Below are 144,179 nucleotides of genomic sequence, written 5' to 3' on the forward strand. Positions count from 1 at the left end.
AAGGAGTTCGGAGTCCCGGATGATATCGGGGACATGACGAGGAGTCTCGAAATGGTCGAGACATAAAGATCGATATATTGAACGACTATATTCGGATATCGGAAAGGTTCCGAGTGATTCGGGTATTTTCGGGAGTACCGAGGAGTTACGGGAATCCGTATTGAGGGCCATACGGGAAAGGAGAGAAAGGCCTCAAAGGGTGGCCGCACCCCTCCCCATGGGCTGATCCAAATTGGACTAGGGAGGGGGGGCCCTTCCTTATTTCTCCTTTTCCCTTCCCTTTCCTTCTCTCCTACTCCTACTACTTGGAAGTGATCCTAGTTCTACTAGGAAAGGGGGAATCCTACTCCCGGTGGGAGTAGGACTCCCCTAGGGCGCGCCATAGAGAGGGCCGGCCCCTCCCCTCCTCCACTCCTTTATATACGTGGCCAGGGGCACCCCATAGACACAAAAATTGATCTCTTAATCTCTTAGCCGTGTGCGGTGCCCCCTCCACCATAATCCACCATAATCCAACAATTGATCGGTGAAGCCTTGCGTCCGTAGAACATCATCATCGTCACCACGCCGTTGTGCTGACGAAAATCTCCCTCAACACTCGGCTGGATCAGAGTTCAAGGGAGTTCATCGAGTTGAACATGTGCAGAACTCAGAGGTGCCGTGCGTTCGGTACTTGATCGGTCAGGTTGTGAAGACGTACGACTACATCAACCGCGTTGTGCTAACGCTTCCACTTTCGGTCTACGAGGGTACGTGGAAAACACTCTCCCCTCTCGTTGCTATGCATCACCATGATCTTGCGTGTGCGTAGGAAAATTTTGAAATTACTACGTTCCCCAACAGTGGCATCTGAACCAAGTTTTATGCGTTGATGTAATATGCACGAGTAGAACACAAGTGAGTTGTGGGCGATATAAGTCATACTGCTTACCAGCATGTCACACTTTGGTTCGGCGGTATTGTTGGATGAAGCGGCCCGGACCGACATTACGCGTACGCTTACGCGAGACTGGTTTTACCGCCATGCTATGCACATAGGTGACTAGCGGGTGTCAGTTTCTCCAACTTTAGTTGAACCAAGTGTGGCTACGCCCAGTCCTTGAGAAGGTTAAAATAGCACTAACTTGACAAACTATCATTGTGGTTTTGATGCGTAGGTAAGAACGGTTCTTGCTCAGCACGTAGCAGCCACGTAAAACTTGCAACAACAAAGTAGAGGACGTCTAACTTGTTTTTGCAGGGCATGTTGTGATGTGATATGGTCAAAACGTGATGAGATATAAGTTGTTGTATGAGATGATCATGTTTTGTAACCGAGTTATCGGCAACTGGCAGGATCCATATGGTTGTCGCTTGATTGTATGCAATGCAATCGCCCTGTAATGCTTTACTTTATCACTAAGCGGTAGCGGTAGTCGTAGAAGCATAAGATTGGCGAGACGACAACGATGCTACGATGGAGATCAAGGTGTCGCGCCGGTGACGATGGTGATCATGACGGTGCTTCGGAGATGGAGATCACAAGCACAAGATGATGATGGCCATATCATATCACTTATATTGATTGCATGTGATGTTTATCTTTTATGCATCTTATCTTGCTTTGATTGACGGTAGCATTATAAGATGATCTCTCACTAAATTTCAAGATAAAAGTGTTCTCCCTGAGTATGCACCGTTGCCAAAGTTCGTCGTGCCCAGACACCACGTGATGATCGGGTGTGATAAGCTCTACGTCCATCTACAATGGGTGCAAGCCAGTTTTGCACACGCAGAATAGTCAGGTTAAACTTGACGAGCCTAACATATGCAGATATGGCCTCGGAACACTGAGACCGAATGGTCGAGCGTGAATCATATAGTAGATATGATCAACATAGTGATGTTCACCATTGAAAACTACTCCATTTCACGTGATGATCGGTTATGGTTTAGTTGATTTGGATCACGTGATCACTTAGAAGATTAGAGGGATGTCTTTCTAAGTGGGAGTTCTTAAGTAATATGATTAATTGAACTTAAATTTATCATGAACTTAGTCCTGGTAGTATTAGCATATCTATGGTGTAGATCAATAGCTCGCGTTTAGCTCCCCTATTTTACTTTTGATATGTTCCTAGAGAAAACTAAGTTGAAGATGTTAGTAGCAATGATGCAGATTGGATCCGTGATCTAAGGTTTATCCTCATTGTTGCACAGAAGAATTATGTCCTTGATGCACCACTAGGTGACAGACCTATTGCAGGAGCAGATGCGGATGTTACGAACATTTGGCTAGCTCAATATGATGACTACTTGATAGTTTAGTGCACCATGCTTAAATGGCTTAGAATCGGGACTTCAAAGATGTTTTGAACGTCATGGACCATATGAGATGTTCCAGGAGTTGAAGTTAATATTTCAAGCAAATACCCGAGTTGAGAGATATGAAGTCTCCAACAAGTTCTATAGCTAAAAGATGGAGGAGAATAGCTCAAGCAGTGAGCATGTGCTCGATTGTCTGGGTACTACAATCGCTTGAATCAAGTGGGATTTAATCTTCCAGATAAGACAGTGATTGGCAGAGTTCTCTAGTCACTATCACCAAGTTACTAGAACTTCGTGATGAACTATAATATGCAAGGGATAACGGAAACGATTCCCAAGCTCTTTGTGATGCTGAAATCGATGAAGGAAGAAATCAAGAAAAACATCAAGTGTTGATGGTTGACAAGACCATTAGTTTCAAGTAAAGGGCAAAGGGAAGAAGGGGAACTTCAAGTAGAACGGCAAGCGAGTTGCTGCTCAAGTGAAGAAGCCCAAGTCTGGACCTAAGCCTGAGACTAAGTGCTTCTACTGCAAAGGGACTGGTCACTGGAAGCGGAACTGCCCCAAGTATTTGGTGGATAAGAAGGATGGCAAAGTGAACAAAGCTATATTTGATATACATGTTATTGATGTGTACTTTACTAGTGTTTATAGCAACCCCTCGGTATTTGATACTGGTTCAGTTGCTAAGAGTAGTAACTCGAAACGGGAGTTGCAGAATGAACAGAGACTAGTTAAGGGTGAAGTGACGATGTGTATTGGAAGTGGTTCCAAGATTGATATGATCATCATCGCACACTCCCTATACTTTCGGGATTAGTGTTGAACCTAAAATAAATGTTATTTAGTGTTTACATTGAGCATGAATATGATTGGATCATGTTTATTGCAATATGGTTATTCATGTAAGTTAGAGAATAATTGTTGTTCTGTTTACATGAATAAAACCTTCTATGGTCATACACCCAATGAAAATGGTTTGTTGGATCTCGATCGTGGTGATACACATTTTCATAATATTGAAGCCAAAAGATGCAAAGTTAATAATGATAGTGCAACTTATTTGTGGCACTGCCATTTAGGTCATATTGCTATAAAACGCATGAAGAAACTCCATACTGATGGACTTTTGGAATCACTTGATTATGAATCACTTGATGCTTGCGAACCATGCCTCATGGGCAAGATGACTAAGACTCCGTTCTCCGGAACAATGGAGTGAGCAACTGACTTATTGGAAATAATACATACTGATGTATGCAGTCCGATGAGTGTTAAGGCTCACGACAAGTATTGTTATTTTCTGACCTTCACAGATGATTTGAGCAGATATGGGTATATCTACTTGATGAAACACAAGTCTGAAACATTTGAAAAGTTCAAAGAATTTCAGAGTGAAGTGGAGAATCATCGTAACAAGAAAATAAAGTTTCTACGATATGATCGCAGAGGTGAAATATTTGAGTTACGAGTTTGGCCTTCAGTTAAAACAATGTGAAATAGTTTCACTACTCACGCCACCTGGAACACCACAGTGTAATGGTGTGTCCGAACGTCATAACCGTACTTTATTGGATATAGTGCAATCTATGATGTTTCTTATCGATTTACCACTATAGTTTTGGGGTTGTGCATTAGAGACAGCTGCATTCACGTTAAAAAGGGCACCATCTAAATCCGTTGAGATGACACCGTATGAACTGTGGTTTGGCAAGAAACCAAAGTTGTCATTTCTTAAAGTTTGGGGTTGTGATGCTTATGTGAAAAGTTTCATCCTGATAAGCTCAAACCCAAATCGAAAAAGTGCGTCTTCATAGGATACCCAAAAGTTACTGTTGGGTACACCTTCTAGCACAGATCCGAAGGCAAGATATTTGTTGCTAAGAATGGATCCTTTCTAGAGAAGGAGTTTCTCTCGAAAGAAGTGAGTGGGAGGAAAGTAGAACTTGATGAGGTAACTGTACCTGCTCCCTTATTGGAAAATAGTTCATCACAGAAATCTGTTCATGTGACTCCTACACCAATTAGTGAGGAAGATAATGATGATGATCATGTAACTTCAGATCAAGTTACTACCGAACCTCGTAGGTCAACCAGAATGAAATCGGCACCAGAGTGGTACGGTAATCCAGTTCTAGAGGTCATGTTACTTGACCATGACGAACCTACGAACTATGAGGAAGCGATGATGAGCCCAGATTCCGCAAAATGGCTTGAGGCCATGAAATCTGAGATGGGATCCATGTATGAGAACAAAGTGTGGATTCGGTTGACTTGCTCGATGATCGGCAAGCCATAGAAAATAAATGGATCTTCAAGAGGAGGACAGACACTGATAGTAGTATTACCATCTACAAAGCTAGACTTGTCGAAAAAATGTTTTTGACAAAGTTCAAGGTGTTGACTACGATGAGTTTTTGTCACTCGTAGCGATGCTTAAGTCTATCCAAATCATGTTAGCAAATTGCCACATTTTATGAAATCTGGCAAATGGATGTCGAAACTACATTCCTTAATGGATTTCTTAAAGAATAGTTGTATATGATGCAACCAAAAGGTTTTGTCAATCCTAAAGGTGCTAACAAAATATGCAAGCTCCAGCGATCCATCTATGGACTGGTGCAAGCATCTCGAAGTTGGAATATACGCTTTGATAGGTTGATCAAAGCATATAGTTTTATACAGACTTGCGGTGAAGCCTGTAGTTACAAGAAAGTGAGTGGGAGCACTACAACATTTCTGATAAGTATATGTGAATGACATATTGTTGATCGGAGATAATGTAGAATTATTCTGCAAAGCATAAAGGAGTGTTTGAAATGAGTTTTTCAAAGAAAGTCCTCGGTGAAGCTGCTTACATATTGAGCATCAAGATCTATAGAGATAGATCAAGACGCTTGATAAGTTTTTCAATGAGTACATACCTTGACAAGATTTTGAAGTAGTTCAAAATGTAACAATCAAAGAAAGAGTTCTTGCCTGTGTTACAAGGTGTGAAACTGAGTAAGACTCAAAGCCTGACCACGGCAGAAGATAGAAAGAGAATGAAAGTCATTCCCTATGCCTTGGCCATAGGTTATATAAAATATGCCATGCTGTGTACTAGATCTATTGTATACCCTACACTGTTCTTGGCAAGGGAGTACAATAGTGATCTAAGGAGTAGGTCACCGGACAGCGGTCAAAATTATCCTTAGTGGAATAAGGATATGTTTCTCGATTATGGAGGTGACAAAAAGGTTCGTCGTAAAGGGTTACGTCGATGTAAATTTTGACACTGATCCAGATGACTCTAAATCTCAATCTGGATACATATTGAAGTGGGAGCAATTAGCTAGAGTAGCTCCGTGCAGAGCATTGTTGACATAGAAATTTGCAAAATACTTACGGATCTGAATGTGGCAGACCCCGTTGACTAAACTTCTCTCACACGCAAAACATGATCACACCTTAGTACTCTTTGGGTGTTAATCACATAGCAATGTGAACTAGATTATTGACTCTAGTAAACCCTTTGGGTGTTGTTCACATGTCGATGTGAACTATGGGTGTTAATCACATGGTGATGTGAACTATTGGTGTTAAATCACATGGCGATGTGAACTAGATTATTGACTCTAGTGCAAGTGGGGGACTGAAGGAAATATGCCCTAGAGGCAATAATAAAGTTATTATTTATTTCCTTATATCATGATAAATGTTTATTATTCATGCTAGAATTGTATTAACCGGAAACATAATACATGTGTGAATACATAGACAAATAGTATGTCACTAGTATGCCTCTACTTGACTAGCTCATTGATCAGAGATGGTTAAGTTTTCTAACCATAGACAAAGAGTTGTCATTTGATTAATGAGATCACATCATTAGGAGAATGATGTGATTGACTTGACCCATTCTGTTAGCTTAGCACACGATCGTTTAGTATGTTGCTATTGCTTTCTTCATGACTTATACATGTTCCTATGACTATGAGATTATGCAACTCCCATTTACCGGAGGAACACTTTGTGTGCCACCAAATGTCACAACGTAACTGGGTGATTATAAAGGTGCTCTACAGGTGTCTCTGAAGGTACTTGTTGGGTTGGCGTATTTCGAGATTAGGATTTGTCACTCCGATTGTCGGAGAGGTATCTCTGGGCCCACTCGGTAATGCACATCACTATAAGCCTTGCAAGCATTGCAACTAATGAGTTAGTTGCGGGATGATGTATTACGGAACGAGTAAAGAGACTTGCCGGTAACGAGATTGAACTAGGTGTTGAGATACCGACGATCGAATCTCGGGCAAGTAACATACCATGACAAAGGGAACAACGTATGTTGTTATGCAGTTTGACCGATAAAGATCTTCGTAGAATATGTAGGAGCCAATATGAGCATCCAGGTTCCGCTATTGGTTATTGACAGGAGACGTGTCTCGGTCATGTCTACATAGTTCTCGAACCCGTAGGGTCCGCATGCTTAAAGTTCGATGACGGTTATATTATGAGTTTATGTTTTTGATGCACCGAAGGAGTTCGGAGTCCCGGATGAGATCGGGGACATGATGAGGAGTCTCGAAATGGTCGAGACGTAAAGATTGATATATTGGACGACTATATTCGGATATCGGAAAGGTTCCGAGTGATTCGGGTATTTTCGGGAGTACCGGGGAGTTAGGGGAATCCGTATTGGGCCTTAATGGGCCATACGGGAAAGGAGAGAAAGGCCTCAAAGGGTGGCCGCACCCCTCCCCATGGGCTGGTCCGAATTGGACTAGGGAGGGGGGGCGCTCCCTTCCTTCTTTCTCCTTTTCCCTTCCCTTTCCTTCTCTCCTACTCCTACTACTTGGAAGGGATCCTAGTTCTACTAGGAAAGGGGGGAACCTACTCCCGCTGGGAGTAGGACTCCCCTAGGGCGCGCCATAGAGAGGGCCGGCCCCTCCCCTCCTCCACTCCTTTATATACGTGGCCAGGGGCACCCCATAGAAACAACAATTGATCTCTTGATCCCTTAGCCGTGTGTGGTGCCCCCCTCCACCATAATCCACCTCGATCATATCGTAGCGGTGCTTAGGTGAAGCCCTGCATCGGTAGAACATCATCATCGTCACCACGCCGTCGTGCTGACAAAACTCTCCCTCAACACTTGGCTGGATCAGAGTTCGAGGGACGTCCTCGAATTGAACGTGTGCAGAACTCGGAGGTGCCGTGCGTTCGGTACTTGATCGGTCAGATAGTGAAGACGTATGACTACATCAACCGTGTTGTGCTAACGCTTCCGCTTTCGGTCTACGAGGGTACGTGGACAACACTCTCCCCTTTCGTTGTTATACATCACTATGATCTTGCGTGTGCGTAGGAAATTTTTGAAATTACTACGTTCCCCAACAATTACCCCACTTACGACATTGCTTGCAATGCGGTTATGCCTCTAAGTCATGCTTCAACATGTGGGAGATATAGCCGCATCGTGGGCGTTACACCCGGGTCTATCTTTTATTATATAAGTTTCCTATCTATTTTAGTTTGCAATCTTTACTTTCAATCTATATCATAAAAATACCAAAAAAATTTATTATTATCTCTATCAGATCTCACTCTCATAAGTGATTGTGAAGGGATTGACCACCCCTTTATCGCGTTGGTTGCGAGGTTCTTATTTGTTTGTGTAGGTACGAGGGACTTGCATGTAGTATCCTACTAGATTGATACCTTGGTTCTCAAAAACGGACGGAAATACTTACGCTACTTTGCTGGATTTCTGGCATCGTTGCCGGGGAAATCTACCACAAGTCAAGACATACCAAGTACCCATCACAACACTACAAAAAAAAGACACATCCGTGACATTTTGGGCCGAACGAAATTTTTTTGTCATACATATGACACTTCTATGATGATAATTGTGACAAAACCCGGTATCATCATAGATGTGGTGGGCTCCTACTTCTATGACAAAAAATCATGACAGAAAATGGGCTTTTCGTCCTGGGCGGGCCGGAGACGCAGCTGCATGACATTCTTTGGGCCGTCCATGACGGAAAAACCCGTGGTAGAAGCGAGGACGAGGAAAATTTCGGGGAGTTCCCGGTTATGGTGGGAGGTCGGGGGCCAAGCGATGCGCGCTTCTCTTGTACACGTACGCGCGTGTGTGTGTGAGGCGTTGGCTCTAACTGAACCCGAGCGAGGCGTTGGGCTCTAACCGAACCCCAGCGATCGATCAATGGCTGTTAACTGAACCCGATCGAGCGATTCCTTTGCTGCTGCTGCTAACTGAAGCCGATCGATGCTGCCTCTGGATGAACAGTGAGTGTTGCGGGGGGGGGGGGGGTTGGATGAACTGTTCCTGATGGGGGTGGATGAACAGGCCCCCGTGGTGTTGCCTCTGGATGACCCTGATCGATTGAGCCGGTTGGGGCTGGATGAACAGGACCCCGTGGAGGGCTGGATGAACAGGACCACCCTGTGGAGGGCAGGATGAACAGTAGAAGGTGAAGGGCAGGATGAACAGTAGCCCATGGAGGGGTGGTTGTACAGGAGCCCGTGGAGAGGGCTGGTTGAATAGTAGTCGGTGTTGTAGCGCACGGTGGAGGCTGGATGAACATGAGCCCGTGGATGAACAGTCGCAGGTGGAGGCTAGAGGAGGTCGACGGTGGATGAAAATTAGCTCGTGGAGGCTGGAGGGGGTCGACGCTGGAGATGAACAGTATCCCGTGGAGTCCCGTTTTGTGGTACGCCACACCCCTCCCGATGAACAGGACCCCCGTTTCGACCGTAGCGCTCCAACACAAGTCCGTTTCGTCCGTTTTGCGGTACACCACACCACTCCCGATCAATAGGACCCCCGTTTCGACCTTAGGAGGTCCGTTTCCTCCATTTTGCGGTACGCCAGACCCCTCCCGATGAACAGGATCCCGTTTCGAACGTGGCCGGTCGAACACAAGGCCGTTTCCTCCATTCTGCGGTACGCCAGGCCTCGTTTCCATCGCCTGTTCCGTCTAAGCCCTCTCGATGAACACGATGCATTCCATTGCCTCCCCATGAACACGACGCATTATGTTGCCTCCCCATGAACACGACGCATTCCGTTGCCTCCCATGAACACGACGACGACGCTGTTTCTCCGTTCCGACCCAGCCATGTACACGAGCCCTGGCCGTACGTATGCGCGAGTAGGCGTTCGAGACCCCGCCCGTATGTACACATACGTGGCCGTATTTTCTTTCTTGCACCCTGGCCGCCTCTACTAAGACACGTGCGCGCCTCTACATCCACCAGTATATATGTACGTACACGTTCGCAGCCAGAATGACAACGCTACGTACGCTTCGACCAGGTGGGTCCCGACTGTTAGGCACTTCCTTGCGTGCGAAGATGTAGCTGGTGGGTCCCAGCAGTCAGGGGGAGAAATACGGTGGCCCAGCCTCTCCACGTACAGTCCACGTCCGATGGAAGCCGTTCCTTGACCACGTTGACCACGCCGCGCCGAGAGCACCAGGGCAGTGGACGACGGCGAGGCCTAGGAAGGGGACGACACGGAGCCGAGGAAGACGCGGCAGTGGATGCCCACGCGTAGAGGAGTACGAGGGTTCACTGGTTCGCTGCGGTGTGAGGCTGTCGTGGCCGCAGAATAACAGGGGGTGTGGGTGAGTAGAGGGTGGCCTGGCCAGCGGTGGGAGTAGTAGGGGGCGTGAGGCCTCCGCCGCATCGCAGCTGGCCACGGGAGGCAGGAGCACGAGGCACGACCGACGCTGGTTTGGGCGGCTGGAGCAAGAAGACTAGAGGTTGAAGAAGCACTACGGCCGTTGGATGTACATTGTACGATCACTGGAGCTAGAATCGTGCATATTGAGTAAGTTGACAAAGCCCTCCGTCCCCATCAACTTAGTAGGCCCACAAGAGCCTGCCACTATACTGGGTCCCATCTAACAGGGGGAGTATTCATTTTTTTGTGCGTAATAAGAAGGCACTTCCTTGCGTGCGAAGATATAGCTGGTGGGTCCGAGCTGTCAGCGGCGGTAACATTTTTTTTCGCGAAATACAGAGGCCCTTTCGATGGGTCCCTGATGTCAGGTGGAGGAATCATTATTTTGCGCGTAATAAGGAGGCATTTCCTTGCGTGCGGCCGTGGACCCAGCTGTCGGCCTCTCCATGTAAAGTCCACTTCAGATGCACGTCGGTCATTGACCACGTTGACCATGCCGCGCCGAGAGCACCAGGGCAGTGGACGACGGCGAGGCCTAGGAAGGGAACGACACGGAGGCAGGGAAGACTCGGCAGTTGTTTCCCACGCGGAGGGGAGTACGACTGTACGAAGGTTTACTGGTTCATCTCCCGTCGCCGGAGAATAACAGCAGGTGTGGGTGAGTAGAGGGATGGCTAGGCCAGCGATGGGAGTATGGTGGGGCGGTGAGGCCTGCGTGGCAGTAGAGCCGGTCGCGGGGAGGAGGGAGCAGGCAGTCCCGCCGGCGCCTGTTTGAGCGGCTGGAGCAGGAAGAGCAGAGATTGAAGAAGCACGACGGCTGTTGGATGGCCATCCAATAGTCACTACTTGTGCGTCAACCTTTTTTTAGGAAAGCCTCAAATTTGTGGAAAACAGCATACATCCCATCTGCCATTATTTCTAATAATTTACAGCCCATTTGCTAATTATTAAGGTTTTTTCGGAGCCCATATTCTTTTTGTTAGCATTACAGCCCATATTGTGGCCACGGTTAAAAATTATACGAAATTTTGCATATTTCGGTGCGGTCAGAACTGTTTTTAATCCTAAAATTTCGACTCACATTCAAACTGATTTTAAAAATAAATGTATATCAATATAAAATCCAACAAATTCTCCATGCATAAAAATTAATGTAATTACAAATCTCGAAATGAAAGAAAGATATTTGAAACTAATTGCCGGTTTGATGTGTTTTAAAAATGTACAACCCATTTCTCATTACTGATGGGCCATTTTCTCGGCCAGCCGAATGAAAGCTCTCCACTTCTTGAAAGATTGGCAGCCCAACAAGCCTGACAAAGTGACTTACTTGGCAAATCACAAAAAAAACTGGGCTGTGGCCGTGGACCCAGCTGTCAGCCTCTCCACGTACAGTACTCTTCCGATGGAATGTCGTTGACCACGCCGCGCCGAGAGCACCAAGGCGGTGGATGACGGCGAGGCCTAGGAAGGGGACGACGCAGAGCCGGCGAAGACGCGGCAGTGGATGCCCATGCGGAGAGGAGTACGAGGGTTCACTGGTTCGGCTGCGGTGTGAGGCTGCCGTCGCCGCAGGGCCTGGCTAGCTGTGGAAGTAGTAGGGGGCGATGAGGCCTCATCGGCAGCACAGCAGGCCACTGGAGGCAGGAGCAGGCGGTCTCCCCGGCGCTGGTTTGGGCGGCTGGTGCAAGAGGAGCAGCGATTGAAGAAGTAGCAGGACCGTTCGATTCAAATCCAACGGTTACTGCTGCTAGAATCGTTTGTTGACTAAGTTGACAAGCCGTGCATACGCGTCAACTTAGTAGGCCCATAGGTCAGCCTCCCAACCGGTGCGCCCCAGATGTCAGTGGGAGGAATCATTTTTCGCGTAATAAGGAGGCAGTTGATTGCGTGTGGCCAGGCCAGCGGACGGAGTAGGGTGAGCCGGGGAAGCCTGCGCGGCATCACAGCGGGCCACAAGAGGAGGGAGCAGGCAGTCCCGCCGGCACTAGTTTAGGCGGCTGGAGCAGGAAGATCAGATATTGAAGAAGCACGTCGGCCGTTGGATGGACATCCAACACTAACTGCTGCTAGAATCGTGTGTTCACTGACAAAGCCTTGCGTAAACAAGTCAGCCTCGAAATATGTGGCTTGTACAACCCATTTGCTACTATTTTTATAATTTTTACTCATTTTCTAATTCATATGGAATTTATTGCAGCCCGTTTTCCATTTTTAGAATTGCTGGCCATTTTCTGGTTAGTACCAGGGTCAAAAAATTAACTAAATATGTGGGAAATTTTGAAAATTCGCAAATTTTTGCTGGGGAACGGAATATTCTTAATCCAAAAATTAATAGCCATACTAAAACAAATTTAAAAATAAATTAGTACTATGTCATGTTAAATCCAATGAAATACGTATAATATATCAGTGAAGAACAAAAACAAAAAAGAAACTTATATCCCATTTGCTATAATTTTTTTGGAATTTTCAACCCCTTTGATATTACTTTTAACAGACATTAACCATACTCTTAAGCCAGGCCGGAATGCATCCCTCCTCATCTTGAAAGATTTGCAGCCCAGTAATTCGGAAAAAACAAATAGGCCCAGCTTGGGTATTCTTCAAAAAGAAATACTGGGCTACCTATTTTCCCAAGGAACTGGTGCATGAGCATTTAGCTTTATTTATTTACTTATTTATGTTCAGGGGACCATGAGCATGTACCTGGGTCGGATTCATGTGAGAGCCTCCCTTCCAGTTAATTATGGGCTTCTCTATTGGGCCTTCATCAGTGGGCTGCATGTTATCAACAAGTGGAAAATGTGTTCCGAGTTTCAAAAAAAATGTGTTCCATACGATAAATAGTATGTGCTACGTATGGTACGGGGCACTAAAGGATCGAATCATGCAACGACTTCCAAAACATTGTGTTTGTCGTTCTAACAACACATTTATTCAACCAACAGATGAAATATACTACTGATTGTACATTGAAAACAGCAGCAGCAGCAACCAGGGCTGGGGGTGCAACAGAAGCAGTAAGCAGGCTAGAAGAGTGAAGACGCAACTCTCTCTTCCAAACCAAACATCAGCCATCATTACAAAAGGGCTACCAAAAAAGAACAAGTGTATGCATCAAACAAAATAAAGATCCTACTACACCAAGTGTACACATCTAACTAACTGGCTCAGTTAGACGTTACTATTTTTTTCGAAACGGGGGCAAAAGAATTGCCTCGTCGATTAATTAAGAAGAAGAGAATTGCCTGGTTAATCTATGGAAAACCGGGCTAAAACCGAAGACGTTACTATTTATTAAGCTGCAGCGGAGTCACGGATGGAGAGGAGTGGGAAACTTCACTGGTTCGGGTGCGCGGCAGCACAGCCGCGGTGCCGCCCACGGGAGACAGGAGCAAGAACAGAGGTTGAAGAAGGAGCACGACTGTTGGATCAACATCCAACGGTCCAGCTGCTAGAATCATTTGTTGATTAAGTTGACAAAGCCGTGCGTACACGTCCGCTAGTAGGCCCACAAGTCAGTCACCAAATCTGACGGGTCCCAGCTGTTAACGGGATGAATATTTTTTTGCAAAACAAGGAGGCACTTCCTTCCGTGCGAAGATACAGCCGGTGGGTCCCAGCTGTCAGGTGGAGGAAACATTTTTTTAGCTTAATAAGGAGGAACTTTCCTTGCGTGCGACCATGGACCTCGTGGGTCCTAGCCGTCGGGCTCTCCACGTAAAGTCCTCTTCCGATGACTCTCGTTTGTTGACCACGCCGCACCGAACGCAGCGAGGGGGTGGACGATGGCGAGGCACCTGACGGGAACGACTCAGAGATGGGAAAACACGACAGTGGAGTCACAGATTGAGAGGAGGAGAAGGGTTATAATTGGTTATGTTGCAGCGTGGGGCTGTAGTCTATGGAGAATAACAGGAGGTGTCGAGGAGTGGAGGGATGGCCTGGCCGGCGGTGGGGTAGCGCTTCGCGGCGATGCATGCTAAGCAGAGCCGCTAGCCACCAGAGGCCGGACCAGACGGTCCCGGTGACGCTGGAGGAAGAAGACGAGAGATTGAAGGTGCATGTCGGCCGTTGGATATAAATCCAATGGCTGTGGATGACACAATCATTTGTTGACCAAGTTGACAACGCCCTGCGTAGGCTTCGACCTATTGGCCCACATGTCAGCCTGCAAAAATGTGGCATATATTTAACCCATGTTTTCTAGAATGTACAGTCCATTTGCTGGGCTGGGTGAACAAATAATTTTGCGTCAATCAGGCCCATTTATATTTTCTAAGAAATCCCAGCCCATTTGCACTTCCTTGAAATACACGTATTAGGTGGGCTCGTTATATATACTCCTTCCGTCCGGAAATACTTGTCATCAAAATGGATAAAAGGGATGTATCTAGATTTATTTTAGTTTTAGATACATCCCTTTTTGTCCATTTTGATGACAAGTATTTTCGGACGGAGGGACTATAATGTTATGTTAGAAGGAGCAATTAACATCAAAGAATAAACCGGAGAGGCACATTATATATATATATATATAATTAAGAAATTAGCGAGTTATTGCTCAACATAAAAATGAGCGTGTTATTATTAAATTGGTCCTTAAAATCTTCGCAAGCTTTTGTACGCAATCACCAGGATTTTCCTTGCCTGTGAGTCAAAAACAACCAGGATTTTCCTTGCCAACTTCCGTTAAACATTTACTTTTATAAGTTGGGATGTTTTTATAATGTATATATAAGTCTCTATAAAATATACGATAATAGTAATAATATAAATATATATAATGTGGTTAGAAGGGAAAACATAAATTGGACACAACATTACTTTTATAAGAGACCTGCGTTTTATACCCCACAGTTGGCATACTAACAAGTTCACACACAAATACAACAGAAAAGGTAAACATTCATATCAAACTCAGGTTCACAAGACACGTTCATATCCATAGCCAACATTCACAATCAACAACTCAAAAGATTCATATATACACAAGCTCAGCATATCTATGCATCCAAATGATTGATAGATCACACGACAATATTCATACATAATTTACAAAAAAGATTCAGATATACACATGTTCAGTATGTTTATGCATCCAAATGATTGAGATCACAGCCAATATGATCCATGGACGAACTTTAATTACCTAGGGTACAGACTGGTAAATGGTGTTCAATCGGAGGTACTTCTTGCTAAAATTAGTTCTTGTACGAGTAAACTTTCGAGTACATAAGAGGCAGCACAGACAATCTGAACTTTGCTTGTAGGTTTATCCTCAAATAGTGGCCTCATGCCGAGGGAGGTTTGAGCAACTTGGCCACTACTTTCATCCAACCACTTTACTGGGTCATCTTGGTCCTGTATCTCGCCAAAATTCTACATTGAAGACGAGAAAGGAGGCGGTTGAGAAAATGAACCACCCAAATTTTTTGTGCAGTTCAACTGAAATGGAGCATCCTTGGCATGCAGACTGATTAAGTGCCAGATGAATATACGCGTCAACCAACTTGTCTGGAATCTTTAGACTCCATGCCATATAGTTCGCTACCATATTTGCCGATAACCAAAAGGCACAACTTGGGACCAAAGACTGGATTGCGTTTTTCTGGGCTATGCACCAAGCAATATTTTTGGCGTTCACTCTCCTAACACTTGGAGTTTGAAAATTGGTTGACGCCGGTTGATACTCGAACGAATATAGGCACTTCTTGTCAACATCGATGCTTGTCTGAGTGAACTTTGGAGTACATAGCAGCAGCATAAGTACCTGTCCATCTGATCATTTTGTGCAGTTCTACTGAAATCACCCGATGTAATGATTTGCTTGCGAGTTCAGGCTCCAAATTACTCCTTTATGAAATTGACAAACAGTAGCACAATACCAAATTACCAATACATATGAAAGGCACAATAATCAGGATAAAGACCAGTACCAACCTGTGTGAGGTAGCATATCAATTACTATTTCCTTTGACTGGAAGCCGAGATAAGCCAAGCGACTGACAGCAAAGGAAGAAAGCACGCGGAGTTTAGCGACTGACAGGAAAGGATGGAAGCTATCGAGGTAATGAAGCACCCAAAGTTTTTGTGCAGTTCCACCAAAATCGAGCATCCCTGTTGGCACATATACTGAAAGAGTGAGATTACTGTAATAGTGGGACTAGTTTATGAAACATACACTAACAAATAGAAGCACCCTCATTATCTTAATGGGTAAAGTTATCAACATAGTAGTCTTGCTTAAAGAGAGGTATTAGTTTATTTAATCAGTGCCAATTAGCTCAACTCAACACTCAAAGCATTGCTATTTATCATAGGTTGCAAAACTTTAACGTGCAAAGATAAAGGAGTTTCTCATGAAAGTAGCACGATACAACTAGAGATGACAGCAAACTAATATGGATGAAGGCCTTAGGCCCGTACCAACCTGAGAAAAAAAACGTATTCATGTAGTCCCATAAGAGATGATAAAGCACTCACTGGAATCACACAATAGTACATATTTTTGTGCACTTCAAATGTATGGTTGAAATCACTCTTGTTTACCAGTGCTGAGATTATATCGAAAGATTATCAAGAACTTCCAGCAGAGTTAAAGCACTGGATGGGATACAGTTCATTGTATTGTCTTGTGTAGTTCCATTTAATGTATGATTGGCACAACATGATCCCTGTTTGCATAAGTAGGAACAAGATGAAACCTTCATTAGCTTAGTGAGAAAGGATAGGAAGACATTAGCATACTACTCAACCAGTAGCATCAAATTCATGATGGACAATACGCAAAACATTGCCTCATTGAACCAATGGCAATAAATTGACATGCAAAACAATAGCACTATTATGTCATGACACTAATAATATTCCCTCCCTGCTCCACCACATGATTCACCTCCATAGACAAACATACACACGTACATGATTCAGCATAGGGTCCTACTTAAGATTTGTTTAACTCCAACAGGAAAATTAGGCGGTAATAAATTAGTGGTACTTAAGTACTCCTAATTAATTAAGTGAGACAGCAAAGTGGAAGGGCTCCCTGGAGGATCGTTTCACATGTAAGGTAGTCGTTGCCGCAGCCCTTGAATGGCCTCGACTGAGGCCTCTGGCTTCAGCAAGATCGCCTTGGCACTGTTTATTCTTCTTCTTCTTCCTCTTCATGCTCTATTTCTCTTTCTCCTCACCAGTTGGTGAAACCAAGTACATGATTGGCCTTCTAATTCAGAATTGGTTTTGTCAGTGAGGGAGTACAAGTGTACTAGTAAAAAACAGCATTATTTTCTCATGGCAGTCGGAAAATAGAGATGAACACATGCATTAAATATCATTCTTACCTAAAGGAAGGTTATGGCGCCAATATGGATGATGAGGATTGGAACACAGATCTCCCTTTGTGCAGTTCTACCAAAATGAACCAACTGTTCCATTCTGACATTCCAGTTAAACAGCACAAAAGTCACTTCTTTTAAGAAGAGTTTTGTGTAGTGCACCAAAAGGTCACAACAGCAACCAGGTGAATTGGATATCCCTGTTTGCACAAAAAGGCACAGAGGAAACAATCAGAGTCTCAAAGAATTACTGGCAAAAACATTTGGCTAAACTTGTCATGGCTTATAACAGTGGGTGCACCAGTAGTCCAGCACCATGTACGTAAACAGGGTTATAAAGTGGTGATTCATAGTTTGTTGCCCCGAGAAACAAACATCCAAGAAACATATCTGGGTTGGTCCCATTTTTGTTCACTCTAGCCACCTACTCCTATCTGTGGATAGCAAATCTAGTCCTGGTCATACCACTGTGTACAGCGTTACCCCTATATTTCCCTTTTTGACCAAGAGACCGGTTGGATGACCAGTCTATACTACTTTCACCCCCCTTTCCTTCCTGTTTGTACCAAGTCCGATGTACATACTAAATTCCCCCACCCCCACTTTATTTCTTGTTTGAACCAAGTACTCCCTCCGTTCAGAATTACTTGTCATCAAAATGGATGTGTCTAGAACTAAAATACATCTAGATACATCCATTTCAATGACAAGTATTTTCGGATGGAGGGAGTACATGATTCGACTCCATGAAGTAGCTTTACCTCTAACAATAGAAGAAGAAAAATATGTGACGTTGGATCATCCGATCGAGAGGGGCTGAGAGGTAGAAAATGATGCACATGCAGCGACGTAGCGAGCTGGGGAAGTAGAGCTAAGGCTGTTTTGAACGAAGATATACCTGAAGGTCGTCGGGATGTGGATAGGTGGGCGGCGGGAGGCCGGATCCGCCCACAGGCAATGATGAAGGGATCGGAGGACCTCCCGTGCCGGCGCTCGGACAGAGATAACAGTGCGGCCGGCAGCGGGTCTCCTCCCTCGCTGTCGACGACGGCCTAAACGCTGCCCCTCCTCCCCTTCACCGGCGGAGGGGGATACGTCCGAATCTGTAACCAGCGGTGAGGATAGAAAGAAAGTCTTTTTTGAAGGGAGAAATACAGTGTTACTACCCCTATCTTGTTTAAATCTGGAGAGGATGAGAGTGTGTGAATAGAGCAACCCTAGCAAGCAAGCGCGGAGGCTCCGGCCTATATATACGTAGTGAGCAACCCTAGCAAGCAAGCAACCCCTATCTTCGTCAACTCGTACAAGACCGAGAAATTTGATTACTACAACGCCCTCTCCCTCGCGGATTGAGCTCCGGTGCCTTAACTGCACCTGCCTTTGGCTGCATGACAGGAGGGCCAACCACCTATTGGGCCCACCTTTCATGGACGCAAAGGCAGGAGCAGTAAGTTGAAGCTTTCGCTATCCCTCCCGCACGAGGTGGACAGACATGCAACAATGGATTCGATACTGTAGAAGTACGAGTAACATCATTATTGTTCGTCTTCTCGAAGAGGCGAAGAGCCAAGCGCAACCCGAACGTGGCAGTTGCGAACGCTCGCGTGGTGCGGTTCCTTGGAGTACTAGCCAGGCTCTTGCATGAGACAAAATTGCTATTGTTTAACAATTAAACTCCATTATCCATTGGTTGATACTCATTCTGCATAGGTCCACGCGCTTAGCACCGTTTCCTCCTGGGGTCACCAATGTTTATTTGCTAATTAATAGCATTGCATGCAATGAACTAGCCATTGCAAGTCATTAAAAACATGCACATCTCTCATCTCTTATTGGTTGATATGTCAAGAAAAAAGAAACAAGGTAGAAGTTAATGCACCGCGCCTAAGTGTTTTGGGACTATTTGGTTTTCGTAAGATTACTTACACACCTAGACGGAGGGCATAGTATAGCCCTGTAAACTGTAAAGGAGTATTTGCCTTTTTAGAGATTTCAACAAGTGACTAGACTACACCGTGTGCAGTACTCCCTCCCTTCCGGTTTATAGGGCTCAAATCTCAAATCTCATGAACAAAGGCATTTTGCGATTGGAGGAATGTATCTCGTACTTTACAAAAGTACCCTAATTAAACTTATGCATTAATAATGTAGTTCTCTCATTTTCCTCTCCGCCTTGGTCGCGGTGCACAATATTGAGCACTCCTATATGACTAGCCACTCTATCTACATGCGGGACATTTCAAAGCATCCGGGCCCGCGTGCCATCCACCAAATCATAGCGAGGTGCTACAGTCAAGACTCACCTGTAACCCCGGTGTGGCCATCATGACCCGTCATATCACAAAACCCACACCTTTACCAGCAGTGGTAAGGTGGCCTCCAAGTTGGACTGGACGAAGCAACCATCATTTCATTGGAACGCTCGTTCAAGCCCTTTATTCCCTTTCTTGAAGAAAACCTCACTCCAGGCTACTCACTTCTGCCATTTTTCTTCTGTACCAACGAAGGAAAGGTGGGCGAATCAGTTATGCTGCTATATTTTCATTCCAAGAATCTTCTTTTTGCGAAGCACCGACCGATTCTCACATCCCATTCTTTTCCCGTTTTCATTGCAATTGTGGTTTCCTTTCGGTTGCTTTTTGTTTGTCAGTTCATTGATGGATCCTGGAGCACTAAGCAAAGAGTTGTCGGCGGGCAACCCACTAGAGACAGCGATCTCCAGGAAGCGAGCATCGACCAACGAGTTGACCATGTTGGCGGGCCAACCCATGGAGACGAAGAACTCCAAGAAACAGGCATTGGCCAAAGAGTTGAGGACGTTGGCGGACGAAATCCTCAAAGGAAGTTGGAAGAATGGCAAGGGCCCCACCGTGCCTACCCCAGGAACTCTAATTGCCACCTATGTGAGGCTCAAGACTGAGTTTGAGGAGATAGTCGCCGTTGAGAAGCAGTATTCCCCTGGCAAGGTGATGGCCCCCATCGAGGACGAGGAGATGGCCCCCGGAGGGAAGAGACCCCCCGGTGAGCTGCACAAGGTAAAAAATAATGGCTTATTACTATAGTTGTGGTTTTTGATTATTTGCAATGTGCTTGCTAATATGTTAGGGTTATGCAGGTGCCGGTGGACGTCCTTGATGATTCTGATGTCGTGGCCTGTCCTGTTGGCATCGCCCCAGAGATCGATTCCGATGTCGTTCTCCATCCTATGGACATTGCCCAGAGATCGATTCTAATGTCGCGGTCAGTCCTGCGGACATCGCCCCAGAAATCGATTCCCATGCCGCTGTCCGTGCTATGGTCATTGCCCGAGAGATCGATGACAAGAAATAGTTGGTCGCACTAATCCTTCAGGGTAGTTTGCATTGCCCTGTGTTTAATTACCAGAACGATGCGTGTTATCAAACCATCTTAGGGCTAGTGCACTGTCTTGTGTGGGCGGATCTTGCTACTTTTGTTTGATAGTGAATCATGCGATGAATCATGCAAACCCTCTCCAAGTTATGGAAACAGATGTATCCTCACCAGCTTTTGATGTAATATATGGCATGATTAGATGTAAGTTTGAACTATTTATCATATCATCAGTGCTTTTTTGATGATTCTTGGTGTTAGTAGGCTAGCTACTGTGCGAGCTATAGTACTTGCAAAACACTCACCGAAGAGAAACGTTGGGGCTGATGAGCTCGTGGTACGCTTATACTTATCCCTCATCGATCGACCAATAGCCCTAGCTCCTAAAATTGTAGGCTTAGCGATCGATGACCTAGGCGGGCTAGTTTGGCCTAGTGGGTTTCAGTGGTATTACGTGCAACACAAAATCATAGCAGTGTAGAGACGTACTCCCTCCATTCCAAAATAGATGACCTAGGCGAGCTAGTTTGCCCTAGTGGGTTTCAGTGATATGATGTGGTACAGTGCCATCCAGTCTTCGCGTGTGGTAGCAGTATTGCGGGTACAATAAGTTTTCTTGAAGAAGCGGAATTCAACGAAGTCATGATGGTTCCTTCGTCCGAACAACTTACAGTGGGAAAGGTTGGGCCTGCGATACGACCGGGGTAGACCAGGATAATTTTGTGCATGGCAGGTGGACCAGGATGGTCGACGTCCCACATGTCGGCGAATGAAATTATTCTTTCCGATATAGAGGACGAGCAACAAGTATTCATTGTTTATTTTTGATGAAAGCTATTGTCTCCACTGTGACGACGGAGGAGTGTGAAACACGGCAGCCCAGTGAACTTGGCATGTGCACCACTCCCTCCTTCCTCATGTAATGCCCAGGTTACCGCTTTTTCTCACTTTCTCTCTATCTATTTCCTCTCAAATGTTTTTTACCTTTCTTTTTTTAAGACACAATTGTTTTTATGCCTTTTTTAGAATTATTTTTTTATACCTAGGAGCACGTGTAGAGACGGGCTCTTGCAGAGCCCACTCCTTGACTTTGTCAATGCCTCTCTCTCATCCACATAAGGAGTACTACTTGCTATGCATGCATACAGCTGGCAGCTGGCGTCTTGAGGGGCTAGGGCGGTGAGAGCGGGCTCCGGAAGCGGTCCGGACTCTAGCATAATTTTGGTTTTTACAGTATTTCTTTCTTCATTGATAGGTAGGCCCACGTAGATAGATAAAGAACACGAGCTGATGAGGCGCATGCGGACTGTTTGACTGGTCAACCAGACAAATACGGAGTGAGCTATCAAGACAAGTTCGATGACCGCCAATGCATTTTACTCGGTAATAAATGACCAGGATTGAAGGGGAATCCAAATTTGCTTCGTCTTCTGTCCTTGAGCTCTTGACAAACCAATGCACTATACGGTTGTCCGGCCACTCCACTCCAGAGCTCTCACCAAGCGTTGTTCATGCCACCGCGCCGCACACAAACCGGTAAGGTAGCGATGGCATCCCGCCGCGCCGAGTTCCTCGCCGCCCACGACCGCACACAAAATGGTAGGGAAGCGATGGCATCCTGCCATGCCGAGTTCATCGCCGCTCGCAACCTCACAACTATGTGGGAGGAATTTGAAGATGCCAAGGCCGAATGGGCGGTAGAGAAAGAGGCTGCCAAAGCTGCACAGAGGGAGCGGAAAAGTCAGAAAGCACTCAAGAAAAGAGAGGCCCGCCACCGCAAGAAAGAAAAGGACGCACGCGCTACTGCAGAGAGGTCGGCGGAGATCCAAGCACGGTGGGGTGTCGCCAACAAAGCCGGGAAGGAGAACGACGGCGTCTGGCCAGCATGTGAGAAGTAGTAGTACTAGTAGTTAGTGTGTGTGTGTGTGTCTGAGTACGAGCATGTACCAGTACTACTAGTTACTACTGTAGTTTTTAGAGCAAATTACCAGCACATTAGCCTAGACTAAATGGAAAAATTCCTATCCTAAGCATCAAATGGCATCTCTTTCTCTATAGGAATTGAGATGCATGTCATCTCACTTCCTATGATTTTCATATTCCTATCCTATGAATGAAAGGAGGCCTCTATTGGAGCAACTACTGTAGCTAGCAGTACTGCTGGTACAGTAGTTTTCTTCAAGAAGCGGAATTCAACGAAGTCATGATGGTTCCTTCGTCCAAGCAACTTCAAAGTGGGAAGTGGGCCTGTGATTTGACGGCTCATTAGTCATTGTTACTGCGGCGTGACAACCTGGGTGACTCCCTTGGAGTTCTGTGTGCATGGCAAGTGGACCAGGATGGTCGACGTCCCACATGTTGGTGAACGGAAGTATTCTTTCCGATATCGAGGAGCAAGAAAACCGCGTGGTATAGTATCACTGCTGATTGATTCGCAAAAAATAGTATCACTGCCGATTTATAATTATATTTTATTTCTGATGAATGCTAGTGTTTCAACTCTTACGACGAAGGGTGCCAAACACGGCACGTGCTGGATGTCCCACACATCAGCGAAAGGAGTGGGACATGAACAGCATGGTAGAGCCCAGCGTAAAACAGTAGCGTGGTAGAGCGTCTCCACTTCTTCCACTTGTGGGTCGGAGACCACACGTAGTAGTACTTAGTGGTATGAACGATACAAAGTGTGACCTGGAGACAAAGACACATCTAGTTGGAAGGTCTCGGGGCACATACACGTAAACAAATATAAAAGTTAATATGTGCCTCCAACTAATATAGTAGTAGTAGAGTACTTAGGCACGTACTCCATAACATCACCGTGCATTGCACGTACAACATTTAGTGGTAGTACGTAGTAAGAGACAAATGCCGCCCAAGAGTTCCCTTCTCGACCTACTTTTGGGTGTTTGGTAGAGTGTATGGAGGGTGCATGAGTCCACACTAGTTTAGCACAAATACACTAGAAGCATGCATGAAGAGAGCATGCATGAAGAGGGGTGTTGAGTTGAGCATGCATGAAGAGGGAACAACTATGTTGAGACGAGAACGCAACCAAACATACCCTATATGCCACACATGTTCATACCATCTGTGCCTTTCTACTTCACTTACTGCGCTACATTACTCAGGTTTGTACGTCCACTCCTGGGTACATGTTCGTCTCGTAGTTCCAGTCCCACGTGTTCTTCATATAGATGGAATGATCCTTGCGTAACACGTGCACCTTGATGCTAGATGTCTCGCGTGTTGGCAAAAGGATGAACAAAGCTCATGTAAAAAAATAGAGTGGAAGAACATAGATTCCGGACGACCGAGAAGGAGCAAGGAACCTCGTGGTGGAGCGTCTGCACTCATAATATTTAATATTATTCAGCGATATAAAATTAACCAATCATCTCCACAGTGGACTGGAAGAGTACGAAACACGCCAGCCCAGTGTAGTATCATACTAGTACATGGCTAACCCACGCTATGACCATATTTCTTGGCTTCCGTGCGACACATATCTCTAGTAATCCGGCAGCCTGTATCGCTTCTCCCTCCTCGTCTCTATCAAAGTGCGGCGAGCTGGCGTTTCTGCCGTCTATTGAGGTCGGTTAACTATCACATGTTAGCGACATGCCAAGAGCATTCTAAAAAAAATTCCTTTCACGTTCCGTTTTCAAAAAGAAAAAAATCCTTTCACGTACGAATTTGCCTGTATGCTTTGAGCAACTTGCATGTCCTATACTGCTCCTGTTTGATACTCTAACTTAGCTAGAGGTTAGACTAACTCATGACTAACCCTGAACTAACTGTAGCCAAAGAGGTGTTTGGCTGACAGGGTTAGATTGATAATAAATGCACTTCATGGAGAGAGAAAAGTGATTTTTCAGTGGTCCCAATGAGAACTATCTCCAGTTAGCACCTCTTGGGTGGGATAGTTTTTTTGGTGGGTTCAGTGCAACTTGCTCCAATTTAAACCCTCATGCTTGGATAGTTTAGGGCTATTTGAGCCCCAACTAGCTCAAACTAACTCTAACCCATGGATCCAAATAGGGCCTATGGCCAGTCTCGACGCGGAGCAGTCGCGTGCACCGGGAAGCGGCGCTCTCTCGGCCGTCGCGCCACTTCAAAGCCGGCGCCAGTGAGAGGTCGCCTCCGCTCTGGCCGGGCATTAATGCGGCACTGACGCTCCAGGGCGACGCTGACTGTTTCACGCGGGAAGCATGTGCTGGAAAGGGAGTATAGGTTTTGAACCGTTTCAGGTGTAGTACTGGTAGTTTGCAAAACTACTCAATTATTGTACTCAGTTTCCTAAGAAATTATGGTAAAAAACATTACTCCACAGCCCGCTTTCCTTCTCCGTCCTCTTCCACCGCCTGCGCACGTCCGCGGGAAGCGACCGGTCAACCCTTATATAGGAGTGCTAGCACAAAAAGATGCATGCATGACCACTAAAATTTCCATATTAAAGCGCCACTCCGGCGGGAGTATGGCGTATGTTGTTACCTTCGGCCGGCCCATGGCTATCGGGCGACGGCGACCAGAGAAGAGGCGGCGGGAGGGGAATGAATGCAGCTACTGTTTGGGTTCGCCTTCCGGCTTAAATAAATGCGCAGCATCACGTGTACCCGCGGGTGCACAAATTGTAACATACGTGTATGCTTAAGTGGGCGTCACGTAACTGGTGTGTGTGTGTAAGAGAGATTCTGAGAGACAGAGTGCGTGTGTGCGACTCTACTCTTCGGACATGTACTCAACCTTTTGCATCGGGATATAAGTATAATGGTATTTACTTTAGCTAGTGATTTACGTGGCCATGTTAACGTGGTTGTGTCAAAAAATGTCACTTCCTGCTTGTGATTTGCGTTATATAATTACAAGCAAGATTCTCGTGCATTGCACGGAACATCAATATGCATTTTTTTTACAGAACACCTGTTGTGATTGACCCATGCAAGAGTAATCCCATGCGTAAAAACTAATGATATCTCAAGAACTTTATCGGAAAACTGGTACCTCGAGAATGTCATCGAAAAAATGAAAGATGAGAGATAAGGCGAGGAGGAGTGGAGCATGGTGGTGACTGGTGGTCGGAATGGGCGGAGGCATGGGGATGGACGGCGCCGGCAGGCGGCAGCGGCCACCAAGAATGCTAGATTGTTCGAGAGACTTATTCCTTTTTTAATTGCTGAGCAATGAGGTTGCGAGAGATAATGATGTGGAGAGAGGTGCCGATATCTTTTGTAAAATTATCATAGTTTGCTTTCTATCCTCAGATATAGATCATACGGTCAGTATTACAAGATGGCAGGCACACCATCACCACCAACTCGTTTTTTATAAGGGTACAGATGATAAGTTTGCTGACTACTAAGGTAAAGTGGAATTTGTCCATGTTATGCAAGTAAATAAAGGTGATTGTTTATCATACGGGTTAGGTTGGATGAAGGGTGGTAGGAACAAATGCTCCGCCTATAGCATCTGTGTGTGAGATGGAGTCTTAGTGTGTGTGTGAGAGAGAGGAGAGAGATGGAGTCTTAGTTTGTGTGTGTGTGAGAGAGAGGGAGAGAGATGGAGTCTTAGTGTGTGTGGGGGGGGGGCGTGCGTGCTTGCGTGTGTGTGTGTGTGTGTGTGTTTGTGTGTGTGTGAGAGAGAGATGGAGTCTTAGTGTGTGTGTGTTGGGGGGGTGCGTGCGTGTGTGTGTGTGTCGCGGGGTCCTCTATGGCGGATGTAATTTAAGTGTGCATGGCTTTCATCATAGAGAGGTGATGTGTATGGCAGAGGCCACCAACGATGGGGTGCGAGATAGAAAATGCCCGTGGAGAGGGAAGAGAACGTGTGTGCGCATGAGAGGAGTCGACTTCGAGAGAAAGTGTTTGTTCGAGAGACACCGAGGAAGACTACTATATACCTATGGTGCATGTAGGCGGGAATTAAACTAAGGGATGGTCTTATTGGTTTCGGGGATATAGGGGAAGAGTGAGAGGCGGGGGGGTAGCTAGAAGGAGATTGTTAAGTGTGAGTGTGTGTTTTACCCATCCAGGCGGAAGTTATGTGCACAAAAGAGGAGAACGATTCGATGTGGCGTTAGGATTGAGGGTAATTAACTACGTATGGAGACATAGAGACCTTGAACGTGCATGTGTGAGAGGTATACATGTATACGTGGGATGTGTGTGTGTGCGCGCGCGCATGATCGAGATAAAAGAAAGAAGACATAAGTCATAAGATCAACGACATGGGAGAGACGGATCGGTATGACAATATGCATGCATGTGAGAATGCATGGAAGAAGTACCGACAATTGAGCATGTGTTTTTGTCTTTAATAGATAGTGGCGTGGGCTGGAGCATGCATCTATGGCGAGCAGAGGGAGTGAGGCGCAACGATTGTGCAAAAGAGACCAACCTATAAATGCATATGTATGGAGAGACATATATAGTGTGGGTGATAGGAAGAAAGACTCCGTGCGAGAAAGAAATGTTGACGGAGAAACTACAGATAGATATAGAGATGGAGATGCTAGCTAGAGGGACATCCACTAGTTTGGGTGTTGGAGATGACCGTCGGGTGGTTCAAAGGGTGAAGTTATATATGTGTGTGAGAGGGCACTTGACTGCATGTAGAGAGAAACATATGTAGTGTGCGTGATAGGAATCAAGAGTGAGGGCGAGAAAGAAGGTTGATGGAGAAACAGATAAATAGAGATAAAGATGCTAGCTAGTGTGCGTTAGAGATAGGAGTCGAGTGGATCAGAAGGCTGGGTTATGTGTGTGGGTGTGAGAGAGATAGAGAGAGGGTGCGTGTGAGTCACATACAAACAGATATCAGAGAGAAATGAGATCCAGAGAGACGGAGTTTTGTGTCTGTGAGAGAGAAAGATATTTCACAACGAGAGTGATATCTAGAGAGACATATGAAGGAACACAAGATATCTCTAGGGATAGAGGGTCTGTGTGAGCGACATACAAAAGAACAATGGAGAAATATGAGACCCTGGGAGACAGAGTTTGTGTTTGTGTGTGAGAAAGAGATATTGAAGAGGAAGAGTCATAGGTTCTCATATCTAAGGAGCGAAAGACATCTCTGTATGAGGGGTGTGTGAGTGGCACACATGGGAATAGTAGAGAGAAATGATACCCCGGGAGACAAAGTTTTGTGTTTGTGTGAGAGAAAGAGATTCCACATGGAGAATCATAGTTAGAGACACATAGCAGGGAGCGAGATATACTTAGAGAGAGATAGAGTGATGAAGGTCGAGGGAGAGAGTACCATCAGTGTGTTACGAAGATAAAAGATCATTATCGACATACAGGTAGCACGAGAGATACCTGAGAGACGATGAACGCGTATAGGTCCAGAGAGATAGTCCTATATAAGCATGAGTGATAGCTATATGAGACGAATATCTGGATTAAAGGGGATTCAAATATTTAAACTGGAGATCACAACATCGATAATATCATAACGCAAATTGGTGTATCAAACATGCATATTCATTTGAATTTGGGCACACGTGTAATGTTATATAGTTTATCAATATTGGTGATCCATAGATTCTTCAATTACAAACAATGCATGGTTTATATGCAATTAATGTCTAAACGGGATTACACTATATGTTGCGTGTGTGAAACACATTATACATGTTTGAGAAGTAAAAAAAACCCGCATGAAACACACATTAATTGGAGACAGTTAGCGAGGAATGCATACATTGGATTTCAACATAAAGTGGTTTCAAATATTTAAAAATCCAAATTGATGGATACAACCTTATGAATCTGAGATCATGCCATTTGTAAACCATATTTATGTATAAATGGTGTTGTGCTTTTGAAACTATATATAAAAAAATGATGTATATAGAATGTAATTCCAATTGAAAATGGATCCCGCCCGAAAAAAATAGAATACAAACGGGATTCGAATTGAGTTGGCACGGTAAATGTGCACTCTACAAAATTTGAACAAGGGGGGAAAGTCGCAGTAACCGCCCAAAACCAAAATCTATGAGATGGAAATCACTACTACCTATCCCTACCACGCAAAGCCTATATGCTGGATTTCTATAGGTTTCGATAGGGGTAGGTTTGTAATTTCACCCAAACGTGACGTAACCGCCTCTCACCCGGATTCATACACGGTGGGCGCCAAAACACAGTGTGTCCTCGGCCGAAATCGAACCCCTCCCCGATTCATATTCATACACGGTGGGTGCCAAAAACAAACTCTCGTCGGCAAATATTCGGTGTATGCGAGATTACCGTCCTATCCCCAACCGACTAGTGTTGCTGTGATGTAGTAGAAATTTGAAACGGGGTCTAAGTTTGTAAATTTCCTCACATTTGAGACAAGCGCGCCCTGAATACATGGTTCCCCCCTTCCTCTCTACCTCCCTTTTCCCCATTCGTACTCCGTGGGCGCCAAAACACCCTCTCCACCCCACCCTCCTCCGTCCGCCGCCATCCGCCACCCCATCCACCGACGTCCTCCTCCACCATGCCGGAGCTGATACCCCGACGCCGCCATCCATTACAAGAGATCGACCTCTCTTATCCACGGCTTCGGACTGGGATCCTTGCATCCCGTCCTCTCGCTTCATCCCCGCCGTCGTCCACCTTGCCGGCGCCACTCCTACGATCGTCTCGTCCACCGTGCCCCGCCGCCACCGTCTACCCTCCTAGATCTGCTTCCACGCCGCCGACAGCCATCACTACCGCAGTACCGTCAAATTCCCAGGAGATGCGTACACGGCGCCGCACCAGAGGCGGTACTCTTTCGTATCTGCTCAACTTCTTTATCACAGCAAGAAAATAGATCGCCACTGCTTTACTCTGATTTCTTGTCTTGGTTGCGAAGTTGCCATTGTCCGGTTTGCACCTTCAGATCTGCCATGGCACGCTCAACACCATACTCGCAATGCTTATGGTTTTCCCTTTTTATATTCCACACTAGTTAAATCACAGTAGACTAAATTTCAAAATTGGGTCAGTCGATTTTTCAGAGCTCGCCGGAGTTCGCCGGTGCGATCGAAGGGGCTCGGGTGGGGACGGTGGTTGTGGGGGGCGGTGGTGGGGCCTCGTCGAACGAACAAAACTCGACGCAGGTGGGGGTGGGGGTGGGGGTGGTGGAGGAACACATGCGGTGGGGCCGGTGGTTCGGTCGGCGGCCCGTGCGGTGTTCTGTATGGGAAGCACAGTATGTTCCTTGTCAGGAAGGGGAGCAGGGACATCTGCAGTCAACAACTGATAGAGCTGGCCTGTACGTGATCGATAGGCTTTCAATTACTAGCGGCAATACAACACCGTAATTTCCAGCCAGTTCCACTTTCCCGATTTATATATCCAGGTTATGGTGTACCCCTGTTATGTAGACTATGGGGCTGTTTGGTTTGTGACTAACTTTGCCAAAGATTGCCACACCTAAGTTTAGGCAAGTTTGACCAACTTAGGTGAGTGTTTGGTTCAAGCCACATCTTAGGCAAGCCACACTTGGACTCCACATGGCATACACACAAAAAGTGTGGCAAGATTCCCTTAGGCTTGCCAACTTGTGGCTCTCATTTTGATGAACTAACCATAGTCAAGTTTGGCAAAAATGTGTGGCAATGCTAGTCCTAAAACCAAACAGCCCCTATGATCTGCCTAGTTGCTGTGTTCTCTTGTTATCATGGTTTGGCAATAAACTCTGTATACAGTATATTATGAACCTATCATCTGCCAGCTATCCTTACTTCTGGAGCCTTTTTTTGTGTACTTGTGCCAAATTATATAAATGCACGCACCATATTACAACACACATGAGCTCTCTCATCAGAATCCAGTGATAGCACACAAGTGTTTACAGGGGCGCCCCTATATTAGAATATCATCTGCATTACAAAGATAATCTCACAACTATTTATGTTTTCATGGTTCTCAGATATTATACGCAATTACAGTGAATATCAGAATCCGCGCATCAGAAGAATATTGTGGAACACTGCAATGACTTACAAAATTGGCAGCAAGGCATTGAGTGCCATTCTGAAAGCAATGAAACTCGTACGCTCCCCACCTGTTGATTCTTGTTCAGAATATCATCCTAATGACTATTCTAACCTCGAGGGGTCAAAGGCAGATGGCCTGTCCTGTTCACCCATCAAGATGCCTCTTCTAATTTGGCAAGGTTTTATTGATTGCGCGTATCTTGCATTTCTTCTACTTTGTTGCACCACCATCTCCTTAGTTTACTCATCATATATGTCGAGATGCCATGCCCATCCATTATCAATACATATTCCATCTGTCATCATACCATGTTTTTCCACTCAAATGTTGTTCTTGTGCATCGGACATCAAAAAGGAAGAGGGTGATTGCCGAACCTGAAGGAGCACCAGCAAAGTCCTTGAAAAACGTGGTGGTGCCGGAGAAATCAGACAGCACCCCACTTATATTGGCTGTACAACCAGTCACACAAAACGTAGGACCGACTCCAGCAGACTGTACCCATACTTCACTGGCCACACCACTAGCCCCACCACACAGGACCTGCACTCCAGCAAAAGGTATACCAATTTCATTTGCCATAGCACCAGCTGTACCACAGAAAAATCCCACTCCAGCAAAAAGTACAGCAAGTCGACCGGCCGAAGACCTATCCCAACTGCAGAGACGGCCAATTCCTGCAGATTGGAACCCCATTCCATTTATTCCCAGTTTAAAAGACAATGCTTTCAATGTTGTTAGGGACTACGTGCATATATTCCCATCATGGGAAGATAATTGTGAAGACAAACACCATTTTCACATCTTCCTGTCAAACTTACGTGTAAGTGCTATTATTCATGGTTATTATTTTCCCGTTTTCTGCTGATTGAACACATCAATGATTTACGTTACATTGTTGTAACTAGGCGAGGGTCAATCTGGATAGTCATGACGAGCAAAGCTTGCTTGTGCTTTTCAAGGAAGCATTGCAGCAGTATCGGTGTTACCTGAGGAAATCACACTTTGATGGCAAGTCTATAAACGAATTTCCGGTGAAGTCTCCTATGCTAAATTTAGAAGACATTGAATGGAAAAACCTTGTTATGCGCTGGTCTCGTTCCCAGGATGAGGTACTGTCTATGAAATCACATGACAATTTGAACTTCTACTTTTCCGCATGTGCCTTACGGATCTTTTTTGCAGGAAATCTACTCGAAGAAGAATTCCGGTTTGACAAGAACGACAGGATATCGCAAATATGCTACCCGCTGCTTTGCTCTTGTTAGTACCTGTTGTCCTGTATCACTGTACTTGCATACATACCTAGTTCATTATGTGATAGCCGTATGCATGATAGCTTGCTTATCAATTGTTCACTCCAAATTATCTGGTGTGTATGAATGGTTACATTAGTGTAGAATATATCCAATGCCAATGTTTTTTTAGCTCTGCATTGTTCTTGTAAGTACATGCTGTCCTTTATCAGTGTACTAATAATGACAGGTAGTAGTTCATGTACCATCACTCTGCATCTTATTTTCCTTTGCCCTCTATTTTCTACACATCAGATCTATATTTACTCTTACCATAAGGTTGGTACTGAAGAAGTTTAGTTGTGCATTGCTCTTGGCTATACCTTTTGCCTGTATCACTGCACTTACATTTATAGCTACTTGGTTATGCAGCATCACTCTTCATCTTATCTTAAATATTCTCCATTTTTTGTATATTATCACATCTATATTTACTCTTAACAAAATGTAGAATAAAGGCAATGTTTTTGAAGAAGATTATGTGGTAAACTTCTTGAATTGCCCCCCATCAGCATGGACAAGGCCTTTATAGAGCCTGTCTTCACCAATAATGTAAGTTTGTCCATCTCAAGCCTTCAAACTTTGTTGTATATATTTGGTTAGGCATGACTGCAACAGCTGTTTATTTTTGGTGTTTGCATCAAATTGCTTGTTTAAAGTTTATTATATGTAGTTCATAAACAAAAGTTTGTCCTTTCTCAATTTAAGTTTTCAGTTGTACAACCAAGTTCCTTCTTCATACCATGTAAATTAAACTATACAGAGCAAGTGATCTTCTTTTGCACTACATGTATGCTTCTGTTCTTCATCCGTAATCCAGTGCTGTGGTGAACCTACCCACTACAGCACAATGTCATATTCTGCAATGTCTTAACTATGAACAATGTCATATCATTCTACTATTATTTAAACCGTCTCTTTATTTGCCAATCTGAATTGGTATAAATTGACAGCACACTAACCATTGATACTTATGAGTTCTTGATCTGTAATTCAGTGGTGTCGTGAAGCTGACAACTCCTTCACAATGTCATTTCCTGCCATGTCTTGACCTGAACAATACCATATTGTGTTAATGCAAATTTAAAGTGTGTCACTTTATTCGTCAGTAAGAAATGTGATGAATTGTCAGCACTGATACTTTTATGTGCAAAACATGTCATATGTCTGCTTGTTTATCTTTCAGAGTGAGGAAGATATAAGTGTTGAACAAGCGTAGTCTCATCATCTTGCTCAGCTGCTTGCGCTGCAGCTCCCCAGCAGGGCTAACCTTTCCTGAACTCTATTGAAGTGCTGTCGGTTTTGTATATTATTTTGTCGGCGTGTTTATTTGCACTGGTGGCGTTCTTTGATGCCCAGTGTATGTAATCTGCTGTCTGCTTGTGCTTTATTATCATAGTGGCGAACTTTGATGCCTAGTGGATGTAATATGCCGTAATTTCTTTATTGTATAGTCTAGGTTTTTTCTTATACACGATGCTGCAATTATTTTACCGTATATATATGCTGTCTTCGCAGTAAACCGGCCAAACCGTAAAATTATGGTACATAATCAGGCCGTCATGCAATCACGATGTAGATTGGGCCTGAAACGTGTCAAACGGCTCACGGGCCGGCAGCAGCCCGAAATGAACCCCGACCCATGATTGTGTGAATCAAATCACGGGCTTTTAACTGGCCAATAACTTGTCTCGGTCCTTGTTTGGCCCAATCAGATATCGGTTGCGAGCAGGCCGGATGCAAACCGGGCCGTAGTTAGGCCCAACTATATGACGGGCTTTTAACAGGCTGAAATTAATATAGGGCTGAAATGTTAAAGGGGCCCTTAACAGGGCAAAACTAATATCAGGCCGAATTACTAAGTGGGCCTTTAGCAAGTGGGCCCAAAAGCATAGTGTCTAGTTGACGGGCCGAATTAGATATGGGCCATAATTGAGCCCAAAGCCTCTTAAAGGGTCGGACCTGATCTAGACCGTAATTTGGCCCAGAACGTGGTAGGCCTTTAACGGGCCGGATATCATATGGGCCACTATTAGGCCCAGAGCGTGGCAGGCCAATAATGGACCGGATCAAATATGGGCCGGCATTTGGCCCAAAACATGGCAGGCAGTTAATGGGCCGGCCTACTAGGGTCCTTAAAATCTTGTGGGCCTACAGTTGGGCTGGCCCATTAATGTCGGCGAAATCTCGTGGGCCTTTAGCTGGGCCGGCCCATTATGATCCGCAAGAATCTTGTGGGCCTTTACCTGGGCCGGCCCATTACGGCACACAAAAATCTTATGGGCCTTTACCTGGGCCGGCCCATTATGGCCCGCAAAATCTTGTGGGCCTTTAGCTGGGCCATCCCATTATGGTCCGCAAAATCTCGTGGGCCTTTAGCTGGGCCAGCCCATTATGGTTCGCAAAATCTTGTGGGCCTTTAGTTGGGCCGGCCCATTTAAACTTGTTGGGCCGTGCCACGTGTCGACGTATCATGGGCGCCTTCTGTCCAGTGAGTGGATGACATCTATCCCGACGATGAGCCGACACGTGTTTCCTTTAGCCAATGATGATTTTATACATGGAAAATCCCCATTGGTCGGGGCTGTTAACGGGTTATCGGATCCAAAACCCGACCCGATAGCTTAACGGCGTTCCGTTACGGTGGATGCCACGTGTCGGTCACCCTTGACGAAAGCACTTCTGTGACGCGCGATTTATCGTCATGGAATTGGACACTTCCATGATGATAATTTTGGTAATGTCATGGGACACTTCTACGACAACACAGGTATGACTATCTTGATTCTGTCATAAATTTTTCATGGATGTACATGCATGACAAAAAACGCGACCTACTATGACAAACACGTATCATCACGGAAGTGTATTTTTTTGTAGTGCATACTCTTATCCCTCGCATTACATTATTTGCCAGTTGCCTCTCGTTTTCCTCTCCCCCACTTCACCCTTGCCATTTTGTTCGCCCTCTTTTTCTGTTCCCCTTCTATTTTCTAGTTCGTCTCTTTTCGCTTGCTTCTTGCATGCTTGTGCGTCGGATTGTTTGTCACGATGGCTCAAGATAATACTAAATTGTATGAATTTTCCAATACCAACAATAATGATTTTTTAGCACTCCGATTGCTCCTCTTACCAATGCTGAATCTTCTGAAATTAATACTGCTTTGCTGAATCTTGTCATGAAAGATCCGTTTTCCGGCCTTCCTAGTGAAGATGCCGCTACCCATCTGAATAGCTTTGTTGATTTGTGTGATATGCAAAAGAAGAAAGATGTGGATAATGATATTGTTAAATTTAAGCCATTCCCATTTTTTCTTAGAGATCATGCTAAAACTTGGTTTTTGTCTTTGCCTAAAAATAGTATCGATTCATGGAACAAGTGCAAAGATGATTTTATCTCTAAGTATTTTCCTCCCACTAAGATCATCTCTCTTAGAAACGATATTATGAATTTTAAGCAACTAGATCATGAGCATGTTGCACAATCTTGGGAGAGGATGAAATTAATGATTTGTAATTGCCCTACACATGGTTTGAATTTATGGATGATCATACGAAATTTTTATGCCGGATTGAATTTTGCTTCTAGAAATCTTTTAGATTCAGCCAAGGGAGGCACTTTTATGGAAATCACTTTAGGAGAAGCTACTAAACTCCTAGATAATATTATGGATAATTATTCTCAAAGGCACACTGAAAGATCTACTAGTAAAAAGGTGCATGCGGTAGAAGAAATCAATGTTTTGAGTGGAAAGATGGATGAAATTATGAAATTCTTTGCTAATAAGAGTGTTTCTTCTGATCCTAATGATATGCCTTTGTCTACTTTGATTGAGAATAATAATGAATCTATAGATGTGAATTTTGTTGGTAGGAACAATTTTGGAAATAACGCGTATAGAGGTAATTTTAATCCTAGGCCGTTTCCTAGTAATTCCTCTAATAATTATGGTAATTCCTACAGAAATTCTTATGTAAATTATAATAAGATTCCCTATGATTTTGAATCTAATATTAAATAATTTATTAGTTCGCAAAAGAGTTTCAATGCTTTGATTGAAGAAAAACTGTCTAAGATTGATGAGTTGGCTGGGAACGTGGATATAATTTCTCTTGATGTTGATTCTTTGAAACTTAGATCTATTGCACCTAAGCATGATATCAATGTGTCTCTTAAAGCTATGAGAATTTCCATTGATGAGTGCAAAGAAAGAACCACTAGGATGCATGCAAAAAAAGATTGCTTTGTAAAAGCATGTTCTTCTAGTTTTGATGATAATAAGGATGAAGATCTAAAAGTGATTCATGTGTCTCCTATTAAATCTTTGTTTTGCAATATGAATCTTGATAATGATGGGACTAGAGATGAGTCAACTTTAGTTAAAAGGCGTCCCAATGATTCGGAGTTTTTAGATCTTTATGCAAAAATTGGTAAAAGTGGGATTGGAGAGGTCAAAACTTTACATGGCAATGAACCCACTATTTCGGATTTCAAGAAATTTAATTATGATAATTGTTCTTTAATAGATTGTATTTCCTTGTTGCAATCCGTGCTAAATTCTCTGCATGCTTATAATCAAAATAAAGCTTTTACTAAACATATCGTTGATGCTTTAATGCAATCTTATGAAGAAAAGCTTGAATTGGAAGTTTCTATCCCTAGAAAACTTTATGATGAGTGGGAACCCACTATTAAAATTAAAGATCATGAATGCTATGCTTTATGTGATTTGGGTGCTAGCATTTCCATGATTCCAAAAACTTTGTGTGATGTGTTAGGTTTCCGTGAATTTGATGATTGTTTTTTAAATTTGCACCTCACAGATTCCACTATTAAGAAACCTATGGGAAGAATTAATGATTTTCTTATTTTTGCAAATAGGAATTATGTGCCCGTAGATTTCATTGTTCTTGATATAGATTGCAATCCTACATGTCCCATTATTCTTGGTAGACCTTTCCTTAGAACGATTGGTGCAATTATTGATATGAAAGAAGGAAATATTAGATTCCAATTTCTGTTAAGGAAAGGCATGGAACACTTTCCTAGAAAGAAAATTAAATTACCTTATGAATCTATTATGAGAGCCACTTATGGATTGCATACCAAAGATGATAATACCTAGATCTATTCTTGCTTTTATGCCTAGCTAGGGGCGTTAAACGATAGCGCTTGTTGGGAGGCAACCCAATTTTATTTTTGTTCCTTGATTTTTGGTTCTGTTTAGTAATAAATAATGCATCTAGCCTCTGTTTAGATGTGGTTTTGTGCTTTTAATTAGTGTTTGTGCCAAGTAGAACCTTTGGGAAGACTTGGGGAAAGTCTTTGCGATCTTGCTGTAAAAAGCAGAAACTTTGGCGCTCATGATATTTGCTGCCATCTTTTACTGGAGAGTGCAATTAAGTTGATTACTTATTCAGACGATTAATAGATAAATTCCTCACGTCCATAAATTTATTTTAGAATTTTGGGGTTACATAAGTACTCAAAACTTACATATTACTACAGACTGTTCTGTTTTTGACAGATTCTATTTTTCGCGTGTTGTTTGCTTATTTTGATGAATATATGGCTAGTATCGGAGGTTATGAACCATAGAGAAGTTGGAATACAGTAGATTTAACACCAAAATAAATAAAGAATGAGTTCATTACAGTACCTTAAGTGGTGGTTTGTTTTCTTATACTAACGGAGCTCATGAGATTTTCTGTTTAAGTTTTGTGTTGTGTAGTTTTCAAGTTTTGGGTAAAGATTTGATGGTGGAATAAAGAGTGGAAAGAGCCTAATATTGGGGATGCCCAAGGCACCCCAAGGTAAAATTCAATGACAACCAAAAGCCTAAGCTTGGGGATGCCCCGGAAGGCATCCTCTCTTTCGTCTTGTTTTATCGGTAACTTTACTGGAGGCTATATTTTTATTCACCGCCTGATATGTGTTTTGCTTGGAGCGTCTTGTATTATTTGAGTCTTTGCCTTTTATTTTACCACAATCATCCTTGCTGTACACACCTTTTGGGAGAGACACACATGAATTGGAATTTATTAGAATACTCTATGTGCTTCACTTATATCTTTTGAGCTAGATAATTTTGCTCTAGTGCTTCACTTATATCTTTTAGAGCACTGTGGTGGTTTTATTTTATAGAAATTATTGATATCTCATGCTTCAATTATATTATTTTGATATTCCTTTAGAACAGCATGGTAATTTTCTTTGGTTATGAAATTAGTCCTAATATGATAGGCATCCAAGATGGGTATAATAAAAACTATCATAAAAAGTGCATTGAATACTATGAGAAGTTGGATGCTTGATAAATGTTTTGAGATATAAAGGTGGTGATATTAGAGTGTGCTAGTTGAGTAGTTGTGAATTTAAGAAATACTTGTGTTGAAGTTTGCAAGTCCCATAGCATGCATGTATGGTAACCGTTGTGTAACAAATTTGAAACATGAGGTGTTCTTTGATTGTCTTCCTTATGAGTGGCGGTCGGGGACGAGCGATGGTCTTTTCCTACCAATATATCCCCCTAGGAGCATGCACTTAGTGCTTGGTTTTTTATGAATTGTAGTTTTTTGCAATAAGTATATGAGTTCTTTATGACTAATGTTGAGTCCATGGATTATACGCACTCTCACCCTTCCATCATTGCTAGCCTCTTCGGTACCGTGCATTGCCCTTTCTCACCTTGAGAGTTAGCGCAAACTTCGCCGGTGCATCCAAACCCCGTGATATGATACACTCGGTCACACATAAACCTCCTTATATCATCCTCAAAATAGCCACCATACCTACCTATTATGGCATTTTCGTAGCCATTCCGAGATAATATTGCCATGCAACTTTCCACTGTTTCATTTGTGACACGTTTCATCATTGTCAAATTGCTTTGCGTGATCATGTAGTTGACATCATATTTGTGGCAAAGCCACCATGCATAATTTATCATACATGTCCCTCTTGATTCATTGCACTTCCCGGTACACCGCCGGAGGCATTCATATAGAGTCATATTTTGTTCTAGTATCGAGTTGTAATCATTGAGTTGTAAATAAATAGAAGTGTGATGATCATCATTAATAGAGCATTGTCCCAAAGAAAAAAAGAAGAAAGGCCAAATAAAAAAGGCCTAAAAAAAGAAAAAGAAAGAAAGAAAGAAAGAAAGGGCAATGCTACTATCCTTTTTTTCCACACTTGTGCTTCAAAGTAGCACCATGATCTTTATGATAGAGAGTCTCTTTGTTTTGTCACTTTCATATAGTAGTGGGAATTTTTCATTATAGAACTTGGCTTGTATATTCCAACAATGGGCTTCCTCAAATGCCCTAGGTCTTCGTGAGCAAGCAAGTTGGATGCACACCCACCTAGTTTCTTTTGTTGAGCTTACATACATTTATAGCTCTAGTGCATCCGTTGCATGGCAATCCCTACTCCTTTCATTGGCATCAATTGATGGGCTTCTCCCTAGCTCGTTGATTAGCCTTGTCGATGTGAGACTTTCTCCTTTTGTCTTCTCCACATAACCTCCATCATCATATTCTATTCCACCCATAGTGCTATATCCATGGCTCACGCTCATGTATTGCGTGAAAGTTGAAAAAAGTATGAGATTACTAAAGTATGAAACAATTGCTTGGCTTGTCATCTGGGTTGTGCATGATGAGAGCATTCTTATGTGACGAAAATGGAGCATGACCAAACTATATGATTTTTTAGGGATGAACTTTCTTTTGACATGTTATTTTGAGAAGGCATGATTGCTTAGTTAGTATGCTTGAAGTATTATTATTTTTATGTCAATATTAAAATTTTGTCTTGAATCTATCGGATCTGAACATTCATGCCACAATAAATAAAATTACATTGACAATTATGCTACGTAGCATTCCACGTCAAAGATTCTATTTTTATCATTTACCTACTCGAGGACGAGTAGGAATTAAGCTTGGGGATGCTTGATATGTCTCCAACGTATCTATAATTTTTGATTGTTCCATGCTATTATATTATCTGTTTTGGATGTTAATGGGCTTATTTATACACTTTTATATTATTTTTGGGACTAACCTACTAACCCAAGGCCCAGTGCAAATTGCTATTTTTTTGCCTATTTCAGTGTTTCGCAGAAAAGGAATATCAAACGGAATGAAACCTTCGGGAGAGTTATTTTTGGAACAAACGTGATCCAGGGGACTTGGAGTGGACATCAAAAAACCAACGAGGAGGACACGAGTCAGGGGGCGCGCCTACCCCCCTGGGCGCGCTTGCTACCTCTTGAGCACTGCGTTGGATTTCCCGAAGAGGAGAGGATGATGCAGCAAAGTAGCGTAAGTATTTCCCTCAGTTTTTGAGAACCAAGGTATCAATCCAGTAGGAGGCTACGCGCGAGTCCCTTGTACCTACACAAAAACAATAGCTCAACGCAACCAACGTGCTTAGGGGTTGTCAATCCCTTCACGGTCACTTACGAAAGTGAGATCTGATAGAGATGATAAATAATATTTTTGGTATTTTTGGTATAGAGATGCAAAGTGAAAAGTAAAAGGCAAAGTAAAAGCAAAGCAATAATAAAGTGATGGAGATTGATATGATGAGAAAGAGACCCGGGTGCCATAGGTTTCACTAGTGGCTTCTCTCAAGAGCATAAGTATTCTACGGTGGGTGAACAATTTACTGTTGAGCAATTGATAGAATTGAGCATAGTTATGAGAATATCTAGGTATGATCATGTATATAGGCATCACGTCCAAGACAAGTAGACCGACTCCTGCCTGCATCTACTACTATTAGTCCACTCATCGACCGCTATCCAGCATGCATCTAGAGTATTAAGTTAAAAATAGAGTAACGCCTTAGGCAAGATGACATGATGTAGAGGGATAGTTTCATGCAATATGATAAAAACCCCATCTTGTTATCCTCGATGGCAACAATACAATACGTGCCTTTCTGCCCCTTCTGTCACTGGGAAAGGACACCGCAAGATCGAACCCAAATCTATGCACTTCTCCCATGGCAAGAACAACCAATCTAGTAGGCCAAACCAAACTGATAATTCAAAGAGACTTGCAAAGATAACCAATCATACATAAAAGAATTCAGAGAAGATTCAAATATTATTCATAGATAGACTGGATCATAAACCCACAAGTCATCGATCTCAACGAACACACCGCAAAAAGAAGATTACATCGAATAGATCTCCACAAGAGAGGGGGAGAACATTGTATTGAGATCCAAAAAGAGAGAAGAAGCCATCTAGCTACTAACTATGGACCCGTAGGTCTGAAGTAAACTACTCACACTTCATCGGAGGGGCTTGGATGATGATGTAGAAGCCCTACGTGATCGATTCCCCTTCCGGCGGAGCTCCGGAACAGGCCCCAAGATGGGATCTCGTGGATACAGAAAGTTGCGGCGGTGGAATTAGGTTTTTCGCTCCGTCCCCGATCGTTTGGGGGTACGTAGGTATATATAGGAGGAAGGAGTATGTTGGTGGAGCTTTGAGGGGCCCACGAGGCAGGGGGCGCGCCCTAGGGGGGCGCCCTCCACCCTCGTGACCACCTCGTGGCTTTCTTGACGGAGGGTCCAAGTCTCCTGGATCTTATCTGATGAGAAAATCATGTTTCCGAAGATTTCATTCCGTTTGGACTCCGTTTGATATTCTGTTTCTCCAAAACACTAAAATAGGCAAAAAACAACAATTCTGGGCTGGGCCTCCGGTTAATAGGTTAGTCCCAATAATAATATAAAAGTGGAAAATAAAGCCCAATATAGTCCAAAACAGTAGATAATATAGCATGGAGCAATCAAAAATTATAGAAACGTTGGATACGTACCAAGCATCCCCAAGCTTAATTCCTGCTCGTCCTCGAGTAGGTAAATGATAAAAATAGAATTTTTGATGCGGAGTGCTACTTGGCATAATTTTAATGTAATTCTTCTTAATTGTGGTATGAATATTCGGATCCTAAGGATTCAAGACAAAAGTTCATATTGACATAAAAATGATAATACTTTAAGCATACTAACTAAGCAATTATGTCTTCTCAAAATAACATGGCCAAAGAAAGTTCATCCCTACAAAATCATATAGTTTAGTCATGTTTCATTTTCGTCACACAAGAATGCTCTCATCATGCACAACCCCGATGACAAGCCAAGCAATTGTTTCATACTTAAGTAATCTCAAACCTATAAACTTTCACGCAATATATGAGCGCGAGCCATGGACATAGCACTATGGGTGGAATAGAATATAATGAGGGGGTTATGTGGAGAAGACAAAAAAGGAGAAAGTCTCACATCAACGAGGCTAATCAATGGGCTATGGAGATGCCCACCGATTGATGTTAATGCAAGGAGTAGGGATTGCCATGCAACGGATGCACTAGATCTATAAATGTATGAAAGCTCAACAAAATAAACTAGTGGGTGTGCATCCAACTTGCTTTCTCACGAAGACCTAGGGCACTTGAGGAGGCCTATTGTTGGAATATACAAGCCAAGTTCTATAATGAAAAATTCCCACTAGTATATGAAAGTGATAACATGAGAGACTCTCTACTATGAAGATCATGGTGCTACTTTGAAGCACAAGTGTGGTAAAAGGATAGTAACATTGTCCCTTCTCTCTTTTCTCTCATTTTTTGGGCCTTCTCTTTTTTTATGGCCTTCTCTTTTTTATGGCCTTTCTCTTTTTTATTTATTCCTCACTTGGGACAATTCTCTAATAATGATGATCATCACACTTCTATTTATTTACAACTCAATGATTACAACTCGATACTAGAACAAAGATGACTCTATATGAATGCCTCCGGCGGTGTACCGGGATATGCAATGAAATAAGAGTGACATGTATGAAAGAATTATGAACGGTGGCTTTGCCACAAATACTATGTCAACTACATGATCATGCTAAGCAATATGACAATAATGAATGTGTCATGATGAACGGAATGATGGAAAGTTGCATGGCAATATATCTCGGAATGGATATGGAAATGCCATAATAGGTAGGTATGGTGGCTATTTTTAGGAAGATATAAGGAGGTTTATGTGTGAAAGAGCGTATCATATCACGGGGTTTGGATGCACCGGCGAAGTTTGCGCCAACTCTCAATGTGAGAAAGGGCAATGCACGGTACCGAAGAGGCTAGCAAGGATGGAAGGGTGAGAGTGTGTATAATCCATGGACTCAACATTAGTCATAAAGAACTCACATACTTATTGCAAAAATCTACAAGTCATCAAAAACCTTGGCACTACGTGCATGCTCCTAGGGGGATAGATTGGTAGGAAAAGACCATCGCTCGTCCCCGACCGCCACTCATAGGGAAGACAATCAAATAACACCTCATGTTTGAAATTTGTTGCATAAAGTTTACCATACGTGCATGCTACGGGACTTGCAAACTTCAACACAAGTATTTCTGAATTTCACAACTACTCAACTAGCACGACTTTGATATTATTACCTCCATATCTCAAAAACAATCATCAAGCATCAAACTTTTCTTAGTATTCAACACACTCATAAGAAAGTTTTATTATTAATCTTGCATACCAAGCATATTAGGATTTTAAGCAAATTACCATGCTATTAAGACTCTCAAAATTACCATGCATGAGATATCAATAGTTTCTATAAAACAAATCCACCACCGTGCTCTAAAAAATATAAGTGAAGCACTAGAGCAAAATTATAAAGCTCAAAAGATATAAGTGAGGCACATAGAGTATTCTATCAAATTCCAAATTATGTATGGCTCTCTCAAAAGGTGTGTACAGAAAGTATGATTGTGGTAGACTAACAAGCAAAGACTCAAATCATAAAAGATGGTCCAAGCAAAACACATATCATGTGGTGAATAAAAATATAGCTCCAAGTAAAGTTACCGATAGAAGTAGACGAAAGAGGGGATGCCTTCCGGGGCATCCCCAAGATTTGGCTTTTAGGTTTCCTTAGATTATCTTGGGGGTGCCATGGGAATCCCCAAGCTTAGGCTCTTGCCACTCCTTGTTCCATAATCCATCAAATCTTTACCCAAAACTTGAAAACTTCACAACACAAAACTTAAAGTAGAAAATCTCGTGAGCTCCGTTAGCGAAAGAAAACAAAAGACCACTTCAAGATACTGTAATGAACTCATTATTTATTTATTTGGTGTTAAACCTACTGTATTCCAAATTCTCTATGGTTTATAAACTATTTTACTAGCCATAGATTCATCAAAATAAGCAAACAACACACGAAAAACAGAATCTGTCAAAAACAGAACAGTCTGTAGTAATCTATAGCTAGCGCAAGATATGGAACCCCAAAAATTCTAAAATAAATTGCTGGACGTGAGGAATTTATCTATTAATCATCTTAAAAAATAATTAACTAAATAGCACTCTCCAAATAAAAATTACAGCAGTTCTCGTGAGCGCTAAAGTTTCTGTTTTTTACAGCAAGTTCAACAAGACTTTCCCCAAGTCTTCCCAACGGTTCTACTTGGCACAAACACTAATTGAGAACAAAAAACACAACAAAAACAGTTCCTAGATAAATTATTTATTACTAAACAGGAGCAAAAAGCAAGGAATAAAAATAAAATTGGGTTGCCTCCCAACAAGCGCTATCGTTTAACGCCCCTAGCTAGGCATAACAAGCAAGAATAGATCTAGGTATTGCCATCTTTGGTAGGCAATCCATAAGTGGCTCTCATGATAGATTCATATGGTAATTTTATTTTATTTCTAGGGAAGTTTTTCATGCCCTTTTTTAATGGAAATTGAAATCTAATATTCCCTTCCTTCATATCAATAATTGCACCAACCGTTCTAAGGAAAGGTCTACCGAGAATAATAGGGCAAGAAGGATTGCAATCTATATCAAGAACGATAAAATCTACGGGCACATAATTCCTATTTGCAACAATAATAACATAATTAATTCTTCCCATAGGTTTCTTAATATTGGAATCCGCAAGATGCAAGTTCAGAGAGCAATCGTCAAAATCACGGAAATCTAGCAAATCACACAAAGTTTTGGGAATAGTAGAGACACTAGCACCCAAATCACACAAAGCATAAAACTCATAATCTTTAATTTTAATTTTAATAGTTGGTTCCCACTCATCATAAAGTTTTCTAGGGATAGAAACTTTCAACTCAAGTTTTTCTTCATAAGATTGCATCAAGGCATCAACGATATGTTCGGTAAAGGCTTTATTTTGACTATAAGCATGAGGAGAATTTAGCATGGATTGCAACAAGGAAATACAATCAATAAAAGAGAAATTTTCATAATTAAATTCCTTGAAATCCAATGTAGTTGGTTTAGCATCATCTAGGGTTTTATTTCTTTCAATCCCACTTTTATCAAATTTAGCATCAAGATCAACAAATTCCGAATTCTTGGAACGCCTTCTAGGTAAAGGTGGATCATATTAAGTCCCATCGTTATCAAGATTCATATTGCAAAACAAAGATTTAATAGGCGACACATCAATAACTTTTAGATCTTCATCTTTATTTTCATAGCAACTAGAAGAACACGCTCTTATAAAAGCATCTTTTTTAGCACGCATCCTAGCGGTTCTTTCTTTGCACTCATCAATGGAAATTCTCATGGTTTTGAGAGACTCATTGATATCATGCTTAGGTGGAATAGATTTAAGTTTCAAAGAATCAACATCAGGAGCAATTCTATCAACGTTCCTAGCCAAATCATCAATCTTAAGCAATTTTTCTTCAATCACAGCATTAAAATTCTTTTGCGAAGTAATAAATTCTTTAATATTAGATTCAAAATAAGAGGGCCTCTTATTATAATTTCCATAAGAATTGTTGTAGTAATTACCATAATTATTAGAGGGATTACTAGGATAAGGCCTAGGATTGAAATTTCCTCTATACGCGTTGTTACCAAAATTGTTCCTACCAACAAAATTCACAGCCATCGATTCATTATTATTCTAAATCAAAGTAGACAAAGGCATATCATTAGGGTCAGAAGAAACACTCTTAGTAGCAAATAATTTCATAAGTTCATCCATCATTCCACTCAAAACATTAATTTCTTCTATTGCATGCACTTTTTTATTAGTGGATCTTTCAGTGTGCCATTGAGAATAATTAACCATAATATTATCTAGGAGTTTAGTAGCATTTCCTAAAGTGATTTCCATAAAAGTGCCTCCCGCGGCCGAATCTAAAAGATTTCTAGAAGCAAAATTCAATCCGGCATAAAATTTTTGTATAATCATCCACAAATTCAAACCATGAGTAGGGCAATTACGTATCATTAATTTCATTCTCTCCCAAGCTTGTGCAACATGTTCATGATCAAGTTGCTTAAAATTCATAATATCGTTTCTAAGGGAGATGATCTTAGCGGGAGGAAAATACTTAAAGATAAAAGCATCTTTGCACTTGTTCCATGAATCAATACTATTTTTAGGCAAAGATGAAAACCAAGCTTTAGCACGATCTCTAAGCGAAAAAGGAAATAACTTCAATTTAACAATATCATTATCGACATCTTTCTTCTTTTGCATGTCACACAAATCAACGAAGCTATTAAGATGGGTAGCGGCATCTTCACTAGGAAGGCCGGAAAACGGATCTTTCATGACAAGATTCAGCAAAGCAGCATTAATTTCACAAGATTCAGCATTGGTAAGAGGAGCAATCCGAGTGCTAATAAAATCATTGTTGTTGGTATTGGTGAAGTCACACAATTTAGTATTATCTTGAGCCATCGCGACAAACAAGCAATCCAACACACAAGCAAACAAAAAGCAAACAGGCAAAAAGAGGTAAATAGAGAGGGAGGATAGAGAGAGAGAGGGCGAATAAAACGGCAAGGGTTAAGTGGGGGAGAGGAAAACGAGAGGCAAATGGCAAATAATGTAATGCGGGAAATAGGGATTGTGATGGGTACATGGTATGTTAACTTTTGCGCAGACTCCCTGGCAACGGCGCCAGAAATTCTTCTTGCTACCTCTTAGGCATTGCGTTGGATTTCCCCGAAGAGGAGAGGATGATGCAGCAAAGTAGCGTAAGTATTTCCCTCAGTTTTTCAGAACCAAGGAATCAATCCAGTAGGAGGCTACGCACGAGTCCCTTGTACGTACACAAAAACAATAGCTCAACGCAACCAACGCGCTTAGGGGTTGTCAATCCCTTCACGGTCACTTATGAAAGTGAGATCTGATAGAGATGATAAATAATATTTTTGGTATTTTTGGTATAGAGATGCAAAGTGAAAAGTAAAAGGCAAAGTAAAAGCAAAGCAATAATAAAGTGATGGAGATTGATATGATGAGAAAGAGACCTGGGGGCCATAGGTTTCACTAGTGGCTTCTCTCAAGAGCATAAGTATTCTACGGTGGGTGAACAAATTACTGTTGAGCAATTGACAGAATTGAGCATAGTTATGAGAATATCTAGGTATGATCATGTATATAGGCATCACATCCAAGACAAGTAGACCGACTCCTGCCTGCATCTACTTCTATTACTCCACTCATCGACCACTATCCAGCATGCATCTAGAGTATTAAGTTAAAAACAGAGTAACGCCTTAAGCAAGATGACATGATGTAGAGGGATAGTTTCATGCAATATGATAAAAAACCCATCTTGTTATCCTCGATGGCAACAATACAATACGTCCCTTGCTTCTCCTTCTGTCACTGGGAAAGGACACCGCAAGATCGAACCCAAAGCTATGCACTTCTCCCATGGCAAGAACAACCAATCTAGTAGGCCAAACCAAACTGATATTCGAAGAGACTTGCAAAGATAACCAATCATACATAAAAGAATTCAGAGAAGATTCAAATATTATTCATAGATAGACTGGATCATAAACCCACAATTCATCGGTCTCAACAAACACACCGCAAAAAGAAGATTACATCGAATAGATCTCCACAAGAGAGGGGGAGAACATTGTATTGAGATCCAAAAAGAGAGAAGAAGCCATCTAGCTACTAACTATGGACCCGTAGGTCTGAAGTAAACTACTCACACTTCATCGGAGGGGCTTGGATGATGATGTAGAAGCCCTACGTGATCGATTCCCCTTTCGGCGGAGCTCTGGAACAGGCCCCAAGATGGGATCTCGTGGATACAGAAAGTTGCGGCGGTGGAATTAGGTTTTTGGCTCCGTCCCCGATCGTTTGGGGGTACGTAGGTATATATAGGAGGAAGGAGTACGTTGGTGGAGCTTCGAGGGGCCCACGAGGCAGGGGGCGTGCCCTAGGGGGGCGCCCTCCACCCTCGTGACCACCTCGTGGCTTTCTTGACGGAGGGTCCCAGTCTCCTGGATCTTATCTGATGAGAAAATCATGTTTCCGAAGATTTCATTCCGTTTGGACTCCGTTTGATATTCTGTTTCTCCAAAACACTGAAATAGGCAAAAAACAGCAATTCTGGGCTGGGCCTCCGGTTAATAGGTTAGTCCCAAAAATAATATAAAAGTGGAAAATAAAGCCCAATATAGTCCAAAACAGTAGATAATATAACATGGAGCAATAAAAAATTATAGATACGTTGGAGACGTATCAGCGCCCTCCACCCTCGTGGGCCCCTTGTGGCTCCACCAACCTACTTCTTCCTCCTATATATATCCATATACCCCGAAAACATCCAGGAGCACCACGAAACCCTATTTACACCGACGCAACCTTCTGTACCCAAGAGATCCCATCTTGGGGCCTTTTCCGGAGCTTCGCCGGAGGGGGCATCGATCATGGAGGGATTCTACATCAACACCATAGCCTCTCTGATGATGTGTGAGTAGTTCACCTCAAACCTTCGGGTCCATAGTTATTAGCTAGATGGCTTCTTCTCTCTCTTTGGATCTCAATACAATGTTCTCCTCGATCTTCTTAGAGATCTATTTGATGTAACTCTTTTTGTGGTGTGTTTGTCGAGATCCGATGAATTGTGGGTTTACGATCAAGTTTATCTATGAACAATATTTGATTCTTCTCTGAAATCTTTTATGTACGATTGGTTATCTTTGCAAGTCTCTTCGAATTATCAGTTTGGTTTGGCCTACTAGATTGATCTTTCTTGCAATGGGAAAAGTGCTTAGCTTTGGGTTCAATCTTGCGGTGTCCTTTCCCAATGACAGCAGGGGCAGCAAGGCACGTATTGTATTGTTGCCATCGAGGATAAAAAGATGGCATTTATATCATATTGCTTGAGTTTATCCCTCTACATCATGTCATCTTGCCTAATGCATTACTCTGTTCTTATGAACTTAATACTCTAGATGCATGCTGGATAGTGGTCGATGTGTGGAGTAATAGTACTAGATGCAGAATCGTTTCGGTCTACTTGTGACGGACGTGATGCCTATATACCTGATCATGCCTAGATATACTCATAATTATTCACTTTTCTATCAATTGCTCGACGGTAATTTGTTCACCCACCGTCATACTTATGCTATCTTGAGAGAAGCCACTAGTGAAACCTATGGCCCCGGGTCTATCTTTTATCATATAAGTTTCCTTTATATTTTATTTTGCAATCTTTACTTTCAATCTATATCATAAAAATACCAAAAATATTTATTATTATCTCTATCAGATCTCACTCTCGTAAGTGACCGTGAAGGGATTGACAACTCCTTTATCGCGTTGGTTGCGAGGTTCTTATTTGTTTGTGTAGGTACGAGGGACTTGCGTGTAGTCTCCTACTGGATTGATACCTTGGTTCTCAAAAACTGAGGGAAATACTTACGCTACTTTGCTACATCACCCTTTCCTCTTCAAGGGAAAACCAATGCAGTGCTCAAGAGGTAGCAATGGATAAATAACCCCCAAAGTCAATTTTGGTACGATTTTTACTCTAAAATCTCAAAAACCGGGTATATCACCCTCTTGAGTGGTTTTAGTGTTCACATGTTAGAGTTTAGGCGGTTTTGATTGTTGACTAGGAGTTGACTAATTATTTACACTAATGAAATGGCAACGATGCCGTCGGAAGCCGCGGATGTCATCGGAGATGTACCCAATGGACCCCGACCTTCCCTACGAGGAGAGGAGATCATGCGGGTGCCTTTCAAGCTCAATGGGTCGTCGGGCTACCTCATCGGCTCGTCGCCCGCCTACCTTTGGTCCTCTCAGAGCCTCTATCATTGTCGCGCAGGTCACGATGGCGCTCATTTGCAGGTGGGCACTACTAGCTAGGAGACATAGTTGAGTTAATCGAGCCCTACTTGAAAATCAATTGTGTCCTTGGCCTAAGCTCTGCCACTACTAGAAGAAAACTCCTGCAGAGGAGGTCGATGAGAGGCAGCACCGTGCTACCTACATTGGTCGTTTGATTCATAGGATAGAATGCTATAAGATTTTTTCCCATGTAATCATGTGTTAATTAGCAATCTAGCATCCACCCAACTTTTTTTCACTTCCTTTGTTTTTCATGTGTCAAACACTCTGGTTATTTTTAGGGGAACACTGTGTTGATGCTATGGGATTCAAGTGGACATGCCACTCCAATCCTCTATTTTTCCTTACGAAGAGATTACTTGCTGCTGCAAGAGCACTGTGTTAATGATGTGTTGCTGCAAGAGCCGCCTATATTAATTAACCATGCTCTAAAAAGGTGGACCAACTTTGGATATACTAGTAGCACTAGGTTAGTAGGTGACCTTGCGCTTGGCTCTTCTCCTCTTCCGAAAGTCGAACAATAATGATGGTACTACAATAGTACTTCTGGCAATCTGACACCAAATGAACTGCTGCATGTCCACCGCTTGTAAGCAAAAGTTTCTCCTCGTGCTACGAGCCACCGCGCATGTTGACGAGACACATCAAAATTATTTAGTACTCTCTCCAAAAAAGGCTGACCATGTCCATGACTACCATCCCATGCTCCGTCATTGAGTACGTGCACTATTCACATGCCATCAAGGAGAAAAAATATTGCATAGTACTAGGTGCCATTGAAGTGGATGATTCACTTACGCACTGCTTATCTCCATTTTCTTGCATGACACGTGCACCTTAATGCTAGATGTCCCGCGTGTTGGCAAAAGGATGAACAAAGCTCACGTAAAAAAAGAGTGGAAGAACATAGGGCTTGTTTGGTTCCCAGCCTAAGGTTGCCACGTCTAACCTTAGTCATGCCACAACATCTTAGACATGTGTTTGGTTCATTGCCACACTTGTGGCTTGCCACACTTCTCTAGTTATACGGTCCACATGTCATAGGCTCATTTTTTTGCCAAATCTTGCCACACTTGTGGTGGCCATAGCCACACTTTTTGTGGCAGCCACACTTTGCCTAAGGTTAGTTGTGGCAAAGGGGCTGTTTGGTTATAGGCCTAGCATTGCCACACTTTGCCACACATTTTTGCCAAGCTTGCCTAAGGTTAGTTCATCAAAATGAGAGCCACAAGTTGGCAAGCCTAAGAGAATCTTGCCTTATTTTTGTGTGTATGCCATGTGGGGTCCATGTGTGGCTTGCCTAAGGTGTGGCTTGAACCAAACACTCACCTCATAGATTCTACGTGGTGTGGCCATGAACCAAACATCCTCATAGATTCCCGACGACCAAGAAGGAGCAAGGAACCTCGCGGTAGAGCATCCACACTCATAATATTTTATATTACTCCTTTCGTCCAGGTGAATAAGTCATCTTTGGTTGTGCACCGTGACCAAGAAGGAGGAAAAAACAAGAGAACTTAATGTTTATTTGCTAATTAATAGCATTGCATGCAATGAACTAACCACTGCATGTCGTGTTTGGTAGTCTCGAGTCATTGAAAACATGCACGACCACATCTCTTATTGGTTGATATGTCAAGAAACAAGAAACGGGGTGGGAGTTAATGCACCGCGCCTAAGTGTTTTGGGATTATTTGGTTTTCGTAAAGTGACTTATACACCAAGACAAAGGGAGTACCTTGCTCATGCAAATATTAAATGCTTAGAGCCAACCTAATAGCCATTCTAAGAGCCAACCTATTATATGAGTATTTTTTATGATGACTCTAAGTGAGGTGGCATCTCCTTATAGCCAACAGCCAGCTACATTGGAGCACTCCGGCAAAGCCCAGAGGTTAATTTGAGAACAAGTACCTCGAGGTTAATTTGAAAGACATGACATATAAGTTGACAAAGGTCATATGACCTTTTTTGGAAACATGTCGTAAAGTAACGTGATAGACCGTCTTTCAAGTCAATTAGCATGTGTTCAAAAAATAAAAATTATAAAAAAGTAACACAATAGACCTTCGATTAACGTGTGTTCCAAAAAACAAAAAAATTCAAAAAATACAAAACGAAGACCTCGATATTAATTAGATGGATGGGTCACTATAAAGGTTTATTATTATAAACTTTTATAGTGACGCATACCATCTAGTTAATATCAAGTACACTTCCCATCCGGTCACCCATCTCATGACTACTCCAGCCTCATCACAGTTAACTTGGGAGTTCTGTTAGATGAGGTATCTATAGGGAAGTCGGTCCTTGCTGATATAGGATGCCTCTTCGTATCATTTATGGCGTATCTGGATGACCGCCTTGTGCCACCCAATAGCCAATGCCACGTCCCCTGCGAATGCAGAAGCTTCCTTCCCTCGTCTAGTTGGTTTGTGCATTTTTCCTTGTTTTTTGCCACCTGCCCACCTATAGAACCGCCTCGCACTGGCCAATTCCTCTCCAAACACCTAGGGAGGCGGTTGAACCGAACAAGTATAACTTGTTTCTAGTGGGTACATTGACGTGGCGTCGAAAGGCTGTGATAGCTGACTCTGTCAAAATAATTAACTACCACGTTGGCATACATGAGCATGGGGGCCACTTGTCAGCATGTTGGACGGAGGAAGGTGTCAGGACCCTGATCCTAAGTCACACTGATCTAGCATGTAACACATCATATCACTTTGCGGCCTCACGCACGGTATTCCCACGGGTGCCACCTTACCTAGCCCGGGACTGTTTGTGCCTTTTGGCTCACGTATATGATAGTGTCGCTAGCATCCATATGACAGAGAACCCAAGCTGACATGACTAGTCGTGAATCCAAAGTGGCAATAACTTACAGGGACAGGCATACATGACCCAGCAACGAATGCGTCGGTCATCAACGTATGAACCCAAGTTGTAGCAAGCTACAAGGACTTAAAGGAACAACGTGTGACATTTCCCCGAAGGGACAGACATAGGAACGAAGGACACATGCCGACCAGCCTAAGTGTTCTGGAGTAGTAGCAAGCTACCATGGCTCAGTGGAAGCACTAGGAGACATTTCCCCACAAGAGAGGCTACCAAGAATAGACAACTAGGTTGTCGGATCCCACACATACCAAGCATTTCAAAATCACACACACAATATGCTCTATATGTGCAAATACAACATGGCATCACAACAAAACTCTATGACTCAAAGTATTTATTCAAAAGGCTCTGAAGAGTCATACATTGTAAGAGTTACAATCATGGGTCACATGACCCAACATAAAAAGCATACAGGCAACGGAAGCATAAGCATGTCTGGGTACAGACATATGAAAAGGAAGAAGGCTTTAGAGCCGGACTATCTACAAGACCTCCCCAAGGGTACAAGATCGTCGTTGAGGTAACAAGCTAAACGTCGAAGTCCACGTGAAACAACTAGTGAGACTGAAGTCTCTCTGCAAAACATAAATTAAGAAAACGTGAGTACAAATATACCCAGCAAGACTTACATAAGAACTAGCTACATATGCATCAGTATCAACAAAGGGGTGGTGGAGTTTAACTGCAGCAAGCCAGCTTTGACTCAGTGGCTATCCTGTACTACGACTACTGGTAACTCTTTTGAGGTGGCGCACACGAGTCCACATATTCACCATATCAATACACCACTATGGATCCGCTCCCGTCTCCCTACGAGAAGGCCATCCATAGCACTCACACTTATCTTGCATATTTTAGAGAATCCACTTTCACTTGTCTATGAACTGCATAAGCAACCCAGTAGTCCATTACCGCGGACGCGGCTATTCGAATAGATCATGTTAACCCTGCAGTGGTGTACTTCTTCACACACGCTCTCGCCACTTACCACCATGTACACGTCATGTATCTCGGCAACCTTCAAGCGGAAGCCTAGCAAGGGTTTCGGCCACGACATGACTAACCACGCAAGACTCTAGTCCAGGTTTATCACCTATTCAGGTTCCATCCGCATGGGAGTCCGACCGAGGTTTCCATCACGGCCACAAATGATGTGAGCAGGGTTCCCAAGCCCACCATCCGGGTGCCACTTGGTACACCGTGCCACTGCACCTAGTTTGTCCCAAGCCCACCTGTACCGGGTGCCACTTGGTAGACTACTAGCACTATCTACAAACACCAGAAACTAGTTGCAACTCTTAGACAGAGATCGAGGCGGTTGATAAGTTGAGAGGGGCACTTAAGCATTCAATGCATGGTAGTAACTGTCTTGGATCACAGACACAGAACTCAGTTCCTAAGGTTGGTTTCAATGAGACAACCCATCATGTACTCCTACATGGCATCTCACCGCTACCTTTACCAAATCATGTTCACACACTTAGCTCTCAACAGTAGGACATGTTCACAACATTCCAATTCATCCCCGATGAATCAGACCTGACAGAACTCTAAGCAATAGCAGGCATGACAAACAAGCATGAATGGGTAGGCACATCATGGCTCAAGCAACTCCTACTCATGCTAGTGGGTTTCAACTATTTACTGTGGCAAAGACAGGTCATGCAGAGGAAAGGGGTTCAACTACCACACCATGTAACAGTTGAATCGATATTTTCCTAATGCAATAAAAGAGAGCAAGAGCGAGAGAGTGGGATTGTATCGGAATGCTCAATGGGGGTTTGCTTGCCTGGCACTTTTGAAGATAGCATTGTGTCTTCATCAGTGTCATCGATCACATCGTCGGAACAACGTCTAATAAGAGGGGACAAACACCGGCAAACAAGAAAGAACACAATCAATGCAATGCAACAATATGATGCATGACCATGGCATGGCAATATGCTGTGATTTGGGCTAATGCAACCGAAAGTTATTTTAATTGAAGTGGAATTCAAAACTACATCAAATTCCAACTCCAAACCTATTGTCAAATTTGCCCTAATCATGTTTCATCCTAAACAGTGAGGTTAACTTGCTCAAACATGCATGCAAACGCCATAAACATATTCTTTGGATTTCTCTGATAATTTTTCATATATAAATTATTTCATTCTGAGTTATAGATTAATTTCTATGCATTTTTGAAGTTTATACTATTTTCTGGAATTTCATGGTTATTTTAAATTAGACTAAAACCAGAAAATGCATTACTGCATCAGCATGATGTAGCGACCTGACCCGAATGGGTCAAGTCTCTATGCTTTAGTGTCATCCCTGAATCAGTATGCTGACACACACAGTACTCGAGGATTTATAATAGACGTAAATCACATGTATAAAGTAACGTAAATACTATTACCTCAATCTAAATAGCGGAAGTAACAACAAGATTGTTGATTCCCATCAACACCAATGGGAAATTTGAGTGTAGAAATCATAACCCTAACGCATCACTTACTCGTCGTAAGATTCCTGCAACATGAGACGTTGCAGCCATATAGGTCAGTGCATTGAATGTACTGGCAAATTCACACCATAGGTTAATGATGAATAATAGCTATCACTACATGCATATTTGGCTGGTGGAGGCTCAAAGTTTAATTTTGCATAAAGCTAATTTTTCCCTACAACAAAGGAATATATATTTTATTTAACTACAAAGTCTGTTGAAAAATATTGAGAAGGTAACCCCAACTCAATCCTAAATTAACATTAATAACCCAACAAATTATTAATTAGATAGAGTGATGAGATCAACATAATAATTTAATTACCAGATACTCAAGATGTCTGTAACCGGGGACACGGCTAATCATGACTAGTTTGCACATTCTGCAGTGGTTTGCGCACTTTTCTCCACAAGACTCGATCTCCTTCGTTAAATTTCTCGCACTACATGATGTTTGAGAAACGGATGACTGAGACATAGTTTTTCAGAAGCATTAACTCTTTATGATGGGTAGACCGTACCACCTCCCTACATCTGCTAGTCTACCACTGTAAGAGGTCACACAACATACTCAACTATGCCAGAGCCCGTAAGCATGAATACCAGTATGATCCCTTTGAGCCTGGGTGGTTACCCCGGGATCTCAGGACAACACTGGATTCCCCAAGTGTCCGGGCAAGCCATTGGTATCCCCAAGGTGCCCCAACCAATCCACCCAAATGTGTATTAAAGTAGCCACCTTAAGTTAACCCTTAGATATAAATAACTCTCACATCTTTCCTGAATCTCACAAACCAATCCATGTCTACGAGCATAGCATAGCAATATAAGCATAACGTAGTAACACCCAGGGGTTTGAATATAAGCCAGTAGGTTCCACCTCATCAACTACTTCCCGAATACCCACATGTTAACACATCCTAATCATGCAATGTTTGAGGGTGGAACTAATGCATAAAAACTGGGTATGAAAAATATGATCAAAGTGTGAACTTGAAGATGATTCGCACTCATAACTCCTGATAGTTCTACTCATCACAATCCGTTCAATATATCGTAAGCAAGCAATAGTAACCACACATAAGCAATCATGCAAAAGAATCGAAGAAAAGACTTCGGAAAACTTCGAAAACAAACAATTAACTCTTGTAACAGAAAAATATTTCTAACATTACCAAAATTAGGTGGATTTGGTATTATTAGAAAGTTTAGGTCAAGAGCTTCAATTTGCAAAAAGAATCAACCCAATCGGAGTTACGAAACTCAAGTTATGATCAAAAGAAGTTTGAATATGAATCTGAACAAATTTTGAAATTTCAAAATTTCAAAAAGATGATGTGACAGGTTCACTGGATAGATGAAAACAAGACGAAGCTATAGGCGCTGGTTTCATCTAATTTGAGTGAACGAGTAAAAAGATGGCTATTTAAAAAATCAGGGCCAAGTTGTTTTACGGAAGAAAAATAGTTACGGCTAAAAAAATTCTAGGTCTAATATATAAATATAGAGACTAATTGATAATCTAATTATTCTACCATACTAGTCTAGAAATAATAAACTATGTGAGTATGAAAAGAAAAAAAACGAAAAAAGATACTTTTATAAGATAGAGAAAAAACGATTTCGGAGAGAGGAGACAATTTCCAGAAGTCCCGCCGGAGAGGAAAAAAATATTTTTCTTTAATGAATCTAGTCAAACCAAAATATTGATTTAACCCGAACGGATGATTTTTGGAGGCTCTATAGGTCTATATTTATAGGTGGAAAAGAGACTTAAAAGTTAAAGGCTAGGCAATGTAGGACTAAACGTAGACGTAAAAATAGAAAAGGAGAAAACGCATGGGCCAAAGTGTTTGGCCGCCCGGCGGACGCGCGTTGCAGTTTTTTTACTTTTTTTAAGAAAAAGAAATATTTATGAAAATAATATTGTTTTCCAAGCATAACCGAAAAATAAATATAAACAGTTACGGGCCTATCTGCTGACTATGTTACGCCCGTGGGCGACGGATAGTTATAGGCCGCACACATAGTGTTCTTTTTCAATAGAACAGAAAAGGAAAAACTGAATAAAGAAAATAAAAATAAAATTTTTATAGGCATATTATATATTAAAATTTTCAGAAAAATATTTTCTACAACATGAACATTTTTCTACCATCAAATAAAAATCACAATAATTTAGATAAAGAAAACAATGCGATTGTTGCAATAAAACTTCATAAATATCATGTTAAAAATACCAAAATAATTTCAAATTTATTTCTCTCCATTTTTCTACTGTAGGGAATCATTTTACCCTAATTTCCATATATTTTATTTTTTGATAAAAATAATTTGAATAAAAACCAAATAACTCCAAATTGAAAATAATTTCGAAGAGACTTTAAATTTGATTTCCTTTTAAACTTCCAACTCATATTTCATATGTTTTGAAGAAGTCATTTTATCTTCTCTCATGAAAATCATTGAGTTGCTTAAAGTTTCAGAATTTGAAATATTTCCAAATGAAATTTAAATCTTTTCGACAACCCTTTTCATTTATTTAAATGGAAGAAGTCACGTCATCTTCTCTCTAGGGTTTTGTGATGAAATGAATTTGAATTCATCGAGATCAGAATGCAAAAATGAAAGTTTGGGAAAGTCATTTTATTCCCTCTCATTTAACTTTCAAAAAGGTTTCAAATTTCACTCAATTTCACACAAGCAACCACACCACAATTAAGCAAACAAATCAAAACTATTTATTTAATATAACATTCCAAAATTTAGAATTTTGGGATGTTACAAACGTACCACCCTTAAAATGAATCTCGCCCTCAAGATCCGGAGAGGCTAGAAAGAAATAGGTTAGGTTCAGGGGTCTTCTCAAAATCCATCGATCATCACAGGGGGTCTGTGGTGCTACCACCCTTAGAAGCATGGTTACTGTTTCACCAAAACTCATATACTCCTTCCTTATTGTTGGCAGTGTCAATCTTCTCAGATTCTTGGGAAAATTCATTCTCTGGCTCTTCCGGTAGTGGCATAACCGTTTCCTCAATCCTTGTGTCCTTTCATCTTGGCAAGGTTATTCCGAGACGGGTTCTTCTTAGTTGACAGGTCTGGCGCCAATACTAAACAACTATCGATATCTCGTGGTGGTCATCAAACAATTTGACTGGGTCCCTGCAGGAAACGGATATGGGCTTCATTCTCACCGTATGACCTACGATTGGCAACAGCTTCCTGGTACAAAGGGAACAATTGTCATACCATTCTAAGGTTTAAACAAGGTTTTGATCGTCGTCTCTCTACTATGGGTAAGTCACTCAGATTTACCATCCCATATAGCAAGGCGAATAATAAGAGTAAGTCGGTATGATGATCAATCCATCCCGCACCCAAATCATTACCTTGTACATGGTTTAGCGAATCTCGCATTCTAACACTTGGTCATCCTCACAAGCATTGCAGAATTTCTCTTGTCCACGAACTGGGTTCGGAAAAAATCCATTGATTCTACAAGCCAGATAAACATCCATCGTTCCTTCACAACTCTCAGGTTTTGCGTAAACTCCTATAAGATCGTTTGTTGATAAAGTCGTAACTTCTTCCAGGGTTTTTCGTTCAGCAAGAGTGTGCTTGCTTCTTGGCAGGTCCTGGGGCCTGTGGGTTATGGCCCATCTCATCACTTGTAAACCTTGAACTCTTCTTCGGGGGCAACTGATCATTATTCCAACATCCAGCTTCCTAGCATTCTTAAATCCATCCAATAGTATTGTCTCCCTTCCTTCTATTGGTACCAAACTAAGACGTGATTACTCAGACTCATCATGGAGTTACAATTGCTCCATATTACCAACATTATACCTTCTTTATATTCCAATAGTACTTCATACGTCCATATTCTTGGGGTATACCACATATCGAGATAAAACTCGTACTTACTTTGTCCGAAGTCCACTCTATGGAACATCATTATCTTTTCCAGGGGTCAAGTGTCCTCACAGGGTACTACCACCCATGAAATGCACAAATCTTCCATAGACCATATTTCTCATATCCTCGAATATGGTCAAAACCTTTCTTCAAAGAGTAACACTCATAAAATCGAAATCAATACCCACAATTCTAACTTTATTGATTCTCAATTATTCCAATCTCCTGCATTTCCATTACATGCCACAACTCAACACCTCAATATAAAAAGAAATGTTCCCACTACTACTTACTATCTTTCTCACAGACTCAACTATTCAACATGCAAATCCTCATTGGGACAATCTCTGGCAAGGTGCCCTGCTTCATTACAACGGAAACATATTACTTCTGACAAGTCTTGAGGTTTCCTTGTGATTTCAAAGCCTCCTTGGGTCCTCGGCTTCCTTTTTGGGCAACCGCTGAAGTAGTGCCCTGACTCCTTGCACCTGAAACAGGTGATATGACTCAGATCCTTCCTGGAATCCAATCTATTTCTGTTCCTGGACTTTTCCATTCCAATTAGGGCTTCTATTTCCTGTGGGTCATACTCTACTTCCTCTGTCGGCAATTCTACTAGATCCCCATTCAGACAATTCTGGGAGATGTGTCCTTCTTCTCCACATGAATAGCATGACTTGGTGCAGGGTTTAATTGGGTCTTCTTTGGGTGTGTCCTCCACCTCTTCCTTCATCACAGGTTCTTCTAAAATTTCCATGAGGGCTCCTTTCATTGCTTCTTTCTTCTGCCGGATGGTTCTTTGTACCATGGGGTAAATGTGACACTAAGCAGGGTAGTGGGTAGTCCCTTCACACAAGAAACAGGTAATTTGTCTAGTTGGGCATTCTTCCGCTGGGTGACTTCCTTCACAATTAGGGCATTCATCCTTGTGTTCTTTATGTTTGTGTCCTATTTCTCCACAAAGCTTGCATCCACAAGGTTTCTTCATATCCTTTACATAAGGTTTCAACTTCTGGGACACAAGCCAAGACATTAGCAGAGTCAACTTAAATTCTTCCCAAGTGATTACTCCTTGCCATCCATTGATGGTTTGGTACATCCTCCACAAAGTAGCAGCACCTCTTTCAAAGCACAAAAGACCATGTTGGGCCATATCCTTTCCGGTCATAGAGTTATTCTTCATGTGATCTTCCATGTTTTGAATCCATCGGTCCGTCTCCAATTAACTTATCGGCCCCGGAAATATGAGTTCATCTCCATTCATCCTCTATTGGGTCCATGGGCTTTGGGGTAAGATAAGAGAGATAGAGAGAGGTACACACAATACAAACAATAGTTTTGAAAAGACAGATTTTTATTTGTGGCTATAGGAAAAATATCAAACAAATGACAGCTCACAACCGTCGCATCTAACGTAGGTATATAACAGGGGTTTGGTCTTCTAAAGGTCAATAAATCTTCAAAGTCACCAAACTCTTCAAGTCTTGTTCATGTCTCCGATGGCTTCTTCTGATCGTGCTTGTCCTTCTCAAATCTTTTTGCCAGGTCATCTCTGTTGACGCGAAGTCTCTCTTGACGTCCTTTAATATTTCTGGAGTTGCCTTCCAAACTTATGGGTTTCAACTTCCTTGGCATGAACCATAGTCCTACTGTCCTTCAGTTCCTGATGACTCTCCTATATCTCGAGGTTTTGATCCTTCAACTTGGCTACTTACAGCTTCTGGGTCCTGAGTTCTTCATGAAATGCTTCCTTGTCAAATACAGCTTCCTGCGGGTCCATCTTAAACTTCTTGCTGTAATACTCCAGATCCCAGTGATACACCAGCTAAGGTTAAAACTTCATCTTTTGCTGATAGGTTCTCCATTATCCCTTTTGTCATCCAATACTTCCAAAAAAATGCATGCTCAGCATGGTGACAATAGCATAAGCGGGCGATAACATCATGGATAGCCGTGTTTATGCCCATGTCTCTGTCATGATCTATCATTCCATAGTTGATATCTCCTGTCTTGGGGGTTTTTTGATGGCCAAAATCATGAGTCTTGACGCTCCATGATCCGGTATTTCTCTAACACACCTTCATCTCAGGTATCGACAACTTCAATAGTCTGGCCAATTCCATAAGGCTGGATCATAGGAAAAGTCTTCGTAGTGCTGTCTTTGGTTCAGGGTGAAGCTCTTCATCTAAAATATGTAAGCCAGGGGTTCTTCAGTAAAGATATTCATAAGGGTTTGAGAATAACTTGAGTGGATCCTACTCCGAGCTTTCCAAGTCACTTCACTATGGGAATTCTTTAGAGCCTTCAAATTCTCCTAGTCTTCGGAGTCTTCAACCATTGTAGTTTTCCATTATTATAATGCACGGTAAAATCCTATTTATTCCGAGTCGTATTAGTTGTCCAATATCTTGTACTTCTTGGAGTGGCCGCAACAGTCGAATCTTAGTGTGGTCAAAAGGGGGAAAGGGTATAGTCTAACTAAAAGAGAAATATTTGATAAAACTCACAAAAGAAGAGAGGTAAAAGATCTTTTTGAAAGTAAAGTTTTAGAGAAAAAAATCTTTCCTATGGGCTTGCCAGTTTCAAGGGGTCACGTCCTACAGTCAACATGTGCTCTGGTACCATCTTGTAGCGACCCGACCCGAATGGGTCAAGTCTCTGTGCTTAAGTGCCATCCCTAGATTGGTATGCTGACACACATAGTACTCGAGGATTTATAACAGAAGTAAATCACATGTATAAAGTAACGTAAATACTATTACCTCAATCCAAATAGCGGAAGTAACAACAAGGTTGTGGATTCCCATCAACACCAACGACAAAGTTGAGTGTAGAAATCGTAACCCTAACGTATCACTTACTCGTCGTAAGATTCCTGCAACATGAGACGTTGCAGCCATATAGGTCAGTACATTGAATGTACTGGCAAATTCACACCATAGGTTAATGATGAATAATAGCTATCACTACATGTATATTTGGCTGGTGGAGGCTCAAAGTTTAATTTTGCATAAAGCTAATTTTTCCCTACAACAAAGGAATATATTTTATTTAACTACAAAGTCTGTTGAAAAATATTGAGAAGGTAACCCCAACTCAATCCCAAATTAGCATTAATAACCCTAGAAATTATTAATTAGATAGAGTGATGAGATCAACATAATAATTCAAGTACCAGATACTCAAGATGTCCGTAACCAGGGACACGACTAATCATGATTAGTTTGTACACTCTGCAGAGGTTTGCGCACTTTTCCCCACAAGACTCGATCACCTCCATTGAATTTCTCGCACTACGTGATTTTGAGAAACGAATGACCGAGACACAGTCTTCAGAAGCATTAACTCTTTACGATGGGTAGACCGTCCACCTACATCCCCTACAACTGCTAGTCTACCACTGTAAGAGGTCACACAACATACTCAACTATGCCAGAGCCCATAATGGCTTGTGGCCGCACACAAAAGTTTCCAGCATGAATAACATTATGATCCCTTTGAGCCTGGGTGGCATTCCAATAGGATGATCACACGGATACCCCGGGATCTCCTAGGACAACACTGGATTCCTCGGGTGTCCGGGCAAGCCACTGGTATCCCCAGGGTGCTCCAAACAATCCACCCAGATGTGTATTAAAGTAGCCACCTTAAGTTAACCCTTAGATATAAATAACTCTCACATCTTTCATGAATCTCACAAACCAATCGATGTCTATGAGCATAGCATAGCAATATAAGCATAACATAGTAACACCCAGGGGTTTGAATATAAGCCAGTAGGTTCCTACCTCATTAACTTCTTCCCAAATACCCACATGTTAACACATCCTACTCATGCAATGTTTGAGGGTGGAACTAATGCATAAAAACTGGATATGAAAAATATGATCAAAGTGTGAACTTGCCTTGTACTGTTGATGAAGATGATTCACACTCATAACTCCTGATAGTTCTACTCGTCACAAGCCGTTCAATCTATCGTAAGCAAGCAATAGTAACCACACATAAGCAATTATGCAAAAGAATCAAAGAAAAGACTTCGGAAAACTTCGAAAACAAGCAATTAACTCTTGTAACAGAAAACAATTTCTAACAGTACCAAAATTTGGTGGATTTTTTCTTATCAGAAATTTTAGGTCAAGAGCTTCAATTTCCAAAAAGAATCAACCCAATCGGAGTTACGAAACTCAAGTTATGATCAAAAGAAGTTTGAATATGAATCTGAACAAATTTCGAAATTTGAAAATTTCAAAAAGTTGACGTTCCTATAGCAGTTCCGGTTTGAGCATTCTGTTCCCTTTTTCGCCACCTGAAGCTGTAGGTGGTTCCAAGGGTTGGGATGTTCACCCATTAATGCGGTGCGTAAGCTGGGTTCGGAACGTACTGAAACAAAAAAATCCGTGGTAGAACTGACATAATATCTAGAAATGTAGATCTTAAACTAGATAGGCTTTTTTGGATGGAATATGTACATTATGTAGTAGACCCATAATGGGAAATCCAAGTGGCTAATTTTTGAATTAAATAAAAAGCCCTTTTAACCTTTTGGATTTTTTTGATTTGATTTGGCATTATTCAACAATAAAAAAAGAAAAAATTCGACAAATTCCTTATTTTTTAATTATGTGATAGTCGCACAGCACCTAGTATCCATCGTTTACGGCTAGGACTACTGGGGTCTCTAATCCCATTTGCTCCCCTAGCTTTCGTCTCTCAGTGTCAGTGCCGGCCCAGCGCTCCGTTCCATGCCTCATTTCATAAGCCCAAAGTGGCTCTATTTCATTCTATTTCACTTCCTAGCATTCCTTCTGTCCCAACCTCCAAGGGTTCATCCCACGAGCGTAAACCTTACATAGTTCCAGCAAAGTGCAAAGACCAGTACTGGACAAGCTCTAGGGGAATAATATCTTTCTTATTTCTTTCCCATGATGACTAGGAACGGGCAAATCAAGAATTTCACTTTGAATTCCGGACCTCAACATCCTGCTGCTCATGGTGTTTCACGATCAGTATTGGAAATGAACAGAGAAGTGGTGGAACGTGTGGAACCACATATTGGATCACTCAAATTCAAAGTTTCCAAGATCTTTAAAAAAGTGGATTAATCGCTACACATAAAATTGGATTTCGAAGGTCCATTTTTTTCAGCTACTGTCCTTACTCCGGATAAATTGAAACACATTGATTCCGTTCATTCTTTCCTAATATTTAAAAGAACTAAATTCCGTAATGGAATGGTAGGATTAAAAAAATCAACCAGACAAAGCTATAGGCGCTGGTTTCATCTAATTGAGATGAACGAGTAAAAAAATATGATATTTCAAAAAATCAGGGTCAAGATGTTTTACGGAAGGAAAATAGCTACAGCTAAAAGAATTCTAGGTTTAATGTATAAATACAGAGACTAATTGATAATCTAATTATTCTACCGTACTAGTCTAGAAATAATAAACTACTGGAGTATGAAAGGAAAAAACAAAGAAAGATACCTTTATAAGATAGAGAAAAGACGATTTCGGAGAGAGGAGACAACTTCCAGAAGTCCCGTCGGAGAGGAGAAACATATATTTTTTAATGAATCTAGTCAAACCAAAATATTGATTTAATCCGAATCGGATGATTTTTGGAGGCTCTATAGGTCTATATTTACAGGTGAAAAAGAGGCTTAAAAATCAAAGGCTAGGCAATGTGGGACTAAACGTAGACGTAAAAATAGAAAAAGAGAAAACGCACGGGCCAAAGTGTTCGGCCGGCCGGCGCACGCGCGCTACAGTTTTTTTTGAACTTTTTTTAAGAAAAAGAAATATTTCTAAAAATAGATTTTTTCCAAGCATAACCGATAAATAAATAAAAACAGTTACGGGCCTATGTGCTGACTATGTTGCGCCCGTGGGCGACGGATAGTTATAGGACGCATACGCAGTTTGTTTTTATTAAATAGAACCAGAAAAGGAAAAAGTGAATAAATAAAATAAAAATAAAATTTTATATAGGCATATTATATATCAAACTTTTCATAAAAAGATTTTCTACAACATTTTCATTTTTCTAGCATCAAATAAAATCCACAATAATTTAAATAAAGAAAACAATGCGACTTTTGCAATAAAACTTCATAAAAATCATTTTAAAAATACCAAAATTATTTCAAATTTATTTCTCTCCATTTTTCTACTATAGGGAATCAATTTACCCTAATTTACATATACTTTATTTTTGGAGAAAAATAATTTGAATAAAAACCAAATAACTCCAAATTGAAAATAATTTCAAAGAGACTTTAAATTTGATTTCTTTTTAAACATCCAACTCATATTTCATATGTTTTTAAGAAGTCATTTTATTTTCTCTCATGAAAATCATTGAGTTGCTTAAAGTTTCTGAATTTGAAATATTTCCAAATGAAATTCAAATCTTTTCAACAACCCTTTTCATTTATTTAAATGGAAGAAGTCATGTCATCTTATCTCTAGGGTTTTGTGATGAAATGAATTTGAATTCATGGAGATCAGAATACAAAAATGAAAGTTTGGGAAAGTCATTTTATTCCCTCTCATTTAACTTTCAAAAAGGTTTCAAATTTCACTCAATTTCACACAAGCAACCACAAAACAATTAAGCAAACAAATCAAAACTATTTATTTAATATAACATTCCAAAATTTAGAATTTTGAGATGTTACACATGACGACTACATGACGTCACCAGGTCAACAACGCCAGTCCAGATCAAACATGACGCGTGGACCCACACGTCAGTGTCTTAGGGTTGGTTTGGGTGGAAGACAGGTGGGCCCGGTCAACGCTGACTAGGCCAAGGTCAGAGCTGATACGTGGGGTCCACGACATTAGCACTACTCTAACGAAAATATAGACTAACCTAATTAGGCTAAGGGGCCCACATGGCAGTGGCTCAAGTGGGTGTTTAGAGTGGTCATAATGAGACTGCCATGTCAGCTCGCTAGCGTTTAGCCGTCGGTGACCATTTGCCATGGCAGACAAGCGTCGAAAACACGCTATAGAGGGCGGTTTTGCACGTGGGTTAGTGTGTTAGGGAGCTGGTAGTGCGGTGCTTCCGTTGGTGGCCTCGGGGCTACCGGGGATGGACGGAATCAAGCCCGGCGACGAGGTCAGGCGGCGGCGGAGCTTCGGGTTCGAGGCAGGCAGTGCTACGGGGCCCATCGAGAGCAGACGAGGGGTTGTACGGGTTCCTGGGATCACCAGGAACACGCCAAGGGGATGTCTACGAGCGGAGGAGCTCGAGGACTACGCGTGCAACGACAACGGCGGGAGGCGGCGCATGAGCTCGCGGGGTAGCTGCTGCAGCACGAACTAGAACAAGGGGCGGAGGGGAAATAGAAAGGAGCTCACGGCGCACACACAGAGTAGAATAGCAGGCTCGGGGAGACACGGACGGCGTCGTGGTGTTGCCGGCGATCACGGCAGCCGGAGGAAGAACAAGGCGATGCAGACGGTGATGCAGGGCAGCTGAGCTCACGTGACTCGTTGAGGAAGAGGAGGTGGTCGTGGGGGATCTTCTGGACACGGAGAGAGGTTCAGGAGGAGGCGGTGGCTACAGTGAACAGCGTCGGTGGCGACGAGCCCCACTCGGTGGTGAGAGAGAGGGGTCCAGGGGATGGGAAGGACGAGGAGAGTGAGGGAGAGGACCAGGGGGCTGCGTGGTGACGTCCAGGGCCTCCAGGGCGTCGAGGGGCTGCTAGGCAAGCATGACGTGGCTGGCGCGCGATGGCCACACGCCCCTGCTCCTACTGGTAGGAGGTTAGGGACGGTTGTGAGTTGGCTGGGCCTCAGCCACAGTGTTGGGCCGCCAGGTGAGTGGGCTTCCAAGTAAGGCCATGTTAGTTTACTTTCTCTCTCTCTCTCCCTCCCTCTCTCTCTCTCTCTTCTGTTTTCTATTTATTTCAATCTGTTTGGTTTGATTCAAAGGCCAAACCACTTTCATAAATTCCGAAAATATTCATGGGCTCTCTCTGAGTTATTCCATATCCCCAAACAATAAGTCCAGAAGTATTGGAGCTATAACTTATTTTATACCATTTATTAGCTTCAATTCAAATAGGTAGTGAGTTAATTTTAAAATCCAAAAATGTCCTAGAAATATATTCATCATTTTTGGCAAAGGTTTCCACCTTAACCAGAAATCACGAACTTTTATTAAGGGCATTTTGGGCTCACTGAAGATTATTTTAGGTTGAACCTATTTGATTTGATCTGGTGCTAGGGTTTGAACAATCCCCATTTCAAGTTTAAATGCAATTTAAACATGATGCAACACATGACTAGCTAGCCTAGAGCATACCTGAACTAGGTATGTGGCAACTCACCCCCACTAAACAGGAATCTCGTTCCGAGATTCCAGACGTGAGGTAAGAAGACAGAGGGGACACAAGGCCAACACAATCTTCACGATCCAGATTGCACTTCATCATAACGTTGATTGCTTGCATCCTATTGATCTTGACATCCTTGCTTTCGAGATCTTTGTCCACATAGTGACGACAGAAGAAACTCTATAGGAATTGATCTTCTCAAAGATCGAGCAACTCAAGATCAACTCATGGAGTGAGACATTGAAATATCTCTTGAGCTGAGACACAAAACACACATTAAGAGGGATGGAAGAAACAAATGATATAGGTTCAATTTGTTAGGAAACAATTCCACGCTGGAGTAGGATGGTGCATGGTTTCAAAGTAGCGAGGATATTGATTACTATGATTCCGTAACGGGGCACCTTAGAGGAGGCGACTTGTAGGATTATTCCCTTAAGTGGCAAAAAGAATTAATTTTGATACGGAGATCATTGAAACTCTTCATACCGGCCTAAAGCAATCACCATCGATCATTTGAAGGAGTTCGAAAGAAAGACATACTCATACTAGACTGGATGATGTGGACTACCCTGTTGAAGACAACGTAATGGATGTTTTTGCCTATCATCGGAAATGGATGTGACCCATGGTAGTCCACTTTTGAAGATGATCTTGGACAAAAATTACTGAGAAGGGCAGCCCATGGGAAATTGGCACAGTGGCGGTGCAAGCTGGGGATAAAATGCAAATGTTGGAATGTTCCAACCATCATATCTGCCTGAGATTCAGATCTGGTTACTAACAGGATACTTCAGACTCAAGATGTCTTAAAATAAAAGTTACAACACAAATCGATGAGATAACGTTGCGAGATTCTTGGGAAATGAACTACGGTAGTAAGCTCCAAAACATGAACTGGTTCTTCTACACACATGTGAACACGTTGTCCTAGACAAGCACGACCACATAGTAGTCTTATAATAAAGCACTACCAAAGTTCAGGTGAGGAACCATCATCGAGGATATCAAAGTCCTTACATAAGTCTGGCTTAGCTCTTAGGAAGGAACTTCTTCTCCTTGAACAAATCAATCAGTGGCTTGAGGTGCTAGGAATACATACGGAGTGAGGATGATTAGTCCATCAAACCATAGAATACTTCGCACATGCATGACTGACTTGGGACAATTCCAAATGAAGCAAAACCACTTTCTCGAATTCACGACGGAAACTTGCATCAAACGCTCATGAATTAGAGGAAGTCACTTCTCTTTTCCAAACATATGCTTCATGAATGGACATGAAGACAATGCTTACAAAAGTTTCCAACGCTAGCTTAATGTCCAACAAAATCATGGAGAGGGCAAGGATGTTGTCGATGGGCTCAACAACATTTATCGAGGTTCCATATAAATGGAATTCCACAATCATGGGAACAAGGTGATAGCATTGGTCAGACTCAAAAGATATAATGGTGTATGCTCGAGGAAACAACGACGAGTAAGACAACATTACAAACATCATTGGTTCTGATTTGATTTGACGATAGCCCATACTCAAATCAAAGATTGGTAAGATAATAGATCCAACAACTGATCACGAAGATCAATTGATGAAGATATCATCTCTGTTCAACACACACACACACAAGATATCCCTTTGGGATGAGCTAAGTCAGATAAAGCTTTTATCTTCCAACTCTCTAAGTTGTTTTGCCTAACCAACCAGCTCAAGAGTATCCAACACAAATTCTTGGAGAAGGGGTGGTTTATAGGGATAAACCAACTTGATCGTGGGCTCAACATAACAGTCATGGAACAACCAGGTGATACTTCCGTGAAGATATTCGGAAAATCATGAACCACCAATATGTTATTAAGCTCGAGAACAATCTTGCTTCCGAGGCAAGACGATGTGATCAAATAAGCAAGGGGTTGACACAATCCTAACTCATTGTTAGAAGAGTGCACCAAAAATGAGGACTAGGTGGCACGATCAGTCTTGAATGATAACTCAATAACGAACACACTAAGAATGAGATTGTTGTCCACTAACTACCAAGCAATGGGGTTGCTAGGAGTATTGATTTCACACATCACGGTTCACTTGTCGACACTCCGGTTACGACAACACGGAGATTGAGAATAATGATGGCGAGAAGTATCACTGTACCAAGAATTCATAAGATGGTGTGCAATTCCCATGACATTATTGACATAAGACGGTAATACTCCAGGGTAGAACAGAACAAAAGCTGGATTGGCATTTTGATCTGCGAAGTACGACTGCTTTGACTCAATCCTGGATATGGATGAGATACTGGAGTTTGTTTCTCCTAGTCACTCTGAAATAGAATGGCTTGACGAACCACAAGAATATAGGCATCGATGAACATGATTGCACTCATACTCTTGACTATCAATTGACAGATGAAGGTCAGAAAACAACTAAAGAGGGACAACTGAAAGGAACATATGATTTTCCGAGTTGTGGGTGCATAGATTAGCATGTCGAATGAGTTCAACATATTTCTTCTGGATAACCCATGTAGAAAGATAGAACTGGCAGAGTCACAACATAGAATCGAGAACTCATGAAGAGCACTCTGGTTGTGATCTTTCGGTTCAACAAGGAACTTCTGCCATAAGCAGTTCATGGTATTTGGAAGAAGAAAATAACACGGACCTCGGGGACTATCGCAAAGGTTACTAATATCCTAAAGGAACTAGCAAACACTATCAACATGAAGTAAGTAGGGGGAATCTCGGGTTCAAAAACCCATGAATGGAATGCCTACTAACTAAATGGCATCACAGGATGCTTTTGAGAATGATGGCCAGAATCATCACACTGGGAACACAAAACATGGCTAGATTACTAGGTGATTCTCTAAGACACCTAGGGTCATAATAATAACTCCAACATATATACCGAGGCAATGAAGTACCTCAACACACCGGTTAGTGTAGTTAATCTGACCCAAAAGGACATCGGGAACATGGGGGAAGGAATTGCAAATGCATCAGATTATTTAGAAACCTTGGATAACTCGACAACATAATGGTTGTAAATGCTCAAAAAGATTCGAGACATCCTACAAAATGGTGGCATAACCACTCAACATCACAATATCAAGGTTCCTAGATCAACTGTCAACACGCGGAAATAGTAGGAACTGAACTGAGAATTGAATCCATCATTCCTACAAGTCTACGGATTAGTAACACGTGATCCTGGTAGAAAGAAGAGAAAGCCTAGTTCCTTAACCTCCCAGGAAAGATAATATGACTCGGATCAGAAGGGCATATATAAGGTAGAGGAGTAAAAAGAGCCTTACATTCCCTTCCACAATCAATTCCTTTATATAACTAAAGCATTTCTAGACTCAACTTCGACCAGTTTGGCTTGGTAATCCTACAGGTAGTCAGGCTCTGATACCAAAGCTGTCAGGACCCCGATCCTAAGTCACACCGATCTAGCATGCATGTAACACATCATATCACTTTGCGGCCTCACACACAGTATTCCCACGGGTGCCACCTTACCTGGCCCGGGACCGTTTGCGCCTTTTGACTCACGTACATGATAGTGTCGCTAGCATCCATATGACAGAGAACCCGGGCCGACATGACTAGTCATGAATCCAAAGTGGCACTAACTTACAGGGACATGCATACATGACCCAACAACGAATGTGTCGGTCATCAACGTATGAACCCAAGTTGTAGCAAGCTACAAGGACTTAAAGAAACAACGCATGACATTTCCCCAAAGGGACAGACACGGGAACGAAGAAGGACACATGTCGGCCAGCCTAAGTGTTCTGGAGCAGTAGCAAGCTGCCATGGCTCAGTGGAAGCACCAGGAGACATTTCCCCATAAGAGAGACTACCAAGAATAAACAACTAGGTTGTCAGATCCCACACATACCAAGCATTTCAAAATCATACACACAATATGCTCGATATGTGCAAATACAACATGACATCACAACAAAACTCTATGACTCAAAGTATTTATTCAAAAGGCTCTGAAGAGTCATACATAGTAAGAATTACAATCATGGGTCACATGACCCAACATACAGAGCATACAGGAAACGGAAGCATAAACATGTCTGGGTACACACATCTAAAAAGGAAGAAGGCTTTAGAGCCTGACTATCTGCAAGACGCCCCCCCCAAGGGTACAAGATCGTAGCTGAGGTAACAAGTGATACGTCTCCAACGTATCTATAACTTTTGATTGTTCCATGCTGTTATATTATCAATCTTGGATGTTTTATAATCATTTTATATCATTTTTTGGTACTAACCTATTGACATAGTGCTAAGTGCCACTTCCTATTTTTTCTGTGTTTTTTAATTGCAGAAAATCAATATCCTATAGAGTCCAAATTCCACGAAACTTTACGGAGATTTTTTATGGACCAGAAGGAACATGTAGGTTGGAAAAAGCGGTAGGCGTAAGCGAGGCGGTTGACCTTCGCCTAGTGCCTAGGCAGTGCCTAAGCGCCCTAGACGCGGCCTAGGCGGTAATATGGTTTTTACTCATAGTGTATTTGTGATTATTATATGGGTGTTGATATTAGTTTAGGGCCTATAAATAAGTTAATTACCATCTAATGCCATTGGAATATAACCTGTTTGGCATATCAGTGCAGTATGTGGCATTCATGATTTCGTGCTTGGGTAGGCAATTCCTTGATTGCCTTGCCTAGATCTCCATTTATGCCCTAGGAGAGGCATTTGGCCATTACCTAGCGCCTAGGCGTGCCTAAGCGCCTCCTAGGCTCTGCCTTTTCCAATAGAGTGGGCCCTGGTTGCACCTGGGGGACTCCTGAGGAGGGCACAACCCACCAGGGCATGCCAGGAGGCCCAGGCGCGCCCTGGTAGGTTGTGCCCACCTCGGGTGCGCCAGGAGGCCCAAGCGCACCCTGGTGGGTTGTGCCCACCTCGGGTGCCCCCCGGGCCATCTCTTTGCTCTATAAATACCCAAATATTCCCAAAACCCTAGAAGCGTCGATGAAATATTCATCCAGCCGCCACAGAGTCCAGAACCACCAGATCCAATCTAGACACCGTCTCGGATGGGGTTCACCACCTCCATTGGTGCCTCCCCGATGATGCGTGAGTAGTTCTTTGTAGACCTTCGGGTCCGTAGTTAGTAGCTAGATGGCTTCATCTCGCTCTCTCTCTGTCTCTCTTGATTCTCAATACAATGGTCTCTTGGAGATCCATATGATGTAACTCTTTTGCGGTGTGTTTGTTGGGATCTGATGAACTTTGAGTTTATGATCAGTCATATCTTTTTATACCCATGAAAGTTATTTGATTTTCTTTGATCTCTTATATGCATGATCTCTTATAACCTCGTATTTCTTCTTCGATATTTGGGTTTTGTTTGGCCAACTTGATTTATTTATCTTGCAATGGGAAGAGGTGCCCGGTAGTGGGTTCGATCTTACGGTGCTTGTTCCCAGTGACAGAAAGGGAACCGACACATATATATCGTTGCTAGTAAGTATAAAAAGATGTTATCCATATCTACGCAATAGATAAATGGATCTTGTCTACATCATGTCATCGTTCTTATTGCATTACTCCATTTTTCCATGAACTTAATACACTAGATGCTTGCTGGATGGCGGTCAATGTGTGGAGTAATAGTAGTAGATGCAGGCAGGAGTCGGTCTACTAATCTTGGACGTGATGCCTATGTAATGATCATTGCCTGGATATCGTCATAATTAATTGAGGTTCTATCAATTTCCCAACAGTAATTTGTTTACCCATTGTTTGCTATCTTTCTCGAGAGAAGCCACTAGTGAAACCTACGCCCCCGGGTCTTCTTCCTCATATATTTGCTTGCGATCTACTTTTCCTTTGCATTTTTATTCAGATCTATTAAACCAAAAATACAAAAATACTTTGCTGCACTTTATTTTATTTGTGATCTATTATTTCAATCTACTACAATTTTCTGGCATCGTTACCCGAAAGGCATTGACAATCCCTTTAACACGTTGGGTTGCGAGGTGTTGTTATTTGTGTGCAGGTGTTGTTTACGTTGTGTTGCTTGGTTCTCCTACTGGTTCGATAACCTTGGTTTCTTCACTGAGGTAAATACCTACCGTCGATGTGCTGCATCGTCCCTTCCTCCTTGGGGAAATACCAACTTAGTCCTAGCAGACAGGAGCTTTTCTGGTGCTATAGTCAGAGAGCAATCAAAAGGAATTTCTGGCGCCATTGCTGGGGAGGATCTTCTTCATAAATAGGTTGCTAATCACAAATCTCATCTTCTCACAATTTACATTATTTTCCATTTGCCTCTCATTTTCATCTCCCCCACTTCACAAAAAATTGCCATTTTATTCGCCTTCTTTTTCGTTCGCCTTTTTGCTTGTCACATCTTTTGTTTTCTTGTGTTGCCATGTGCCTTCTATATGCTTGTATCTTCGCTTGCTAAAAATCTATTGATATGGATCCCCATCCACTTGAATACTTTTAAAAGATCCAATCATGATGAACCAATTGCTAGTGAGTTGAGTGCACTAGATTATCTTTATGAAGTTTTGCTTGAGATCCGTGAATCTGAAAATTGTGATGAAGAAATTTATGAAGTGTTTCATGATAGCTCCTTGAATGAAAAGCATGATTGCAATAATTTTAGTATAAATTCTATTAATGTCAATTGTGCTAATAATATGCAAATCCCCAAGCTTGGGGATGCTTGTTTTGTTATGTCCGCTACTTATTGCAATGATCATGATTGGGGTGATAATGTTTCTTATGACCTTGAAAATTTATTTTAAGCCTCATGATGAATATGTTTGCGGTAATATTGAAAGTTGGTTTGGAAGAGTGTCAAATTTAGCTAAAAATAATCCCACATATTTGGAGAGTGTTCAATCTTATTAATTTTTTGATGAAAGTGGGTTTGGAGAGGTCATGACTTTATTTGATGATAATCCCACTATTTTGGAAGAGTGTCAACTTTGTATGCATGTGGATCATAAAGATAAAAATTTATATAATAGTTATATTATTGAATTTGATCATGACCCTACATATAATTATTATGAGAGAGGAAAATATGGTTGTATAAATTTTCATGTTATTAAATTTCCTCTCGTTATGTTGAGATTGTCAATGTTTTATTCCTCTCCTTTGTGTATGCTAGATATTTCTTGTCTTGAAAATTTGTTTTACTATAAAATTACTATGCATAGGAAGTATGTTAGACTTAAATGTGTGTGTCACATGTTTCATGATGCTCTCTTTGTGTTTCAATTATTATATTTGTGTGAGCATCGTTGCAATCTTATGCGTAGCCAAGGGCGTAAAACTATAGCGCTTGTTGGGAGGCAACCGAATGGATAAATTTTATTTTTGCTTTCTGTTCTTGTGTGTTAGAACAATTATGTTACTGTTATGGTTGTGATTTTTATGTTTTAATTAGTGTTTGTGCCAAGTAAAGCCTTTAGGATCTTCTTGGGTGATAGTTGTTTGATCTTGCTGAAAAATAGAAACTCTTACGCTCACGAAATTAAATTTCATTTTTTACCAGAGAGTGATAAAATACCAATTACACTTGCACTAGATCAATATACAAATTTCTCAGGTCTTCCTAATTTTTCAGAATTTTTGGAGTTACAGAAGTATTCGAAATAGTCAGATTGCTACAGACTGTTCTGTTTTCACAGATTCTGTTTTCTTTGTGTTGTGTGCTTATTTTGATGGCTCTATGGTTTTCTTTGATGAGTTTTTGCCATAGAAAAGTTGGAATACAGTAGATATAATACAAAAACAAAATATGAATTGATTTGATACAAGACTTATAGTAGTGATTTATTATTCTTATACTAACGGATCTCACGAAGTTTTTGTTAAGTTTTGTGTGATTGAAGTTTCAAGTTTTGGGTTACGTTACGATGGATGAAGGAAGGATGGAAGAGCCTAAGCTTGGGGATTCCCTGGCATCCCAAGCTATTATCCAAGAATGAGCAACCAACTAAGCTTGGGGATGCCCCCGAGTGACATCCCCACTTTCTTCTAACAACTATCGATATTTTACTCGAGACTATATTTTTATTCTCACATGATATATGTTTTGCTTGGAGAGTTTTGTATGATATGTGTGACGGTGTCCTGGACTAGGGGGTACTCATCACGTCGTCTCCCGACCAGCTGGATCGGGCCGAGGACCCCATGGCGGTTCACTCATGGGCCACTTCGGGCAGCCCATGCCACACACGAGGAAGATTCCACAAGACTTGATGATCAAGACAAGGACTCCTCTCCACCAATGTATTCGACTAGGACTCTTGTTATCCTAGGCCTCCAGTACATTATATAAGCCGAGGCCAGGCTAGTCGCTAGATCAGGATGACATTATTCATCATACCCTTAGGTTTTAGACCACAACTTATGATCTCGAGGTAGATTAACTCTGTACTTGATACCCCATCAATATAAACAAGAGCAGGACATAGGGTTTTACCTCCATCAAGAGGGCCCGAACCTGGGTAAAACATCATCTCCTTCGTTCCTATTACCATTAATCCAAGAATCCACAGCTCGGGACACCCCACCCCGAGATCTGCCGGTTTTTACACCAACAATGGTGCTTTCATTGAGAGTTCCGCTGTGAGATCGACAAAGGATCAATGGCTCGCCTGCAGATCAACTGCGACGTCGGCGTCTTCGTCGCCGGCTCGACTGGTCACCTTGGCTTGACCAAGGACTATGCCCCACCTCCAAGCGTCATGTTCGGACGAGGGCCTTCATCAACATCAACTCCGATCTCTATCATGATCATGGAGAAATCATCCATGCAGCTCGGGGGCTCAACGTCAACATTGCCCTCAGGAGACCGTGTAGTTTTTCCGAAAAACGAACTTGTATCCACTACTACCACCTCCTCGAGCATTGCTTTGACGTTTCCTTTGGTGGAATTGTGCAGAATTGAGTCTACAACAACACTTCAAAATTTCGTCGCATTCCGATGGAGCAATCTCCGTCGATCTCCGATATACCGGAGACCTGTCAAGTGTGGACGGGAATCAGGACGAGTTTAGGGCATGGTCTCCAGAGCCCAGCTCAGAGTTTATTTGCAAGATCCAACCGTTTATCTGCTGCAAAATTTCCATATCTACCACCTATCAAAATTTCAGCTCGATCCGACCGTTCAAACTCCGGGAACCTTTCGATTAGTGCATCACTTTTCACATCTGTTTTCTGCCCGAATACGAATCCGAATTGAGTTCATCTCTCTTCGTGAACGAGATATTGGACAGCCTTTTTGGAAGAATCTCTTTCTAGGGTATTGTGTTTTGTTTCCGAACACATGCTCACAAATTTTGCTCCTTTTCGGAGGTAATCTTCACCGTCATGTTGGTGTCAAACCAGTTCAACAATATTGCTTCACGACTGCCGACCTGCACTAGACACGTCGTTGCTTTGTTGAGCCGAGCTCAACTTATTCAGATCATCATCTCGGCGAGCCGAACAAGAGTTCAGAATCGCAAAGGATAAATCATCACCAACATCGCCACCCCACGGATCACACGGAACGGGCACACCGGCATCGCCACATGGTCACTTCATCAAGCCGGCATTGATCGCGTCACAAATTACGACCCACGTCAGCATGGCCACACTGTTGCTTCTTCAAACCGATGTCCATCATGCCGAACTGCTTCAACACCTCGGCTGACACGACAGCTGCAACGTCTCCTTACCGACCTGCTTCGTCACCTTGACTGGACCGGGGGCTTCACTATATCTTCATCAAACCTACTCCAGTGACTTCGACATCACCAGCCAACCTACCTCGACTCATCAGCTCACATGGAGGCTTCAACACCTCGGCTGGATCAGGGACTTAGGTATTTCTTCATCAACATACTCTGGTGACTTCGATGTCACCAGCCGACCAGCTTCGTCACGTTAGTTGGGCCGGGGGCTTTGCCTCAGCGAGCCAACCTTTGCCAGCATCGCCATGCCGTCGCATTATCGCCCATCAGGCAATGGGTGTGCGGATCGAGTCCCAATTTTGGGATTCACCTTTCTTCGGATTGCTACAATAAATAAACTAGGTGCTATTAATCATAGTAATTTTTGCTTGCTTGGGTTTATTTTTCCCAAGGAATTATTACTCTGGTTTGTTCCATCATCTTTACACAGGTATATCAAATGGTGGCCGCATTAACGACGGTCGCGTGGTGGTTCGGCATTGCCACGCCTTTACTGCATCACCCCGACGCCCTGCATCGACATTAACTTTGGCGCCAGGCCACATATCTTTAAATAAATTATTTTGCGTAAATTAATTACATGAGGATTTTTATATATTTATATTATAATTGTTAGACTACACTATTTTACATGTGTAGGTAATCGAATTCGACTGCGTCACGCGATTAGTTCGGCAAGCCGACGTCGTCGTCCCAATCGGCCTAAATCGGCTCGGATGATCACCTTGTTGGTCGAGTTGCCATACCAACATGTTCGGTTGCCTCGGGACTTCGGCATCGCTGAGGGAGCTCTACCTCATTGAGTGTTCGGCACACAGGTCATTTTTATTTTATTACTCACTTTGCATAAATTATTAATCATACATCCTTTTAAGAAAATTATTATTATTACTATTATATCCGGCTTGCACTATTTTTCTTGCACATGTAAATGATCTGGATTGGGAAGCGCTGTCACCTTGGCGTATCGACATACCACGTCACCTCGGCTGGACCGGGGGCTTCATCATCACTTCATTAACCCACGCCGGGTACTTCGTCATCACACTGCCGGCCTGCATCGGCCGTGCTACGTCGCCACTTTGGAGCGTCGAGCTCTTTGCTCTGCCACATCGGGACCGGCTTGGGGGCTGGGAGCTCATCCCACCGTAAGCTCGGACCGCGTCATCAATACCGAGCACATTAGCCAGCTAAGTCGCTTGCATGCTAAAAAACTTTTAGTTTTCAATTTTGTTCGGTTCGACCAAGCATTATAAATTTTTGGCAAAAAGTTGTTTGTGAAAAACCTCCTTGTCAAAACTTTGTTTGTGACACACAAATTCAAATACACCGTTTACTTGGGGGCTTCCTTTATGAAGCCTTTTCTCTTGCATATGATTATACTTGTATGGCTTCGTTCCTTGTTCATGTATTACGCCACAATATGCACCATGTTGACTTAAGTGTTTCGCAAGCTGGGTTGCCTTGCTCCTGTGTTTACCCCTATGTTCCCGATTGTTCGGCTAGGAAGTAAAGGGAGCACCACTGCGATTGTCACGATCGGGTCATCCGAACTCGGACCTCAGACTGGGTGAAGCGGAAAGCTAGCGCTCTTATTGTTTTCAATCATGGTCAGCACACAACAGAACTCATGAGTACAAAAATCTATTGCACAAGTCTCATAGTAACCAATGAGCAACCGAAGAAAGGTATCGATGGGGGTACTATTTTCTTCGAAGATGCTTCTTACACTTCGTCAGTAATATAGCATAAGTTCCCTAAGCGCGCTTTGTCTATTACAGCCTTATGGCCTGATTGCCTGGTTATCGCAAGCACCGTCGATATTCTCGACAGGTGGAGTACATAACACTTTTTGGCCCTTGACCGAAGAGGGAGAAGCCGGTGGTCGGTTGAGACGTGTTTAAAAGTTCGGGAACACAGATATGATATAAGTACTTCGGTACATACAATCATTATACATAAAATTCTTTTACCCAAGTTTACTAGGGACTCTTAAATTTATATAAGCCATTTTATAGTAAATGTGTTTTCTTCCTAGTCGTTGCAAAATCTTTTTCTATCACTCCTTTTTCGAGGCGAGTGTGTGGTCAATAGCCGGATAGCCCATTTTCTCTCTAGTGACCGCTCGAGTTTAGTTCGCTAAACTGGTCTAACGAGAAGTACTCCACCTTCGGGATAGGAGGTTGCAGCCATAGGATGACCCGCTTGAAGTCTTGAGATCAGATGTGTCATATTAATGCACGACAGAAGCACAAAAGTAAGACCAATTTTTGGATTGGCACCAAATGACTTGATTTAGTTTGGGCGTAAAGTTTTTATTGAAGTTTTTTGGTTTTCAAGCCTATGACACTTTTAAACTATTTGTTTGTTTCCAGGATAAGTCTCGTAGTGCAGCGCTGGACACCTTTAGAGATTCAGCACAAAAATTCTCGGATATTGCTATATATGCATTAGTTTCGAATTGTGTCTTTGGTCAATAGTTGGGTTGCCCGACTCCTGTACTTGCCTCCTATGTTCCGCTTTGTTCGGCTAGGTGTGCAAAGGGAGAACCACTGCAATTGTGCTTCCAGCTCGAATGGTTAAGCACCTTAGTGGAGAAAGCTGAAAACTGATTGTCACAATGGACGTAAACTGGTCAGCGATCCGATGACGGTATCAAATTATAGATCGATACCGACTACCCCGTGTTAAACGATGGGCCTTTCATAACATTGGCCGAAGTGATAATGGCTAGACTTCGGTCGGTGCCGAACACTAACCGGGGGCTCGTAGCTAGCTTCCCCAGTTTAAAGCTCCTATGACTAAGTGAAAGTTATAAAGCACGCATATCTGATTGCCTCGTTTTTGCTAACACAACCGCCTTTAGGCATCGAGACATCGGCTAAGGGTTGTCTTGTTATTGCGGAAACACCTTGCGTAGCATCTACAAGGGGGTGGAAGCCGACGATGGGACACTTTCAAGTGATAAACGATCGCAATGGAGTCAAAATAAATATATCATCGGCGTTCATATATTATATATGAGGGCTACCTTCCGTAATCATCATTATAAAGCTATAAATATGCATCAATTTGACTTAAGATTTTGGCCAAGCTGGGTTGCCTAGCTCCGATGCTTACCCCTATGTTGCCGATTGTTCGGCTAGGCGGTAAAGGGAGCACCTCTGTGATTGTTACTACCGGGTCATCCGAGTTAGTACCTCAGACTGGGTGAAGCCGAAATCTAGCGATCTTAAAGGATATAATTGGTCGGCAATGACGGAAGTGAAAATTTTGGTTCATTAATACCATAGAGTTCAAGAACTTTCCCTGAACCAAATCCTCAATATTTTCCTCTCACATTGATTGGAGGTGAGGTTTCATGATCATGATCAGCATGACAACCCAAAGAAAGGAACCGATAGCGGGATTATTTTCTTTGGAAGATGTTTCATATCTCTCTCCATACCTTTGTTTATAAAACCGTATGGCCGGATTGCCTTGTTTTTGATAAATATTTGCCCTTATAACGGCTTTATAAAGTAGGACAAACATTCCCCGGCTTCTGGCCGAGGAGGTTGAAGCCGATGGTTGGTCAACAAAATTTTGTACAATGCGGATCCAAGAATTCATGATGTAAAGTACTTGGATACGCAGAATCATTACACATAATTTGTGATTTTACTCTGGATATCGATCCTTAATTTGGCCACCCGTGCCCATATTAAGGCTCGCGGGATACTAGGCTTAGGGCTTATCATTCACTAATATTAAAGGGGCGTATCGATCCCCTGATCTGGTGTTGCCACCCGACCAGTGCCTCGGGGGCTACTGCATTGCCTATTCAATGCAGAAAATTCAAAGTGCTCAGTGTTCGGCTAGACTGAACTATGGGCAAACGCATCTTCGGACAACAATAAGTACCATACGGGACCTATCTGACATCAAGCTAATATATTACAGGGACTTCTCAAAACCCTCTCTCAAGGGCCCGTCCGCTGATCACTATTACCTCTAATATATTACACTGCGTTTCTTTCCTATGTATGATGTCGAGCTAGGAGTTGATCCTCAGGCCGATTTCACGACCTGAGTCTCAGAAGCTACTAGGATCAACGGTTTCATATTTTCCTTCAGGTGCATCTCAGATTTTAGGCCGACAGACACCTTGAGGGCTACTGGCCATACATCTCGTCAGCAAATAAATTTATACGCATCGGAAATAAAATCCGCAAACAATCAGCCCATGACTGAGGTGCTGAGCCACCTCGGAAGCAGTTCGACATATAGCTTGGATGCAAGTGGCTAGCTCCTTAGAGGGCATTTCCGGCATTAAGCTCGGCTAAAACTTTTTCAAGACCAAGGTAATCTATGACACCTCGGATACAGTCCAGCGTTGGAGCTCGGAAGCGGTCTGGCGTTGGTGTCGGCTGCAAAAGATACCTCGAATGCAGTCCGACGTTGGAGCTCGGACGCGAGAGGACACTGCCGCACGGGAAACACTTCAAACCCGAGGTGGGCGTAAAAATAACAAGGCATTGATAACGGCCGATAACTTAAAGGGGCTCCTCGGATACCCGACGTGTAAACTCTTCGGATTTACTTCGGCGATCCTCGAGATCGAAGATAAGAAGATTTGTTGAACTAGTTTTCGAGACCGACGACCGAAGATGAAGAATAGTTTGGAAGAATCGAGGAGCGTCCCCAACTTGAAGATCGGTTCAGGGGCTACTAGCGGTGTCCGGACTAGGGGGTACTCACCACGTCGTCTCCTGACCAGCTGGATCAGGCCGAGGACCCCCATGGCGGTTCACTCATGGGCCACTTCGGGCATCCCATGCCGCACACGAGAAAGATTCCATAAGACTTGATGATCAAGACAAGGAGTCCTCTCCACCAACGTATTCGACTAGGACTCTTGTTATCCTAGGCCTTCGGTACATTATATAAGCCGAGGCCAGGCTAGTCGCTAGATCAGGATGACATTATTCATCATACCCTTAGGTTTTAGACCACAACTTATGATCTCGAGGTAGATTAACTCTGTACTTGATACTCCATCAATATAAACAAGAGCAGGACCTAGGGTTTTACCTCCATCAAGAGGGCCCGAACCTGGGTAAAACATTGTCTCCTTCATTCCTGTTACCATTGAACCGAGAATCCACAGCTCGGGACCCCTACCCCGAGATCTACCAGTTTTGACACTGACAATGTGTCTTTGCTTGTTTTATTTTGTGTTTTATGTCATCAATCCTTGCTGGACACACCTATTTCAGAGAGCCAAAATTATGTCATGACTTGTTAGAATTTCTCTCTGCGTTTCACTTAAATATTTTATGAGCTAGGACTTGCTCTAGTGCTTCACTTATATCTTTTTGAGCACGGTGTGCTTAGTATTTTTGAAGAAATGCTCTCTTGCTTCACTTAGATTTATTTGAGAGTTAGTAAAATTTTGAAGAAATTCTCTCTTGCTCCACTTAAATTATTTTGGGAGAAAGAAAATTTGTTATGCTCATGATCTTCACTTATATTTGTTTGAGCTTATGAAAAGCAACATGTGAAAATTAGTCCCAAAGTGATAGATATCCAAGAAGGATAAAGAAAAGAAAAATGTCATGAAGATCATTGGACAAAATAAACTTGATTCTTAGTAATAGTTTTGAGATATGATGATGTGATATGTGAGTTATGTTGATGAGTAATTATGCCCTAGTAGGAATATTGGTGTTAAGGTTTGTGATTCCTGAAGCATGCGCGTATAGTCTCTCATTATGCTATGATTTTGGAGCATGATTTATTTTTTATTGTCTTCCTTATGGGTGGCGGTCGGGGACGAGCAATGGTCTTTTCATACCAATCTATCCGCCTAGGGGCATGCGTAGTAATGCTTTGCTTCGAGGGCTAATAAACTTTTGCAATAAGTATATGAGTTATGACTAATGTGATTCCATGGATTATACGCACTCTTACATTTTCACAATTTTCTAGCCTCTACGGTACCATGCATTGCCCTTTCTCAAATTGAGACGTGGTGCAAACTTCGTAGGTGCATCCAAACCCCGTGATATGATACACTCTATCACACATAAGCCTCATTATATCTTCCTCAAAACAGCCACCATACCTACCTATTATGGCTTTTCCATGGCCATTCCGAGATATATTTCCATGCAACTTCCACCGCTTCCGTTTGATGCCTTAAGCATTGATTGTCATATTGCTTTGCATGATCATATAGTTGACATAGTGTTTGTGGCTCAGCCACCGTTCATCATTTTTCATACATGTTACGCTAGATCATTGCACATCCTGGTACATGCCAGAGGCATTTATAGAGTCATATTTTGTCATAGGTATCGAGTTGTAAATTTTATTTTGAGTTATAAGTAAACAGAAGTGTGATGATCATCATTAATCATTTTTACAGCAGTGCCCCAGTGAGGAAAGTACGATGGAGACTATGATTCCCCCACAAGTCGGGATGAGACTCCGGACAATGAGATAATAAAAAAGAAAAAAGAAAGAAAGAAAAGAAAGAAAGAAAAAAGAAAGAAAAAGAAAAAGGGAAAGGGAAAAAAATAAAAAAAATAAACAAAGAGAGAAGGGGCATTGTTAGTATCCTTTACCACACTTGTGCTTCAAAGTAGCACCATGTTTTTCATACGGAGAGTCTCCTATGTTGTCACTTCCATATACTAGTGAGAATTTTTCATTATAGGATTAGATGCGCACCCACTTAGTTTTCATACTGAGCTTTCATACACTTATAGCTCTTAGTGCATTCGTTGCATAGCAATCCCTACTCCTCACGTTGATATCGATTGATAGGCATCTCCATAGCCCGTTGGTTAGCTGCATCGATGTGAGACTTTCTTACTTTTTTGTCTTCTCTATATTTACCCCTATCATCATATTCTATTCCACCCGAGTGCTATATCCATGGCTTGCGCTCATGCTTGTCATCGAGGTTGTGCATGATAAATACTTTGTGTTAAGAACACAGTGCATGACAAGACTATATGATTTTGTAGGGATAACTTATTTTAGCATTGATATTTTGAAAGACATGGTTGCTTGTTGATATACTTGAGTATCTAAATTATTATGTCAACACTAGGCTATTGCTTTGAATCACATAAAAGTCCAATTGTCCATGATATAAAGAAAAGAATATGATATGACATGTTAAACAACACTCCACATCAAAAATTCTGTTTTTATCACTTACCTACTCGAGGACGAGTAGGAGTTAAGCTTGGGGATGCTGATACGTCTCCAACGTATCTATAATTTTTGATTGTTCCATGATGTTATATTATATATCTTGGATGTTTTATAATCATTTTATATCATTTTTTGGTACTAACCTATTCACATAGTGCCAAGTGCCAGTTCATGTTTTTTTTCCGTGTTTTTACATCGCAGAAAATCAATATCATGTCGGGGATATACCCCGCGGTATGACCCGGCCAGAGTTATAACCCGGCTGGTACTTAGTAAACCGGTAGAGAGTTACGACAGATGGTTAAGGCAGACAATTAAGACAGATAGTTAAGACAGACGGTAAACCGGCAGGTGGTAAACTAGGAGACAATCATAACCCGGCAGACAGTCATAACCCGGCACACAGTCATAACCCGGTTGACAGTCATAATCCAGCAGACAGAGTCACCTTGGGTTAATAAGCGTGAGATGTTATGAAGCCCAAGACGTTAAGAAGCCCATGAAGAGAAGTCAGAATAGTTTAAGTCTTAATCCGAGTTGGACTCTACATGTAACCCGCCCCTTCAACTTATATAAGGAGGGATAGGGCACCCCAAGAGGGGAGAGAAAATAATTTTAGGGCTAGACATAACTAGGAGAGCCGGTTTACGGCGACTCCCTGGTGATGATAATGAGACCTAACCACAAACAACATGTAGGGTTGTTACCGGATGATGTTTCCCGGGGCCCGAAGCTGTCTAAACCCTTGTCTTGTGTTGCGTCTCTCGATCCCGCTCAACCCCTCTCAAGCTACCACATAGATGCCTTGGCCTCACGACTAAGTCCTCACACTAGGACATCTGTCGTGACAATTCCACGACAGTTGGCGCCCACCGTGGGGCTTGGCGCACGGTGGTGTTGAGTTCTTGGAGGGAGCTCCATAGGGTTCGAGAAGCTCACGATTGACTAGATGAAGAAGAATGAGACAACAAATCACGCGGGATGACCTGGCCTGAGAAAATTTGGATAAAAGTCGATAGATTCATTATTTCACAAGTCTATTTAATCCGCCAAGCACGAGTTTTTACAATCAGTCGGATGCATTTTCGCAAGTCGTCGAGTTCATGCTACTATCATCAATCATGGTCCGGGTTTGTTTCTGCTACAAAGCGCTGAGGGAGTCCTGGATTAGGGGGTGTCCGGATGGCCGGACTATACCTTCGGCCGGACTCCTGGACTATGAAGATACAAGATTGAAGACTTCATCCCGTGTCCGGAAGGGACTTTCCTTGGCGTGGACGGCAAGCTCGGCGATACGGATATGTAGATTTCCTACCATTGTAACCGACTCTGTGTAACCCTAGCCCTCTCCGGTGTCTATATAAACCGAAGAGTTTTAGTCCGTAGGACGAACAACAATCATACCATAGGCTAGCTTCTAGGGTTTAGCCTCTCTGATCTCGTGGTAGATCTACTCTTGTACTACCCATATCATCAATATTAATCAAGCAGGACGTAGGGTTTTACCTCCATCAAGAGGGCCCGAACCTGGGTAAAACATCGTGTCCCCTGCCTCCTGTTACCATCCGACCTAGACGCACAGTTCGGGACCCCCTACCCGAGATCCGCCGGTTTTGACACCGACATTGGTGCTTTCATTGAGAGTTCCTCTGTGTCGTTGCCATCAGGAAGGATGCCTCATCCCGTCTTTAAAGACGGCACCGTTGCTATGGGAGCTTTGGCTATCGACCAAACTCTCCGGCTAGGCGGTTTCCTTATGACCGCCTGTTCGGATGCTGCGCTGACGATGACCTCTCAGGTCATCGAAAGCAATCTTCACGTCAGCTTGGAATTCGCCGAGCAGCTAGATCCAATGGAGCTCTCTTCCCTAAACGAGCTCTTGGATCGCATCGCCGCCCTGGGAGTTGCTACGGATTACAACCAGATTGGGCCTAAACCCGATCTGAGAGAGATTAACTCTCCCCAGGTCACCCATCACGTTGCCGTGGTAGAGGGACAGTGCGGCGACCCTTCATCTATCTTAAGGACTAGCTATGTCCGGATTGTCGATCCCTCCAAGCCGGATACCCGCGGAGGGGAGGATATCACTCAAGACCTGAACTTAAAGTCAGGCGACGGACTAGATTCATTGGGCCGCATCCAAGAATCCCAACGTCCGAGTTCGGAAACTCCTTGGCCCCTGGGTCTCAGATTGGGTGAGGTTTCGGATTTGATTCCACCCACCCACCCGTACATAAGCGATCTATCCCAAATTAGGCAAGAGCCCAAAGAAACAGTACATCATTACTCGGCCAGATTCCTCCTAGTTATGAACAGGATAAAGGACTGCCGCGAGGAAGACGCAATTTCATTCTTCTGCAATAATTGCATGGACAAGGGAATCCTCAACGCCATAAGTCGCCGTGATATTACACGCTTTGCTGACTTGGCGTCCATAGTACGAAAGTACTGTGCAATGGAAAGCGCCTGGAAAACCAAAACAAAATTTTGGGACAATCCGGCCTTGAATACAAACCCGGTCCGAAATAAAAGGGTGCATTATCGTCAAGCACCCGGGTTCAATACCAAAAAGCAAAAGCTCTTTACAGGGCACGGAACCGTACTGGAAGAATGGCTTGATGGACCCTGTAAAATTCACAGTGCAGAGGGCGCCACATCAACTCACAGCCTTAGAGCATGTTGGATACTCCGGCAGGTGGCAAAAATTGGCGAAGATCTTCTAATTCCAGATGCCACAGAAAGCCACCCCAGAGAAACCAGTACGGTATTAACAGTCTTCGAGACTTTCGCATCAAATAATATGCGAAAAAGAACACTCCACAGCCTTGCCGAAGTCTACCAAGTAGAAACGATAAACCCATGGAGTGACACGGCTATTACTTTTAACGCCAGTAACGAACCTAAATTCCGAACAGCCCGAGCACCAGCCGCATTGGTCCTCAGTCCAATAGTGGATGACTTTCATCTTACCAAGGTACTCATGGATGGCGGCAGCGGATTGAACCTCATTTATGAGGAAACCCTTCAAAAAATGGAAATAGACTGGAACCGCATTGAGCAAAGCAGCACAACCTTTAGAGGAATAATCCCCAGTCGGGAAGCGCACTGTACAGGAAAAATCACACTAGATGTGGTGTTCGGCATGCCGGATAATTACAAGTCCGAAGAGGTCACGTTCCAAGAGGCCCCGTTCAGTAGCGGATATCATGCTCTGCTAGGGTGGGAAGCGTTTACAGTCTTCCAAGCAATACCCCATTACGGGTACATGAAGCTCAAGATGCCCGGGCCTAACGGAATCATCACTCTCATTAGTGATCCGGACATAGCACTCCGCGCCGAAAACAAGACAGCCGCACTGGCCCTCGAGGCGCTATCCGAAGCCCTAGCCGCTGAAGAACTGACTGCGCTGTGCTCCAGGGTGAATAAGGACGATGTGATACTCGATAAAAGATCCAAGTCCACCTCCTTTAAACTGGCGGACGAAATAGTCAAATTCCAGGTCCATCCAACGGACCCCAATAAAACAGCTTCCATCGGGGCACAGTTACACCCTGATGTAGATGCCGCACTGCGAGAGTTCCTACGAGAGAACTGGGACATTTTCGCCTGGCACCCTTCAGACATGCCAGGAATCCCACGCAGGCTGGCCGAACACAGCTTAAATATCCTAAAAGGATTCAAGCCAGTCAAACAGGCTCTTTGGTGTTTTTCCGAACCTAAGAGACGGGCCATGGGAGAGGAACTAGCCAAGCTATTGGAGGCCGGATTCATCAAAGATATCAAACATCCGGACTGGCTAGCAAACCTGATGATGGTACCAAACAAGGACAAATCCTGGCGCCTGTGCGTTGATTTCAAAGACCTTAACAAGGCTTGCCCAAAGGATCCCTTCCCTCTCCCCCGCATCGATCAAATTATCGACGCTACCGCAGGACACGATTTGTTGTGTTTCCTCGACGCATACTCCGGCTACCATCAAATAAAGATGGCAGAGTCAGACCAAGCCGCAACGGCATTCATCACACCATACGGCCCATTCTGCTTCAACACAATGCCCTTCGGGCTCAAAAACGCCGGCGCAACATATCAGCGCATGATTCAGACATGTCTGGCAAACCAGATCGGCAAAACAGTGGAGGCATACGTAGATGATGTGGTCATTAAAACAAGACATGTCGAATCTCTAGTAGACGACTTGAGGCTAACATTCGATAACCTCCGAACATACGACATCAAGCTCAACCCGGAAAAATGCGTTTTCGGCATTCCAGCCGGAAAGCTCTTGGGCTTCATTGTATCCGGTAGAGGAATTGAAGCAAATCCAGCCAAGATCCGAGCTCTGTCACAATTGGATATCCCGAAGGACCTTAAACAAATACAAAAATTAACCGGATGTGTGGCGGCTCTAAGCCGCTTTATCTCCCGCTTAGGAGAAAAGGCCCTACCCCTTTACCGCCTCCTTCGGCGCACCGAACACTTCGAGTGGACGGATGCGGCCACGGCCGGACTCGACGAAATAAAAGCCATCTTGACAACAAACCCAGTCCTGGCCGCGCCAAACATTGGCGAACCAATGCTATTATACATTGCAGCAACCCATCAGGTCGTAAGCGCGGTGCTCGTCGTCGAACGAGAAACGGACGGACACAAATTCCCCCTTCAAAAGCCGGTCTATTATGTGTCCACTGTCCTTACTCCGTGCAAGTCACGGTATCCGCATTATCAAAAGATTGCGTACGCGGTATTTATGGCATCCTGGAAGCTGCGACACTACTTTCAAGAGTGTTCAATAACAGTAGCCTCGGAAGTGCCACTTAATGATATTATAAACAACCGCGACGCGACGGGCCGGATTGCAAAATGGGCCATTGAGCTCCTCCCATTTGACATAACTTGCAAGCCACGGCGAGCTATCAAGTCGCAAGTTTTGGCCGACTTCGTCGCAGAATGGACGGAGGACGAACTCCCTAAAGAGTACGGCACATATTCAAACTGGGTAATGCACTTCGACGGCTCCAAAATGTTGGCCGGTCTAGGGGCTGGCGTCGTTTTGACGTCCCCCACAGGAGACACTGTTCAATATGTACTCCAGATAATGTACACAGACTCCAACAACGCAGCCGAATATGAGGCCCTTTTACATGGTCTCCGGATGGCAGTATCCATGGGCATTCAACGCCTAGAGGTGCGCGGGGACTTGAACCTCACAATATCCCAAATAAATGGAGACTTTGATGCCAAGGCTCCAAAAATGGCAGCTTATCGCAACGCCGTCCTAAAAATGTCAGCTCGGTTCGAAGGGCTCGAATTTCACCATATAGCCCGGGAAAATAATCAGGCGGCAGATATCCTGGCACGCATCGGCGCAAAACGCAGTGTAGTCCCCCCCCCCCCCAACATCTTCTTGGAAAGGGTGTTCAAGCCGTCTGTAGTATGGGAAGGGGAACCTGGCAATAGGAGCCCGGACCCAACCGCACTGCCCGACACCGAACACTCTGACACAATTGGAGGCTCTGCCAATGAAATAACACCTTCAGCCCACGTAATAATGGCTGTCATTGCCCCATGGATACAACCATTCCTCGCCTACCTTACCAGGCAGGAACTCCCTGAGGACCAAAATGAGGCACCCCGCATAGTGCGGCGATCTAAAGCCTATAAAGTCCATGAGGGAGAGCTTTATAAGAAAAGCATTACCGGAAGTCCTTCAAAGGTGCATCTCCGAAGAGGAAGGGCGGAACCTCCTGGCTGAAATTCATGCCGGACTCGGCGGACATCACGCTGCAGCTCAGTCCCTTGTAAGCAAGGCCTTCCGTACATGCTTTTATTGGCCGACGGCCCGGGCAGACGCCCAGGACTTAGTCCAACGATGCGTCGGTTTCCAGCTTTTTGCAAACCAAAGCCATATGCCATCCACCGCCCTCCAAACTATCCCCATCACTTGGCCCTTCGCGGTCTGGGGGCTTGACATGGTTGGACCCCTTAAAGGCAGAACCCACAAGAAAAAATACTTACTGGTCATGGTGGATAAGTTCACCAAATGGATAGAGGCCAAGCCTGTTAAGACGGCCGAATCCGGACCGGTGATAGACTTTATATCCGGGGTTGTACACCGTTACGGCGTCCCCCACAGCATCATCACTGATAACGGCACGAACTTTACGGCCGATGAGGTAAAACTCTGGTGCAAAAACATGGGCATCAAGCTCGATTATGCTTCCGTCTATCACCCACAAACCAACGGCCAGGTCGAACGTGCAAATGGTCTTATCATGAGCGGCATCAAACCCAGATTAGTGCGGTCCCTTAAGGAATCTAATACGCACTGGGTAGAGGAGCTCGACTCCGTACTCTGGGGGCTGCGGACCACGCCGAATCGCACCACCGGATACACACCATTCTTCATGGTGTACGGTGCAGAGGCAGTTTTGCCCTGCGACATAATTCATGACTCACCTCGAGTGCGCATGTACGAAGAAAGAGAAGCCGAGCTCGTTCGGCAGGACAGTTTGGACGCCTTGGAGGAAGAGCGAGACGTGGCAAAAGCCCGTTCCGCATTCTATCAACAACAGGCTCGAAGATACCAAAGCAGAGAAGTACGGGCCAAAAATTACAATGTTGGCGAATTAGTTCTACGCCTGCCGGACAAGAAAAAGGAAAAAGGAAAAACTCAAGCCCAAGTGGGAAGGTCCCTTCATAATTGACCAAGTCCTGACTGGTGGAGCGAACCGCCTGCGAGATGCATCAGATAACTGACTCGAGCCGAACCCATGGAACGCAGCCCGTCTACGAAGATTCTATGCCTAGCGCCGGACTCTGTGTTCGTCTCCTTCCTCTGTCCATTTTTTACATACTTTCTGTCTTACATTTCTCTCCTTCTCCTCTCTCTTTCTCTTATAGCCTTTAAAGGCTCATACAATGACGCGCTATCCGCGCTCATTAAACCTGGGGGCTTCTTTAAACAGAAGCTTATTTATACGGGCTTCATGCCCAACACATGTGTCACACTTCCGCATGTACCTTTTATTCGCCATGATATGCATCGATATGGCTTAAGTTTTGGCCAAGCTGGGTTGCCTGGCTCCTGTGCTTACCCCTACGTTCCCGATTGTTCGGTTAGGTGGTAAAGGGAGCACCTCTGCGATTGTTACTGCCGGGTCAGCCGGATGTGTACCTCATACTGGGTGAAGCCGAAAGCTAGCGTTCTTAAGGGAATATTCGGTCGGTGAACTAAAGATGATATTTTTTTATTATCTATACGCCCCCAAATGTTTTTCCTGCGCCTCTTTTCGCAGAATCGACATGCACTTTAGGGCATGCCTCGCAGCGAAAGGAACCCCTAACGGAACTATTCTCCCTGGAAGATGTTTCTTACTAACCATGTAATATAACATAACTAGTTGGGCACTTGTCTGTTCAAGCACTAATGACCCCTACGCCTGGTCTCCATGCATACCCCGGTTCTTATATAACCGCGAGGGTATTCGGACACACTCCGGACCGTCAGGTCCCGAGGTTGAAGTGAAAAGTTCGGCCATGACAAACGATCAACAATCCGGCTAGAAGGCATTACACATGTCAATTAAAATTACATAGTCAATCTGACTGATTGTATTCCTCTTCAATACCATCTAACAGGCTGTCTAGTTTACAGTCCTGTTGGGAATACTTTGCGGCCAACTCTACTTGGCCGTATACTAAGCTCACAAGGATCTCCTTCCCATCGGGCCCTACGGGTCTGACCTCGGCCATGTGGTTTGGATCAGCCTTCATGTACCGCGTCTTCACCATGGCCCATGCCTCCCTGGTGCCTTGACGGCAGGCCAACATATTCCATAATCGGAAGCGCCGCCGCGCTCCCTTCAGCTTCTCTACAAGCTCTCCAAGGCCTTCGGGCATGGAGACGGATGGCCACAAGGCCTAGGCGACGCCTTGCATCACCTGCCGAACTCGCTCGTGTAGTTGTGAGAGCTCGGGAAGAAGGTCACCCGTAGAAGCGGGCATTTCCTCTGCAGGACGACCTGTTAGCATACCTACAGGCATTACTCTGTTAGTCGACTTCCTTGCCGAACTCTTTTTTCAAAGTTCGTTTAAGCACTTACTATATATGCCGCGTCGAAGCCAATGATTCTCCTTCATGGAGTCCAACAGCTGGGCACGAACGTCCTTCAGTTCAACGCCCAGCCTGGTGTTGGCATCTTGGAGATCGTTCTTCTCCCGCCTCACCTTTGTCAGCACGCTCTCACCAGCCTTTAGCTGGCGTCGGAGTTGTTGCACTTCCGGATATAATTCGGCGCCATCTGCAATTTCATTTGTCAGATTTGCACCCACGCCGCACCTCGCAAAATACTTATCTTTCGAAGCGTATATTACCAGAGGGGGTCTCCTTGGGCTCCCCTACCGCGGCTAGTGCGTCCTCAAGTTGGGCTTTGCACTCTTCCAGCCCCTGGGACAGCAGGGTATTCTTTTCTGCAAGAACCTGCATAACAGATGATCCTTAAATCAGTAATTCTAACTGTTTCAAGTCTCGGGGGCTACTAGTACATATATATAATTACCAAAATTTTCTTACCCGTATGTATTTCACATACTGCTCCGTGGCTCTGGCTAGACCATTTTGAGCGGCACGGAGGTACGCGTCTCCCGAATTGAAGGCATCCAATGCCTCTTGGGAGAAACAAGCGTCGCGAAGAACTGTCCGACGATGCCTGTGGTTCATGGCACTCTCCACCTCCGAATTGGTGGCAGACAGCCTGTCCGCATCCTCCGTTGGAGGAGCGTCCGGTGTGCGCCTCGTGTTCACCTCCGCTTCCGGACCAGGCTTTGGAGCCTGGCTGGTGGAGGCGCGATTGGCAGCCTCTCGGATATAGTCCGGTGAGGTCTCTTCGTCCTGAAGAGAGCACGGGCGTTAATATGCCTCGTAGGAATAACACCTGGGAATAAGGCGGCGCGTTATACCTTTGCGCCGGTGCCTCAGTCCGGACCGCACTTCTTTTCAGCTCGCGGGGCCTTGCCGCCCCTCGTTGGCTAGTCGCCGCAGGCTCGGCCTCCCGTCTCAAGGACCACCCCTGCAAAACACGGTTGTCATACGGCAACCGAAAACACGCGAGGACAGATCCCTTTTCAAAGTGCTGGGACTCCGGTCTCAGTTACCTGCGAGGCTGGGAGTAGCCCTGGATAATCGGCCGTAATGGCCACCAAGGCGTTGTCCTTGCTCAATTGATGAAACACTCCACCAATCAGCTCCACAGATAAGTCCAGATCCTCTTGAGAGGCCGGGTCGAGGGACCGTCCCGGATCCCCGGGTTGTGGAGGAGGGCTGTTTATTTCTTTAACAGCCTGGCGCAGTTCCTGCGTTGAAGTCGTTAGACTGAAAATTTAACAATGGGAATATAAAACGGATGGGCAAGTAAAAGTGTCCACTTACCCAACTTGGGGGATTGTACATAGAAAATCCACCCCGTGGGTTGACGCGGAGAAATTCCTCCTCTTCTCCCTTGTACAAAGCGGACAAGGTCTTTATTAGAGCGGCAGCCGAATCCGGCCCCTTACGGCCGTAGCGGGTGGCGTCGTCCTCCCCGTTGAAGTCCCACATGGGGCGGCCTCTATACTGAAGCGGCTGCACCCCTCGCATGATGCATGCGGCCTGACCCCGATCATGGTCAGTCCGGAATGAGCTAACAATCTTATCCGGCCCATCAGGTAAATAACGTCCCTGTCACTTTCCCTCTGAGGGCTCCGTCGACGCCAGCTTAGGCGCTTCTTTAGGGGAGCACTGTCGAACTCAGGGAGGCCGATCCGGACAGGATCCGGCAGCGGGACGTCATCTATATAAAACCATTCCGAAGGCCAGTCCTCGGACGCCTTCTTTGGGGTTCCGGATAGATATCCGGTCCCGGCGATGCGCCACACTTCGGCTCCGCCCACTTGATATATCGACCCCTCCTTAGAGCAGGGCACAAGGTAGAATAGCCTTTTCCATAGCGCGAAATGAGCCTCGCAGCCCAAAAACAGCTCACAAAGGGCTACGAAGCCCGCGATATGCAATATGGTGGCAGGCGTGAGGTTGTGCAGCTGGAGGCCATAGAACTCCAGAAGCCCCCGGAGAAACGGATGAATTGGAAATCCGAGCCCTATTATTAAGTAAGGGGCAAGGCATGCCCGCTCTCCTTTGGAGGGATTGGGGGCGCTCTCCGCTTGCTCTCCGCCATTATAGGTGGCAAGTCCGGCTCGAACCGGGACCATATAGGCCGGGGGGAGAAATCCCTTGGTCTGGAGCTTCACTAGCTCGCTGTGCGGGATGGAGCACCTCTTCCAATCTCCAGGCTGAGGGCTGGAAGGGCGAGAGGAGGAGCTGCGGCGGCCGGCCATGATAGAATGGACCTCTGTCGGATACGCTCTGATGAATACTCGCGGAAGGGAGAAGGTGTGGTTTGGTTCTAAATCCTCGTCCCCTTAAATAGGCGGCTCATTCACGCGGCTAGGGGTGTAAGTAAAAACACCCTGACTTTTCGTATTCGTTTGACACGTGGAAAACGGCCCTTATTGGGCGTAGAAGCCAAGGAGCACTACATTTACAAGAAACCGAACACTATTCAACAGGTACACGGAATTTGGAGGAGAACCCGCCTTGCAATGCCGAAGACAATCTGCGCGCCGGACTCGTCGTCATTGAAGCCTGGTTCAGGGGCTATTGAGGGAGTCCTGGATTAGGGGGTGTCCGGATGGCCGGACTATACCTTCGGCCGGACTCCTGGACTATGAAGATACAAGATTGAAGACTTCGTCCCGTGTCCGGAAGGGACTTTCCTTGACGTGGAAGGCAAGCTTGGCGATACGGATATGTAGATCTCCTACCATTGTAACCGACTCTGTGTAACCCTAACCCTCTTCGGTGTCTATATAAACCGGAGAGTTTTAGTCCGTAGGACGAACAACAATCATACCATAGGCTAGCTTCTAGGGTTTAGCCTCTCTAATCTCGTGGTAGATCTACTCTTGTACTACCCATATCATCAATATTAATCAAGCAGGACGTAGGGTTTTACCTCCATCAAGAGGGCCCGAACCTGGGTAAAACATTGTGTCCCCTGCCTCCTGTTACCATCCGACCTAGACGCACAGTTCGAGACCCCCTACCCGAGATCCGCCGGTTTTGACACCGACAGTCGCTATTGTACACTGTAGTTGATTGAAGTTGACCACCCAAGAGGACACCAGATCAAGAGGAAAGCAAATCTGAGCCGGCTAGCTACGTCTGGTTCTTGTCCGGATTATAAAAGAAAAAGGGGAAAACACCAAGTGACCCCGATTTGGGTCATCCAATGACCACGACCCGGAGGATGAATCCGGTCTGCCTCTGTTCCTATTGACATTGACAGCTCCTTCACGCGGACGCCCCCGCTCGGCGCCTTCGCCCGCCCGCCCCGGCTCTGCATCCGTGCGCTCGCGAGCGTCGACCCCGCCTTCTCCTACTCCGCCCGGTCGCCTCAAGTCGGTTTTGCAAGGGCTGAGTCGCCTGCGCGCTGCAGGCCGCAAGTCGTCTCGCCAGGGGCCGCCACAGCCGCTGCAACATTGCTGAGCCGTCGGCGGCCTCATCCCCCCTCAACTACAATGAGCCGCCTCTGTCTTGGTGCAGCAGGAGAGCCGTCGCCTGCATCAACTGTAGTGGGAGAGCCGCTGAGGCCGTGACCCGCCGGCGGCCCCGTTGAGCCGCCGCCGGCCCACCCCTTCACTCTGAGTTAAAATTCCACCTCGGGCGGCTGTAGGCCGGCCTGGCAATCTCAACCGTTGCCTCGGACCGCCCACGCCGGACCGGACTCGACTTCGTCTTGGGCCACATCAATTACAACCCGGAGAAGGGGCGAAATCGCTTGTCCGATTCACCCTGCCTCCTCTGCTGAGATTCAACTTTGCGAAAGCCAACCTTGAGTCGTCGCACCATGAACCGCCGTGCTTCAAAGCACTGTTGGCCTCCTTGAATCGCCGGAACATGCTAAACTATAGCCAGTGCGCCTCTCAGTCGCCTCTTCCGCCAAATCTTCACCAAGTTACCGGTTTACACCAAGTTGCCGGTTTACCCCAAGTTGCCGATTCATCCCAAGCTTCAACAGGTTCTACCTCATCCTCACCGAGTTGCCGGTTTACTCCCAAGCCGTCTGCGTTGTTCGCGTCCACTCCCAAGACGCCGGAGCGGTTGTTCACTTCTGCAATGGTTCGTTTCGAGCCACAAACAGCATCGTCTGAATCACGACTCGAGGGCGGACTGCTATTTTCAAATCGCCGCCCCCCACGGTCCTGCATCGCTTCATCTCGCCAAGATGCCGCGAGCGCCCGTTTCTACCCCTGACGGTCGCACCTCTGTTTCGAGCGCCCTCACGCTGGCTAACCTTTGCTCTTTGCCACCAGGGCGTTGACCCGCCACTGCTGTTGCCCGTGAGCCGCTCGTCGCCAGTGTGACGCGCCTCTGCTGAGGTCGGCCCTTCAAGTCACTGCCTCTGTCTAGCTCCAAGTCGCTCCTGCTCTGCTGTAAGCCGCCTGTTGTGGCTGTAACCCATCGTGTTGAGTCCGAGCGCAACCTCAAAACATGTGCAGTGAGCTGCCCTATGTTGCTGAGTCGCCGCCTTGGCCTTGCTCTGTTTCCGCCAAGCCACCATGCCTTTGAGCCGCTGCCCTCGTCAGCCAAAGCTAGCATGGTCTGCCGAGGCGGATGCAGCCAAGTATTACTCTATCTGACATCAGAAAGGTGCAGTACGATGACTAGTAAACGAAAACCGAGAAGGAAAAAGGAAACTCTGTTTGATGGACTGCGTATGCACAGTTTTGGACTTGCTAAAAAAGACCTCAATCATGTTGGGCGTTCAAAGACAATAGAGCTAGTACTACTACTCATTCTCCACAGTACACATCAGATCAATTCTTTTGTGAAAAAGCCAAAAGCACTACGGTGCATTATCCATCACCGGCGTCTATGTTCATATGATAAAAATATTAGGTGCTATCTGCCTCATGTACTTTCCAGTATATATTTTTTATTCTTTGAGGACAATTACTCTCGCACTACCATGTCTATTATGCAAAAAAAAATCTTTAATATAGAAGGGACCATTAAGCTACGGCTATAAAGATCCCATGTGCATCATCCAGTGGTTCAGTCAACAATGATATACGGAAGCCGTACTGGCATATGTCTGCACCGCGGTTCTTAACAGATGGGCATTCAACTATCAACATGCCGGGGGCTGACCTACATCACAGGCAAACACGCCACTAGTCATGCAGTGGTCCGGTCTACATCGATTCACACGGACAGCGCCTATGTCGTTGCCCAATGGATATGTACAAGCCGCCGCACCGCGGTCCGGGTTATTCCAACAACTCTGAAGCAAGACATGACAATTTAGCCTCTGCTTGCACCGGATGATTCAATGGATAGGGCACACAAATCGCCGCCACAGCGGTTTATCTTCAACAACCGGCTGGGATGAACCACTGGCTGAATTATTGACGTAAATCATACGGGGTCATTTACAACCCGCCACAGTAGACCTCAAGTTTCCATGGATTCACATTGCGTTATCAATGCCAAGAATATACAATGAGTGTTGCAAAGATCATCAACTCGCCACTTCGCCTCCAGCATCAACACATTTTAGTGTTCCGCTGTTCAACTATATGCCGGTTTATGTCACGGTCATGTATGGAGAATCTTAAGCCAACTCCCCGAGTCATCTTAAGACATGGGGGCTACGATGACATGACTCAGTAAATGACTGACAGTTTAAAGCAAGTCAAGAGCTCCGGGTCAGTGGAGGGAAAGATAACCCGGTCCCGAAGGCTACTGCTATATTGGTGCAAATTTAAAGGCCGTCAAAACATTTCCGGCTTAAAAGGAAGGATTCCGGTTTAAAATCCGGCTCAAGGGAAAGCTGTCTCCTACAAAGCTTCGAAGCTCTCAGTATCCGGTTTAAGAATTTCTGGTTCAAAAGAATAATCTCTCGAAAGTTTGAATTCTCAGGAAAAATTGAAGGGACCAAAGAGAGTCTGTTGCAAAAGCACAGCTCAAACATATGTGCCCCTTGAGCACAGCTCATAATATCACTTGGGGGCTCTGGTCGTATTCGAACCATAGCTTATACCCTCTTGATTGGCGTAAGGCCACCAGGATAATCACTTGGGGGCTCTGGTCATATTCGAACCATAGCTTATACCCTCTTGATTGGCGTAAGGCCACCAGGATAATCACTTGGGGGCTTGGTCGTATTCGAACCATAGATTATACCCTCTTGATTGGCGTAAGGCCACCAGGATGATCACTTGGGGGCTTGGTCATATTCGAACCATAGCTTATACCCTCTTGATTGACGTAAGGCCACCAGGATGATCACTTGGGGGCTTTGGTCGTATCCGAACCATAGCTTAAACCCTCTTGATTGGCGCAATGTCACAATTATGACTACTTAAATTCTCTTGATTTTTTAGGTTTATTTAATGCGGCTTATCATGCTTTATGATTATAATGCACTGGTGTTTATTAAACCGTCCTGGCTTCGACTATAAGTCGCCAGTATATATTTGGATTGAGCCATTGGAATCATGCGCTTATAAATCATTGGGTATATTATTCAAATCTTTAATAGCCAACATGGCTGGATTTTTTATTATGGTTATCAATAACTGGTATTAAGACTGAGGTTTTCAAAGTCGCTTTAGCACAATAGATATTATTTTGTCGATGGATATGATTTATTCTAAAATGGAAGGAATAGTCCCGAGTCACTGCAGGCTTACGACCCGACACTTGGGGGCTACATTATTCAAGTTGAGATTGCATCAAATATGCAAGTCTCATGTCGCTGCAAGCATGCACCATGACACTTGGGGGCTAATGCAAAGTCATTTTTACTAGCCTTATTGAAGACCCGACTCATCACATCATAATGAGCCGGCCCTTGGGGCCTACAAATGGCTCCTGTCAACAATTCAAGGTACACAAGTTAAATGCATTATACTGAAGGGTCCATTGCTTAGTTGATAAATCACAAAGCTCTTAACCTTGTGGATGTGGGTTCAAGCCCTACGATGGAGGCTACATTATAAGATGTTATTTTCATTGAAATATATATTAAGTCCCAGCTCAGTATTACCTTAATGACCCGGCCCTTGGGGGCTACACATCACTGCTCAAATCTACATGATTATATTTACGAAGTCCCCGCTCATTATTGCATAATGACCCGGCCCTTGGGGGCTACACTGGTTGAAGTTTTTATGAGCATAAGGCAATTTCAAGTCCTAGGTTGCTGCATGCATGACAATCCGGCACTTGGATGCTACATATGTGGAATACTCGGTTTATGACTCATGACTGAGATGAACAAATCGGATGTCTTCGAGGTTGTGACATTTATATTGAAGCAAGTCTTAAGCTGTTGCTATGCTACCTTCTTAAGACTTGGGGGCTACAAGTGATATGCATATAAGAGGTATATTTTCAAGCTTGATGTACACTACAATTATGACCTGGTGCCATCAATATTTATAAACCGGGGATTTTGGCAATGATAAACCGGCAAGTTCTACATCCTTAAGCCGGCTGAAAATAAGATGAGTATTTCAAGACCAATATTTTTTGTTAAGCATTGGGAGCTGAATCAAATGAATTATTCTTCACAATATTTCTTTGCGACAAACCAATGTCAGCAAATTGATTATGAAGCTGGCCTATTGACCCGGATTTTCTAGAAGAAGGAAATGACAAGGACTAAAGGATGATCAGGATCAGTTTAACATGGATAAATCCAAATTAAACTGGGGGCTAATATCGGGGATATACCCCGCGGTATGACCCGGCCAGAGTTATAACCCGGTTGGGACTTAGTAAACCGGCAGAGAGTTAAGATAGATGGTTAAGGCAGACAGTTAAGACAGATGGTAAACCGGCATGTGGTAAACCAACAGACAATCATAACCCGGCAGGCAATCATAACCCGAGAGACAATCATAACCCGGTAGACAATCATAACCCGACAGACAGTCATAACCCGGTTGACAGTCATAATCCAGCAGACTGAGTCGCCTGGGGTTAATAAGCCCGAGACGTTAAGAAGCCCAAGACGTTAAGAAGCCCATGAAGAGAAGTCAGAATAGTTTAAGTCTTAATCCAAGTTGGACTCTACATGTAACCCACCCCTTCAACTTATATAAGGAGGGGCAGGGCACCCCAAGAGGGGAGAGAAAATAATATTAGGGATACACATAACTAGGAGACGGTTTACGACGACTCCCTGGTGATGATAATGAGACCTAGCCACAAACAACATGTAGGGTTGTTACTGGATGATGTTTCTCGGGGCCCGAAGCTGTCTAAACCCTTGTCTTGTGTTGCGTCTCTCGATTCCGCTCAACCCTTCTCAAGTTACCACATAGATGCGTTGGCCTCACGACTAAGTCCTCACACTAGGACATCTGTCATGACAATTCCACGATAGACGGAGTCCAAATGCCACAAAACTTTACGGAGATTTTTTATGGACCAGAAGGAACATGTTGGGCCCTGGTGTAACACCCCCAGTGTCATGCTAAAGTAATCCCCTGTTGATGGTGCCATGTCATCACACTACTGTTGCTAACCCTCACTTGATCCAAATCACTGTTCATGTTCAAACTCAAATTCAAAGTCAAAAATTCAAATTTGCCAAACATGAAAACTAAAATGTTCAAAGTGTGGCAAAATAATCGCTGAGTAATTGTCATGTTGGAACCAACCTCTTCTGAATTCCCAAAATGCCCATGGGAATTAATTCAGTGCTCCAGCAGCATTTAAATTGGCCTTTTCAATTTCTAAAATTATTTAGGCAACTCCTTTTGCCCCCAAACTTTTGTCCCATCTCTAGGTATTGTGTTAGTTTTATGTGCCAAGTTTTGTTGAAAACAAAACTCAATTTGGTACTGAAAGAAAAATGCAAAACAGAGCAAATAAAAGAAACAAAAAGGAAAAAGAAAAGGAAAAAGGCAGGGGAGAGAGAGAAAGCCCCTGCCCCACTGGGCCAAACGGCCCAGCTTGCTGTCGGCCCACGCCAGCCGGCCCAACTACCCCATCCTAGGCGGCCCACCTTCCCCGGTCGCTCTCTTCCTCCCCTGTTCAACCGACCGGGGGCATGGCCGAGAGCGCCCCATCGGACCGGCTCACCGGCGTCGTCGGAGAGGGGATAAGGTCCCCCGACGCCTCGTTCTTCCCCGTCTCCCCTCCCCACTTGCCCCCTCTCTCCCTCGTCGCTCTCTCCCTCGCTCTCCAGATCCCCTCCCCTCTCTCTGACCCGAGCGCGCGTGCCGCCGTCGCCGCGTCGATCCCGCAGCCACCGTCTTCGCCCCGCGTCGCCAACATGCCGTAGGCGTCCGCCATCGTCCTCCACGTCGAACGGTGCCCACTGTTGGAGCTGGAAGGCTCCGCAGCGCCGGGTCCACCCCGTCTTCCTCCTCGCGATGCCCGAGCTCGCCGCCGTCGATTCGCTCCGCCGAGCCTCCCCCGAGCCCACGTTTGGACACCTATAGGTGCTCAGTGAGCTCCGCCTCCCTCTCCCTCTCTCCCCGTGCTCTTCCCCGCGCCGTAGCTAGCTGTCACCGCCGTGGCCGAGCTCTGTTCGCCGTCGACGAGCCCGTGGCCATCGCCATGGCCATGGCCCTTGTCACGCTCGCCTAAGGCCTCCGCCGTGCTCCTGGTGCTTCCAGGAACACAATGCGCGCACGCACGCTTCCTATCGTGCCCCTTAGCACCTACATCGACGGGCGCCCGAACGCGTCGCCGCCTCCGCTCGCCGCCGTCGTTCTTCCGGTGACCTTTTGGTCACGGGCTAAAGCCCGTTGCACTCCCCGCACCGCGTAGATCCCCCAGCCTCTCCGTTTGGTCGATAGCGCGTCGTAGCTCCGTTTTCGTCAAGCACCCGTGCACGCCGCTGCCTCCGCCGCTTGCCGTCACCGTCACCGGCCTTTTTCGGCCGGGCCACCACCGCAGTTCAACGTGCGCTGCTCCGCTCGTTCGAACGCACCCTAGCGCGCGCGAAATGGTCGCCTGTAGGCGAAATCCGACGAGGCCCGAGGCCCTCCGCCGCATTTTGGCGTCGTCGGCGTCGAGCCGCCAGCCACCGCCGACGTGGCTGGCCTGGGGCCACCCAGTGCCACTGCCAGTGGGCCCCACATGCCCCAGTTGACTGGGTTGACCCAGTCAACTGCTGACTGGGCAGCCCTGTGCCCCTGACAAGCGGGCCCCAACGCACATTTAAGTTAATTAAAAGATTTAATAATTAAATCTAATTACTTAACCTAATCAGTCACTGACTAATGTGGCCCACACCCCTAACTAGTTATGTTAGTCTTTTTAATCCACTTTTAGTGCCAAGACGCTGACATGTGGAACCCACTGGACCCACATGTCAGGTTTGACCTGGTCAGCCGTCTGTTGACCTGCTAAATGTCACTGTGACATCATGCTGGCATCATATATCATTTTCTGTAAATGAAATAAATCCAAAAAATAAGAAAATCTTTAGAAATTCATAGAAAATAATCTGTAACTCCGATGAAAATGTTTTCTATATGAAAGTTGCTCAGAAAAATCCAACGAATCCAAATGCGCGGTCCAATCACCTGTCACATGCCCCTAGCATGCTGAACATGGAACCGTCCCCTCTCTTTCATCTGTCCGGAATCCGCCTAACGCCAGGAATTCATCCTCGGATGTATATGCCCTCCGTCTGCAACGTGTAGTACTACGTTAGGGCAACCCTAGCTCTGCCCGTCATCATGTTATGCCTTGTGATGCTTTGTTTTCTCTGTATTTACTATTTCTTCCCCCTCTTCTCTCTGAGAGACCCCGAGACCGATGATGCCGCTGTGATCGACTACGTCACCGACGACCCCTCCTTCTTGTCTGAGCAACCAGGCAAGCAAACCCCCCTTGAGCATTCTGATATCGCCCATTTCTTGCCCTCTCATGCTTGCATTAGAACTGCTACTTCTTTATGTATGATCCTACTTTGATGCATAGCGTGTTTTTCTTACCTGCTTTCATACCTTACCTGCTTATTCCAAACTGCTTAGTATAGGTTGGTTAGAGATCCATCAGTGACCCCACCTTGTCCCAGTTGCCTCGCTTTATGTTCGATGTCTCGATCAACGTGATCGACGTCTAGGCCCCGACACCGCACATCACCCCCCTAGTTGTATGACTCTGCAGAGTTACCACTGAGTGCCGAGGGTGGAACCTCTTACCTCACTCCCGATGAGATCTCTGTAGTGTAGCTATACGGTCGAGGTCATCGAGGGTGATTTCCTCCTTAACCACTTCCGTTACGGCTCTGTCGTGCAACCCATCAAACATGAACCTCGAGGGTTGATCCTCTTACATTCACCTTGATGACAACATCGAGTGGAATTCACCGGGGGTGATTCCTCAGATTTTCCCTTTCGTGTTAGACACACAGTTACTATGGTTACTATGACTTTACATTGAACCATGTTACTAAAGACGGGTCGACCCTGAGAGATACCCGCGCGATCTTAATAGCGAGTGATGTGGAGTCGGGTTGACCTGGAAGGTGCCCGCGAGATACTTACGAGGCGTGGCAGGGCATTCTTAGCCCTTGCCGTAAGTACTCGAGACGGGGCGACGGGGTCACATCGATCATGAGTCTCTACTTGTTACCGCGCGTTCCTAATCCACTACGATTTGGATATTTGATCCGAGGGGCCTCTGGCCTGATAGCACTAACCATCACGTGGGCATAGTATGGGCGTTCTGCGTCGTATACATCAGCCGAAGCTTAATAGACGCTAGCGACTGAGCGGCGCGCGCCGGGTTGGACTGCGTAAGCTCCTGCCTTGTTGAAGGAGGTAGCTAGGTCTGCTCACCGGCCGCGTTCGCAACGTGCAGGAGTTTCCGGGGAGATGGCCCATGACCCTGCTACCTCTTGAGCTTGCGTTGGATTTCCCCGAAGAGGAAAGGATGATGCAGCAGAGTAGCGTAAGTATTTCCCTCAGTTTTTGAGAACCAAGGTATCATTCCAGTAGGAGGCCACGCACTAGTAGAAAAGGGGGCAAAGGTCCAGGCCGGGTCAGCCCATTAGTCCCGGTTCAGTCCAGAACTGGGAGCAATGGGGGCATTGGACCCAATTCGTGCGCCCAGGGGGCCGGCCGGGCCATGTGGGCCATTGGTCCCGGTTCGTCTGGACCTTTTGGTCCCGGTTGGTGGGACGAACCGGGACCAATGGGCCTCACTTCTGGCCCACCACCATTGGTCCCGGTTGGTGGCTTGAACCGGGACCAAAGGCCCCCCTTTAGTCCCGGTTCATGCCACCAACCGGGACTAATGAGGTGCCTATATATACCCCCTCGCGTAAGAGCAGAGCACACTGCTCTGTTTTTTCTGGCCGAGGGGGAGAGGGCTTGGTGGTGCTCTAGCTCACCTCCTATGCACACATGGTGTTCGATGGAATTCCCGAACCACACTACTTAAGCTTTCTCCTCTCCAAGCTCCATTTTCCTCAATATTTTTCTAGGTTTAGCTGTCCGTCACGCCCCGTCCCCGTCTTCACCGCCGTCGATCACCCGCGCCGAGCTCATCGCCGACACCACCTTGGAGAGCCTCTTGTTCTCATCTTCTTTCTGAAAGGAAAAAATATTCTTACTTGTATGTTTACATAGATACTTGTATTATTTTCTTACTTTTATTATTGCATCTTATATAGTGCGATGGTTTTGGTATCCGCCCCCGTCGGCCCTCGTCCTGTCTATGATTCGGATGTGGTATATATATTATCTTTATAACTATTGGTTCATTTATTGTTTATGAAAATTATGCCGACCAACGTGACATAGATTTTATTTATGTAGGATGTATGTGAATCAGAAATTCCAACCGACCCTATTGTCGAGAGGTTAAATTTAGTTGAAGAAGAAAACAATTTGTTGAAGGAAAAAATAAAAAAATTGAGGAGGAGAAGATGATATTGGAGTTGCATGTTGCGGATGTCGTCGATGATCACAAGATCAAGATGGATGCAATGTGCTTGAAGATTAGAAAGATTAGAAAATATGCCATTCATAATGAGGCTTGGTATCATTATGCCGTTTGATCAATTGTTAGCTTGGTTGTGATTATGATCGCATTTGTTTTGGCATTGAAATGTTTTACATAGTTTCAATGTATGGTTTAATTAATTAGATGCTCTGGAGAGCTATATGTTGTTAGATGAGAACTATGTATGTACATTGGTTTTAATGTGATGATGAACTTCTATTAATTTGGACACTTAATTATATATAATGCACGCAGATGAACCGACAATGGATGTACGGTGACAGACACACCACCGAGTACATTAAGGGCGTGCATGAGTTTCTCGATGCGGCTCAGGCAAACAAGCAGAATGGTTTTATGTGTTGTCCATGCACTGAATGTGGGAATACGAGGTCTTACTCTAACCGGAAAATCCTTCACTCCCATCTACTTTACAAGGGTTTCATGCCACACTATAATGTTTGGACGAGGCATGGAGAAATAGGGGTTATGATGGAAGATTGCAAAAAAGAAGAGTACGATGACAACTATATGCCCCCTGAATACGGTGATGCTGCAACGGGGGGAGCTGGTGAAGATCAAGAGGAACCAGACGATGTGCCTAATGATGCTGCAACAGGTGAAGCTGCTGAAGATCAAGAGGAACCAGACGATGTGCCCGATGATGATGATCTCCGCCGGGTCATTGTCGATGCAAGGACGCAATGCGAAAGTCAAAAGGAGAAGCTGAAGTTCGATCGCATGTTAGAGGATCACAAAAAAAGGTTGTACCCCAATTGCGAAGATGGCAACACAAAGCTCGGTACCGTACTGGAATTGCTACAGTGGAAGGCAGAGAATGCTGTGGCTGACAAAGGATTTGAGAAGCTACTGGAAATATTGAAGAAGAAGCTTCCAAAGGTTAACGAATTGCCCGACAGTACATACGCAACAAAGAAGGTCGTATGCCCTCTAGGATTGGAGGTGGAGAAGATACATGCATGCCCTAATTACTACATCCTCTACCACAGTGCATACAAGGATCTAAACGCATGCCCGGTATGCGGTGCATTGCGGTATAAGATCAGACGAGATGACCCTGGTGATGTTGACGGCGAGCCCCCTAGGAAGAGGGTTCCTGCGAAGGTGATGTGGTATGCTCCTATAATACCACGGTTGAAACGTCTGTTCAGAAACGAAGAGCATGCCAAGTTGATGCGATGGCATAGTGAGGACCGTAAGAAAGACGAGAAGTTGAGAGCACCCGCTGATGGGTCGCAGTGGAGAAAAATCGAGAGAAAGTACTAGGATGAGTTTGCAAAGGACCCAAGGAACGTATGGTTTGCTTTAAGCGCGGATGGCATTAATCCTTTCGGGGAGTAGAGCAGCAATCACAACACCTGGCCCGTGACTCTATGTATGTATAACCTTCCTCCTTGGATGTGCATGAAGCCGAAGTTCATTATGGTGCCAGTTCTCATCCAAGGCCCTAAGCAACCCGGCAACGACATTGATGTGTACCTAAGGCCATTAGTTGAAGAACTTTTACAACTGTGGAATGGAAACGGTGTACGTACGTGGGATGAGCACAGACAGGAGGAATTTAACCTAAAGGCGTTGTTGTCCGTGACCATCAACGATTGGCCCGCTCTCAGTAACCTTTCAGGACAGACAAACAAAGGATACCACGCATGCACGCACTGTTTAGATGACACTGAAAGTATATACCTGGACAAATGCAGGAAAAATGTGTACCTGGGCCATCGTCGATTTGTTCCGACCAACCATCAATTTCGAAAGAAAGGCAAGCATTTCAAAGGTGAGGCAGATCACCGGAAGAAGCCCGCCATGCGTACCGGTGATCACGTACTTGCTATGGTCAATGATTTACACGTAATATTTGGAAAGGGTCCCGACGGACTAGCTATTCCAAATGACGCTGAGGGACACGCACCCGTGTGGAAGAACAAATCTATATTTTGGGACCTACCCTACTGGAAAGACCTAGAGGGACACTCTTCAATCGACGTGATGCACGTGACGAAGAACCTTTGCGTGAACCTGCTAGGCTTCTTGGGCGTGTATGGGAAGACAAAAGATACACCTGAGGCACGGGAGGACCTGCAACGTTTGCACGAAAAAGACGGCATGCCTCCGAAGCAGTATAAAGGTCCTGCCAGCTACGCTATTACGAAAGAAGAGAAAGAAATCTTCTTTGAATGCCTGCTCAGTATGAAGGTCACGACTGGCTTCTCGTCGAATATAAAGGGAATAATAAATATGCCAAAGAAAAAGTTTCAGAACCTAAAGTCTCATGAATGCCACGTGATTATGACGCAACTGCTTCCGGTTGCATTGAGGGGGCTTCTACCGGAAAACGTTCGATTAGCCATTGTGAAGCTATGTGCATTCCTCAATGCAATCTCTCAGAAGGTGATCGATCCAGAAATCATACCAAGGCTAAGGAGTGATGTGGCGCAATGTCTTGTCAGTTTCGAGCTGGTGGTCCCACCATCCTTCTTCAATATCATGACGCACGTCCTAGTTCATCTAGTCGACGAGATTGTCATCCTGGGGCCTGTATTTCTACACAATATGTTCCCCTTTGAGAGGTTCATGGGAGTCCTAAAGAAATATGTCCGTAATCACGCTAGGCCAGAAGGAAGCATCTCCATGGGCCATCAAACAGAGGATATTATCGGGTTTTGTCTTGCTTCATTCCTGGCCTTAAGAAGATAGGTCTCCCTAAATCGCGGTATGAGGGGAGACTGACTGGAAAAGGCACTCTTGGAAGTGACTCAATAATATGGAGGGGCGGATATTCTTCGTCTCAAGCACACTACACAGTTCTATAGAACTCTACCTTGGTGACCCCGTATGTCGATGAACACAAGAACAGTCTGCGCTCCAAACACCCAGAGCAGTGCGACGACTGGATTACAAGTGAACACATCAGGACTTTCAGCAGTTGGTTGGAAACACATCTCAGAGGTGACAATACTATTTGTGATGAGTTGTACTTGTTGTCCAGGGGACCATCTTTGACTGTATTGACTTACAAAGGATACGAGATAAATGGGAATACATTTTACACGATCGCCCAAGATCAAAAGAGCACCAACCAAAACAGGGTGTCCGCTTTGATGCAGCAACCGAGAGAGGAAAGGACACATATTATGGTTACATAGTGGACATATGGGAACTTGACTACGGACATGATTTTAAGGTCCCTTTGTTTAAGTGCAAATGGGTCAATCTGTCAGGAGGCGGGGTACAGGTAGACCCACAGTACGGAATGACAACAGTGGATCTGAAAAATCTTGGGTACACTGACGAACCTTTCGTCCTAGCCAATGATGTGGCACAGGTTATCTATGTGAAGGACATGTCTACCAAACCGAGAAAAAGAAAAGATAAGGAAGCGAATACATCATACGATGAGCCAAAGCGCCACATTATTCTTTCGGGAAAAAGGGACATCCTGGGATTGGAGGCCAAGACAGACATGTCTGAAGATTATGAAAAGTTTCATGAAATTCCTCCCTTCAATGTCAAGGCTGACCCAAGCATCCTGATAAACGATGAAGATTATCCATGGTTACGGCGCAATAAGCAAATGACACAAGCGAAGAAAAAGTGAAGACTTTCTCCCGCAACTATTATGATGATACCATGCCAAGTTTGTAACACACGAGTATGCTATGCCAACTTTTTCAGAGTTCATTAGAAAACTATGATTTCAGGACGAATTTTCTCTATAGGTGCATCTATGTTCATTTTTTTAGTAAAGTTAATCACAAACTTGTGATTAACACAAATTTCAAAGAATTCAAATTTTAACTATTCAAATTTGAAAACTAATGGCACTAACAAAAAGTTTATAATTTTTCTAAAACTAATGGCACTAACAGAAAGTTTATAATTTTGCTGACCTAAAAAAATAAAGAAAAAAACAAAAGAAAATAAATAATGCAGAAAACAAAACAAAAAATCTGGAAAAAAATAAAAATAGCAACAATAAGTATTTTTTTGTAAATAGAAACAAAATAAAATAAATAAAGCAACAAAGAAAACAAAAAAACTAAAAAAGTGTTTTCAAATTTGAAAACTAATGGCACTAACAGAAAGTTTATAATTTTTCTTAAACTAACAGAAAAAAGAATTAAAAAATAAAGAAAAAAACAAAAGAAAATAAATAATGCAAAAAACAAAACAAAAAACGGGAAAAAAATAGCAACAATAAGTATTTTGTTGTAAGTAGAAACAAAATAAAATAAATAAAGCAACAAAGAAAAAAAACAAAAAAAGTGTTTTCAAATTTGAAAACTAATGTCACTAACAGAAAGTTCATAATTTTTCTAAAACTAAAAGCAAAAAAGAATTAAAAATAAAGCAAAAAACAAAAGAAAATAAATAATGCAGAAAACAAAACAAAAAACTGGAAAAAATAGCAACAATAAGTATTTTGTTGTAAGTAGAAACAAAATAAAATAAATAAAGCAACAAAGAAAAAAAGTGCCACCTACTGGGCCCCCACGGCCTGAATACGACTAGAAACCCTACCATGGGCCAGGATTCAGGCCCGCAGGAGGCCCAGTAGGCCCACATGGACACATCGCAGGGTTAGGCCCGAAAGCCTGCATTTGAGAGGAGCTCGAGAGGGAAGGCGCAGTAGCGCTTATAAACCACTCTTGAGCTCTCTCAGCTAGCGAGGTGGGACTAAAGTTTTGGCGCGGGGCAGCACAAGGCCTTTGGTACCGGTTGGTGCCAGCAACCGGGACTAAAGGGGGCATTGGTCCCGGTTCGTGGCACAAACCAGGACGAATGCCCCCCTTTAGTCCTGGTTGGTGCCACCAACTAGGACCAAAGGCCTCTTTTCAGCAGCCCAGACTAAAGGGGGCATTGGTCCCGGTTGGTGGCACCACTTGGGAAATTTTCAGATTTCCCTCGTCAGTTGCCCCCGACAACGTTGACCTCCTCGACGCTGCCAGGCTGCCCCGACGCCGCCCGCTGCCCCCGCCATCGCCGTCGCCGTCGCCTGCGCCCATCGTGGCCGTTGCCCGCGCCCATCGTCGACGTCGCCCGCGCCCTCGTCGCCCGCGCCCGTCGTCGCCGTCGCCCGCGCCCTCGCCGGCCGTCGCCCGCGCCCGTCATCACCGCGCCGTCGCCCGCGCCCTCACCGGCCGTCGCCCGCGCCCTCGCCGGCCGTCCCCTGCCCCGATGCGTCGCCGCCTCTGTGAGCACCGCGCGTCTACCGCCCCCGCCGCCGCCGTGCATTTTTTTAATTATACATGCTTTTTACATGTTTTTAGATTTTTCATATATATGTATGTATGTATTTTTTAGATATATGTTTTTTATGTATGTTCATATATGTATATATGTATGTATTTTTTCAGTTGTAATGATGTTTTAAAAGTACATATATGCAAAAGTTAGATTTTTAATTAGAAAAGTTTTATCTATATATGTTCTCTGATTTAGTACATTTTAGGTTAGTTTCATTTTAAAAAAAGTTTTATATATTTAGGAAGAAGGAATAGAAGGAAGAAGAAATAAGAAAAGGTTTTATATATGAGGGTTGAGAGGGGGTCGACGGTCGCCGAGGGGTCGAGGGTCGAGAGGGGGTCTAGGGTCGCCGAGGGGTCGAGGGTCGTCGAACATGAGAGGAAGAAGAGGATAAAAAAAAGAAGAGGAATAAGAAAAAAAGAGGAGAAGAAAGAATAGAGGAGTTCTTCTCCCCTATTCTTTCTTCTCCTCTTTTTTTCTTCTTCTTCCTATTTTTTTATCGCGAATGAGGGTCGTCGAGGGTCGCCGAACATGAGAGGAAGAAGAGGATAAGAAAAGAAGAGGAAGAAGAAGAAAAAAAAGAGGAGAAGAACTCCTCTATTCTTTCCTCTCCTCTTTTTTTTCTTCCTCTTTTTTTATTGGGAACGAGGGTCGTCGAGGGTCGCCGAGGGGTCGAGGGTCGAGAGGGGGTCGATGGCCGCCGAGGGGTCGAGGGTCGTCGAACATGAGAGGAAGAAGAGGATAAAAAAAGAAGAGGAAGAAGAAAAAAAAGAGGAGAAGAAAGAATATCTTCTCCTCTATTCTTTCTTCTCCTCTTTTTTCTTCTTCTTCCTCCTATTTTTTATCGGGAATGAGGGTCGTCGAGGGTCGCCGAGCGGTAGAGGAAACCCTAAATAGCAAGTATCGTCGGTGTGAGATACATGTGGCCGTCGGTGTCGGACACTACATCCACGTCCCACAAGTGACGCGGGCTTCGACGCCCACATCACTTGTGGGATGTGGATGTAGTGTCCAACACCGACGGCCACATGTATCTCACACCCACGATACTTGCTATTTAGGGTTTCCTCTACCGCTCGGCGACCCTCGACGACCCTCGTTCCCGATAAAAAAAGAGGAAGAAGAAGAAAAAAAAGAGGAGAAGAAAGAATAGAGGAGTTCTTCTTGTCTTTTTTTTCTTCTTCCTCTTCTTTTTTGTCCTTGAAGCGTTGTCGAGGCCACCCCAAACCCTAGAGAAGCAGCGTCGAGGCCACCCCAAACCCTAGAGAAGCAGCGTCGAGGCCACTAATTAATATTAGTTCTATGTTTGCCACTAATATATCCATCTGTCATGTTTGAATAATAATTGCCATGTTGTAAATATTTGTAGAAACTATGGACACCACCCGAGACGAAGTACAAGAAGAGTTGATGGGGGACACAATCGCACGAGGAAGTGATGTCGTGTGCTCGTTGTTTCTCGACGACACTGCTGGTCTGGAAGCAGCTGGCTATGATTATGATGGCTCCGGTGACCTAATACCGGTGCAAGAAGGAGACCGTGAGGACGACTCCAGTGACCCAATGCCAGTGCAAGAAGGAGACTGTGATGACGTCTCCGGTGACCGAACCTAGTCCGGCCATGTATATATATTAGTTAAGCTTGTGCTGACTAGCTAATTGATGCATTCATTGTTTTGGTATATACACATATTAATTAAGTGTTTGTTCTTTTTTCTAGCCCTCCGGATCGAGCACAACTTCGGTAAAGAGATGAGGCCCGAAGAAAAAGTTGCGCTCGGATGAAAGGTTTGAGATCATAGCAACCGCGCCCGACGGCCAACCGATTAAACCCATCCGGACAAAGAGCACGTTTGTTGCTCAGTGCGGGGTTCTGGTTAGGGACAAGTTCCCGATCAGCATCCAGCAATGGTTAAAGCCGGCTACAGAAGACCCTGAGGTGTCTTATGTCAATGATATGCAGAAAAATGATCTTTGGACTGAGCTAAAGTCAAATTTCACCCTACCGCTAGAGGATGATCCGGAGAAGCCAGTTAAAGAGCAATTAATCAAGTCTTTTGCTCTTAATAGGATGGCAGAACTATTCAGGAGGTGGAAGAAAGAGCTGAATAAGTTTGTCGAAAATAAAGAGACACCAGAATTTAAGGGCAGATATGAGAAGATCAGAGATCACTGGCCCACATTTGTGGCCCACAAGACATCGGAAAAGAGTAAGAAGATGTCAGCGACAAACAAGCAAAATGCTGCGAAGAAGAAGCATCACCATCGCACGGGGTCAGGTGGCTACCTCGCAGCCCGGCCTAAGTGGGCCAAGACTGAGAATGATCTGGTTGATAAAGGGATCGAACCAGAGACAATTAACTGGCCAGACCGTTGCCGGACTTGGTTCTTCGGGGCTGGCGGAACCTTGGACCCTGTATCAGGGAAGTGCATTTGGACGGACGGGCAAATGGAAATACCAGTGAAGAGGCTTAAGCACTATATCGAAGCAGTGCAGCAAGGGACGTTCGTTCCAGACAGAGAGAACGACGAGCTCACAATGGCCCTCGGGAATGGTGAGCACCCTGGACGGACACGAGGCACGCCAGGCTCCATTCCGTGGAAGGCTGGGTTTCCAGACGCAGGAGGTTACAAATGCCACGAGAGGAGGAAGAAAGTGGAGCAGACCCATGTGCAGGCGCTGCACGCTAGGGTACAAGTGATAGAGGAACAAGAAGCAAATCGCAGCAAACGAACTGCCGAAGCTTCCCCTGAAGCTACCCCGCCATCTCAGCGGAGAAGCGGCATGGCTTCCACCGAGCTGCTTCAGCCGGAGCATGTCTTGATGGCTCTGCCAGCTATCCCGTGGATGCTATCATGGAGTCTCGAAATTGCCACCTTATGACGCAATGGATTAATATGAAGGTCAAGGCGGCTGTTGGCTGTGTTTTTCCTACTGAACCCGGCGCAACTTTTCACTGCCGATCGATTCCAGAAGGATATGCTAGGGTGATGGTTGATGAAATAACGGAGGGATTTGAGGACCTCCAGCTTGACCACCCTACCGGTGAAGGGGAGACTCGGCTGGGTTCTGCTCTGAAGACTCCATGCCTATGGCGGAAGGAGCTCATCAACCTTCCGAACTGGACGCCTCCGCCTCCTCCTCCTCCTCCGGCGAGTCAGGGCACTCCGCCTCCTCCACCGCCTCCTCCTCCAGCGAGTGACGATCAAGGCACTCAGCCGGCTCCTTCTCCGGCGCATGGTGGCACTCCGCCTCTTTCTCCGCCTGCGCCGGCACGCCCGAGCAGCCAGCCTCCTCTTTCTCCGCCTCGTCAGCAAGGGCGGAAGAGACCCGCCGCCGCTAAGGCTGCTCCGGCGCGTCGTAGTCCTTCTCCTCCGCCTCGTAAGCAAGTAAAGAAGACAGCTGCTCCGTCTGCTCTGCCGGCGTCTAGCAGTACAGCCAAAGGCGGGAGGACATACAGATTCGGTCCTTCTCTGAAGACTCCAGAGAATTTACCATACGAGAGGACCCCGGAGGAGAACGCCGAGATCGCGCGAGAAGAAGTGAGGAACTTCTTTGAATGGGTGAAAGAAAAGAAACATCCACCTCCGGAGGAGAAGGTAGATCCGGTGAAAGCGAAGCGCACTCTGGCTGCCCTGACAAAACCACCCAAGTCTCCGCCGAAAGGCAACTATGAGCGCATTATTGGAAAGGCATTTGCCGAAGCGGAGCGGTCGGGAAGTACTATCAGTGATCAAAGGATAAAAGAACGACGAGCTGGGAAACAAATTGCCCAGCTCGGCGAACAAGCGAAGCAATCGTGCCCCTCGCTCAAGGTGCCTAGCGACATCGTCGCTAAAGATCCGAGGATGGTGCCCGGTTATAGCAATCTTGGAGATTACCTGCCCGATGATGTACATTATGATTTCATGGAGGTGGAGATACAGAGATACGAGTACGGGAAGCCTCTCGTCAAAGATGAAAGATCTCTATCAATGATGATGCGAAGATTGCATGATTGGTACTTGAAAATCTGCAGAGAGTCTGGGGGGAGGAGTACTTTGTATGTAAGAGTTAAAAAGGAGCATGACCTCGTTGGAATTGAACTGTTGCCTGTTCCATTTGAGGAGTTCTTTCAGTTTTTCAATCAATTGGCCCTCGATAAAGCAACGGTCACCTGCTACTGTCTGTAAGTAGTACTACTTCTGTCATTAAGTCTCTCTATATAGCTCAGCTCTTTCATTGCATGTATTTATAATTATCCTCACAATATTATGCAGATTGAAGATCGTCGAATTGAAGAAAAGACAAATTGGTGATATTGGGTTCATTAACACAAATCTCATAGATGCAACTCAGGTTAAATTTCATGCTGCAGATACCGAGGCCAACTTGCTACGATCATTGGTAATAAATGAAAACAAAGATATAATACTCTTTCCTTACAACTTCAAGTGAGTGTTACTGTCTTGTGCATATTCGGTTTCCCTTATATATTAGTCGAGGTTATAGTAATGTAATTGATGAGTTACGCATGCGTGTGCGGTTTCCACTATATTCTCCTACAGATTAAGCTTGAGCAGGGACTAGTAACCGTCTTAGACTCGAGACGAAAAGATCCCCAGGACTATGCGGACATGACTCAAATGCTCGAGAAGTAAGTTAAATCGATCATTATCCACCATATCAGCAACTTTGTTCATTTCCTGATATATCAAGTAATTGTTTTCTTTGTCTGGCAGGGTTTGGAGAAAATTCACCAAAAAAGCTCCGGGACTGCCGAAGAAGCTGCAATTTAGACACCCGAAATTAAATACTATAGTAGCATGTTCCGTGCATCTCCTAGTGGTTCAAGCGCTAGTTTCATCAATACCATTTGGCATTCTTGCTTATCAGTTTGATTGACCTCTATTTCTTGTAAAGTGGTTGTGGAAGGAACAAGGGAATGATTTCTGTGGATACTACGTTTGCGAGTCCATCCGCCACACGACCTGTGAGCGGGGCTACTCTGATGAACAATATGAAGTGCGTAAATAACAACATTCACAATTTTATTTTATTACCATCATTTGTGTTGAGTTTCATTCATTCATATATATATGTATTGACCACCTTCTTCAAATTGGATGTTTCGGAAGCGGGATGAACTCCTAGAACCAGCTCGCATGCAAGCAATTCAAGAGGAATTGGCGGCATTCTTTCTTGACCACGTGATTGCTGAAGACGGAGAATACTATGTGGATCATGCGTCAGTATGTTAGGAGATTATATTTGTAAGAGATAATTATTGTATATATGTAGCCGGTAGTGTCGGATAGATATACGAGAACTTGTTGTTCGACCAATCTCTCGGAGAAGGAGAGGTGGTCGATATCACTTCTCTCTGTATGCATATATGTTCATGAAGATCTTCTGTTTCCTTCGTTTGCTTACTAGCTAGCTAGCGTGTCTAGTCCTCTCTATACGTATGTATAGTACGTAGCGTCGACCAAGCACGGACATAAGAGAGGACACTTCTCTCTATTAATTATAGCTAGCTAACACAATATATGAAACACCTAAATTAACCCCCCAAAACCCCCAAACCCCCCCCCCCCCTTCACAAAAAAACAAAAACCCCAGCCACAGAAATGCTGACGCGTGGATGCTTATTGGTCCCGGTTGGTGCCACCAACCGGGACCAAAGGCCCTCCTGCCTGGGCTCTACGCACAGGCCACGTGGAGGCCCATCTGTCCCGGTTCTGGATTGAACCGGGACTAAAGGGACAGGGCATTAGTACCGACACTTTAGTCCCGGTTCAGGAACCGGGACAAAAGGCCCTTACAAACCGGGACAATAGGCCCGTTTTCTACTAGTGACGCTCAAGTCCGTCGTACCTGCACAAAATGATAGCTACTCGCAACCAACGTGATTAGGGGTTGTCAATCCCTTCACGGTCACTTACGAGAGTGAGATTTAATAGATATAATATTTTTGGTATTTTTGGTATAGAGATGCAAAGTGAAAAGTAAAAGGCAAAGTAAAAAGCAAAGCAAGATTAAAGTGATGGAGATTGATATGATGAGAATAGACCCGGGGGCCATAGGTTTCACTAGTGGCTTCTCTCAAGAGCATAAGTATTCTACGGTGGGTGAACAAATTACTGTTGAGCAATTGACAGAATTGAGCATAGTTATGAGAATATCTAGGCATGATCGTGTATATAGGCATCACGTCCGTGACAAGTAGACCGAAACGATTCTGCATCTACTAGTATTACTCCACTCATCAACCGCTATCCAGCATGCATCTAGAGTATTAAGTTAAAAACAGAGTAACGCTTTAAGCAAGATGACATGATGTAGAGAGATAAATTCATGCAATATGAAATAAACCCCATCTTGTTATCCTTGACGACGATGATGCAATACGTGCCTTGCTGCCCCTTCTGTCACTGGGAAAGGACAACGCAAGATCGAACCCAAAGCTAAGCACTTCTCCCATGGTAAGAAAAAACAATCTAGTAGGCCAAACCAAACTGATAATTCGAAGAGACTTGCAAAGATAACCAATCATACATAAAAGAATCCAGAGAAGATTCAAATATTATTCATAGATAGACTTGATCATAAACCCACAATTCATCGGTCTCAACAAACACACCGCAAAAAAGAAGAAGATTACATCGAATAGATCTCCGCAAGAGAGGGGGAGAGCTTTGTATTGAGATCCAAAAAGAGAGAAGAAGCCATCTAGCTAATAACTATGGACCCGAAGGTCTGAGGTAAACTACTCACACTTCATCGGAGAGGCTATGATGATGTAGAAGCCCTCCGTGATGACGACCCTCTTCGGCGGAGCTCCAGAACAGGCCCCAAGATGGGATCTCATGGATACAGAAAGTTGCGGCGGTGGAATTAGGTTTTTGGCTCCGTCTCTGTTCGTTTGGGGGTACGTAGGTATATATAGGAGGAAGAAGTACGTCGGTGGAGCTTCGGTGGGCCCCCTACCTCGTGCCCACCTGGAAGCTTCCTTGGCATAGGGTCCAAGTCTCCTGGGTCATATTCGGGAAGAAAATCATGTTCCAGAAAGGTTTATTCCGTTTGGACTCCGTTTGATATTCCGTTTCTTCGAAACACTGAAATAGGCAAAAAACAGCAATTCTGGGCTGGGCCTCCGGTTAATAGGTTAGTCCCAAAAATAATATAAAAGTGGAAAATAAAGCCCAATATAGTCCAAAACAGTAGATAATATAGCATGGAGCAATTAAAAATTATAGATACGTTGGAGACGTATCAGGCATCCCCAAGCTCAATTCCTGCTCGTCCTCGAGTAGGTAAATGATAAAAAGAGAATTTTTGATGCGGAGTGCTACTTGGCATAATTTCAATGCAAATCTTCTTAATTGTGGTATGAATATTCATATTAGGAAGATTCAAGACAAAAGTTCGTATTGACATAGAGAATAATAATACTTCAAGCAAACCAACAAAGCAATTATGTTTTCTTAAAGTAACATGGCCAAAGAAAGTTCATCCCTACAAAATCATATAGTTTAGTCATGCTCCATTTTCGTCACACAAGAATTCTCTCATCATGCACAACCCCGATGACAAGCCAAGCAATTGTTTCATACCTTAATAATTTCAACTGATAAACTTTCACGCAATACATGAGCGTGAGCCATGGATATAGCACTATGGGTGGAATATAATATAATGATGGGGGTTATGTGGAGAAGACAAAAAGGAGAAAGTCTCACATCAACGAGGCTAATCAATGGGCTATGGAGATGCCCATCAATTGATGTTAATGCAAGGAGTAGGGATTGCCATGCAACGGATGCACTAGAGCTATAAATGTATGAAAGCTCAACAAAAGAAACTAAGTGGGTGTGCATCCAACTTGCTTTCTCACGAAGACCTAGGGCACTTGAGGAGGCCCATTGTTGGAATATACAAGCCAAGTTCTATAATGAAAATTCCCACTAGTATATGAAAGTGATAACTCAAGAGACTCTCTATATGAAGAACATGGTGCTACTTTGAAGCACAAGTGTGGAAAAAAGGATAGTAGCATTGCCCATTTTTATTTATATTCTCTTTTTTTGGGCCTTCTTTTTTTTCTTTGGCCGTTCTCTTTTTTTTGGGACAATTCTCTATTGAATGATGATCATCACACTTCTATTTATTTACAACTCAATGATTACAACTCGATACTAGAACAAAGTATGACTCTATATGGATGCCTCCGGCGGTGTACCGGGATATGCAATGAATCAAGAGTGACAAGTATGAAAAAATTATGAACGGTGGCTTTGCCACAAATACTATGTCAACTACATGATCATGCTAAGCAATATGACAATGATGAATGTGTCATGATAAACTGGATGGTGGAAAGTTGCATGGCAATATATCTCGGAATGGCTATGGAAATGCCATAATAGGTAGGTATGGTGGCTGTTTTGAGGAATATATAAGGAGGTTTATGTTTGAAAGAGCGTATCATATCACGGGGTTTGGATGCACCGGCGAAGTTTGCACCAACTCTCGATGTGAGAAAGGGCAATGCACGGTACCGTAGAGGCTAGCAATGATGGAAGGGTGAGAGTGCGTATAATCCATGGACTCAACATTAGTCATAAAGAACTCATATACTTATTGCAAAAATCTACAAGCCATCAAAAACCAAAGTATTACGCGCATGCTCCTATGGGGATAGATTGGCAGGAAAAGACCATCGCTCGTCCCCGACCACCACTCATAAGGAGGACAATCAAATAACACCTCATGTTTCAAATTTTTTGCATAACGTTTACCATACGTGCATGCTACAGGACTTGCAAACTTTAACTCAAGCACTTATCAAATTCACAATTACTCTACTAGCATGACTTTGATATTACTACCTCCATATCTCAAAACAATTATCAAGCATCCAACTTTTCTTAGTATTCAACACACTCAGAAGAAAGTTTCACAAATCTTGAATACCAAGCATGTTATAATTAAGCAAATTACCATGCTATTAAGACTCTCAAAATAATTTTAGTGAAGCATGAGAGATCAATAGTTTCTTTAAACACTAGTAGAAAACAGGGCTTTGGTCCAGGCCGGGTCAGCCCATTAGTCCCGGTTCAGTCCAAAACCGAGACCAATGGGGGCATTGGACCCGGTTCGTGAGCCCAGGGGCCCGGCCGGGCCACGTGGGCCATTGGTCCCGGTTCATCTGGACCTTTTGGTCCCTGTTGGTGGGACGAACCGGGACCAATGGGCCTTGCTCCTAGCCCACCACCATTGGTCCCGGTTGGTGGCTTGAACCGGGACCAAAGGCTCCCCTTTAGTCCCGGTTCATGCCACCAACCGGGACCAATGAGGTGCCTATATATACCCCCTCGCGTAAGAGCAGAGCACACTGCTCTATTTTTTTCTGGCCGAGGGGAAGAGGGCTTGGTGGTGCTCTAGCTCACCTCCTATGCACACAAGGTGTTCGATGGAATACCCGAGCCACACTACTTAAGCTTTCTCCTCTCCAAGCTCGACCTCCAAGCTCCATTTTCCTCAATATTTGTCTAGATTTAGCGGTCCGTCACGCCCCGTCCCCGTCTTCACTGCCGTCGATCACCCGCGCCGACCTTATCGCCGACACCACCGTGGTGAGCCTCTTGTTCTTATCTTCTTTCTGAAAGGAAAAAATATTCTTACTTGTATGTTTACATAGATACTTGTATTATTTTCTTACTTCTATTATTGCATCTTATATAGTGCGATGGTTTTGGTATCCGCCCCCGTCGGCCCTCGTCCTGTCTATGATTCGGATGTGGTATATATATTATCTTTATAACTATTGGTTCATTTATTGTTTATGAAAATTATGCCAACCAACGTGACATAGATTTTATTTATGTAGGATGTATGTGAATCGGAAATGCCAACCGACCCTATTGTCGAGAGGTTAAATTTAGTTGAAGAAGAAAACAATTTGTTGAAGGAAAAAATAAAAAAAATTGAGGAGGAGAAGATGATATTGGAGTTGCATGTTGCGGATGTCATCGATGATCACAAGATCAAGATGGATGCAATGCGCTTGAAGATTAGAAAGATTAGAAAATATGCCATTCATACCGAGGCTTGGTATCATTATGCCGTTGGATCAATTGTTACCTTGGTTGCGATTATGATCGCATTTGTTTTCACATTGAAATGTTTTACATAGTTTCAATGTATGGTTTAATTAATTAGATGCTCTGGAGAGCTATATGTTGTTAGATGAGAACTATGTATGCACTTTGGTTTTAATGTGATGATGAACTTCTATTAATTTGGACACTTAATTATATATAATGCACGCAGATGAACCAGCAATGGATGTACGGTGAGAGACACACCTCCGAGTACATTAAGGGCGTGCATGAGTTTATCGATGCGGCTGAGGCAAACAAGCAGAATGGTTTTATGTGTTGTCCATGCACTGAATGTGGGAATACGAGGTCTTACTCTAACTGGAAAATCCTTCACTCCCACCTGCTTTACAAGGGTTTCATGCCACACTATAATGTTTGGATGAGGCACGGAGAAATAGGGGTTATGATGGAAGACGGCAAAGAAGAAGAGTACGATGACAACTATGTGCCCCCTGAATACGGTGATGCTGCAACGGGGGGAGCTGGTGAAGATCAAGAGGAACTAGACGATGTGCCCAATGATGCTGCAACGGGTGAAGCTGCTGAAGATCAAGAGGAACCAAACGATGTGCCCGATGATGATGATCTTCGCCGGGTCATTGTCGATGCAAGGATGCAATGCGAAAGTCAAAAGGAGAAGCTGAAGTTCGATCGCATGTTAGAGGATCACAAAAAAGGGTTGTACCCCAATTGCGAAGATGGCAACACAAAGCTCGGTACCGTACTGGAATTGCTGCAGTGGAAGGCAGAGAATGCTGTGGCTGACAAAGGATTTGAGAAGCTACTGAAAATATTGAAGAAGAAGCTTACAAAGGATAACGAATTGCCCGACAGTACATACGCAACAAAGAAGGTCGTATGCCCTCTAGGATTGGAGGTGGAGAAGATACATGCATGCCCTAATGACTGCATCCTCTAACGCGGTGCATTGCGGTATAAGATCAGACAAAATGACCCTGGTGATGTTGACGGCGAGCCCCCAGGAAGAGGGTTCCTGCGAAGGTGATGTGGTATGCTCCTATAATACCACAGTTGAAACGTTTGTTCAGAAACGAAGAGCATGCAAAGTTCATGCGATGGCAAAGTGAGAACCGGAAGAAAGATGGGAAGTTGAGAGCACCCGCTGACGGGTCGTAGTGGAGAAAAATCAAGAGAAAGTACTGGGATGAGTTTGCAAAGGACCCAAGGAATGTATGGTTTGCTTTAAGCGCGGATGGCATTAATCCTTTCGGGGAGCAGAGCAGCAATCACAGCACCTGGCCCGTGACACTATGTACGTATAACCTTCCTCCTTGGATGTGCATGAAGCGGAAGTTCATTATGATGCCAGTTCTCATCCAAGGCCCTAAGCAACCCGGCAACGACATTGATGTGTACATAAGGCCATTAGTTGAAGAACATTTACAGCTGTGGAATGGAAACGGTGTACGTACGTGGCATGAGCACAGACAGGAGGAATTTAACCTAAAGGCGTTGCTGTTCGTGACCATCAACGATTGGCCCGCTCTCAGTAACCTTTCAGGACAGACAAACAAAGGATACCACGCATGCACGCACTGTTTAGATGACACTGAAAGTATATACCTGGACAAATGCAGGAAGAATGTGTACCTGGGCCATCGTCGATTTCTTCCGAGCAACCATCAATGTCGAAAGAAAGGCAAGCATTTCAAAGGCGAGGCAGATCACCGGAAGAAGCCCGACATGCGTACCGGTGATCACGTACTTGCTATGGTCAATGATTTACACGTAATCTTTGGAAAGGGTCCCGGCGGACTAGCTGTTCCGAATAACGCTGAGGGACATGCACCCATGTGGAAGAAGAAATCTATATTTTGGGACCTACCCTATTGGAAAGACCTAGAGGTCTGCTCTTCAATCGATGTGATGCACGTGACGAAGAACCTTTGCGTGAACCTGCTAGGCTTCTTGGGCGTGTATGGGAAGACAAAAGATACACCTGAGGCACGAGAGGACCTGCAACGTTTGCACGAAAGAGACGACATGCCTCCGAAGTAGTATAAAGGTCCTGCCAGCTACGCTCTTACGAAAGAAGAGAAAGAAATCTTCTTTGAATGCCTGCTCAGTATGAAGGTCACGACTGGCTTCTCGTCGAATATAAAGGGAATAATAAATATGCCAGAGAAAAAGTTTCAGAACCTAAAGTCTCATGACTGCCACGTGATTATGACGCAACTGCTTCCGGTTGCATTGAGGGGGCTTCTACCGGAAAACGTCCGATTAGCCATTGTGAAGCTATGTGCATTCCTCAATGCAATCTCTCAGAAGGTGATCGATCCAGAAATCGTACCAAGGCTAAGGAGTGATGTGGCGCAATGTCTTGTCAGTTTCGAGCCGGTGTTCCCATCATCCTTCTTCAATATCATGACGCACATCCTAGTTCATCTAGTCGACGAGATTGTCATCCTGGCGCCCATATTTCTACACAATATGTTCCCCTTTGAGAGGTTCATTGGAGTCCTAAAGAAATATGTCTGTAACCGCGCTAGGCCAGAAGGAAGCATCTCCATGGGCCATCAAACAGAGGATGTTATCGGGTTTTTTGTTGACTTCATTCCTAGCCTTAAGAAGATAGGTCTCCCTAAATCGCGGTATGAGGGGAGACTGACTGGAAAAAGGCACTCTCGAAATTGACTCAATAATATGCAGGGACGGATATTCTTGGTCTCAAGCACACTACACAGTTCTACAGGACTCTACCTTGGTGACCCCGTATGTCGATGAACACAAGAACAGTCTGCGCTTCAAACACCCGGAGCAGTGCGACGACTGGATTACATGTGAACACATCAGGACTTTCAGCAGTTGGTTGGAAACACGTCTCAGAGGTGACAACACTGTTTGTGATGAGCTGTACTTGTTGTCCAGGGAACCATCTTTGACTGTATTGACTTACAAAGGATACGAGATAAATGGGAATACATTTTACACGATCGCCCAAGATCAAAAGAGCACCAACCAAAACAGCGGTGTCCGCTTTGATGCAGCAACCGAGAGCGGAAAGGACACATATTATGGTTACATAGTGGACATATGGGAACTTGACTACGGACATGATTTTAAGGTCCCTTTGTTTAAGTGCAAATGGGTCAATCTGTCAGGCGGCGGGGTACAGGTAGACCCACAGTATGGACTGACAACAGTGGATCTAAAAAATCTTGGGTACACTGACGAACCGTTCGTCCTAGCCAATGATGTGGCACAGGTTATCTATGTGAAGGACATGTCTACCAAACTGAGAAAAAGAAAAGATAAGGAAGCAAATACATCATATGATCAGCCAAAGCGCCACATAGTTCTTTCAGGAAAAAGGGACATCCTGGGAGTGGACGGCAAGACAGACATGTCTAAAGTTTATGAAAAGTTTCATGAAATTCCTCCCTTCAATGTCAAGGCTGACCCAAGCATCCTGATAAACGATGAAGATTATCCATGGTTACGGCGCAATAAGCAAATGACACAAGCGAAGAAAAAGTGAAGACTTTCTCCCGCAACTATTATGATGATACCATGCCAACTTTGTAACACATGAGTATGCTATGCCAACTTTTTCAGAGTTCATTTGAAAACTATGAATTTAGCTCGAATTTTCTCTATAGGTGCATCTATGTTCATTTTTTTAGTAAAGTTAATCACAAACTTGTGATTCACACAAATTTCAAAGAATTCAAATTTTAATTATTCAAATTTGAAAACTAATGGCACTAACAGAAAGTTTATAATTTTTCTAAAACTAATGGCACTAACAGAAAGTTTATAATTTTTCTCACCTAAAAGCAAAATGAAATAAAACATAAAGCAAAAAACAAAAGAAAATAAATAATGTAGAAAACAAAACAAAAAATCTGGAAAAAAAAATAGCAACAATAAGTATTTTTTTTGTAAATAGAGACAAAATAAAATAAATAAAGCAACAAAGAAAACAAAAAAACTAAAAAAGTGTTTTCAAATTTGAAAACTAATGGCACTAACAAAAAGTTTATAATTTTTCTAAAACTAAAAGCAAAAAGAATAAAAAAATAAAGCAAAAAACAAAAGAAAATAAATAATGCAGAAAACAAAACAAAAAAAACTGGAAAAATAGCAACAATAAGTATTTTGTTGTAAGTAGAAACAAAATAAAATAAATAAAGCAACAAAGAAAAAAAAACAAAAAAAGTGTTTTCAAATTTGAAAACTAATGGCACTAACAGAAAGTTCATAATTTTTCTAAAACTAAAAGCAAAAAAGAATTAAAAAATAAAGCAAAAAACAAAAGAAAATAAATAATGCAGAAAACAAAACAAAAAAACTGGAAAAAATAGCAACAACAAGTATTTTGTTGTAAGTAGAAACAAAATAAAATAAATAAAGCAACAAAGAAAAAAAACAAAAAAAGTGTTTTCAAATTTGAAAACTAATGGCACTAACAGAAAGTTCATAATTTTTCTAAAACTGAAAGCAAAAAAGAATTAAAAAATAAAGCAATAAACAAAAGAAAATAATTAATGCAGAAAACAAAACAAAAAAACTAGAAAAAATAGCAACAATAAGTATTTTGTTGTAAGTAGAAACAAAATAAAATAAATAAAGCAACAAAGAAAAAAAGTGCCACCTACTGGGCCCCCACGGCCTGAATACGACTAGAAACCCTACCATGGGCCAGGATTCAGGCCCGCAGGAGGCCCAGTAGGCCCACAGGCACACAGCGTAGGGTTAGGCCCGAAAGCCTGCATTTGAGATGAGCTCGAGAGGGAAGGCGCAGTAGCGCTTATAAACCACTCTCGAGCACTCTCAGCTAGCGATGTGGGACTAAAGTTTTGGCGCGGGGCAACACAAGGCCTTTGGTCCCGGTTGGTGCTAGCAACTGGGACTAAAGGGGGCATTGGTCACAGTTCGTGGCACAAACCGTGACCAATGCCCCCCTTTACTCCCGGTTGGTGCCACCAACCGGGACCAAAGGCCGCCGCTTCCCGCCCTTTGGGCTGCTGAAAAGAGGCCTTTGGTCCCCGTTAGTGGCACCAACCGGGACTAAAGGGGGGCATTGGTCACGGTTTGTGCCAGGAACCGTGACCAATGCCTTTGGTATATAACCAGGACTTGTGAAAATTTCATATTTCCCTCGCTAGTTTCCCCCGACGACGTCGATCTCCTCGACGCCGCCAGGCTGCCCCGACGCCGCACGCCGCCCCCGCCGTCGCCGTCGCCCATTCCCGTCGTCGCCGTCTCCCGCACCCTCGCCGGCCGCCGCCCGCGCCCGTCGTCGCCCTCGCCCGCGCCCTCGTCGCCGGCGCCCGTCGTCGCCTTTGCCCACGCCGTCGCCCGCGCCCGTCGTCGCCGTCGCCCGCGCCCTCGCCCTCGTCGCCCGCGCCCTCGCCGCCCCCGCCCTCGCCGCCCGCGCCCTCGTCGCCCGCGCCCTCGACGCCCTCGCCGGCCGTCGCCCGCGCCCTGTGAGCACCGCGCGTCTGCCGCCCCCGCCGCGGCCGTGCATTTTTTTAATTATACATGTTTTTTTACATGTTTTTAGATTTTCATATATATATGTATGTATGTATCTTTTAGATATATGTTTTTTTATGTATGTTCATATATGTTTTTATGTATATTCATATAGGTATATATGTATGTATTTTTTCAATTGTAATGATGTTTTAAAAATACATATATGCAAAAGTTAGATTTTTTTATTAGAAAAGTTTTATCTATATATGTTCTCTGATTTAGTACATTTTAGTTTAGTTTCATTTAAAAAAAAGTTTTTATATATTTAGGAAGAAGGAATAGAAGGAAGAAGAAGGAAGAAAATGTTTTATATATGAGGGTCAAGAGGGGGTCGACGGTCGAGAGGGGGTCGAGAGGGGGTCGTCGAACATGAGAGGAAGAAAAGGATAAAAAAAGAGGAAGAAGAAGAAAAAAAGAGGAGAAGAAAGAATAGAGCAGAATCTGCTCTATTCTTTCTTCTCCTCTTTTTTTTCTTCTTCTTCCTCTTTTTTTATCGGGAACGAGGGTCGTTGAGGGTCGCCGAACATGAGAGGAAGAAGAGGATAAAAAAAGACGAGGAAAAATAAAAAAAAGAGGAGAAGAAAGAATAGAGGAGTTCTTCTCCTCTATTCTTTCTTCTCCTCTTTTTTCTTCTTCTTCCTCTTTTTTTATCGGCAATGAGGGTCGTCGAGGTTCGCCGAGGGGTCGAGGATCGAGAGGGGGTCGACGGTCACCGAGGGGTCGAGGGTCGAGAGGGGGTCTAGGGTCGCCAAGGGGTCGAGGGTCGTCGAACATGAGAGGAAGAAGAGGATAGAAAAAGAAGAAGAAGAAGAAAAAAAAGAGGAGAAGAAAGAATAGAGGAGTTCTTCTCCTCTATTATTTCTTCTCCTCCTTTTTTTCTTCTTCTTCCTCTTTTTTTATCGGGATCGAGGGTCGTCGAGGGTCGCCGAGCGGTAGAGGAAACCCTAAATAGCAAGTATCATCTGTGTGAGATACATGTGGCCGTCGGTGTCGGACAGTACATCCACGTCCCACAAGTGACGCGGGCTTTGACGCCCACGTCACTTGTGGGACGTGGATGTAGTGTCCGACACCGACGGCCACATGTATCTCACACCCACGATACTTTCTATTTAGGGTTTCCTCTACCGTTCGGCGACCCTCGACGACCCTCGTTTCCGATAAAAAAAGAGGAAGAAGAAGACAAAAAGAGGAGAAGAAAGATTTCTTCTTCTCTTTTTTTTCTTCTTCTTCCTCTTTATTTTATCGGGAACGAGGGTCGTTGAGGGTCAGGGTCGCCGAGCGGTAGAGGAAGCCCTAAATAGCAAGTATCGTCGATGTGAGATACATGTGGCCGTCGGTGTCGGACACTACATCCACGTCCCACAAGTGACGCGGGCTTCGACGCCCGCGTCACTTGTGGGATGTGGATGTAGTGTCCGACACTGATGGCCACATGTATCTCACACCCACGATACTTGCTATTTAGGGTTTCCTCTACCGCTCGTTGACCCTTGACGACCCTCATTCCCGATAAAAAAAGAGGAAGAAGAAGAAAAAAAGAGGAGAAGAAAGAATAGAGGAGTAAAAAGAGGAGAAGAAAGAATAGAGGAGTTCTTACTCCTCTATTCTTTCTTCTCCTCTTTTTTTCTTCTTCCTCTTCTTTTTTTATCCTTGAAGCGTTGTCGAGGCCACGCCAAACCCTAGAGAAGCAGCGTCGAGGCCACCCCAAACCCTAGAGAAGCAGCGTCGAGGCCACTAATTAATATTAGTTCTATGTTTGCCACTAATATATCCATCTGTCATGTTCGAATAATAATTGCCATGTTGTAAATATTTGTAGAAACTATGGACAGCGCCCGAGACGAAGTACAAGAAGAGTTGTTGGGGGACATAATCGCACGAGGAAGTGATGCCGTCTGCTCGTTGTTTCTCAACGACACCGATGGTCTGGAAGCAGCTGGCTATGATTATGATGGCTCCGGTGACCTAATGCCGGTGCAAGAAGGACACCGTGAGGACGGCTCCGGTGACCCAATGCCGGTGCAAGAAGGAGACCGTGATGACGTCTCCGGTGACCAAACCGAGTCCGGCCAAGTATATATATTAGTTAAGCTTCTGCTGACTAGCTAATTGATGCATTCATTGTTTTGGTATGTACACATATTAATTAAGTCTTTGTTCTTTTTTCTAGCCCTCCGGATCGAGCGCAACTTCGGTAAAGAGACGAGACCCGAAGAAAAAGTTGAGCTCGGATGAAAAGTTTGAGATCATAGCAATCGCGCCCGACGGCCAAAGAGCGCATTTGTTGCTCTGTGCGGGGTTTTAGTTAGGGACAAGATCCCGATCAGTATCCAGCAATGGTTAAAGCCGGCTACAGAAGACCCTGAGGTGTATTTTGTCAATGATATGCAGAAAACTGATCTTTGGACTGAGCTGAAGTCAAATTTCACCCTACCGCAAGAGGATGATCCGGAGAAGCCAGTTAAAGAGCAATTAATCAAGTCTTTTTCTCTTAAGAGGATGGCAGAACTATTCAAGAGGTGGAAGAAAGAGCTGAATAAGTTTGTCGAAAATAAAGAGACACCAGAATTCAAGGGAAGATATGAGAAGATCAGAGATCACTGGCCCACATTTGTGGCCCACAAGACATCGGACAAGAGTAAGAAGATGTCGGCGACAAACAAGCAAAATGCTGCGAAGAAGAAGCATCACCATCGCACGGGGTCAGGTGGCTACCTCGTAGCCCGGCCTAAGTGGGCCAAGACTGAGAATGATCTGGCTGATAAAGGGATCGAACCAGAGACAATTAACTGGCCAGACCGTTGCCAGACTTGGTTCTTCAGGGCTGGCGGAACCTTGGACCCTGTATTAGGGAAGTGCATTTGGACGAATGATCAAATGGACATACCAGTAAGGAAGCTTCAGCAGTATATCGAAGCAGCGCAGCAAGGGACGTTCGTTCCAGACAGAGAGAACGACGAGCTCACAATGGCCCTCGGGAATCCTGAGCACCCTGGACGGACACAAGGCACGCCAGGCTCCATTCCATGGAAGGTTGGGTTTCCAGACGCAAGCGGTTACAAATGCCAGGAGAGGAGGAAAAAAGTGCAGCAGACCCAAATGCAGGCGCTGCAAGCAAGGGTACAAGCGATAGAGGAACGAGAAGCAAACCGCAGCAAACGAACGGCCGAAGCTTCCCCCGAAGCTACCCCGCCATCTCAGCGGAGAAGCAGCGTGGCTTCCACCGAGCTGCTTCAGCCGGAGCATGTCTTGACGGCTCCTGCTAGCTATCCCGTGGATGCTATCACAGAGTCTCAAAATTGCCACCTTATGACACAATGGATTAATATGAAGGTCAAGGCGGTTGTTGGCTGTGTTTTTCCTACTAAAGCCGGCGCAACTTTTCACTGCCGGCCGATTCCAGAAGGATATGCTAGGGTGATGGTGGATGAAATAACGGAGGGATTTGAGGACATCCAGCTTGACCACCCTATCTGTGAAGCGGAGACTCGGCTGGGTTCTGCTCTGAAGACTCCATGCCTATGGCGGAAGGAGCTCATCAACCTTCTGAACTAGACGCCTCCGCCTCCTCCTCCTCCGGCGAGTCAGGGTACTCCGCCTCCTCCATCGCCTCCTCCTCCGGCGAGTGACGATCAGGTCACTCGGCCGGCTCCTTCTCCGGCGCGTGGCGGCACTCCGCCTCCATCTCCGCCTGCGCCGGCGTGCCCGAGCAGCCAGCCTCCTCCTTCTCTGCCTCATCAGCAAGGGCGGAACAGACCTGCCGCCGCTCCGGCTGCTCCGGCGCGTCGTAGTCCTTCTCCTCCGCCTCGTAAGCAAGTAAAGAAGACAATCGCTCCGTCTGCTCTGTCGGCGTCTAGCAGTACAGCCAGAGGCGGGATGACATACAGATTCGGTCCTTCTCTGAAGACTCCAGAGAAGTTACCATACGAGAGGACCCCGGAGGAGAACGTCGAGATCGCGCGAGAAGAAGTGAGGAACTTCTTTGAAGGGGTGAAAGCAAAGAAACATCCACCTCCGGAGGAGAAGGTAGATCCGGTGAAAGCGAAGCGCACTCTGGCTGCCCTGACAAAACCACCCAAGTCTCCGCCGAAAGGAAACTATGAGCGCATTATTGGAAAGGAATTTGCCGAAGCGGAGCAGTCGGGAAGTACTGTCAGTGATCAAAGGCTGAAAGAACGACGAGTTGGGAAACAAATTGCACAGCTCGGCGAACAAGCGAAGCAATCGTGCCCCCCGCTCAAGGTGCCTTGCGACATCGTCGCTAATGATCCGAGGATGGTGCCCGGTTATAGCAATCTTGGAGATTACCTGCCCAACAATGTACATTATGATTTCATGGAGGTGCAGATACAAAGATACGAGTATGGGAAGCCTCTCGTCAAAGATGAAAGATCTCTATCAACGATGATGCGAAGATTGCATGATTGGTACTTGAAAATCTGCAGAGAGTCTGGGGGGAGGAGTACTTTGTATGTGAGAGTTAAAAAGGAGCATGACCTCGTTGGAATTGATCTGTTGCCTATTCCATTTGAGGAGTTCTTTCAGTTTTTCAATCAGTTGGCCCTCAATAAAGCAATGGTCACCTGCTACTGTCTGTAAGTAGTACTACTTCTTTCATTAAGTCTCTCTATATAGCTCAGCTCTTTCATTGCATGTATTTATAATTATCCTCACTATATTATGTAGATTGAAGATCGTCGAATTGAAGAAACGACAAATTGGTGATATTGGGTTCATTAACACAAATATCATAGATGCAACTCAGGTGAAATTTCATGCCGCAGATACCGAGGCGAACTTGCTACGATCGTTGGTAATAAATGAAAACAAAGATATAATTCTCTTTCCTTAGAACTTCAAGTGAGTGTTACTGTCTTGTGCATATTCGGTTTTCCTTATATATTAGTCAAGGTTATAGTAATTTAATTGATGAGGTATGCCTGCGTGTGCAGTTTCCACTATATTTCCTAGAGATTAAGCTTGAGCAGGGACTAGTAACCGTCTTAGACTCAAGACGAAAAGATCCCTAGGACTATGCGGACATGACTTAAATACTCGAGAAGTAAGTTAAATCGATCATTATCCACCATATCAGCAACTTTGTTCATTTCCTGATATATCAAGTAATTGTTTCCTTTGTCACGCAGGGTTTGGAAAAAATTCACCAAAAAAGCTCCGGGACTCCCGAAGAAGCTGCAATTTAGACACCCGAAAGTAAGTACTATAGTAGCATGTTCCGTGCATCTCCTATTGATTCAAGCACTAGTTTCATCAATACCATTTGGCATTCTTGATTATCAGTTTGATTGACCTCTATTTCTTGTAAAGTGGTTGTGGCAAGAACAAGGGAATGATTTATGTGGATACTACGTTTGCGAGTCCATCCGCCACACGACCTGTGAGCGGGGCTACTCTGATGAACAATATGAAGTGCGTAAATAACAACATTCACAATTTTATTTTATTACCATCATTTGTGTTGAGTTTCATTCATTCATATATATATGTATTGACCACCTTCTTCAAATTAGATGTTTCAGAAGCGGGATGAACTCCTAGCACCAGCTCGCATGCGAGCAATTCAAGAGGAATTGGCGGCATTCTTCCTTGACCACGTGATCACTGAAGACGGAGAATACTATGTGGACCATGAGTCCGTATGTTAGGAGATTATATTTGTAAGAGATAATTATTGTATATATGTAGCCGGTAGTGTCGGATAGATATACGAGAACTTGTTGTTCGACCAATCTCTCGGAGAAGGAGAGGTGGTCGATATCACTTCTCTCTGTATGCATATATGTTCATGACGATCTTCTGTTTCCTTCGTTTGCTTATTAGCTAGCTAGCTAGCGTGTCTAGTCCTCTCTATACGTATGTATAGTACGTAGCGTCGACCAAGCACAAACATAAGAGAGGACACTTCTCTCTATTAATTATAGCTAGCTAACACAATATATGAAACACCTAAAATAACCCCCCAAAATCCCCAACCCCCCCTTTCAAAAAAACAAAAACCCCAGCCACAGAAATGCTGACGCGTGGATGCCTATTGGTCCCGGTTGGTGCCACCAACCGGGACCAAAGGCCCTCCTGCCTGGGCTCCGCGCACAGGCCACATGGAGGCCCATCTGTCCCGGTTCTAGATTGAACCGGGACTAAAGGGACAGGGCATTAGTACCGACCCTTCAGTCCTGGTTCAGGAACCGGGACAAAAGTCCCTTACGAACTGGGACAACAGGCCCTTTTTCTACTAGTGAAAACAAATCCACCACCGTGCTCTAAAAGATCTAAGTGAAGCACATAGAGCAAAATTATAGCGCTCAAAAGATATAAGTGAAGCACATAGAGCAAAACTACTTAGCTCAAAAAGATATAACTGAAGCACATAGAGTACTCTATCAAATTCTAATTCATGTATGGCTCTCTCAAAAGGTGTGTACAGCAAGGATGATTGTGGCACACTAACAAGCAAAGACACAAATAATACAAGACGCTCCAAGCAAAACACATATCATGTTGGTGAATAAAAATATAGCTCCAAGTAAATTACCGATGGAAGTGGACGAAAGAGGGGATGCCTTCCGGGGCATCCCCAAGCTTTGACTTTTTGGTGTCCTTAGATTATCTTGGGGGTGCCATGGGCATCCCCAAGCTTAGGCTCTTGCCACTCCTTGTTCCATAATCCATCACAAGAATTCACCCAAAACTTGAAAACTTCACAACACAAAACTCAATTGAAATCTCGTGAGCTCCGTTAGAGAAAGAAAACAAAAGACCAGTTCAAGGTACTGTAATGAACTCATTCTTTATTTATATTGGTGTTAAACCTACTGTATTCCAACTTCTCTATGGATTATAAACTATTTTACTAACCATAGATTCATCAAAATAAGCAAACAACACACGAAAAACAGAATCTGTCAAAAATAGAACAGTCTGTAGTAATCTGTAACTAACGCAAACTTAAGGAACTCCAAAAACTCCACCAAAATTGGACGACCTAGAAAATTTGTTTATTGATCAGCAGCAATTGTAATCAGTATTTTATCACGTTCTCGTGATTTTTAACAATTCGGCCACTGAACGCAAAGTTTCTGGAAATTACAGCAAGATCAAATAACTATCATCCAAGAAGATCCAATAGGTCTAACTTGGCACAAACACTAATTAAAACACAAAACCACATCCAAACAGAAGGTAGATGGGTTATTTATTCCCTAACAGAAGAAAAACACAAAAAACTAAAAATAAAATTGGGTTGCCTTCCAACAAGCGCTATCGTTTAACGCCCCTAGCTAGGCATAAAAGCGAGGATAGATCTAGGTTGTGCCATAGTAATAAGATAGATCGGTGAAACTCATTTCATATTCTCTACGTTCGGCAGCAAGTTTTCTTTGAGGCAAGCAAAAGTAATCAAATGGGATATAATTAATAGGACAGAGGTCCCCAAGATCAATTTTAGGAGGTATAGGTTCCTCTTTCGGCCCTTCGTATTGCACAACCAATTCATCATTATAAGTATTCTTTTGACAGAACCTTGTGAGCCTAAACTCAAGAATGCATCCTAGCTCATTGTTTCGAATAGCCAAATCATCATTAAGTTCAGAGATTATATTAATTAAAATATTGATTGGCACCTTTTTCTAAGGTTTTCATTGAAAGCAACATAGTCAAGAGATTGAAAGCGCATAATTTCTTCTTGATCAAAGAGGATAGATTCTATGGGAGGACGACCAGCGTCCACCCTATAGTGCGCAAAGATTTCTTTGGCTTCTTTTATTATAAATCTGAAATCATCAGCCAAAAAGATAGTAACGGCACGCTTAACAGAAGAATGCTCGATATTAGAAAATTCTAGGAAAATTCTTTGTATAGATGGGTGCATATGCATAAATTGCCTTTCAAGTTCAACGATAAGCATGGCAATAGCGTCCGCAAGACTACTAGTTCTATGAAGAATAGAACCGCCCATAGAGGGCAAAGCACCGGCATAAGTAAACAAATCTTGGATGACTCCTTTTCCAATAATATTACCACTACCGCTTCGAAATCTTTTTGTATGATAGGTAGGGATTCTTCAGTCGGAGCATCAGAATTTTCTATGACATTGTTATCGCCCATATCGGCGATAACTTCCCCAACTTCAGACATAGCGACAAGCAAGCAATCCAACACACGAGCAAACAAAAGGCAAGCGAGAAAAAGGCAAACGGAAAAGAGAGGCGGAGAACGAGAAGGAGATTGGGAAAGAGAGGGCGAATAAAACGGCAAGGGTGAAGTGGGGGAGAGGAAAATGAGAGGCAAATGGCAACTAATGTAATGCGAGAGATAGGGATTGTGATGGGTACTTGGTATGTTGACTTTTTGGGTAGACTCCCCGGCAATGGTGCCAGAAATTCTTCTTGCTACCTCTTGAGCTTGCGTTGGATTTCCCCGAAGAGGAAAGGATGATGCAGCAGAGTAGCGTAAGTATTTCCCTCAGTTTTTGAGAACCAAGGTATCAATCCAGTAGGAGGCCACGCTCAAGTCCCACGTACCTGCACAAAACGATAGCTACTCGCAACCAACGCGATTAGGGGTTGTCAATCCCTTCACGATCACTTACGAGAGTGAGATCTGATAGATATAATATTTTTGGTATTTTTGGTATAGAGATGCAAAGTGAAAAGTAAAAAGCAAAGTAAAAAAGCAAAGAAAGATTAAAGTGATGGAGATTGATATGATGAGAATAGACCCGGGGGCCATAGGTTTCACTAGTGGCTTATCTCAAGAGCATAAGTATTCTACGGTGGGTGAACAAATTACTGTTGAGCAATTGACAGAAGTGAGCATAGTTCTGAGAATATCTAGGCATGATCATGTATATAGGCATCACGTCCGTGATAAGTAGACCAAAAGGATTCTGCATCTACTACTATTACTCCACTCATCGACCGCTATCCAGCAAGCATCTAGAGTATTAAGTTAAAAACAGAGTAAATCTTTAAGCAAGATGACATGATGTAGAGAGATAAATTCAAGCAATATGAAATAAACCCCATCTTGTTATCCTCGATGGCAACGATGCAATACGTGCCTTGCTGCCCCTTCTGTCACTGGGGAAGGACAAGCAAGATCGAAACCAAAGCTAAGCACTTCTCCCATGGCAAGAAAAAACAATCTAGTAGGCCAAACCAAACTGATAATTCGAAGAGACTTGCAAAGATAACCAATCATACATAAAAGAATTCAGAGAAGATTCAAATATTATTCATAGATAGACTTGATCATAAACCCACAATTCATCGGTCTCAACAAACACACCGCAAAAAAGAAGAAGATTGCATCGAATAGATCTCCACAAAGGGAGGGGGAGAACTTTGTATTGAGATCCAAAAATAGAGAAGAAGTCATCTAGCTAATAACTATGGACCCGAAGGTCTGAGGTAAACTACTCACAATTCATCAGAGTGGCTATGATGATGTAGAAGCCCTCCGTGATCACGGCCCTCTCCGGCGGAGCTCCAGAACAGGCTCTAAGATGGGATCTCATGGATACAGAAAGTTGCGGTGGTGGAATTAGATTTTTGGATCCGTCTCTGTTTGTTTGGGGGTACGTAGGTATATATAGGAGGAAGAAGTACGTCGGTGGAGCTTCGGTGGGCCCACGAGGGTGGGGGCGCGCCTGGGGGTATAGGGCGCGCCCCCTACCTCATGCCCACCTCTAAGCTTCCTTGGCGTAGGGTCCAAGTCTCCTGGGTCATATTCGGGAAGAAAATCATGTTCCAGAAAGATTTATTCCGTTTGGACTCCGTTTGATATTCTGTTTCTTTGAAACACTGAAATAGGCAAAAAAACAGCAATTCTGGGCTAACCGCCGGTTAATAGGTTAGTCCCAAAAATAATATAAAAGTGGAAAATAAAGCCCAATATAGTCCAAAACAGTAGATAATATAGCATGGAGCAATCAAAAATTATAGATACGTTGGAGACGTATCAGACCCCTAGGGGCATAGGTTTAGTCCGGCGTGTTGATCTCTCTATTAAGCCTAGGTCGGGTTGCGGCGTATTCTTTGGCTGAGGCCGGGCATGACCCAGGAAAGTGTGTCCGGCCGGAGTTAATCGAGCGTGGTGGGTAAGTTGGTGCGCCCCTGCAGGGAAGAAAACATCTATCGATAGCCTGTCCTACGGTAACGGACACTTGGAGTTGTATCCCGATCGATACAACTAGAACTGGATACTTGAGATGAGACATGGAGATGAGACTTGGATATGAGATGATAACTAGATAGTATGGCTCTGGGATTGCTTTTTCGCAGGGAGTTGAGAAAGGATCTCTGGCCGAGGTTGATAACACTACTGCTACTTTACTTTATGCTACTCTACTCCCTCCTATTGCTGCAAGATGGTGGTTTCCAGAAGATGCTAGTCTTTGATAGGCTAGGCTTTCCCCTTCCCTTCTGGCATTCTGCAGTTTAGTCCATAGATACAACCCATTCCTTTGATATAGATGCATACTTAGTTTAGATCTGATGTAAGTCTTGCGAGTACTTTGGATGAGTACTCACGGTTGCTTTGCTACTTCTTTTTCCCCCATACCCGATTGTTGCGACCAGATGACGGATCCCAAGAGCCAGACGATGCCACTGATGACTACTACTACCCGGAGGATGCCTACTACTACGTGAAGACCGTTGATGACTTGGAGTAGTTAGGAGGCTCCCAGGTAGGAGGCCTTGCCTTTTCGATCGTTGTTGCTTTTGTGGTAGCCTTCTTAAGGCAAACTTGTCTAACTCACGTCTGTACTCAGATATTGTTGCTTCTGCTGACTTTTGTGTTTTCGAGCTTATGTATTCGAGCGCTCGAGGCCCATGGCTTGTAATATAAAGCTTGTATTATTTTAATTTGTGTCTAGAGTTGTGTTGTGATATCTTCCCGTGAGTCCTTAATCTTGATCGTACACATTTGCGTGTATGATTAGTGTATGATTGAATCGAGGGTGTCACAAGTTGGTATCAAGCCGAGTGCCTGTAGGATCCCCCTTTCCAACTCCTTGGCCGAAGTTGAGTCTAGTCACTGAAAAACTTTTACTAACATTGGCTGTGTGTCTTACGGGCCCACGTTGCCATATGGGTGGTATTAGGATCTTTATCCTCGTCTATACTCGAGGACCCTAATCTCTCTTCTATTTGGGTTAAATGGTTTTACTAACTCGAACATTAGGATCTCGTGAGCACATCCGCCCGGAGAGCCCCTTATTTCAGATGATCGCCTGCTGCATCAGAAGATTCCAAAGATACTCGACGATTTTCTCTCGATACTTTGTGCCTGTTGCCTTTGCAATTCCCTACCACCAAAATATCCGTATAGATAACTACACACACTTACCAATCTTACATTCTATCCCATTGATCTTGTTATTACAAGATGCCCTGAACTGCTCTCCTTTTCCGAGAATCCTTTGAGCTTACTGCCTTGCAGTTCCTTGTCATCTGAATACCCCTACGGATAACTTTGTGCACCTATCGAGTATCCGCTCACCCTCAGTTGATTCTTGTACTTCACAAAAGTCTTCGTAATACCATTCGTTCTTGTGAAAATCCTCAACAGCCTATTGTTCTTGAATTTCCTGCTTGCTGGCATTATGGTTAATACAATAAGTCTAGTAATCTTATTGTCAGCCTTTGTCATTATCATTTTGAGTCCGTTGATACAATATGTTGCAAATGTTCACAACCCTCAATCAGGACCTAGAATTCATCCTTCCGGCTCAGACGTCATTTTAACCTGTGCTGAATCACGATCAATCAAATCGCCATTGATTGTACCCCTAAGGCTATTCTACCTATCCATCCCTAATCAGAGCATTGCTTCTGATCCCTTGTCATGGAATTCATAATTCCTTTGCAATTGAGCTTTGAGTTAGTTAGTTGTTTCTATAATCTGATCTCCTTGCATTCTTTCTTCCTCTGGTTGAGTACTGATGCTCACATCAGATCCCTCGTGGACCACCAAACCCCCATTTTTCGGATTTTATCCGACAACGTCCTTCATATTCAGTAAGCTTGTGAGCCTCTCCTCGGATACATAATGCTTTTGGTAAATTGTATCCTGCACTTTCTCAAGCATGCTCTACCACCGAGCTTGTGTTATTTATTCTTGGAATTTATGATATATGTTCCTAAGATGCCCCGATGGGTTGAACCTATGCCTTCCCTAACCTGTGTGAACTCGAAAGTTATGCGGGTTATACTCTACTGGCTTTTCGTCAGATAAAATTTCAATACTACAGCTTCATCAAGAGCGAGAAATAAAATGAAAGGTTAGGCCTTATAGACGTGGGAGTCGACCCTGAACCTTGTGTTCATGCCCACGGACACGATGTGGATCTTATCATGAAAGCTTCTTGCCAGGATATTTAATCATTTGAATAATCTTCCGGTATCGTAAATTGGATCCCTTGCAGTTATGGTCCCGACCATATTTCCTCCTTAATCCCATTTACTGGGTAAGTTAAATTACTTATCCTCTACATCTCATTTCCCCCGTCCAACCTCTACTCTGAATTACCTTCTGGCATTGCACGTAGTACTTGATACTGGGAAGCTTTATGCCCCATCACATCATTCCTAGCCTGATCGGCTATATTTTTATCTTGTCAACTTTTTAACTGTGCTACCTGGTCCTTATGCCCGGAGCAACTTCCGACGATGAGCTAAGCTTATGTCGATCTTCCTATTCTTATCATTTCACCTCGAACAACAAGCTTGACTTTGAGCTTGTGTCGAATCCTTTGTTCTCTTAGCCTTTCACTTCATCCTTCCTTTTCTGCTCAGTGGCATCTTCTTAGAGTCTCTCGACAAAATTTTTCTTGATCACCATCAACACTTTGGATTCTTTAGAGATGTCAATTGAATTCATGGCTAGAAATACCATCCTTGCCTCTCGATGACTTGTGTCAGCATCAACAACATTCTTGTCTTCCCCCCAACCCAAACTTGGTCATATTAATTTTGGGAATACATCCTTTTTGACATGTCAATGGATTGCTACTGAGCCCGTCGGCCACACCCTCATCTTTTCCCTGCTAAAATGGTATGACTTATTTTCTAAGTTGTTTCCGATGGATCCTTGGTGTATCCAAAGAGTGACCTTTGCTTGAAACCATGTCAATGCTATCTCGAAGCATGTCTGTGGTAATCCGATCTCCAATAAGAACATTTGAAGCACGATACTAAATTTTCTTTATCAATTATCCAAACACCGTTGTATGGGTAATGTCATGAAATTTCTTTCCCTTTACATAATTGTTTATCTACTTACTATCCTGCCATGGATATCTTGCTCTGCTTGTCCTTGGGAAGGATATACCCCTGAAATATGTGTTTAAACACATTTTCCTTTCCATTGTTCTGTCTAGTCTGACAATTACATTTTCCTTTCCATTGGTTTCTTTAAACCTTATTGTGATCTATATTATATAAGCAGTAATATTTCCCTGCTTATATCAACACCTCATTGTATCTCTCTGTCAATAAGACCCTATTACTATTGTTGATGACATTCCGGTAGCCACCGATGGACGAGAACTTTGCCTAATGGCCCGCCTCGTTCAACGAGCAGGAAAATGGTTCTCTTCATCCCTCGCCCTTGGTACCGACGTTGTTGCCAACATAACTGACAGGCTACCCTCTGACATGCCTTGCTATCATGACCGTGCAAAATGCTAGCACCCTTTCTACTTTTAACCCACATGGTGGGCCCATAACCCACAGTTCCACAGGATTGAAACCTGACTCTCCTGTACCCCCTGTTTCTAAGGTTATTCCTCACGCTTGGCTTCTTATCATGTTACGAGCCACCTTACGAGAGATGATCTATTCCTGATGCTCTGAACTCCTTTCTCACACTCGGTTCCGGTATCAACCGTTTGTAACTTCCTATTGTACCTTCATACTTTGCTCTTGATGTTTTATTAAGTTTCAACTCGAAAGATACTTCTGCCTCATTCCCTGCATTGTTCACCAGACAATTAACCCTATAAGGGTCAGTTCACCTGAAGTTACTCTTTACTTCCCCACTTAAATCTCGGGACGAGATTTCTTGTAGTGGAGGAGATTTGTAACACCCCCAGTGTCATGCTACAGTAATCCCCTGTTGATGGTGCCATGTCATCACACTACTGTTGCTAACCCTCACTTGATCCAAATCACTGTTCATGTTCAAACTCAAATTCAAAGTCAAAAATTCAAATTTGCCAAACATGAAAACTAAAATGTTCAAAGTGTGGCAAAATAATCGCTGAGTAATTGTCATGTTGGAACCAACCTCTTTTGAATTCCCAAAATGCCCATGGGAATTAATTCAGTGCTCCAGCAACATTTAAATTGGCCTTTTCAATTTCTAAAATTATTTAGGCAACTCCTTTTGCCCCCAAACTTTTGTCCCATCTCTAGGTATTGTGTTATTTTTATGTGCCAAGTTTTGTTGAAAACAAAACTCAATTTGGTACTAAAAGAAAAATGCAAAACAGAGCAAATAAAAGAAACAAAAAGGAAAAAGAAAAGGAAAAGGGCAGGGGAGAGAGAGAAAGCCCCTGCCCCACTGGGCCAAACGGCCCAGCTTGCTGTCGGCCCGCGCCAACCGGCCCAACTCCCCCATCCTAGGTGGCCCACCTTCCCCGGTCGCTCTCTTCCTCCCCTGTTCAACCGACCGAGGGCATGGCCGAGCGCGCCCCACCGGACCAGCTCACCGGCGTCGTCGGAGAGGGGATAAGGTCCCCCGACGCCTCGTTCTTCCCCGTCTCCCCTCCCCACTTGCCCCTCTCTCCCTCGTCGCTCGCTCCCTCGCTCTCCAGATCCCCTCCCCTCTCTCTGACCCGAGCGCGCCTGCCGCCGTCGCCACGTCGATCCCGCGGCCACCGTCTTCGCCCCGCGTCGCCAACATGCCATAGGCGTCCGCCGTCGTCCACCACGTCGAATGGTGCCCACCGTTGGAGCCGGAAGGCTCCGCAGCGCCGGGTCCACCCCGTCTTCCTCCTCGTGAACGTGTCGCCGGCTCCGCTCGCCGACGTCATTCTTTCGGTGACCTTTTGGTCACGGGCTCAAGCCTGTTGCACTCCCCGCACCGCGTAGATCCCCCCAGCCTCTCCATTTGCTCGATAGCGCGTCGTAGCTCCGTTTTCATCGAGCACCCGTGCACTCCGCCGCCTCCACCGCTTGTCGCCGCCGTCATCGGCCTTTTCCGGCCGGGCCACCATCGCAGTTCGATGCGCGCTGCTCCGCTCGTTCGAACGCACCCTAGCGCACGTGAAATGGTCGCCTGTAGGCGAAATCCGACGAGGCCCGAGGCCCTCTGCCGCATTTTGGTGTCGCCGGCGTCGAGCCGCCGGCCACCGCTGACATGGCTGGCCTGGGGCCACCCCAGTGCCACTGCCAGTGGGCCCCACAGGCCCTAGTTGACTGGGTTGACCCAATCAACTGCTGACTGGGCAGCCCCGTGCCCCTGACAAGCGGGCCCCACCACACATTTAAGTTAATTAAAACAAATAATAATTAAATCTAATTAGTTAACCTAATCAGTCACTGACTAATGGGGCCCACCCCCTAACTAGTTCTGTTAGTCTTTTTAATCCACTTTTAGTGCCACAGACGCTGACATGTGGGACCCACTGGACCAACATGTCAGGTTTGACCTGGTCTGCCGTCTGTTGACCTGCTGATGTCACTGTGACATCATGCTGGCGTCATATATCATTTTCTGTAAATAAAATAAATCCAGAAAATAAGAAAACCTTTAGAAATTCATAGAAAATAATCTGTAACTCCGATGAAAATGTTTTCTATATGAAAGTTGCTCAGAAAAATCCAAATGTGCGGTCCAATCACCTGTCACATGCCCCTAGCATGCAGAACATGGAACCGTCCCCTCTCTTTCATCTGTCCAGAATCCGCCAAACGCCGGGAATTCATCCTCGGATGTATATCCCCTCCATCTGCAAAGTGTAGTACTACGTTAGGGCAACCCTAGCTCTGCCCGTCGCCATGTTATGCCCTGTGATGCTTTGTTTGCTCTGTATTTACTGTTTCTTCCCCCTCTTCTCTTTGATAGACCCCGAGAATGATGATGCCGCTGTGATTGACTACGTCACCGACGACCCCTCCATCTTGTCTGAGCAACCAGGCAAGCAAACCCCCCTTGAGCATTCCGATATCGCCCATTTCTTTCCCTCTCATGCTTGCATTAGAACTACTACTGCTTTATGTATGATCCTACTATGATGCATAGCCTATTTTTGTTACCTGCTTTCATACCTTACCTGCTTATTCCAAACTACTTAGTATAGGTTGGTTAGAGATCCATCAGTGACCCCACCTTGTCCCAATTGCCTCGCTTTATGTTCGATGACTCAATCAACGTGATCGACGTCCAGGCCCCGACACCGCACATCACCCCCCCTAGTTGTACGACTCTGCAGAGTTACCATCGAGTGCTGAAGGTGGAACCTCTTACCTCACTCCCGATGAGATCTCCGTAGTGTAGCTATACGGTCGAGGTCATCGAGGGTGATTTCCTCCTTAACCACTTCCGTTACGGCTCTGTCGTGCAACCCATCAAACGTGATCCTCGAGGGTGGATCCTCTTACGTTCACCTTGATGAAAGCATAGAGTGGAATTCACCGGGATGATTCCTCGGGTTTTCCCTTTGGTGTTAGACACACAGTTACTATGACTTTACACTGAACCATGTTACTAAAGACGGGTTGACCCTGAGGGGTACCCGCGCGAGCTTAATAGCGAGTGATGTGGAGTCGGGTCGACCTGGAAGGTGCCCGCGAGATACTTACGAGGCGTGGCCGGGCATTCTTAGCCCTTGCCGCAAGTACTCGAGACGGGGTGACGGGGTCACATCGATCGTGTGTCTCTTCTCGTTACCGCGCATTCCTAATCCACTACGAGTTGGATATTTGATCTGAGGGGCCTCTGGCCTGATAGCACTAACCATCACGTGGGCATAGTATGGGCGTTCTGCGTCGTATACATCAGCCGAAGCTTAATAGACGCTAGCGACTGAGCGGCGCGCGCCGGGTTGGACTGTGTAAGCTCCTGCCTTGTGAAGGAGGTAGCTAGGTCTGCTCACCGGCCGCGTTCGCAACGTGCAGGAGTTTCCGGGGAGATGGCCCATGACCCCTGGGGGCATAGGTTTAGTCCGGCGTGCTGACCTCTCTATTAAGCCTAGGTCGGGTTGCGGCGTATTGTTTGGCCGAGGCCGGGCATGACCCAGGAAAGTGTGTCCGGCCGGAGTTAATCGAGCATGGTGGGTAAGTTTGTGCACCCCTGCAGGGAAGAAAACATCTACCGATAGCCTGTCCTACGGTAACTGACACTTGGAGTTGTATCCCGATCGATACAACTAGAACTGGATACTTCAGATGAGACAGGGAGATGA

The sequence above is a fragment of the Triticum urartu genome, chromosome 4A (genome assembly GCF_056163025.1).
Source record: "Triticum urartu cultivar PI428250 chromosome 4A, HENAU_Tu73, whole genome shotgun sequence".
NCBI classification, from domain to species: domain Eukaryota; kingdom Viridiplantae; phylum Streptophyta; class Magnoliopsida; order Poales; family Poaceae; genus Triticum; species Triticum urartu.